This window comes from Phragmites australis, chromosome 8, assembly GCF_958298935.1.
Source record: "Phragmites australis chromosome 8, lpPhrAust1.1, whole genome shotgun sequence".
NCBI classification, from domain to species: Eukaryota; Viridiplantae; Streptophyta; class Magnoliopsida; order Poales; family Poaceae; genus Phragmites; species Phragmites australis.
This window is the reverse complement of record NC_084928.1, coordinates 29980816-30123698: the sequence shown is the minus strand read 5'-3', so window position 1 is coordinate 30123698 and position 142883 is coordinate 29980816. Positions and strand designations below refer to the sequence as shown.

Sequence of the window (142883 nt, the reverse complement as noted above, 5' to 3'; positions counted from 1 at the left end):
CATATGTCACTCTGCTCATATCTCATTGGTTAACGTGTTGTTTGACATTTTGTGTATTTATGTTCTTTGTTACTTGTTGTTTTTACTTTCTACATCATGTACATATTGCATACTTTACAATTATGGTTGCTACTTTCAGTGACACATTCAATGAGAATACCCCACCCACAAATGAACCAGCATATAGACATGTCCGGTTTCATTCTAGATTTTTTATTTAAGTGAGTTATGACTTGTTGATATTCAATTGATTTTTCTGTGGAATACTTGAAATAAACTTATTTATCTCATCTTGTGTAATAAAAAATATGACATTTATGGCAGACCGTGATTGGATGTACATATGTTGGTCCCGTGGGCAGGCTCCCTCTAATGAGTGGATTGAAAACACTAACAGTTTCATAGATCGTGCATTTTCTTTGCCGAGTCTAGTCGAAGGTGGTACCATTAACTTTCCATGCGCCATGTGTTAGAACTATGTGAGGCGAACAAGGTATAATGTAGAGATACATTTGTGTAGAAATGGGTTTATGGATAACTATAAAATATGGACATCACATGGTGAGAGAGATCTTGCTAGTCATGTTGAAGCTGGACATGATGAAATTGATCGGATTGATGACATGTTAGCTAATCTAGGTGTTGATCATCCACCCACAGTTGATAAGGAGCCAACAACCTCTGCCAAAGCATTTTATAGAATTGTTGCCAGTGCTGATGAATCAGTTCATGAAAACACAATACACTCATCTCTTTCTGCTGTTGCACGCTTTGAAATCACAGTACAACATGTCATGCACATTTCAAAGCGAACTTAGAGTTAATCCATGAGCTTTTGCCTCCGAAATCTAAGTTGCCCAAGGATTTATATCATTCTAAGAAACTATTAGAGGGCCTTGGTATACCATATCTGAATAATTGATGTGTGCTATAATAATTGTATGCTTTACTATAAAGATAATAAAAATAAAGACAAAAATAATGTGTGTGGAACCTCTCACTACGAGGAAGGCCGGAACAAAATCCCGCGTGAAGTTTTACGCTACCTTCCTATCACGAATAGACTACAAAGGCTATATGCACATAGAGATACAACAAAGCTTATGTAGTCACACAAGAAATCCACATCTGGTAAGCTGGTACACCCCTGTGATGCAGAAGCATGACAATAATTTGATGTAGACTTTTCAGACTTTGCTAGTGACTCAAGAAATGTGCGGCTTGCGTTTGCAACGGATGGTTTCACACCCTTCAGTTTGGGTGCGGCTCCGTACTCATGCTAGCCAGTATTTGTTACTCTGTTGAATCTTCCACCAGGCATGATTATGAAGTCAGAGTACATATTCCTTGCCCTTCTAATCCCAATTCTTGAGCATATTGGGAAGAAATTGAACATTCAATCCTAGTTCTTGAGCATACTGAGAAGAAATTGAACATTCTAATGCAACCTTTAGTTGGCGAACTTATGATGTTATGGGAAGGGGTTGAAACATGGGATGCTTCAGTCAAGCAAAACATGGACTGACCATAAATAGGCTACTCGCATTGTAAAGTTTCCTATTGTGATAGGATTATACTTTCGGCCCTTAGAAGGGTACCACTTTAAATACATATGCTATAATGAAATTTGGACTTAAAATGTGGACAACAGTGGAAGTAGTGGTCCAATTAGAAGTGGGAAAGAAAAAAAATGCTTGGTATGTTACGCTATTCTACATGATTTGCATTCTTTGAGATGAACCTATTCGTTCTTTATAATCTCCATATATCATTGTAAGGATGACTACAAAGCTGGAACTAAATCTCAAAATTCAGAACAAGAATTGGATGGACATGTGCTCTACTCGATAGGAGGTGGCATGCCCCATGGACGTGTACCAATAGCCAATGTGTTGTGAAGAAGGCGGACATTTTAGCAGTTGCTAAGTCCAGGAATGCTAAGCCAACAAACTCTGTTTCTTATTGAAGTGTGATCCAAGAAAATGTCCAGCTTAAAGAGGCAAATGAGATCCTCATTGAGGAAAATGGTGTCAATCGTGAGTTGATCATGGTAATCATTGTATACTTGCTTGTAGTAGTCTATAGTTGATCGAAGAAGATGTATCTTCATTTTTTGCTTTCCATTTGCAGAGATTTTATGCAGATTTGGAAAAGAGACGCCTGGTGATCTTTTAAGACGTCTAGAAGATATTGATGCTCTTCGCCATCAGGTTAGTAACATTGGTTGTACAATCCTTCAAACAATTTGTTTTTGTATTTTGAGGGCGTTTCAAGAGTTAATAATGTTTGGTGGCAGAATCTCAATATGAGTTGCAACAATGAACAGGTGGCTTCATCTTGATTATAAGTTAGGACTTAAGCACAATCTTAGGTTTAAGTTAATGGTAAGGTGGCAAAGGATTTTGCTTTGGCAGATGGCCCTTCAACTATTGGTCTCAATGGCTTTGTTGGATGACTTAGTTATATAGCACATCAGTTGATTCATATGACAATTTAGTGTCTGTTTTGATCATGTATCTGTGCTATTTACTTGGCCCAATTCTCTCATTTCAAATGGTTGTTTACTTAGTGTGTTCAAATTTTCTTCCCATTTCTAATTATTGTAATACTCATCATAAATGACTGAAACTAAATCAGTGAAATAATATTTGTGGATAGTCATGGTCCAGCCATCATGCATGTTCAAAATTGACTTGATTTTCTCATGCTACAGCCAAGTTATTTCTGATTTTACATGTCGACTAGAGCCTGTTTGTGTGAATAATAGCAGCCAAGCATCTCTTTCATTGTTGTTTGGTCTTCTCAATATTAATTGATGCAAAATTGTCATGTGAATTATAACAGCTAGTATTTCTTTGTGTGAATCATACTGCTATCATGAAGTGTCTACTTATTTACCATGCTGCTCCTCATGACTATGCATCTCAAACATAATCTTTTTTCTTGGAACAACATCATGTGATCAGTACTTTGCTATGTTGACTATTTGGATACTTTTCAGTGATATATTATTTATTGGAGTCATGATATTAGAGTCATCAAATATGTTTTATTTGCAGGGGTCTGGATCATCACATGCAGCCTCTCGTCTCGATAATGGCATGGACATGGAAAGTGACGGTGATGGGTGCAATACCATGGAAAATGAAGGCAACGACTGCAATGCCACTGGAAAATGAAGGTGATGGCTGCAATGCAAGTGATGGTGACTTAGCCAGCGATGAGATTGGGTTGGCTGAAAATGGAAGTGCCATAAGAAACATGATGAAACTAGTTGATGTCATGGCTAGGAATTGAAGTAGTGATTTGTTGGAGAACTTTAAAGTTTGTTTGGTCTCCTTTTGTTCTAACGAGGCCTTGCAACACTTGTGGTAACCGATAGTAACTTAAGGTCAAAACTAAGCTCATGGCTAAACTTTTGTTTGTGGGTTCTATAGTGCTTCAATGAAAATCATATTTCATTCCTGTGTGTATGTCGATGATATGGTATGTGCTGTTGATAATCATATTTGTGCTATTCATAATTGGATTGGTATGTGGGTGATACTATACATGATGTCTGGTCTATTGATGACAATTTTCTTGGAAGTTTCTGACATATTTTCATGGAGTCTTATGACCGCCAAGGAAATATGAATTATCATATGGGTTGCCAACCGCAAAGGAAATATGTCTTATCCTGTGGGTTGCCAACCACCAAGAAAATATGTGTCGGTGTATCAGGAACCAGGGGTCCCTGAGTCCCGAGACCAGGCCGGCCATCCGCCACGCGTCACCATCCCGCGAGGTCCACCCTGCAAGATAAGAAGAAGCTAAGTCCCGGGAGAAGGTGCTCGGGGCCGCCGCCTCTGGTTCCTGAGCACCCCAGTTCCCCGATGACCCGCAGAGTCCAAGTACCGGGAAGAAAGTACTCGGAAGGGTCCTCGCCTACCCCCGAGTACTGTAATCCCCCGATGATACAAACAGCCAAGTGCTCGGGAGAGAGTACTCGGGGCTGCACGTGGCAGCCCCCAATGACTCGGTTCCCCGAAGGTTTTCCCCCAAGTGCTCTGGAGAGAGTGCTCGGGGCTGCACGTGGCAGCCCCCGAGGACTCGGTTCCCCGAAGGTCTCACCAAAGTGCTCGGGAGAGAGTGCTCGGGGCTGCACGTGGCAGCCCCCGAGGACTCGGTTCCCCGAAGGTCTCACCGAAGTGCTCGGGAGAGAGTGCTCGGGGCTGCACGTGGCAGCCCCCGAGGACTCGGTTCCCCGAAGGTTCGCGCAAGATCATCCGACGACCCGAAGGGTCCCATCGTCGGGGTGTCAGCCAGTCAAAGGCCCAATGCCGCATTTAATAGGCACGCGCGGCCTGACATCCTGACATCCTGACATTCTCAGCTGCCCACGCCCTAGTGTCAGACCCTGCCATGCTCTGGCAGGGGGGCGTGGGACCATTAAATGCACGGGTCCCGTCCCGTTTCACCCGGGTGCCTCGGGATAACGTTGCCAAAATCGAAGCACTCTGCCTGCCACCCTGCCCCGGCAGAAGAACAAGACAGGGTGGGCGCACCGGGCACCTCTGTGGCTGCCCGGTGGGCCCTCTTAATAATGCCGGAGGACATCTACAGTGACGGATGGTCGGATGCACGCCGCATTTTTCCACCGCCTCTGTCACTTCGCCAAGACGGAATGATGACGCCTTTCTCCGTGGCGCCTTGGCACTCGCGCCCCCTCTTTCTCATTCAGGACAAGTCGAGGTCGGCGCGCCTATAAAAGGAAAGGATGGAGAACACATAAAGACAGACCCCAAAGCTCTCGATAGACAATCCGGAGGCTCTCTGAAGACAGACCGAAAACACCGCGAAGAAAACCCCCGACAACCCTCAAGAAGCACCCGAAGCTCAGATCAAAAGACGAAGAACATCACAAACAAGCTCGAGCCAAGCTAGAACACGAGAGTCTCAAGCTCTCTGTAGATAGCTCACCCCTGTAACCAGATACATCCTTGAAGAATTCCCTTCAAGGAAAGGTATAGCACTCACACAGGAGTAGGGTGTTACGCCTCCGTGCGGCCCGAACCTGTCTAAACCCCGGTGCACCCATCTTTCTTGCACTAGGACGATCATCTCCCTCCACCAGCCACTGCATTTATTTCCGCTCCCATCTATTTCCCAGACAAGCTCGTTCAGGATCATCCCCCCGGCCGAATCTTTAAAAAGGGGTCTCTCGGGATCCCTGCGACAGGAGTTCATCCTCCGACAGCTGGCGCGCCAGGTAGGGGGGAATATCCCTGGATTTGTTTGTTTCGCTTTTTTCCACAGGAAAAGATGGCTGGTGGGCACCGTCTCCAGCGTTCCGGCTCCACTTCCAGTGACGGAGTACTGCCCGACGCTCGGGAGAGCCCAGTCGCTGCTGCGTTCCATCAGCAGCCTCTATCCACGTGCGCGGTTTTTCCCGCTCAAGGGGATCAAGGCGCTGGGCCCAGCAGGGCCGCCGTCGCCGCTGCTGATGCACTTTCCGACCCCCAGCAAGAGGTCGGGACCCCGGCCGCCAGGTCCGCCTCTAGACCACGTCGGGTGCCATCCCGGCGCAGGCTCGCATTCAGCGAGGCTGGCCCGGGGAGCGCGCTGCTTGCAGCGCATGCTCTCCTCAGGCACCCGCCCGTTCAGGCCACGCCGAATACTCCGGAAGGCCGGTGGATACAAGATGTCATCGCTTTGGTTGGCACTGCTCGCCGCCAGGTGCAGGCCGGGAGTCCTCGCACCACTTCTCAGCGTGGTGCCGTCAGAGCCAGCTCCTCAACGGGCAACGCCCGCACGGGCCGAGGGGCCTCCAGGCGGAGTGCCGTCCCCCTGGCCGTGTCCGAAGTCTGGGACCTCCGCTTGCGCCTTGACGAGCGGAGGGGCCACGAGGACGCCCGAGTTACTCTCGAGCACCAGCGGGAGACCCGGCAGGAGGTCGGGGCAGAGGACCAGGCTTCCTCTCTCCCGGCCCAAGGCCACCGGGAATCCCCGGCTCGCCACCACTCGCCACCAAAGACCCCTACTCATGCTGCGGTGTACGGCACCGGCTGCCGTGCCTTCACCACTGAGCTCCGCCGGGTCAGGTGGCCTTCCAAGTTCCGCCCCGAGCTGCCGGAGAAGTACGACGGGTCCATCGACCCCGTCAAGTTCCTCCAGATCTACACAACGGCCGTCCAAGCGGCCAGAGGCAGCGAAAAGGTGATGGCAAACTATTTTCATGTTGCCTTGAGGGGCTCCGCCCGCTCTTGGCTTATGAACTTACCCCCAGGGTCTATTAGCTCCTGGGATGACCTGTGCCACCAGTTTGAGGCCAACTTTCAGGGCACGTTTACGCGCCCCGGTTTGGAGTGCGACCTCTACGCCATCCAACAGCAGGAAGGGGAGACGCTACGGCGCTTTATACAGCGCTTTAGCCAGGTTCGCAACACTATTCCGCGAGTGGCCCCCATGCTGTTATTGTTGCTTTCCGGCAGGGCGTCTGCGACGAGCGGATGCTCGAAAAGCTAGGCACGCACGAGATCGAGACCACTGCGGAACTCTTCGCACTGGCCGATAAGTGCGCCAAGGCTGCGGAGGCCAGGGCGTGGCATGCCCCTCGCCCCGCCTCCGACCAGCCAAGTTCTTCCCGCTCCGGCAAGCGGGAAAAGAAGAAGAGAAGGAAGCGCGAGGCCGCTCCCGTTGAGCTGACCCAGGTCCCCGCTCATAGGGTGCCGCAAGAGCCCGACCGCCGGCAAGGGCGCCGGTCGGGCGTCGACCGACGTCCCGCCAGGGCCCCTGCTAGGGCTCCTCCTCGGGCCTCCGTGCCCACGAGGGCCCCGGCACCAGCTAGGGCACCGGCTCCCGCAAGAGCCCCGGCCCCCGGCCGAGCTCCTGCTCCAGCAAGGGCCCCCGCTCCCGCAGGGCCCGAGCCAGGTAAATGGTGTCCCATACACCAGACCAGATGGCACGACCTCACGGAGTGTCGTACGGTCAAAGGACTCGTGGAGCAGCGCCAGAGGGAGCGCGACGAGTCCCGCGGAGGAGGCAATGCTGAGGTCGCCCCCGACAACGCTGAGCTCGGCTTCCAGGAGCCCGAGCACGCCGTCGCCTTCATCGACGGAGGTGCCTACACACCTTGCTCACGCTGTGGCATCAAGGTCATGCGACGCGAAATGTGCTCGGTAACCCCGAGCGAGGAGGCCGCAAGGCCCCTGAGGTGGTCGGACGCTCCGATCACGTTCAGCATGGCTGATCACCCCGCCAGTACTGCAGCCGTGGGGCGGCTACCTCTGGTAGTGTCTCCCACTATCTGCAATGTTAAGGTCGGCAAAGTGCTGATCGACGGTGGTGCCGGCCTCAATCTCCTCTCCAAGAAGGCTTTTGAGAAGCTGCAGGTATCCTCCCGACGCCTAAAGCCGTCGCTCCCCTTCTGTGGAGTGACCCCCGGGCACTCCCTGCCCCTCGGGCAGGTCGAGTTGCCTGTAACGTTCGGGAGCCGGGACAACTTCCGCATGGAGTGCGTCCTCTTCGACGTCGCGGAGCTCCCTCTCCCCTACAACGCCATCCTCGGGCATCCGGCGCTCGCCAAGTTTATGGTGGCCGTGCATTATGCATACCTTACGGTTAAGATGCCCGGCCCCGCAGGCTCCATCTCCGTGATCGCCGACTCCGGCGGCGCCGTCTCCTGCGCTGAACAGTCATACATGGCTCTGGTCTCAGCGCAGGCCGAAGTCGATGGCTCTACAGGGGGCACGGGACCCTCTTCATCCAAACCCCGACTCGCCGCCGACGCCTCTGTTCCAACGAAGGAGGTCGTGGTGGGCAAAGACGCTACCCAGGTCGTCCGGATCGGCGGTGACCTGGGCAGCAAATAGGAAAGCGCGCTCATCGCCTTCCTCCGGGCTAACGCAGACGTGTTTGCCTGGCAACCGTCCGACATGCCCGGGATCCCTAGGGAGGGATCGAGCATCACTTGGCGGTGCGTCCGGACGCCCGCCCAGTGAAGCAGAAGGTCCGGCGGCAGGCGCCTGAGCGCCAGGAGTTTATCCGCGAGCAGGTCAACAAGCTCCTCGACGCCGGATTTATCCGAGAAGTCCTCCACCCCGACTGGCTAGCAAACCCAGTCATCGTCCCGAAGGCCAACGGCAAGCTCCGCATGTGCGTGGACTACACCGACCTAAATAAGGCTTGCCCTAAAGATCCCTTCCCCTTACCTCGCATTGATCAAATTGTAGATTCAACTGCGGGATGCGATCTTTTATGCTTTTTAGATGCAAACTCTGGGTATCACCAGATTCGCATGGCCGTAGGGGACGAGGAAAAAACTGCTTTTACCACTCCGGTGGGGACTTATTGCTACATGTCAATGCCTTTTGGCCTGCGTAACGCTGGATCCTCCTTCCAGCGCGCTATTCGTATTACCCTTGACTCGCAGGTTGGTCGCAACGTCGAAGCTTACATCGACGATCTCGTGGTCAAAACCTGAGACCGCGCCACCTTGCTCGAGGACCTTGCCGAGACTTTCAACAGTCTCCGATCTACCTGCCTCAAGCTCAACCCGGAGAAGTGTGTCTTCGGGGTGCCGGCGGGCAAGCTCCTTGGTTTCTTGGTTTCTGGCCGAGGAATCGAGGTCAATCCAGAGAAGATCCGGGCCATCGAGCAGATGCGGCCCCCGGCTCGACTCAAGGAAGTCCAGCGTCTCGCCGGCTGCATGGCAGCCCTCGGGCGCTTTATCTCCAAGCTCGGGGAGCGAGGGCTCCCCCTCTTCAAGCTTCTGAAAAAATCTGGTCGTTTCGACTGGACGCTGGAGGCCGAGCAGGCCTTCCGCGATCCAAAGAAGTACCTCACTTCGCCACCCGTGCTAGTGGCTCCCTCTCAAGGTGAGCCCCTACTGCTCTACGTTTTGGCCATACCTCAGGTCGTGAGCATAGTGCTGGTGGTGGAGCGCGACGAGTGTTCAGGACCGGGTGCTGGGTCCCAGCTCCCAGAGGTCCCTGACCACTCACCTGTCCTCGCGGCTCCCCCTGGGCAGGGGGTCGAGCCTGAGCGCACTGCTCCTCCCAACCCGGGAGTCGAGCCCGCATGCCCGGCCAGCCCCGACCGCGCCGCCGAGCCTGGGGGCTGCAGCTGCCCCCCGGGTGAAGCCGCCTTCCGGGCCCGCCGGGTGCAGTGACCGGTGTACTTTGTCAGTGAAGTCCTCCGGGAAGCCAAGACAAGATATCCTCAGGCGCAGAAGCTGCTCTATGCCGTGCTCGTCGCTTCCCGGAAGCTGCGCCACTACTTCCAGGCACACAAGGTCTCGGTGGTTACCACTTATTCACTGGGGCCCATTCTCCGGAACCGGGAAGGCACCGGGCGCGTTGTCAAATGGGCGGTAGAGCTGGCGGAGTTCGACCTACACTTCGTCAGTCGCCAGGCAATCAAAAGCCAGGCGCTCTCCGACTTCTTGGCAGAGTGGACGCCCGTCCCCTACATCGTCCCGGAAGAGATCTCTGCCTATCCCGGGCGCGACGCACCCGGGTACTGGGTCATGCACTTCGACGGCTCCCTCTCACTGAAAGGCACAGGGGCCGGAGTGGTTCTCACCTCCCCAACGGGTGAAGAGCTCCGGTACGTCGTGCAGTTGCAGTTCCGCGCATCCAACAACATGGCGGAATATGAAGGTCTCATCGCCGGCCTCCGGGCTGCGGTGGGGCTCGGGATTCGTCGTCTCCTGGTCAAAGGGGACTCCCAACTGGTCGTCAACCAGGTATCCAAGGAGTACCAGTGCACGGATCCTCAAATGACGGCGTATGTGGCTGCGGTCAGGAAGCTCGAGAGATGCTTCGATGGCCTAGAGTTGCGGCACATCCCTCGCCGCGACAACGCTTTGGCCGACGAGCTCTCTCGCCTGGCCTCCTCACGTGCGCGCGTCCCTGTCGGAGTCTTTGAAAAAAGACTCACACGGCCTTCCATCCTGCCTGCCGAACAGGATGAAGGGGAAACCTCGAACTCAATTCAGGGGACCCCGGCGGTGCCCTCAGTGGGAAGCCCCATCAGGGCGCCGCCGCCCGGTGAGTGCGCGGCGCTCACCGAATGTTCTCAAGATGCCTCGTGGATGTCTGACATCCGAGGGTACTTGAAAGAAAAGTTCCTACCCGAGGATGAGGCATCTGCCGAAAGAGTTGCTCGGCAGTCCAGACGCTATGCCATAGTAGATGGGGATCTCTACCGGCGTAGCGCAGGAGGTGTCCTCCTGAAATGCATCTCCCGGGCAGAAGGCGACGATCTTCTCGCTGAGGTCCACGAGGGCGAGTGCGGTGGCCATTCATCGTTCCGCACGCTGGTCGGGAAGGCCTTCCGGCAAGGTTTCTACTGGCCTACAGCTCTCCAGGATGCTTCCGAGCTGGTTCGGCGCTGCAGGGCATGCTAGTTCCACGCAAAGCAGATTCACCAGCCAGCTCAGGCTCTTCATACCATTCCCCTGTCATGGCCTTTCGCGGTCTGGGGTTTGGACATTCTGGGTCCATTCCCCCGAGCAATCGGGGGCTATGCATACCTATATGTCGCCATCGACAAGTTCACCAAGTGGCCGGAGGCGGTCCCAGTCATCAAGGTGACCAAAAACACGGCGCTCCAGTTTATCCGCGGTATCACCAGCCGCTTTGGCGTCCCGAACCGGATCATCACCGACAACAGCACCCAATTCACAAGTGCCCTGTTCGGGGACTATTGCGAAGACCTCGGCATCAATCTCTGCTTCGCCTCCGTCGCTCTTCCTCGGAGTAACGGGCAGGTCGAGCGCGCCAACGCGGAGATACTGAAGGGCCTCAAAACCCGGACCTATAACGTGCTCGCTAAGCACGGGAAGGGATGGGTGGACGAGCTGCCAGCCGTGCTGTGGGCTAATCGGACTACGCCAAGCCGCGCCACCGGGGAGACTCTGTTCTTCCTCGTCTATGGCGCCAAGGCAGTCCTCCCCTCTGAGCTCACTCTGGGCTCCCCTCGAGTGCATGCATACTCTGAGGGTGAGCAGGAGCAGCAAAGGCGCGACGACGTGGACTACCTGGAAGAGCGTCGGCGGCGTGCCGCTGTCCGGGTGGCTCGGTACCAGCAGAGTCTGCGGCGTTATCATCTGCGCCGTGTCCGGGCCCGGTCTCTCGAGGTGGGGGACCTAGTTCTCCGACGCGTCCAGTCGCGCGAAGGAATGAATAAGCTATCCCCTGTGTGGGAAGGTCCCTTCACCGTGATCGCGGTCCCGCGGGCAGGTTCTTTCAGGTTGGCGACGGAGGAAGGACAGCCACTCCCGCATCCGTGGAACATCGAGCATCTCCGATGCTTCTACCCATAGATGGTCGTGCTCGCGGCTCAGGTCAGCAAGGCTGGGGGCTTCTCCCCGCCCAAGCAGTCCAAGGGCTCCGCCCCTTGGGTAAGTCGCTGTCGCCCAACATTGTAAATATTGTACATCCAGTATTTCAATAAGCAATCGCTATGTCAAAATATTTTTCTGGATTCCGTATGTTTAATCTATCTGGTAAGGTGCTCGGTTGTGCGAGAAAAAGTTCGCTCTCTCATTTTCCCCGCTGATAAAAGAATCCCAATCGGTATGAATGCGAGCAGTCGCCGCTGACTTACGTCCGGCATGGTAGGCTGTGGTGTTCGGTGTCGTGGCAGGCTCCCGGGCACTACCGAGTTTCGGGGTGCTCTGGGTAATCCCATCACTCGAGCTGCTCGAGTAGTCTGGAGCTCAGGCCCCCGGAGCGGGCTGTCGGTGCTCGGTCTGGTCTGTCATACCCGGGCGCCACCGAACCATAGGACCTCTGGGTTATGCCTCTGTTCGCTCTTGTCCGCCAGTTTGGGTATTCAAGAGGTCTCGGGTCGAAAACGAGAGCAGTCTATAGCAAGTACCGCACTAACAGAGCGCACCAGACAAAGAAATTCTATATTCTCTCTTAAGTCACAGGCTGGCAATCACGAGCAGTTCGGCCGCGGGGGCTTCAATGCCCCGGTCTCTGGCCGGCCCCAAGGGTCCTCGGGTGGTCCTACCACTTAGGCGTGGGTGGTCGAGATCACCCGACCCCGGGAGCCTCGTATGCCTCTGGGCACTCGGGCGCTCCGCTGAAAGAACCAAGTCCCCGGGCACCCGAGCTCGGAAGCACACCCCTCCTGGATCGGTTGGCCGAAGGGCCGACAGCTGTCCGGTGAGTGGTTATATTCAGACAAGTCTGCTTTCAGTAAATTTATGTTCCCGAGTCATTCTCGGGGGCTCTCGCGCTTTAATCTGTTCGGCGAGGTGGTCTCCTCGCACGCAAAACCCTGCCGCGTGTCTACTTTTTCTCAGAACGACAGGGCGGTTTGTAGAAAGGAGTACCGCGCGTATGGTAATGTCTGACCGGAGCCCTTCGTGGTGGTCATGGTGTTCGGTCCGCTTTTAAGGACCCCGAGCACTACCGAGTCCTCGGATGCCCTGGGTAATCCTATCGCTCGAGCTGCATGAGTAGTCCGGAGCTCAGGCCTCTGGGGCGGGCTGTCAGTGCTCGGTCCGGCCCGTTTTAAGCCCGGGCACCACCGGACCACGAGGACTCTTGGTCACATTCTCGCCCGCACGCGTCTCCCGTCTACTAACTGGGCACGCGAGGTGAAAAAGTGTTCACCGGGCACGGCGTGTTCCGTGCTGGATCAATCTATCTCCCGGGCAAGGAAGTCTGTGTTTTTGTTTCTTAACTTAGACAGTGCGGACTCGCGAGAACTCGAGGGCCGACTACGCCAGCAACAGCGATCGAGACAACTTCGTTCTCGGGGATGGGAAGGTCGGGAACGGCCCGACTGAGTACTCCCCGGGACTTCCAGGCAAAACATCAGAAGAAACATCAAACACTCAGAGAAATTGGAGTTGCGAGCCCAAGGAAAAGCTGCCATTATATTCACAAGACATATACAAGGCATTTTCTAAGGGTTCACTCCTATATTTACATTCATCAAGACGACAAAATAAAGAAAAAAGCTACAAAAGATCTAGTCGGCGGCGGAGGCGTCGGCTGAATCCTCTGAGTCGTCCCCGGGGGCTGGCGGCGGTGGCACCTCTCGCCTGAAGCCTGCCCTCACCACGACGGCGGTACTCCGGATCGCTACCCGGGCGGCCTCTCCCTCAGCCTCGACCACTCCCTCCCGCGCCGGCTCCAGCGGGAAGTTCGGGTCCCTGCTTCGGTAGCAGGCCAGGACGTGCTCGGCCACTGCATGTGCCAAGCCACGTCCCTCCTGGGCGGCAAGTTCCTGGACCGCCCAAGGCAGGGCCTCAAGGCGCTCGCAGACCTGTTGAAGCCCCAACACTTGTCGTGCGGGGCTGTCGCTCTTCTGATCTTCAACGAGCCGCCCAAGACCACCCTTATCTACGGCCCGCCGCATCCGCCGGAGTATGTCTTCCAGCATATGCTGCAGGTTGACCCGTGAGACAAAAGCGGTCTCGAGCTTCTCTTTGGCGGCCCGCAGCTGCGCCTCAAGTCCCTGGTCCCCGGCCTGCTTCGTCTTGGCCACCATCTCGGATAAGGCGCGTTCACGGGCGGTCAGTTCCGCCTCGTGCTTCGCGTTCTTCTCCGCCCTGGTAGCCGTGGCCGCTGCCGCCGCAGCAGCCTTGCCCTCTCGACGACTCAGTTCGTCTTCTCGGCGACTCAGCTCGCCCTCCCGCCGGGCCAGCACCTCCTCCTGCTGGGCCACCGAATCCTCCCGAGCACCAAGATCCGATGCCGACAACTCATTGTCCACCTCCCGAAGGGAGACGTCCTCCTCCCAGCGGCGGATCTCTTCCCTGATCTTCCGGAGGTCGTCTTCCCAGCGCTGGAGGTCGGCGCGCGTCTTCTCGGCCGCGCCCTCCCGGCGGGTCAGCTCGGCTTGCCGCTCCTCCGCCGCCTGCTCCCGAGCTGCGACTGCCACCTCCCTCTCCTGCGCCTGCCCCATCCTGGCAAGGGCCTCGGCAGCTTGCTGCTTCGACGCCTCAGCCAGGCGGGCGGCGTCTTCTCGTTCCCGCGCGGCTTCTGCCCGCGCGGTCTTCAAAATTTCTTGTTCCCGCGCGGCTTCCGTGCTGATGTCTTCTAGGAGCTTCTGCTCCCGCGCGGCCGCCGCGCGGGCCTCCTCCTGGGCGCCCGCCAGCTGCGCCTTCTCCGATGCCAGGCGGGCGCGCTCGGCCTCGAGCTCCCCCTCCTTGGCATTCACCGCTGCGCCCAGCCGCCCAACCGCTACCTGGACGCCTTCGATGGCAGCCAGGAAGGGGTCGGCATGTTGGCCGGACACCGGTAGGGCCCAGGCCTCCCCGCAGAATGCCTCCGGGGGGTTCGAGCTCTCTGTAGGGCCCTCTACCATCATCCACCCCAGGCTCTCCGCGCCCGGGGTAGGCTCCGCCGGCGCCGAAGACTCAGGCGGCGGCCGCGTTCCCGCATCGGCCGCCCTGCCCGCCGGCCCCGGTAAAACATCCACCTCCACCGTCATCCGCCCCGGGCTCTCCGCGCCCGGGGTAGGTTCCGCCGGCGCCAAGGATTCAGACGGTTGCTCCGTCCTACTCTCGGCCGCCGCCTCCGCCTCTCTCCCAGTGGCCGCCACGACAATTGGCGCCTCCGCCATTCCTGTGCCCGCCTCCGTCGGCGCAGCCGGCGGGCTCAGCCCTGGTCTTGGCGCCCGCGCCTTCTCCGTCGCAGTGGCGCCTACGGCCGGCCTACGGGAAACAGATGAAAAATGTCAAAGCTTAGTTCGGGCCAGAAATGCCTAGGAAAAAGCAAGAAAGAAGACTCACCGATACTGCCACTTGGCCGCTGGGAGCCTGATGTCCGGGTCCGGCGCCGTCGGTCCGGACTCCTCCCGCCGCCTCTTCCGCTTGGGGCTCGGCGAGGCCACTGCGCGGGCCTCGGGTGCCGCTGCGCGGGTCTCAGGTTCCGCCGCACGGGTCGCGGGCGCCGGCGCAGGCCCCATCCGCACCAGCCGCGGCTCCAGCATCGGGAATGCCGCCGCTGCCGTCGGCGACGGCGGAGAGTCCGGCACTAGAATCAGGGCCCGGGGATGCTTTCCCCGGTCTCCCGGCGCCACCTCCACGGTAATTTCGGAGTCGCCCTCCTCTCTGGCACGGCGGCTGCTGCATGCGGCGGCCCCGTCGCCAGCCCGCGCCGAGCTGATTGTCGCCTCCATGCCGAGCAGCTCCTCCAATCCGGGGAGTTCGGAGGCTTCGGGACTCCGGCTCCTCGGCTGGTCCACGGGCCCCTGGGCGTCGAACTCCGGCAGCCTCGCCATGATGGCCACCCGGTCGGGGTTGGCGCAGAGTGCCATCTCCGGCCACGGGAGTTCCGCCCGGCCCATGTCCTCCGTTCCGGTGATCACCCTTGTCATCCCCCGCAGTTCCGCCGGCCCCAGATCCCAGCTCGCGCCGATCTGGGTCCTGGTGATGTCCTCCGGCCCGGTGTAGAACCAGCTCGGCCGGGCCCGCTCTGGCAGAGGTGCCAGCCGACGGCGCAGGAAGTCCATAACCACCATGACGGAGGTCAGCCCGGCCTCGCGCAGTTCCAGGATGCGCTCCAACACCGGCTTCAGCCTCACGTCTTCTGGCGGTGGTGCCTCCCACGTCGATCGTCGAGGTTCCGCCGCCACCTCTAGCAGTTCGAGGCGCTCGTGGGGGTCGACGTCGATGAAGAACCAGTCCCGTCGCCACTCCTCCCACTTGCTACGCAGCACCTGGGGAATGTAATGATCCCCCAGGCCGTCCCGGAGCCGAAGGTTGCAGCACCCCGCGACGTCCGCCGTGGAGTGCCCCCTCTTCTTCCCCACCGGCCGAAGGACAAAGAAATGGCGAAGCAGCGTCACCGACGGTGCCACCCCCACGAACATTTCGCAGAGATGCGCGAAGACCGCCAACACCACCACGGAGTTGGGGCTTAGGTGCACCAGTTGAATGCCGTACGTCTCCAGCACTTGCAGGAAGAAGGTGGAGAACGCCGGCACCAACCCCGCCGCCACAAAAGAGGTGAAGAGGACGATCCGCCCTAGGACGGTCGTTGCCGGCGTCAGGCTTGCCGGTGTCACCACTACAGCACCTGCTTGCCCCTCCGGCACCAGCAGTTTCCTGATCTTGTCCGCCGCCTCCTCGTTCCTCAGACGAGACTCCGGCAAGATGCTGTCCGAAGCCTTGTCCCGGCGTCCTCCTCCAACCCTCGTCATCTCGACAAGAATGAAAGGTGTTTTGGCGGTGGAAAGAGAGAGAGAAGGAAGAGTGCTCCGGTCACCTGAGAATTTTCTAAGGGCTTCGGAGCACAAAGAAGGCAAGAGCGCAAGAGCAAGAAAGCGTAAAGAGGGGGACAGACCGATCCTATCCCCCTTTTATATCTCGGAAGTTCAAAAACTGCCGTCCAAACGGTTCGCTCGGCGAAGCGTCGCCTCGATCGGCGCAACCGCCACGCGAATCTCCCGCCGATCGCGCAATGTCAGCGGCTGCCAGGGGTATTTTCCTCGATCCGCACGGCGACCGCGCGTGCCGTCCGTACGGTCATCATACCATTCGGAAGTTGTGTGGACACGCGTCCATTCATTTTCCCGTTGGGGCGTACTTGAGGTCTGGGTCCGTAAAGACCACCTCTCGAAAGTCTGCCACATGGCGTCTGCGCCAGCCTCGGCCTCGGCCATGACGAAGGGCCCATCCGCCGTCTCCGTCCCGTCACCTACCAATGGGCCGGGGGCTACTATCGGTGTATCAGGAACCAGGGGTCCCTGAGTCCCGAGACCGGGCCGGCCATCCGCCACGCGTCACCATCCCGCGAGGTCCACCCTGCAAGATAAGAAGAAGCTAAGTCCCGGGAGAAGGTACTCGGGGTCGCCACCTCTGGTTCCCGAGCACCCCAGTTCCCCGATGACCCGCAGAGTCCAAGTACCGGGAAGGAAGTACTCGGAAGGGTCCTCGCCTACCCCCGAGTACTGTAATCCCCCGATGATACAAACAGCCAAGTGCTCGGGAGAGAGTACCAGGGTTCAAAAAACCGTCGGTAACCGCTCAAAAATCGCGGTTACCGACCTTCCCGGTCCGGTCCGATTTCAAAAACCGCTCGGTAACCGAAATTTGAATTCAAAAAATTCGAAAAAATAAAAAAATTTAAAAAAAATTCAAAAAAAAATCTTAAAAAAAACTAGACACAATTCTAAGAACTTCTGTGAAAAAAATTTTCAAAAATAATGTCGTTTGCATCATATTCTATAGGGAGAAAGTTTGAAAAAAATGAAAAAAAATTGAAGCGTGCGGCTCAATTATTAACTCACGTTAAGGAAAAGTGTAACATGCAAACACATATTTTTCTTGTATAAAACGTATTTTAAGAGAACCTTTAAATTTGATTTCACTTTATTTAGAGTTTTATTAAATTCTCTATGATTTTTACAAAGTTCACAAGCATAAAGTGAATATGTTAAGAAAAATCACTGTAATTAATTTTTTCATGTCTACTATTATTTTTTCTACGTAAATCATAATATAAATAAGCTAATGAAAGTGGTTTCACTAATTTTTAAGGTGTGATGGGTCAGTTATGAATTAATCTAGTCGCAACACATTTACACAATCATGCATGTTACAATAACTAATTCATGAGTTCATATATTTTTAAAAGATATAGGATCATGTAAGAAGACTAACAAAATTAGTTTCATGATTTTTGGATTAGCAAAGAGTAAACTATGCATTTACCTTGGTTTAACAAATAAAATTTCTCACAGAAAATTTTGAACTTTTTTATGAGTCTAAATACTTTTATCATGTAGATCATGTTACAAGGAATCCAACAAAATTTGTTTCACTTGATTTGAAGCTCGGATGAATTAGTTATTGATTTTACAAGATTGAACCCTTTTTTAGATTTTTTGTTGAACTGCGCTGAAATTCGATAAAACCGCTCGATAAATCGAGAAAACCGAGCGGTTACCGAGCCAAACCGCTCGGTAACCGACCGAATCAAAAATGCGAGAAAATCGCTCGGTAACCGACCCAAACCGCTCGGTAACCGACCCAAACCGCTCGGTTACCGAGAGGGCAAAAACATGATTTTTTCGCAAAAATTTAAAATTTGCCGAATGAATTTTCTCCGAATTTTTTTGAATTTTTGACCGGTAATCGCGGTTACCGCGGTTTTTCGGTTACCGCCGGAGGTCGGTAACCGACCTCCGGTCGGTAACGCGAACCTTGGAGAGTACTCGGGGCTGCACGTGGCAGCCCCCGAGGACTCGGTTCCCCGAAGGTTTCCTCCCAAGTGCTCGGGAGAGAGTGCTCGGGGCTGCACATGGCAGCCCCCGAGGACTCGGTTCCCCGAAGGTCTCACCGAAGTGCTCGGGAGAGAGTGCTCGGGGCTGCACGTGGCAGCCCCCGAGGACTCGGTTCCCCGAAGGTCTCACCGAAGTGCTCGGGGCTGCACGTGGCAGCCCCCGAGGACTCGGTTCCCCGAAGGTTCGCGCAAGATCGTCCGACGACCCGAAGGGTCCCATCGTCGGGGTGTCAGCCAGTCAAAGGCCCAATGCCGCATTTAATAGGCACGCGCGGCCTGACATCCTGACATTCTCAGCTGCCCACGCCCTAGTGTCAGACTCTGCCATGCTCTGGCAGGGGGGCATGGGACCATTAAATGCACGGGTCCCATCCCGTTTCACCCGGGTGCCTCGGGATAACGTTGCCAAAATCGAAGCGCTCTGCCTGCCACCCTGCCCCGGCAGAAGAACAAGACAGGGTGGGCGCACCGGGCACCTCTGTGGCTGCCCGGTGGGCCCTCTTAATAATGCCGGAGGACATCTACAGTGACGGATGGTCGGATGCACGCCGCATTTTTCCACCGCCTCTGTCACTTCGCCAAGACGGAATGATGACGCCTTTCTCCGTGGCGCCTTGGCACTCGCGCCCCCTCTTTCCCATTCAGGATAAGTCGAGGTCGGCGCGCCTATAAAAGGAAAGGATGGAGAACACATAAAGACAGACCCCGAAGCTCTCGATAGACAATCCGGAGGCTCTCTGAAGACAGACCGAAAACACCGCGAAGAAAACCCCCGACAACCCTCAAGAAGCACCCGAAGCTCAGATCAAAAGACGAAGAACATCACAAACAAGCTCGAGCCAAGCTAGAACACGAGAGTCTCAAGCTCTCTGTAGACAGCTCACCCCTGTAACCAGATACATCCTTGAAGAATTCCCTTCAAGGAAAGGTATAGCACTCACACAGGAGTAGGGTGTTACGCCTCCGTGCGGCCCGAACCTGTCTAAACCCCGGTGCACCCATCTTTCTTGCACTAGGACGATCATCTCCCTCCACCAGCCACTGCATTTATTTCCGCTCCCATCTATTTCCTAGACAAGCTCGTTCAGGATCATCCCCCCGGCCGAATCTTTAAAAAGGGGTCTCTCGGGATCCCTGCGACAAGAGTTCATCCTCCGACAATATGAATTATCTTGTAGGTTACCAACCGCCAAGGAAATATGAATTATCCTATGGGTTGTTTACCGCCAAGAAAATATGTTTTATCCCATGAGTTTCAAACCGCTCAGAAAATAATCTTCGTCCAGTTTTCTTGACGGCTGACACCGAAGGAAACGGTCTGGAGAACCTGACTGAACTCCATTTTCCTTGGCGGTTACACCACTAGAAATTATTTTTTTATCGGCCACTTGCCAAGAAATGTTGCTTTCTCCTACGTCGCATTCCTGAGGGCATTTTCTTGACGGTTAGCGGACATGAATTGTTTTCTTGGCGGTGCTTAACCCTCAAGGAAATACTTGATCCTAGTAGTGAAAGTAAAAGTAAAACAATATAATAGCTACATTGTTACATTTGAGAATAGAAAAAAAATGTAGAGCTTAGTTATTTCACATAACAAATGCAGAGAATCAATCGCATCCTTGAAAGAATGTGGCGCACAAGGAGAACCAAATGAAGAGCCTGTCTGAATTTTCGTGCGTATACAATACATCCTTGAAATGGACAATTATTCATGGAGATGATAAAAAAAGAACACACACTGCATCTTTCAATAAACCACAGAAATTTATATAGAGCTACCTCATGTCTTCTGATCACCAAATTAAATTGGATTTGTGGCATTCAAGTCCAAATTGAGTTGCAAATTTAGAGAGGATTTTTTACACTTTGCCTTAAAGGTGACTGAAATGCATTGATAAATTAGATAATTAGACATTTAAACAAAAGAACTGATTGCTGCCGCCCCTGTGCTTCAACGTCTGATCTTGCCTGTGCTTTACTGTAGTGGATCTGAGAGTCTAAGATGCTAGGCAAAGTCCTAAAAGCAAAAGAAAAAAAGAATGAAATGATGGACTGAGCGAAGCCATGGAAAAGTAAGGAGCACTGAACCTTTGCCATGAACCTGCCTGAGTCTCTAGTATGCGCGTGATGTCCATCTATGGCAATGACAACTTCCTCACCAGAGCACAGCGCCACAGAACCGCGTCTTCTTCCACCAGAGCTGCGGATAGTGCATGAGTGGCATGGTGAGGAGCTAACCGCCCTGGGGTCACCACCAACGCCGAGGAGCGAGAGGTTGGGGCAGCCGAAGGTGTAGTTGGGGAGGAGTTGAGGAACCAAGATGGTGGCGTGATGGCTGGGGAACCAGGACCATGGAGCGGTGGTTGGTGAACGGGACAGCGGCGGTAGAGAATCTGGTGGGCAAAGGAGAGGGGATCAGAGGGGGGATGAGGCAACTGATGAAGTGGCAGGGTGGTTGTGGATGACTGGGGCGGGGCATGGGGCTGCGTCGCGATTGAGGACATCCGTGGCAACGGTGCGATGGTTGGGGAACTGAGATGGCAGAGCAATGGCCGGGGAACCGGGACGATGGGGCTGGCGGCGTGTGGGTTAGTGGTGATGGAATGTGTGTGAGAGAGGGTAGGTGTGGGATTCATAGGATTTAGGATGAGCGTGAACTTATTAGAGATTTTTTAAGTAGTAGAGACTTTCTTTTGTACTACAAATGTTGTGCAGTAAAAGGTGTGACTTGGTTTGATCTAAAATAGATGGTGAGAACATAATTCATCTAGGGGCACACTGTAGATACATATATCAATAGGTCCCAAAGCTTTTTGGTTGCGTTTGCGTGCCTTATGTGTTCTCTACGTGAAGGTTTTGTGAAACCTTTTGTTTTGTTTGTACTTCTCTTAATAAATTATGTGCAATTCATTAAAAACACTATGCATGCATCATATATCACAACGCTCTGCATGCAATCTCAAAATACCTGTTTAACTAGGAAATAATGGAAGCATCAATTCGGTGTGTGCATACTAACCAAGAATATCATGTACAAAGAAGCCATCACCTGAGTTTTGTAATAGTTTGTTATACCATTTTGTTTTTTTATTCATGTTATATTTGACACAAAACAATTTAATATTTTGTTTGTAATCATGTTTACGGCGAAACAATATAAAATATCGCTATGTTGTGTGTTATCCTTGACTAATATACTATTTGCACATCATATTCTTTTTTTGAGTGATATGCTATTGTAATAGCAGGACATCGTTTCAAACATATTTCCTTCTTTCATACTATCGTAATAGCACGACATGCGTTCGGAACATGGATAACATTATAATGCATGGGTATCTTACAAGTAACGTTAATGATTGAGAATGCTATGTAAACCAACACTGGTAGCAGGCGGCCAAATGCAATCCGTAGAGACATCATGTAAACCATAGGTGAATGACATAACTACTACTGCATATGTAACATGTAGTAACAAGATATAGACCGTAGATAAAGCTAACAGATATGTAACCAAAATTGCCATCATGTAAATGGTAGCAATCATGTTACTAGCATTCATTTATGGACTTACAGATCAGCGCTTCTTCGACGGTTGATGCCGCATAGGCTCGATGCATTGAAGACTCACAGGTGTGTAGATCATCGAGAAAGCAATGTAGATCGTAGGCGAACAACATAGGAGTTACCGTATAGATGCGCTGCCTAAAAATCTTATTTTTGCCCCTCATGCAAGCTTCACGATGGCAACAGCTCAGAGATACTGCTCACTCTCTTCCTCGATGCATGCTAACGAAAAGGGCCGGTGTGATCCAGTAGCATAACACCACAACATAGCTCACCGGATGAAAAAAAAAGAAGAAATGAAAGGAGATGTGTTTCATGGGTTCGTCTGACACTCTCTACCTAGACATCTCTGTAACCTTTATATGGGAAAACGACAGCCCTCTGGGAACCGTTTTCCACGACCACAAAAGGGTGATCACTATCGGTTCTAAAACCTTATCACTGTCAGTTTTGGAACCGGTAGTTTTTACTCGGTATTGATGATCGGTACCTATCACTGTCAAATCTAGAACCAACAATGATAGGTGTTCTGGGAAGAAAAAAAAGAAATGAGCTAGCTCGAAATCGAGCAGGCTCGATTGCTGCCACCGCTGGTGCTCTCTGCCGCTGCTGCCGTGCCACAGCTCGGTCCTGCACAAGAAAACGCATAGCAGCACGAAGGTCACCGCCATAGCACATAGCAAAGGGTTGTCCGCTCACAGGGCTGCCGCTCCCCTTGCCATCCACTCCCGCAACCGCCACTCCCCTCGCCATCCGCTCCCGGGGCCACCGCTGTCGCCGCCTTTGGACCAGCTCCTCTCATCGTTCGCTCCCAGGGCTGCCACTCCCCTCGTCGTCCTCTCCCGGGGCCGCCGCTCCCCTCGTCATCTTCTCCTAGGGCCACTGCTGCTGTCGTTTCCCTCACTATCGCTGTCGTCCACTCCTAGGGCCGCCGCTCCCCTCGCACGTGGGAAGCGGTCGTGCTCGGCCTCAGCGGTGGCAAAAGGGGAGGTGCAGCTTGCGGGCCCCCCCGACGACATGCTAGAGGAGCGGTGAAGAGGAGGAGCAGCAGCTTGGAGGCAGGAGTGAGGGAGGGAGAGAGAGGAAGATATAAGATGGAGAGAGAGGGGGAAGAGATGAAGAGATAAGGAGCAGAGCTGTCAGCCAAATGGACGCAAGGTGAGCCAAAACGCCATCAAAGGCAAATTTCGAATTTGGTCCGCATTCGTGGTACAAATCGTCACTAAAATCGACTATCAGTGCCATTTCGTGTTATAAACCGGTACTAATAGTTGGTTTTAGTACCGATTCTTAATAGCTTAATTATTTTTTAAACACGAGATGTTAAGAACCGGTAGTGATACATTTTCAGCGACGGTTCTTGCACAACTGACACTAATGAATAATTATTTATTGTCTGTTCTGTAGTATATGTAGTGGTTTCTTATAATGACACCCTACTAATCAGCGGTTAGTGATCGATCAATTAACTTGAGATAATGATATTGATTCCGTATTAACCGGCTCTCTAGCCGTTTCAATCAAACTGAATTAATCGGCACTCAAGCCATTTCAATCAAACGGAATACGTCGGTGGTAAAAGGATTGCTGACTTAGCTAGTGGCCACACCATCGTCGCAAGTCACGATTTACACGAGTGTTATGCGAAAACGCAAGCGTGCGATCAGATAATCATGTTAATAAGCATTTGGTTTTTATGCAAATAATCTGCTGATCGAAATGAACTATATACGCAAAATTTCCTCGCAGTTTGTTTACCTCGTAATAGAGATGGCAAACGTGACTTGTGATACGATGTTGTGTTTTATTTTATGGATGTTTGCAGCTTAAGCTAGAGGTAGAGCCTATGTTTGTAAGGCAGGTAGAAAACATACCAAGTCTCGAGAACGACGTGTGTGGCGTAATGCGACCGTACGAGAGCACATGAACGAAGAACGCGTCTATCCATCTACGGATGTGTCGCTGTTGCGGTGCACTTTTTTCCTATCCACCGGCCTATTCATGGGGCACATACGTGGTACACTGGAGTCCGCACACCCATGTTCAATGAACTTGCTCGTACGCGCTGCACTTTTTTTTTTTCATTCATTTAAAAAAATATAGCCAAGTCCATTCTCTCTCTTCCCTCGTTTCTCTCGTTCAAGGAAGGAAGAGAGGAACGTTGGACACACGTACGCACCGCACATATGCATGCATCTGCCGCGCGCCGGCTGCAAGCCAACCGGCTCGGTTGGCCGGCCGTCTCTATATATCGGTCCCGTGCTGCTGCGACCCAAGTTCGCGGTGACGTGAACCTGACCGAAACGAGACCCGCACCCACCGCCACCCCACGAGCCAGTGCGAGCGCGCGCGAAAGAAGGTAGCCGCACGGGACGGGACGGGACGCGCGCGGACGTCAAGGCTGATCGATCGGCATCGGCGGCCCGCCCCGGTCGAACGGGCCCCTCATGAGGCGCGCGTGCACCACGGAGCCAGCGGCAGGCGCGACGCACTCCTTCCGTTGGGCTCGCCCGGCCGGTGGGTGTTCCACCGCCGCCGGAATCGGAACGATCCGCGCGCGTTCTTTTTCTGCGCCGCGGGCATCTCGCGCGCGCTAGCTTTTCCTGCGCGCGTTTAGCTCGCTCGTACGTGCAGAGATCTGCCTGGTGCTGTGCCGTGCGGTTTGTACGTACGTACGTACGGTGGAATGCCCTCCTTTTCGCAGGTTGGGTTGTGTGGGTACGTAGGTTGGTGTTGTTTAGCCTATAACTAACCAACGACCATGAACTAACGTTCTTCTCTGGTTCAACAAACTTCTTCTCCGCTATATACGGTATTAAACTACTAAATATCGCAGATGTTATTTGTCAGCCGCCTATTTCTTTTTCTTTTTTTAGCAACGAATTTGAGCTACTCAATCTCAATTCGACGGTCCACATCCACTCTTCTACCTCTCATCTCCAATACAATGTTGCTCTTCTCATTTTGCCCTAGCCGCTCCACCCACCTCCTCTCATCTCTGATGATATCATCGTCGCCACCGCCTGTTACCATACTAACCAATCTATTTTCAAGCTCCTCACCGCCAACTCCGCCCACCCCTCACGGCTCCAGTGACACCGCAACCGTCTCACCACACCATCATACCACAGCCCACCATCGGTCTAACCATCACCCATTCTCCCTAACACTCGGAGTCAGTGATGAAACTCGAACTTTAACCATTTCTCTAAACTCGTCGGAACGCTTGAAATTGAGCGTGCGATTTTAGTGCTAAAGATTAGGAAGCGTGACAGAAATATAAGGTCAATAATCAATCACAGACTGCTATGAAATATAAGGTTCGATTCGCTATTACAGGAGCTGCGAAGCTGGGTTTAGGTGTCAACGCCGCAAATGGGCCAGCGTAGAAGGGCGACCAAGAAACCAGCCCAACCAACAAACCATTCTCCGTCTGGTCTGGTCTGGTCTCTCTCGGTACGGCACCCATTTGCGAGCCGAGCCTGCCACGTGCCTCCCACCAGCATACCTATTTTACCAGCCCCCTGCCGCCGCAGTCCCTGCCAGTCCAAACTCCAAAGCCATCTCGATCCTCGAGTCCCCACCTCCCACCTCACCTCCTCCTCCGCCGCCGCCACCCACCTCACCACTACGGTACGGTGGCGCTCCCTCCTCTTCCCCTTAGATCTGTTCCGTCGAGCGCCTCCTCTTCATGGTAATCCTCCTTTCCCCGCCGCGAGATACTTCTCGGCTGCATGGACTAGATTAGATTGGATTGGATTTGCTGCAGATCGGAGATTAGATTGGGTTTGGGTTTCGCTAATGAATTCGCTCGCTTCATTGCTGATTTCGTGCAGTAGACATAAGGCGCCGAGTCCAGTTTGTGAGAATCCAACGAGAGTGTTGCCGTGGCCGTCGCATCACGGGGCCCCAAAATGATGGTCAAGGTGGTGGAGGACCCCGCGCCGGAGCTGCTGCCGAATGCAGAGGCGGAGGAGGAGGACTCCCCGCCGCTGTCGCTCAGCGACGACGAGGACGAGGAGGAGGAGGAGGAGGAGGAGACCGACAGCGAGGGGGATGGAACCGGAGGCGGCGCGCCCCCGCTGAAGAAGGGGCCCTGGACGCCCGAGGAGGACAAGCGCCTGAAAGAGTACGTGGAGGCACACGGCGAAGGGAACTGGAATCAGGTGCAGAGGAACGCGGGGCTCAACCGCTGCGGCAAGAGCTGCCGCCTCCGCTGGGCAAACCACCTCAGGCCCGACCTCAAGAAGGGACCCTTCGACGACCAAGAGGTGGAGAAGATCATCCAGCTCCACTGGAACTGGGGGAACAGATGGGCCAAGATGGCTGCCTGCGTAAGTGTTGTGCTCGCCATGCTGTTGCTGTTTCGTGCATTGGCTTTTTTTCTTGGCTCTTTTGGCGCTAGTTTAGATTTATATCGATAGAAAGGTCGGGAGTCAGATGCTTTGGTGGATTGTGTAGGAGGAAAGTTCTCTAGATACTGGCATCGGTTTGTCTTGCGGAAAGCAGAGAATTTATGCCGTTTTCTCCAAGGAGGTCGCGTGTTTGCCATTTAATAACATATATTCAGAAGACATAAATGCCAGTATTAGACATTTATAATTCTCTGGTTTGTATTAATGTATGTTAAATACAGAGAATTTATTCCATTAAGTCCATTGGGCTTGAAAGATCGCAAGTAAGTAGTACTGATTTAACTATAGAAAGTTGCTGGTTGTTAGTTGCAGGGAAGTAACAATCTAATTAATGAACTCTCTCTCCATGTACAACTGTCAGAAACATTTATAATTCTTGTGCTCACGAGACTGAGTTTTTTTGCTGTCAAACAAAATGAAAATAGATAAGGCCTGATCGTATTTTGAGGCCTCTTTCTGGTGAAAAGATCGTGAAGAATTTTTGGTTCATTATTTTGGATAAGAGCCAAATTTCTCTGTTGCCTTATTATGCTAGCTGCATTTCTAACTAAGTTTGCCTTAGTACACCAAAAATATTCTGAAAGTATGGTGTAACCAATGTAGTCTGCTGATTGGTGTGGTGATCAATATAGTTAAACTGGCAAACTTTAAATCTGTGAGTTTTGAATCCAGAGATTGCTGAACAATCATTACAAGCAATTTCAACTTTTAAAACTGCATTATACAGGCTGATATCTAGGCCCACAGGATTTATAAAGTGCATCAAGGGTTGTGCATTTGTTATGCAGGATTTCTTCGCATATCTATTAGCTTGGAAACATGAAAATCATGTGTAGATTTTCTTGAGAAATACTTTCATAATCTCATAATTTTATAGATTCTATAAATATATTCTAGTAGAAAATAGTGGTCAAAGGTACACATTGGAGACCATGCCATGTCCAAAACGTTTAAGTATTTTTGACTGGAAGGAGTATCATGCATCGCTTGCATTTTGTAAAAAAAAAACTCCCTGAGCTAATCATTAATAGCCTACTCAATGTGTAGTTATCATGTCTTTTAACACTTGGGGGTGGTCGTGTACTTGTCAGGTTGATTTGGTCTCTTACCAGATATTATCAGACATTAGCATATTAACCTTTAAGATGTCATTCTGGTCGCAGTGCTTTTTCCGGGTGCCACACTGGCTGTTGATGTTCATCTAGTGTGTAATAATTTTGATCATGGCTCATGCCTTTTTAGCCGTTTCCTTATGCCTGGCAGCAGATAACATGATATGCTTGGAAATTGTTATCACCTATTGGTTGCCCTTTCTTCTAAGGGCATGTCATAAGCCAAACAAAGTGAGTCACTGTATCGGGTAAAGATCCTAACATGCATTAGTTGGTGATAGTATATGGACGGGGTATTGTTGGTGTTGTGTTTGGTAGTATATGCTGCATTTTGTAGTTAAATTTGGACAGTAGAGTCATGTTAAATGATTATTTCATGGCTAATATGCAGAATAGACATTATGCTACTTTCGATTGCTCATCATCAATTTTTGACAAACTGCAAAAAACTTTTTTGCTTGTTTTGTTTCTATCGTCTGTCTTTCAAAGGCATTTAAATTTCTCCTTTTCATTTTCACACACGGTATACATTCCTTAAATTTGAAAAGCATTTTCTTCTACTGATGCTATTTGGCCCTTTTGGACACTAAACCGTTATTCTTGTTATTTCAGTTGCCAGGTCGCACGGATAATGAAATTAAAAACTTTTGGAATACAAGATTGAAGAGGCACCAGCGAGCTAATTTGCCGATCTACCCTCAACATTTGGGTTCTCGGGTTTCAAATCAAGATATGAACTGTTACATGCCTGACAAGTCATGTGGCAAGAAAATATCAAACGAGTTCCCACAGAAAACTAACCTTGATTTTAATGAACTTATGACGTTTAAGCACATTAACTATGAAGAGCATTTGGGCAGCCCCCCTATGATTCCAATGAACCCTCTGAAACACCATGCATCTACTGTCGGTATAGTATCAGACTACAATGGCAGTTTAACATGTGTACAAATTCCTGATGAGCCTGAGAAAAAGACCGGTTGTTCCACTGATTTCAACTATGGAACGACAGAGTCTCAGCTGTCACCTCTTGGTAGTGCCATTGTCAGTGGCCATCCAATAGTAAATGGCAACCCCTATCCTTCTGGGACCATACAGAGGTCCCTGAAGATGGAGCTCCCTTCATTCCAATGTTCCAACTATGTCCCTGAAGATACAGACCTTAGTAATGCCTGGTTGCGTACATGCCCCTCGGGTTTTCCTATTGAACAGGCTGACACCTTTATTGAATCTTTAAACCCCTCGGGTTTTCCTAATGAACAGGCTGACACCATTATTGAATCTCCAGAGTTTGTGTCGCTGAAATCAGAATTCATCTCTTTGCAAAACACTGGTCTGGATGCAATAGTTCACATGGGTGATGGACTAGGCAACCCTACAAAGTCTCAAGGAGTTTGTGAAGTGTTGGTTCCTCCTCTTTCATACATTCAAGTTTCACCTTCAGAATCACCTTCGAGGCATTCTTCCTCTTATTTGCTTGGTGGTTATGAACTAGATGGTTGTCCTCTCGATGAAATTCAAGCTTCAGAATCACCTTCGAGTAAGTGTGCTTACTGTTATTGTAATAACGTGAAAAGTACATAAGGCTTACATTTGGTGTTTGCAGGTTCTAATGCTATTTTCGCCTCCAGCAAATATTATCCAGATACAAGATTTTCTGATAAGGATCCCTCATCTTTAGCAGATATGGTCATGCTTGATGCATCACTTGAAGCAAGTTTGTTGAATGAAGAGGCTAATCTGTCAAACGCAGATCATGGGCTTGATTCAATCACCTGGGAAAGCATGCCGAGTGCTAACATGCCTGACTCTCCAAATCCATGACCGTTCCTTATTGGGCAGTCAGGGCTTCACCACTCGACATGTTAGGAACTAAAGAACAATCTTTTGCAACAACCATGATTTTGTCTAGATGGTCACATAAACCCATGGCGAAAAAACTGGATCCTCGTCCTGCTACCGTTTTATTTGAAGGTTATGCTAGTCTTAGGTTCTTTGATTCTTTCCTTAAAAGACCGTTAGTCATTTGGTTTGGTGTGTTGCGACGTTTGAACTCTGTACGAATTGCATTGTTTGTGGTGGACTTATTTCGTTCATTTGTTTAATGTAAGGATTGCTTGGGACTACGCTGAGTGGTAAACCATTTGCTATGGATGTTACCATTCCTTGCTAAAGGCTGCCTGTTGCTATGGCTGTTCCTATGCTGTCGTTTCAGGTAGCTTACTAGCATCACCCAGCGGTGCTTGCTTTAATTAGCCTTGCCTTCATCCACCCGAAAGTGGAAAGGACTTCACACAGTGGCTGAAAACTTCGTCGTATTTCTTCCGTTTCTTCAGTACTAATTTCTTTCTTGACATGCCGATTTCTTTGCCTTTCTTAGTCGGTACATCTGCATTCTGCTCCAACAGGATACAGTACAGCAAACCATACGTCGTTTTTTTTTTCTTTTAGTCGGGAACCATATATCGAACCTTTACCCCTCTGTCCAACTTGTTCACATAAAGGCACCAGGTACAATATCAAATGCACTCGTAAACTTGAGAATAATATATTACAATTGTTTGGTCTAAGGATGCTGCCTTGTTTTCATGATATTCAAGATACACCAATGAGCTCAGGAAAAGTTATGCGTTCACGAACCTAGAGCTTCTGCGCATCGAAAGTTCTGAATACAATTAAGTAATTAATTTAAGTCAAACAATGAACTTCCCAGGCCTAATCGTATAGGCCTTCTTGCTCCCAAGCGTCCACTAGCAAATCTACCATTTCCTGCAAATAGAAGTTTTGAGTTTGAGAACGTTCTGAAAAAAAAAAAAAGCAGTAAAGCATGGGATCTTACACCAAGAGGTATCGGTTGGGAGAATGGCTTGTTGCTTCCTAGCAGACTCTCATAGGTTGCATTCCAACTGTACCACCAGTAAAAAGGGATACAAATTATGGAGGAAATCTAATTTGTACTTGAAACATTGATGCTTTTTCACTAAAATGCATACAGTGGCAATCTTCTTACAAATTAAGAATATAAAAGAGTAGGATGTTCTGTTGGTTCACGATATGAATCTCAAGGAAACCCAGATATTACATGTGAAGTAGCAGAAAATCACAAAATAACCCACCTTAATTTTGGTTCTCGAGGCTGTTGAGATCGAGAGTGGTATTTTTTGTTTCCAACCCACTGCTGTCTGGTCTGGTTCCAGAGCATAAAACCTGAAATATAGGCAGTAAGAAAATTCAAATAAGATGAACAAATATTAAATTGAAAGCTTTCACTGTTCAGGACGAACAGACTGAACATGCTACAAGGTACAAAGTTTGACCATCAATATTTTTAAGAGATCTTGCCAGTTCACTGTAGTTGTGAATTTGAAGTCAGTAAGCCAAGCCGTCTAGAAAAGAAAAGTGTAATTAGACACAACAGAGGCTTTAGCTGGTTTATACCACCAGTTTTCCACAAGTTCATTTGCAGAGTCATCTAATGCGGACTTTGAGATCAATTATAATTAGAACATAGAAGGAAGACATCTTTTCAATAATAATTTGTAGTTTTCACAGAGAAAATAGAACCTCGAGCACTATACATTCCACAGCACAAACATTTGATGTTCTAATTCAATTTCCAATCACATGGGTGATGGTGCTCCAATAATCAATCAGCGACTTTTATTTGACAGTACATGACACTAACAAGACGGAACAAGAAGGCAAAAAGGAAATGGAATGGATGAATTTACCTTCAGTTACAAACTCATTCGGGTTGCTGCTACTTCCTGCAGCATGTTGATCGCTGGACTGCGCAACCGTGCTGATTGAAGACATGCTCCTCTGCGATTGGATCAAGCTGTTCTCCATCTCATGAGCACTCGTGGTCCAAAAGTCGTCAGACAGGCTAGCCTTCCTTATCGAGCGTCCCTGGATCCTCAACCGCTTGGAAGGCTCGTCGACCGCTGTTATCGGAGTAGGCTTAGCACAACAGCCAAAGCAACCTCTGCTCTGTAGCAAAGCAGGATTGGCCAGTAAATGATTAGCACCGGGTATTCGAGAGCCGAGAAAAGTCAGGTTGAATCACAAAAGAAGAAAAAGGCTAAAAGTTGTGAATATTTCTTTTTTTAAAACCGTAATGACTGAATATTTCCATACAGAGACTAATTCCAAAGTCGGACTAAAAGGGCGTCTTTTATACCGGAAATAAGCAACGCCGATTAAACAAGAATAAGATGCAATCACCTAAACTACCTCATACGACATAATCAACGGGGTTTTTTTCCTTCCTTTTTGCATGAAAACGGAATCAACGTGTTCGACATGTACAGTAAACAATGGATAAATCAAACAACCCTGCCAATCAGAATCAGCAAAGGCTGTCCCAATATAAAAACAGCACCAGCTCAATAGTCTGAATCAGGGGACAACACAAATACAGGAGCCCGGGCCGTACCAAAGAACCTCCTCGCATCGCATCTACGGATCGTGCAAATGGCGCAACAGCGCGAACACTCATCCCTAAATCCGATCAGACTCGGAGATAATCAGGAACCGCGGAGAGGGGAGGGGAGGCGCACGAACCCCATGCAAGCGACGAGGCGGCGCACCCAGGTGGAGAGGGACCTGCAGCTCAGCAGCATAGCATCCGGGCCCCGCCGCGCGTCGGAGGAGGCCGTCGCTCGCGGCCGGCGTGCAGCGGCAAACCCTAGCGTCCGCGGAAGGGGAGGCGAGGATGAGGGGGTGGGAGGAATCGGAATGGGATTCCGCTGTGCGTGTCGGGCTGGGATTGGGGAAGGGGACTAGGAATCTAGTAGGAATGTAGGATTCAGGAGGACACGCCGGTGGGCTGGGAGTGGACACGACGTGGCAATTCGCTTTGCCTTTTGGACGGAGGTTCCCGGCCTTCTTCTATCGCTTCGCGTACCCCAGAAATTCCAACGTTACCTCCACTCCATGCCAATATCTGCCATTCTGCCTAAGACCTAATCCAGCCCATTGATTTTTTGCCAAGTGCTTTCACTTATTTGTTACTCTAACCCATATTTATTGATTTAGATAGACCCTTATTTCATTGATATGAGTGACATCATAATCAAAAAGCCAATCTTTTTAGTGCAAATCATCAATTTATTTGGCCTAAGCTGCACACATTCTCATGTATCTAGTGTTTTAGATCACTGGAGGTAGATCGAATCCTAATCTTCATGTATTCACAACATAGTATTTTAGTTTTTGAGGAAAAAAACTCTCGCTCCATGTAGTCCGCCACTTTTGTAAGTTGCACACATCTTTATGTATTCAATGTTGTAGGCATGGACCTGTTTGATTTACGACCACGGTAATCCAAGCCAAAATTTTGACTATGCATAAAATTTTTCACCTCTATTTGGTTTGAGGCCAAAATTTTGCCATTCGATTGGCCAAAAATTTTCTATGATAACAACTCAAGTGGATAAAATGATCATCCTATTTTTTATTGGCAAAATTTCTTGGCTTCCCACAAACAAATCGCTTTGTGCTCACCCTGAATTTGGCACTAACCATGTTTTGGCTTGGTCACAATTTGGATTGGCACTTTGAGATCACAAACCAAAATTTGAGTTCGCATGAGACAGGATGGAGTCAAACCTTTCACTCAACAAGTATTTCAGGTCGGGTGAGAGACAATAGTGCAGACACATATTAATCTCGTAAAGATTGCCTTTAATTTGATAGTTGCTAGAATTAGGTTGTATGTCCAAAGTGTCAGTTCTGCTATGAACCCATTATTGCGGGGGTGCTTGGGGCTAATTTTCCTTCATTATTTTGTCTCCTTCATAGAGTATTTTGATATCAATATTCTTAATGTAGCTTGTTGGTACATATAGCAGTATGACGAAGGATAATCGAGTATATTGAACTAAACTACCAGCGAAGCAATCTAGTAATAGTCACGTAACAAGTGGTATAATTTAAAACCCATTAGTCGACACATGAACGGCGGATCTAGGGGTTCTATCCCTCCACCCACCCCTAATGGCTAGTTGGCTACAACTCCATTAGAAAGTAGGGGTGGTGGATGAGTAGAGGGAAGAAGATGAAGAAGAGGGAGAGGAGGGAAGGGAGGGAGGAGGATGAAAGCTCCCCTATATATGGAGGCTACGTCCGCTACTGCTAGACCCGTACCAATGACATGAGCAGGGTGTGCCCCTGCACAGGGCCAAAAAGCCAGGGCCCCCATTTTTTGTTAAACACTACTAATTAGTAGTACTAATAAGAAATTAATAGCATAAATAAAAGATTAAGCAATAAATAAAGGAGAGAATTTACTACTTCTTGAAAACCTGGCTACCTACACCCGCATGTCTCTCCTTCCTAGAAATTTTTCTAGGCAGGCAGGCCCCTTTCTCTCCTTTTATCTTCCCAATCGCAGCAGCGAGACACGGCAATAAAAATCTAACTTTCTCTGTGAAATTAACTCCCATCTTAATTCTCTTCTCCATAGCTAATTGCTTCACAAATTCTCAAAAATAAATCTATTGGCAATGTATAGGTGTGCTGCCTCCAACCTCAATCTCTCATCTATTTTTTATTTGGTGTTTTCATTCTCATATCTTACGCATTGTGCTCCACCGTTGTATATTGGCGTCGATTGGAAACTTGGAGTTGGTCAGTTCGAGATTGGGGAGTGGGGACGTCGCCCCGTTTCATATATAGCCAAGGAGAACAGCCAGCGCCACATGTGTCGTTGCCCTATAGTTTTTACGACATAAGAAAGATTCAATGGATTGGCTACAATAGCACTAGAAAATGATGTTTTGGAGAAGGTTACATATGGAGATCTAATTGAAGATTTTATATCAAATAACGTTATAAGGATGTCATGTTTCATCTAAAAGATTGATTAATTGTTAAGACTAGAGTTCTAAGATATGCTTTTTTGGCAAGATGTAATTCCAATAAATAAATTTTAGAAGTACCTTTCTTTATACTTTTTCCAAGAGGTGATTTCCCTTATACGTAGAGCCTAAATTTAAATTTTGCACTGTTGCCAGTGCACACCTGTAGACTATACAATTGGGGAGCCGTGCAGCCAGCCACTCAACAAGTTTGAATCATGTAGCTGCTATGAACAGCCGACTCTTTTCCTTTTTAATTTTGAGATGATTACCTGCTCCTCTTACTACCAGCGTACACAGAGAAGTAGCTTTGCAGGTACCCATAGAACAAAAGCTGAATCTGACGCGTGTTTGTAAGCGGGTTAGAGGGGCAAGAAAATGGCCTCTTTTTTCGGGTGACCAAGACTGACCTGCCATTTCGCCAAACATGATGGAGGTGACTGATTTGGTTTTGTGTGCGTGGAGTGTGTAATCAGTGCTCATGATGCGTGTGATTGTCCTTGTAAACTCACTTTTTTTTTACTTCTTTTTCGTGTTGTTTAATCCTGCTAAAGTTATGCAAGAATGAGAACCGGTTGCCAGCTCAATCAACACATTGATCTTTAGTCATTCCTTGGGCGGTTAATAGCTTTTTAAAGATGCGATTAAAGTGTTAGCTTGCATGGACATACAAACCTCTTATACTAAAGCGTATGCCATTCGCGCTTGCTGGTTGATTCACGTCAGCAAGAAGACGAGGCCCGCCGGATCACGATCGGGCACTCGTGTGTGTCTTCCCCTTCCATTCGTTCCGTCCTGTTCATTTTGGAAGCTAACGCCTCAACGCTGCTCGTCATGCGGTCCCACCGCCTCCCACTCTCCCTTGTTGAGGCCGCGTTCTGCTCCGCGCCCTCCCTCTTCGACCTTGTCTCTCGCGTCATTGCCAAGCTCTCAGTTCCTCCCCTCCCGTGCTTCGACTACGTTGCCGCGCTAGATCGCGTCGTGCGCCTCTCGCCCTCGCTCACCGCCGCCGCTGGCGAGAAGACATAGGCGATTTTCGCCCAAGACAGCTTCCTCCTATGATGCGCCTCCGAGTGGTCCCTCACTACCGGGTGGTACCCACTCCCTCTCGTCGTCGGGTTGGTCACCTTCTCTGCTGAGGTTAACGGGATCACCTCGCTCTGTGTGGAAGACATTGCCCGGGACATCTCGACGGCACTGAGGACCAGCCTCCGCCGATACAAGGAGCTCATTGATGCACTGGTGCATGTCGCGCGGCAGCTGCTTCCGTGGGGTGCGAATGTCAATGCCAAGAACCTGCTCCTCAACACGCCCATGCTGCTCCGGCTCATGGAGATGCGGTTGCAATCCGACCTGTTGGAACAGTTTCTTGAGGGCTTCACTCCGGACATGACCGGCATTGTGCAGACGTACTCATCTGTTGATGAAGATGAGTCCAAGTATCTCCAAGTTGGTCTCTCGGGTGCCGAAGATTTTGATTTCGAGAATTCTGGGCGAGGAAGGAATTGGAGAATAAGATGATCCTGGAGAACTACCTTGTCAAGGTTTTTTTTTTGGACAATATGTCTGTGAGAATAACGAGGTTGTCTTCGTGATCCAGAAATTGAATAAGAGATGAGGCACATGTGATGTATATAGGTTCAGGCTCCCGAGGTTGTCTTGTGTGGTTGATGATGTATCTGTATTCACTTGAGTATAGGCAATGTGTCTGGATCTATTATAATGAGTAGATGAGATCTAAACTAGACTAGTGATGAAATCATCGAGTATCTCATGTGGCCCTAGTGCTTGCGTCGAGTTGCAGATGAGTTGTGTTCCTCCGGAATAAGAGTCCTCTTTGAGGGTCTAGGTCCCCATCTTATATAGGGGTCTTGTTTCGCCTCCTATCTCGACGTAGTTGATATGGAGTCCTTCATCTCGTCCACCAAGAAAGATCAAATAAATCCGGTTAGGATATAAGTTGTTCTCGAGTTGGGTAACCAATCGAGACCTTCCTAGTATGCGCCTTCTGGATCTCCCGGAGTATCAGGTACCACAGATTCGGTTTCATAATATCCGAAGTTGTTAAGCTTGCACACGGCATACCTTACCCGTATATGGTATAGTCTTTATGCGTATATTCGACATTAGTCCCCTAACTCTACTTAGGAGGAAGGGTTTCTGCAATTTTCCACTCGAGTACCGCCAAGTGTAAGCTTGGTCGAGTAAGGTGGTTCAGGCTTGCAGTTGAGAAAATCGAGTAATAATGGATCCTATTCTAAGTATCGAGTGAAAACACAATTGGATCGAGCACCCTGCTGTTAAACACACTCGAAGCTCAAGAAAGGACTAAAAGCTTGATTAGTTGACACCCGATTCCGACTAAAGTTAAAAAAACCTTTCGAAATTTAAACCAATGAGTATAGGCGCATTTAATGCATGCCGAGATTCACACGATATCATCAATCTGCCTTTCATGTCGATTGAGGTGCCACAGAGATGGGAGTGGCTGCCGAAAGACGGTAAATTTTGGGCTATTTACCCGTACTAGCTGAAACTGTAGCAGTTATTCTTTGCTCTCATCGCTAGCCTTTTCGCTCAAGCCTCCATCTTTCTCCGCCCATACACTCGTCACTGCCGGGAAACCATGGATTCCAGTTCTCCTTCGAAGACCCCCACTCCCTCCTCACCAGAGGAGGAGTCCGACATGAAGTTCGTCGATGCCTCGCCCAAGCAGCTTGACAAGACAGAGCTTCTGAATGAGACATGGTAGGCCTCCATGATGCAAGAATTAAGGCTGAAGGAGCTCGAGGTTGAAGGAATAGTGCCCCATCACGATCTGGTTCAATGGAGGCCTGCATCTAATGAGGAGTTCCCAACCTACAAAATTGATCATGAATTTGTGGATTTTGAATTGTTTTTCCTTTGTGCGTTCAACGTCCCTCCTTCCAAGTTCTTTTTGAATGTACTCAATTGGTACCAAATCAAGCTTCACTACTTGAACCCGAACTCCATCACCATGCTTAGCATTTTTGTTTATCTTTGCGAAGCCTTCCTCAGCATCGAGCCGAGTTTGAATCTATTCTAGTACTTTTACCAGATGAAAAGGTTTAAGGAGAATAAAATTGTCGGGGGATGTGGTTTCCAACTGAAAAGCAAAAAGAAGAATTCCTACATCACAGTTCCCCTGATCTCCTCGTGGTCGAGAGATTGGAAAAAAACTTTGGTTTTATGTCTCTAATCCTAATCCGGTCAAGTTCCCCTTAATCTATAGAGGCCTTTTCCCCCATCAAATCCTATCTTGGACAAAGAAACACCGCGAGACCAGCCACACCTCCTACTATGTCAATCGAATAGACATGCTCAAGCAATCCGGCCTAACTAGGTGACATGTAGACAAAGATTTTATCAGTCAGAGGTTGGGCCCCTTGAAGGCGCGGGAACTCTTGGCTTGGGAGGACAATGGAGTCAAAGATAGCTCCAGGGATGCAACCGAATGTAAGACTTAATTAGCACTCTGCCGCATTTGTTATTGCAGTCGAGCTCTTTCGAATGATTTTCATTATTTCTATTTCAGCTCTGTCCCCGCAAGAAGTTACTGTTCATTTGAACAAACTCTTCTCTGATGAAGCACCAGAATGTTACATTCTGCCCCACTCCCTTACAAATCCTCGATTGGAGGTGGGGATTCCTTAAGTAGGAAAACAGGGCTATTTGTTTTTTGCTGGATCCTACTTCTTGTTTTTTTATCATAGGCTCTAGTCTTCCGTCAAGAGCATATCCTCACAAATGAGGTTCTTGATCTTGAAGACACTCCTTTAGGTGCTAGCGACAAGAGGAAGGAACCAATTACTCAAGAAGCTAAGGGGTCTCATTGACAAAAAAGATCTTCCTCGTCGTTTGATCCACTGTATGATCCAAACCCCTTCATGTGCAAGCGAAGAAGTCCTCTGGTACTAAAATCAAATCTTCTAGAAATCAATAGTTTTTCTGTTATCGAGCAAATGCCTGCTAACACCAGGTCTACATTGATGGCCTTTTTCAGGGGACATCTGGTGCATCTTCGTAATTGCCATCCTGAGTGATCGCCGCGCCCGATGACTCGACCAAAGGGGTAACTCCTACTGAGTTATCTTCCTTTAATTGGTCATTCTTTTTTAGGGCAATTTGCTTTATCGTAAAAATCACAGAAGTTGGGCCCATATGTCATCCTAACACTGATGGTATTTTCCATTATGGGCACTTTTGCGATGGTATCCACCTAGTTTTGCCTACTTTTTTAAGAATTTACTCAAAGAACTCATAATTATGCACGATTGTTGGGTCATTTTTACAGGCAATGACCACTTTGGCTTCGTCAGACCCCTTGACCATCCCTCCAGTAGAACCGAATCCTTTTGTCGGTATGCTGAGGAGGAAAATAATCAAGAGGCAGAAGTTGAAAGTCAATGCGCTTATCCCAATCAACATGAGGTTAGATCTGAGTATTTGTCCCGATTCGCAACTTTTGGCTCCATTCTTAATCCTGTTCATCACAGTTTGCCAATTCTGGAGAAGTCAAAGGAGCAAATCACAAGTGACCCGGCTTCGGCCCACACAATTATTTCGCCATCGTCTCCTCAAGCAGAGAAATCCTCAGTGGATGTCTCTAGGTCAAGCCTACAAACCAACAAGGCTGAGGTGCTGGCATCAACCTCAACAGAAGACCCTTTTGCGACTCTGGAGGACCTCATCAAGGGTGCAAGCGCCCAAGTGGTTGCTGCCAGGCCCGATATTTGGAAGTCGACCATAAAAACTGACAAATGAAAAAGGATGTGGAGCTCGTCTCTAGCTTGGCAAGAATCGAACGTTAGTGCCCCCTTTGATCACCAATAAGTGATTCATTCATCGAGTAACTACTAACTGATCCTTGTCTATTCTTTCTAGTTCTCGAGTCCGTATTTAGGGAAAAAAATGCTCTTATTAATGAGCAATAAAAAACCATCGAGAACAAGGATAAATATTTGGAAAAGCTCCAAGGCGACCTAAATCAGGCCATAATTGACCGAAAAGCCATGGCTGATACTTTGAAGAAGGCGAAAGCTGATCGGGATGTAATGGCCGAAATTCAAAGAAATCAGAGGCTAATCGAAACGCTGCGATTGCCAATTGGGGAGTTGCGATTACAGTGCTCCAAGTGCTAGAGGATCAAACCCTCGATTGCATTACCCAATCAGCCTCCCTCGGTACCAAAAACAATGCTTGGTCTCCTCAAGAGCTATGACCCCAATCTTGACACCTCGATGGTGATAACAGGTTTCGAATGCCTTGTAGAAGAGGCAGCAAAAATTGTAGAAAGTATCGAACCTCTGATCCTTTCTTTCATCGAGTCTTTGGGTCTTAGCATGTCCAATAGTGAAAGCGAAGATAGTCCTTCTAGTTGATGGTCCATAGTGTGGGACTCATACATTTAGATTTGATCTATATTTTGGGGATGTTTGTGAACAATACTATTATTTTGCTTGTCTAATATGCTACTACCTGTTATTTCCTTATCGATGAAATAGAGTCAATATAAGTAGATGCAAAACTGATTAGCAAGTGTTATTATTATCCTCAAAGACCACTTATCAAATCTGTTAATTCCTGAAATCTTAATTAAACAAACTGTTAGAAGTGTGACCTTCAAGTAATTACTCAAGGCAGCCAAAAAAGGAATAAGGAAGAGACTAGTGTAAAACTAGAAACATAACATATGATGGCCTTTCGTAAACTTTTACTGACTTGCACATTTGATCAGCATATGAATAAGAACTCACTAGAGAGCACACACGAGACCAACTAGGACTTTCAAAACCTTTGTTGGCCGTTAGGCATAAGATGTCTGACAATCTCGGTGCCATTATGCCTTATGAGGTGTAATTGTCCATCATTGACCTACCACATGCCTCTTTTGGTTCTATCCAACGTGATCAACACAAAGCCAGATAAATTTTTGCAAAAATACTTATAAAAGAATATGGTATTATTATGTAGCCCCCGATTCTCTGGTAAATGAGAATATTTCTCAAGTAGAGAGTAAGAAAGAACATACCTGTACCAATGAAGGAATATAGCGTAGCCCTCGACCTTCTACTCAATGATGAAATAGAGTGAAGAGTAAAGCCTTAGCATTGAAAGTATGCAATGTAACCCCTGACTCTCTGTTTGATATGATAATTGAAACAGAAGTAGAGCATATGCGCCATACTTCATGTGGCCCCTGTATCTTACTCAATGATTGGATTCGAGTAGATAATGGAGCATAAGCGCTTCATATTATACGATGTGGCTCCTAGCCTTCTGAATGGCGTGATAACGAGAGACAAAAAGTGAAGCAAAAACATCAAAAAAGTATGATGTAGCCCCTGACTCTGCGCTCGATGTGATAATCGAGTGGAGAGTAGAGCATAAGTATAAAAATGCGTGATGTAGCCCCTTACTCTCTGCTCAATGTGGTAATTGAGTGGAGAGTAGAGCGTAAGCATCAACACACCGTTCTCAACCGTATACTCGATGGGCTTAGCCCTTGAGCATTGGATTATAAGTATGATGTGGTCACCGAGTAAACTCGAGCAGGCAGGTAGGTGAGAATTAAAAACCCAATCCTGTTCGTGCTTATTTTCACCGCAACCTTTAATTTGACGCGTCATACTGACTATCCATCCCTCTTTGCAGACATTAGACAAGTCATAATGCTCCCACGACGCCTCGACTTCTGCCGGGCGACCGAGGCGTTATCGACCACACTATCGTTTCAGATCTTGATGTCTCCATTTACATAGTACGACCTATCCCCGTAGCTATAAATATAGGGGACTTGAGGCTGTTTATTTCCACTCTGTCTCCACCCTTTCTTCCTTTGCCTTGCCCGGTAGAACTTGTAGATCTTGAAGCCATGGCCTCCACTCCACCGCATCTCCCGAGTCGAGCTAAAGCATTAGAGAAGAGGGAACTTTCTACCCAAAGCCTCTCACCATGGTTCCACCTGGCGTCATCATCATTTCTTCTGATGAGGATGAATCGAGTGAGGGGCCTAGAGGAAGAGAGAACAGAAAATCACTTGGGGATGGTCGGCCCCTCTCCCGGTGGGTGCAGCACTTCATTGCCACTTATGCCGTGTGACAAGCGATGCGAATGACATGGGAGAGGGATGAAGCTGGTGGTGATCCTGATGAGATCATTGACCAGGCTACTAATGAAGTTTTTGACAATGAAGCCCCTAGGCCCCTGACGACGAAGAAGGTGCGGTCGTCTTCTCCATCGACAACCGCCAGATCGCCTTTGCGGCCCACGGAGGGTCCGCCAGGCTCGCCAGCACCAGTCAGCAACTCTAGCAGGGTCCTCACGTCGGCCATTTTTCCTGTCCCTTATGTTGACCGGCATTCGATTCCTAGGGTTATCAGCTGCCACCCTAGGGAAGATTATAAAAGGTTTCTTGACTCGTTCAAGGGCGAATAGGAGTCCACACACTTTTGAACTCATGGAGGTGGTGGATCTTCACTTTTTGCCACGTAGTTCAAGAGGAAAAGAAAAAGTATTTAATAGGTAAGTTAATATGATTGAATATAATCAACTTACTTGTAACTTACCTTATCTATGAATGAAACTATCGGGGTTGATTGACATGCCACGAGTTCTTGAGTATCTCACCATTTGGAGTAGATAACCATATAGATCCAGGTCGAGTAACATCAACTACTATGTAGGGTCCTTCCCACTTAGGTGATAACTTATGGTGTCGAGCCTGTTTCTGCACCTTTCGTAGGACAAGATCTCCAGTAACCAGTCTCCTAGGCTGGACTTTCTGACTATGATATCGACACAATGCTTGCTGATACTTAGCTGCTCAAATAGATGGTCGATTATGGTACTCCTTGAGTAAATTGATGTCGTCCGCTTGTAACTGCTCTTGCCCCTCTTCCGAGTAATTTTCCACTCGAGGTGATCTGAACTGCAATTCAGTCGGAAGCAATGCTTCTACTTCGTATACCAAAAAGAATGGAGTTTCACCGCTGGCCCTGTTAGTCGAGGTACGAACAGCCCATAGTACCGAGGGAAGCTCCTTCATCCATCGTTTTGAGTAGGCCTTTAGCCTATAAAAAACCCTAGTTTTGAGACCCTGTAAGACTATATTATTGATGCGCTCAACCTGATAGTTGCTCTGGGGTGAGCTACAGAGGCTAAACAAGTTTTAATGTCAAATTCTTCACATAACGTAATAAAAATCCCGCTTTTGAACTGGTTACCATTATCTGTAATTATCCAATATGAAATTCTGAATCGGGTAATTATGCTCCTCAGAAACTTCTTATTGGCTTCTACGGTTATCTTCCCAGCGGGTTCGACCTCAATCCACTTAGTGAATGTGTCGGTAGCCACGAACAGGAACTTATAACTGCCTTGGGCCCTTGGGAATGGTCCTAGGATATCTAAGCCCCAGACGGAGAAAGGCTAAGTAAGAGAAATTATTTACAGAGCTTGGGCCGGTCGAGTGGTCTACCTTCTGAAAAGTTGATAGCTCTCGCACTTTTTGACCAGCTTGGAAGCATCCTAAAGGGCAGCTGGCCAATAGAATCCCTGGCAGAATGTTTTTCTGACCAAGGTGCGATAAGATGCATGATTACCACACATGCCTCCATGGATATCGAGTAATAATTTATTTGTTGGTGATATGCCCTAGAGGCGATCGAGTTTGCGGATTGGATCTGCTAATGGACTTTAATATTGATTAAAGGACCATTAGGGTTTAGAGTCATAATGGGCTTTAATGTTGATTAAAGGCCCATTAGCGTGCTCTATATAAAGATAGGCAGGGGCCAAGGCGCATTGAGTTTTTCCGAAAAGAAACAGATCTTGCCACCAAAAACCCTGGCCGCCTCCTATTCCCGAACTCCCTTCGAAACCCTAGCCAGGCGCGCGGTGCTAGCACACCGGCGCACGGCGATTCCATCCTTGTACGTGTGGATACCGTAGAGGCGCTGCTACTATTGCAGTGCTGATCTACTCGGGACGTACTCGCGAGTACTCGGAAGGTGCTCGGGACGTGCTCGGGACGAGGTTGACGATCGACTACTTGACGCGCACGACGTTGGATTGGTCTGCTCCAACTCTTCTTCCGCTGCACTGCTCGTCAAGTGGTAACGATTCATGATCCCCTACTCGCATGGCTTCCTGGTTGAACGCGGTAGAGAAAATTTATTTTGTGCTAGCGTAGCCTACCCGCAACCCTTCATTATTGCCCTCTTCCTGGGTGATGCACTTCATCAAGATTCCATTACTCCCCTTTCGATAGAGCTTGCCATCTACCAAAGCGTATACCTTGAACCTATGAGCAATTTTCTCTATAGACGTATCATCATCAAGGATGTCTCGACCTTCAAGATAGGATTGGTATGGAGCCATCCAAGTTGGCTCGTATTCGAGTAGTGCAGCTACCATGTCTTTGGTTTTCGCCTCATTGACCTGGCCAGTCTGTTGGTCGGGTTAGGTAACATCTGTTCGCTGAACTATCGAGACAGATGGTCTGCGGAGTTTCTCAATGAAGACTCCTATGGGCACCAATGCTCGAGAAGAAGCGAGTCTAACAAGTTCATCCGCACCAGAGTTAGCACTCCTTCAGCTGGTGTGCTTTACTTCTAGCCCTTTGAACTTTTCCTCGAGCTTTCGTGCCTCATACAAGTAAGCCACCATGTTGTCGTCCGAGCACTGTACTCCTTTTGCACTTGGTTTATGACTAGATGTGAGTCCCCTTTCACAATAAGTCACCTGAGTTCATTGCCCATCGGAGATTTGAGTATGATGCTAGCCCCCGAGTCTTGAAGCATGAGCGATCTATCAAAGAAGAGCATTTAGTGGTCCTTGACCACACTTGTCTTAGTTTTGTCAACGCTTGTCCATTCGGCGATGAATTCCGTAAGTACTCCTAACTTCACGCTTGTGCATGGTGTATAGTGTACGTCAAACTCATTGAGTTCAAGCGCCCATTGGGCGATTCATCCAGTAGCTTCCCTATTGCGTAAAATGTCCTTCAATGGATATGTTGTCATGATAGTGACCTTATACGCTTGGAAATAGTGTCGTAGCTTCTGGGAAGACATCAAGACTGCATAAAGCAATTTTTGCACTTGCGGTAATCGTAGTTTCGCGTCGTGTAGGACTTAGCTCACATAGTAAATAGGTTTCTGAACCTTGGCCTTTTTCTCAGGGCGTTTCCGTTCAACCACCAAAATCGTGCTTACAACTTGTGGGGTAGCTACAATGTACAAAAAGAGCTCCTCTGTTTCATTAAGCGGGGTAAGAATTAACGGAGACGATAAATAGCTTTTTAAGTCCTTGAAGGCGTTCTCTGCTTCTTCTATCCTCTCGAACCGGTCATGTTTCTTTAGCAGCTTGAAGAATAGCATCCCTCATTTGTCCATCCTGGAAATGAATCGACTAAGGGCTGTTATACGCTGGTTAGTTTTTTAACCTCCTTTAGTGTTTGAGGTGACTGCATCTAGTTGAGAGCCTCGATTTTGCAAGGATTAGCCTCAATACCTTGACTTGACACCAGGAACCCAAGAAGTTTGTCAGATGGAACGCCAAATGTGTACTTTTTAGGGTTGAGGATCATGCTATACTTCCTGAGGTTGGCGAATGCTTCCTTAAGGTCGTTAATCAATGCATCTTCAGTTCTAGACTTGACTATAATATCGTTGACATAAGCTTCTACATTGCATCCAATCTGGGGTTGTAGATAATTCCGAATACATCTTTGATACATAGCACCGGTATTCTTCAAACCAAGAGGCATATTTACATAACAAAATACACCGAAAGGAGTGGTAAAAGCAATTTTCTCCTCGTCCTCAACTCCCATGCTGATTTGGTGATACCTCGAATATACATCTAGAAAACACAACAATGCACAACATACCATGGAGTCGACTATCTGGTCAATGGGCGGGAGAGGAAAAGGATCCTTTGGGCAGGCTTTGTTGAGGTCAGTGAAGTCGACACACATTCTTCACCCGCCATTAGCCTTATTGACAAGGACAGGATTTGCGAGCCATGTAGGATGATAAACTTTTTGAATAAAGCCCGCCTTTAGGAGTTTGTCGACCTCCTCCTGGATGGCTTGCTTCCAATCCTCAGCATATCTTTGCTACTTCTGCACCACAGGTTTGGCATCTGATTTAACAGCTAGTCGATGCTCGATTACTTCACTAGAGACCCTGGACATATCAGACGGTTTCCATGCAAACACATCTTCGTTTGCCCAAAGGAAAGCAATGAGCTCGAGTTCCTATTTGGGGTCGAGACCAGCCCCGACCTTGACTGTCTTGGCTGGTTCAGATGGGTCGAGGGGCACTGCCTTGACACCACCATTAGTTCTTTTGTCCTTAGCGCCATCGTTTGTCTCTTCCTTTGTGGCACTGGCGGCTTGATGCTTCTGGCGCTTGGACTCCGCACCTTTTGAAGTAGTTGATGATCAACTGAAGTGTTCGACCATATCCAAGATCTGCTTGTCGCACTTAACTGGTGCTCATTGATCTCCTTTGACAGTTATGGCCCTTTTAGGGCCTGGTATCTTGAGTGTATGGTATGTATAGTGCACAACAGCTATGAACTTACCCAACATTGGGCGGCCTAGGATCACATTGTATGTTGTCTTGAAATCCGTGACGTCAAAGGTTAGCTTCTCTGTGTGGAAGTTTTTGGGCATGCCAAACGTGACTAGCAACTCGATCTGTCCAAGGGGCATTGTCGATGAATTAGGGGTTATGCCGTGGAAAGGCTCGACTCCCTTCTTGAGATCTAACCTCTCAATCCCCATCTAGTCTAAAGTCTTGGCGAAGATGAGGTTAAGCGAATTATCCCCATCAACCAAGGTTCAAAAACTTTGATGTTGAGGATAGTCAGTTGTATCATGACTGGATATCGACCAGGAAGTGGGATCGCGGGTGGATAGTCTACTTGGTTGAAGGTAATTGGAACTTCCGACCACCTAAGGTACTGAGTTGGCCCGGTGAGAGCCAGGTTGACTTCTTGTACAACCGCCTTGTATTTTCTTTTGGACTCGTATATGGCGGATCCTCCAAAGATATGTGCCAAACTTTGGTTAGGCTTGTGGAACTCAAGCTCGTCACCTTTAGAGTCTGGCTTAGCTTGTTTGCCATGGTGCTCGACAGTGGCAGTTTGAGCTTTTTTTTGACCTTCTTTTTGAGGATGTAGCATTCGTTGAAGTCATGTTGATTGGTTCAATGAACGTGGCACCACTTCTTGACACCTTGGCACATGTCTTTACTATCCCCTGGTGTTGCGTGACTTGCTCCTATCGATCACAGCTACAGTCGTGTCTGGACCCTTACACTTATCACCAGGCTTGCCCTTCTTCCCCTCGTTCTTCGAGGACTCAGGATTGTCCATGCCAAGCTGAGGGTTTTTGGCATGTGACTGAGCTTCAGCTTTCTTTGCAGATTTATCAGCCAACTCAAAGAGCTCCTTGACAATCTGGATCTTTCGGGTAGCAGGCTTCCTAATCAGATATGTGTTCTTGACGCCTCTCTTGAAGGCGATGATGACCGATTCATCAGCAATATCTGAGATCATGTTTCTCCTGTCACTAAATCATCGGATGAAGTCTTGTAGGAGCTTGTCCTTTCTTTGGTTCAGTTGATGGAGATTGTTCTCCATTCCTATGTGCTCGAAAGTACCCTGGAAGTTGGCTATGAACTGAGCCTTCAACTCGGCCTATGATCGGATCGAGTTGGGTGGCAGGTTCAACAACCAAGACCTTGTCGTTTCATCAAGTGCAGTTAGCAGGTAATTGGCCATTACCTTGTTATCGCCACCCACTGCTCAGATAATGGTGGTATAGATCTGCAACCACTCGTTGGGGTTGAGCTTCCTGTTGTAGTTCTGGATCAGGCCACCTTGAACTTCTCGGGTCACTGTATCGTGCGGAGCTCTAGGATGAAGACTTCGCAACATCCGTCGAATTCCTCAGGAGGCAGAGGAGGAGGACTGTCACGCCTATTCCTTTGAACAGGGGAGTCACGTGACCGTTCCATCCTGGAGATCTGCAATCGTTGTAGCGTTGATTATCCTCACGACACTTCTCACGGTTGTTATTGATAACCTCCCGCAAGTCACGTCTATTGTGAGGGATGAGTTTCCTTAGGTCTCCCTAATTTCTACACTCATGGACGAGGCAGTTGTTGTTCGACCTGCAGGGCTGTACTCGGGGTCCACCTCCGGAGCTGCTTGCTTGTGACCCTTCTACTCGAGAGCATCCTCGTCTGTGGCTCCTCGAACCAATACCTTGCCGACTAGGGGACCTATATGCGCCAGGATTGTTCGCTCGACCAACTTGGATCTGAATCGCATCAAGTAGCGTCCCGACCTAATTAACCATAAGGGTTAAATTCGCCAGATCCAACTCCGGAAGAGATCTCAAAATCAGATGGGCTCCCTGGACATTAGCATCTAGAGTGCTAAAAACATCATTGCCAAGGCTCGGCTACGGTCGAGTCAACGAAGCCTCGTGATGGCTGCCCTAAGAGAGTTCGTTCCTCGATCTCAGGATCAGTACAGGTGGAACCGTGCCTACTAGAAGCTGTAATTGAAGATCAGGAGGTGTCGATCCTCCTATTATTCGTCAATGATCGATGATATTACAAGCATATAGAGCTTCGGCTGTAGATGTCCCCGGTGGCATATCTTCAACATTGCCAGCGTTGGTGGCTGCCGCTACTAGATCCTCGGGGATTTCCATTCCGTTATTCACCACAACGTTCAAGTCTACCACCATTGAATCGGTACGTGGGACCTCGGTTCCTCTAGCCATAAACACGAATCGATCTGTTCGGTTGCTCTGGCTGTTGACGGAGCTGTCGTGACCACTCATGTCATAGTTGGTTTCCATGAACTGTAGAACATTGGGCTCCTTAGGATCCTATTCAAGGTGCCCTACCTTTTGGTATGTGTCTAATGGGCTAGACTCGAGAATATCGGTGTGGATTAGTCCACCCTGATCGTCCCAGCAGAAAACCATAGTTCCAAACGTGATCTCTGATCCGGTCATAGGTGATTCAAGAGCGATCGCTGTCGACTCGAAGCGATCATAGAAGTCAGCTATACGAAAATAGCCCTATTATGCCATGATTGTGATTTTGGTGATTGATGACAACACAACCAAAGCAACTAGGAAATAATAAATGATACAAATTGTAGAGAGCACAAACCTTACCACATTGCTTGGATGCATATTCTTACCACTTAGTCCCTCTTTTGTTGTAGCTCTTCCTTTCTCTATTGCCACTATCTCCTTTGATCAACCCATGCAAGAGCTTCTCCATTGCATACTTTTGAAACCAAATGTAGATAAGTCCCCCTTTATCAACCTTGACATCTTGCTTGTTCTTCACTAGGCATGCCTCTTGCTTTGTTTGTCAAAATTTCCCCCCTTTATCAACAATCTCAAAAGGACTACAAACGCATGTTGAACTCGAGGAAGAGCGTTAGAGCACATGAGAGAGAGCTTCAAAAATAATGATCCAATGAAATGATACCAATTGAAGAGATACCACTTGTAGGGATAATATTTCAAGAATATGGTACCAATTGAAATAAAAGCACACGGATCACAATTCATAAAACTCATATAATATGATTTGAACTCCCCCTATATATGTACACACATATGATAGGAGAGAGACATATGCACAATTAGACAATATGTCAAGATGGAAGTTTAATCCATATTATGCATGTTGGTAGCTTAAATAAACAAATGAATTGACAATGATATCAATTAAAACCTTTAAGCATTGCATACCTCTGGAGATTTGTTGATCACTCCATGAGACTACAAAAGATATTACTTAAAACACATCTTAATATCAAAATCACAACCCATAAGATATACTACCTATAATGTGTGCATACAAGTATTGAATACTTGTAAGAGATATGCACTTGTTATTGATAACAGTGAGGAGGGTACCCTATAGATTGGTTCATAGCACATAAATGATATCAATTGTAGAACTAGTGGTATGTAAGGAACCTACAACAAATAAATCATGTAGGTTGCTTATTAGAAAGAGAGAAACACAAGCAACCTACCATATAAAAAATCTACACTAGGCATTGCAATAAATTAAATTGACATCATGCAATCCTTGACAAGGCAAATGAATTCATCAATTTAGAGAATTTAGCATATAGTACCTTTGCCTTATTTACCTTTGGATAGGAATTTGGGTAAATGATGATCATGATCTTCATCAATGCGTTCAATCTTGTACACTTGACTTCTTTACTTGAATCTTCACTTCATCTTGTAAGCCAAGTATCCAAATCCCCGATCGACTTGTGGACTTCAAGTCTTCTTTGGAACCCAAATCGATTAAGGCCCCTTCATGTTGGTGATGATATACTTGGGTACCCAAATGGGTTAGTTCCACCTTCGGTTCTTTCTTTCAACTATGTGTGCAACCACTGTGCCATTATTCTTATTCTTGAGCTTGTAGTGGTTGCTCTCTGTCTTAGTCTTGTAGTTGGGCTTAGTGTAGATATTGGAGGTTTTTTTAGAGAGGTTCATGATCTTCTTCTTCTCCTTGATCTCCTTCTTGGCTTGCTTGCATTGGAAGGACTTATGGCCTTTTTTATGTCACTTGAAGCATGTCATGGTGGACCCCTTCGCAAGCTTCTTCACCATGGTAGCATGGTTATCTTTAAGAGGTTGGACATGGTTCTTGCCCTTTAATCTTGCTAAGTCCTTCTTGAGCTTATCCACTTCTTGCTTGAGCTCATCATTCTCTTATGCAATGAGGTTGTTAAATGGTTCTACAACAACATTCTCAATACAAATCTCATTGCAAAGGGGTGAGCTAGATAAATCAATTAAATCCTTATAAGAAGTGAAAGCATCTACCTTATGTTTGATATTAAATAGAGAGGTAGATTGTTTCAAATGGATCTTAGTTTGAGATTCAATGTACTTAAATTTAGCCTTAAGTTCTTCATGCTATTTGTTTAGCAAATTGAATTTGCTCAATAATTGTTCATAATTAAAAACAAAGGTAGCATAAATATCATTAAGGGCATTAAATTTCTTTAGTTCTTTAGATTGTTTCTTTAAGGCCTTTTGTTGCTCATTGATCAAATCAAAAAGTTCTTCTATCGAGGGTGAATCCTCATCAGATTCATCATCACTTACATCGCTTCCCATACCTTTAGTCATAAGGCCATAAGTATACACACCTGATAGTCCGGTGATGGAGATGAAGTATACCCCGGACAATCCGGTGTTCAGAAGTGGTTCTGAGTGGGTTCTAACGGCTAGTTTCTGAGGTTGTACCACTGTCTACACCGGATCATTCGGTGTTCACAATAAAGTTGAGTCGTTGGAACAATGGCTAGTTGGCAAGTTTGAGGCTATAAATACTCACCCACTCGACCATTTAAAGGTGTTGGAGTCCAGAGGAAGCTTATACACACTTGAGAGGACATCCAAGCCATCAAAGTGCTTAAAGTGTTCATCCAAGGCGATTAAGCACACCATTAAAGAGTGATTAGTGCTTATAGGCCTGGAGAGAAGAGTTGCTAGCTACTGTAACCTAGAGAGTGGATCAAGGAGTGATCCAACCGTGTATCGAGAATACGCCGACGCCTTGAAGTCTTGGTGACTCGTTAGTAACTTGTTGACCCTCCAACTTGGTGTGGAGTGGTGGCAAGAAGATTGTGCGGGGACCCAGAGGCCTTTGTCTTTGTGACTAAAGCTCCGAAGTGAAGATGGCGTACAAGTGATTGGAAGAGAGATTAGTGGTGAGACCTCACCTTGGTGGCTTGGTTGCTCATTGTGCTTGAGGCCTTGTCTTGGTGACTCGGTATATCAAGAGCCGTAACCGGAAGAGACTTGGCGACCGGAAGCATATCCTTTGTGGAGCTTCAATGTGGACTAGGGGTGGCTCAAGTGCCACCGATACCACGGGATAAAAATCCCTTGTATTGAGTTTATCTCTCTACCTTATTTATGTTTCCACATTTACATACTTATAAGTTACCTTGCTAGAGTAGGATGCAATCCTTTTGAGTGGTAGAGTAGACACACTAGATAAACCTAGAGTACATTTAGATAGAAATTGAGATAGGTTTATCTTGTGAAGTTTTTAAAGCCATTAGTTTTTAAGTGTACTAATTCAACCCACTCTTAGGACGTCACTGATCCCTACACTGGCATCAGAGAATACGGTGCGAATGTGCACTCGAGATATAGTCGATCCTAAAAAGTAGAAGACCCCAACCTGGCGTATCAACTGTCGAGGGTTTTTCCCTAACAATACGTCTGTGAGAATAACGAGGTTGTCTTCGTGATCTAGGAATTGAACAAGAGATGAGGCACACATGATGTATACAGGTGTAGCGAAAATGGCTCTATTAGGCTATAATTGTGATTTTAGTCATTAATGATAACATAGTCAACTAGACTAACATGTTTATCAACAATATATGTTAGTAGGTCTCATGGATGCAATAAATGAAGAAGCCACCGCAATCGGAACAAAGTTTGATTGAATTGGAGAAGTCCCATGAGATTTGTTCTCACCAAATGGTACAGTGTATTAAAGGCTATAATCACCGGAGTATTCTCAACAGAGGAGAAAGAAGGCACCAGATAGTCTGGTGTTATGACCCATGTACCCACCGAAGTGTTTCCGCTCAAAAGGCAAAATGGAACAACCCACCGGATGGTCCAGTGATCAACAGACGATATACATCGGCGCAATTCTTGCAGAAAGGGTTACAAGTGCTAAAGAGCGATGATTAGTTGACCGGATGGTATGGTGTTTGGCCTGTGCACACCAGATGATCTTACCGGAGCATTCCTCACATGGTGTTTGGCTTGTGCCGAGTTTGCTCTCTTTACCTTATTTAAGTTTTCGCATTTACTTACTTGTAATTTACCTTCTTAGATAGGTTACAGACGCTTTGATCGGTAGAGTAAACACACTAGATAAATTTAGAGCATATTTATATAGAAATTGATATAGGTTTATCTTGTGAAGTCTTTGGAGTCGAATAGATTCTAAGTGTCCTAATTCACTCCTCTTAGGACGTCACTAATTCTCACAATTGGTATCAGAGCTAGGGCTCACACCTTTCATTAGGACACACCATTCAAGTAGCATTTGAGACCCCCTCATTTTGATCGGTTAGGTTTCACCGCCTAGTGATTTGTGACGTCCAGGGTTGGGATGGATAGCTATAGTGCTTCACTTTTTGATGGCATAAATTTTCCTTGTTGGAAAATTCTAATGCATTGTTATTTGTAAGCCAATGGTCTAGATGTTTGGAGAGTCACCGACGAAGGGATGAGACCTCATATCACCAACAAGGAGAGGCAATTAGATGCATTGGCGAAGAGTATCTTTTTATCATCTTTAAATGTTGATGCATTTAATTGTGTTTATTCTCTCACCAATGCATATGATATTTGGACCAGTTTAATTAAAATACATGAAGGCACAAAGAATGTACGCAATGAGAAATATCATGTGCTTGTGACTAAGCTCAATGGAATCAAGCAATTACCCCATGAAAGTGCTAATGACATGTACTCACATTTGAATATTCTTGTCAACGAGATCAATAGGTTAGGTTTGACGCCAATAGAAGATTATCAAATGGTAAGAAGAATATTTTAAGCTCTTCTTCCGAAGTACAAGCCGATAGTCTCCATCATCTACGATAATAATGACATCAAGAAGATGATTCAAAGTCAAGTGCTCGGCAAGATCACCGCCCATGAGATGACAATGAACATAGAGGTGGAAGATTCTACCACATCCAACGCCAAGAATCTTGCCCTCACAATCAAGCAAGCTCAATGCTCACACATAAATTCGAAGATGAGGAGGCAAGAGCAATAGTCAAACTTAAGCGAAGATGATGGTGATCAAGATGAAGAGAGCAATGAAGAGGATGATCAAAGCACATCAAGTGATGATGAAATTGATCCCAAGATAGCCAAGCTCTTCTCAAAGATAGAGAAGAATATGAAGAGGATCAATACCAAGATTGATCATCCTATCTTCATTGAAAATTTGGTCAACACAATTGAACATATCAAGAAGGAGAAGAAGACCAAGATCAAGAGAGAGACAAGGGGAAGAGCCAAGGCATTCACAAGCATAGAAAGATGGGTGAGCGACGATGAAGAGTCAAGCTCAAGTGATGAAAGCTTCACCATCCTCCCCTCCAAGAAGAGCTCTTCCTCAAGATCATTATCATGCAAGTCAACACGCAAGCCATCTCACAAGTGCCTTATGGCTAAAGGTATAGATAGAGATGTAAGTGATGATGAATCCAATGGGGATTCTCCCTCCTATGATGAATTTCCTAATTTGATCAATGAGCAACGATGAGACCTTAAGAAACAATCAATAGAGCTTAAGAAATTCAATGCACTTAATGATATTCATGCTATCTTTGTTTCTAATTATGAACAATTATTAAGCAAATTCAACTGGCTAAACAAGGAGCATGATGAGCTGAATGCTAAGTTTGAGTACATTGAATCTCAAACTAAGGTCCCTTTGAAGCAATCTACCTCACTATTTAATTTCAAGCCTAAGATAAATGCTTCTACTTCTTGCAATTATTTAATTGATATATCATGCTCATCCCTTTGCAATGAGAAATGTATTGAGAATATTTTTGTAGAACCATCCAATGACCTCATTCCGCAAGAAAATGATGAACTCAAGCAAGAAGTCGAGAAGATCAAGAAGAACTTAGAAAGACTAAAGGGCAAGAATCATGTTCAACCTCCTCAAGATAATCATGCAACCATAGTGAACAAGCATACAGAGGGATCCACCGTGATATGCTTCAAGTGCCACTAAGAAGGTCACAAGTCTTTTCAATGCATGCAAGTCAAGAAGGAGACCAAGGAAAAGAAGAAGGTGAATAACATCTCCAACAAGACCTCCAACCTCTACATTAAACCCAACTACAAGGTAAAGTCAAAGAGTAACCACTACAAACTCAAGATGAAGGAAAATGGCAATGTAGTTGCACAAATGGTTAGGAGAAAGGATCGGAGGTGGAACCAACCCATTTAGGTGCCCAAGGAAGCCATCACCAATATGAAGGGGACCCAATCGTTTAGGTCCCAAAGAAGACTTAAAGCTTGAAGCGGCCATAGGGATTTGGAGGCTTGGCTTACAAAATGAAATGAAGATTCAAGCAAAGAAGCCAAATATACAAGATTAGTGCATTGACAAAGATCATGATCATCACATACCCAAATCCCCATCCAAAGGTAAAAGAGGTAAGTGTAGCTAGATTATTGTTTATGCATTTTGTTTTGCTTCTAACTCATTTGGCTTGTCTAGGATTGCAGATGCTTATTTCAATTTATTACAGTGCCTAGTGTAGGTTTTCATATGTAGGTTGCTTGTGTTTATCTCTAACCCATGGAAAACCTATATGGTTTATTAGTTGTAGGTCCTTTACATAGCACTAGTTTTATATTTGATATCTTTTATGTGCTATGATCCAATCTGCAGGATAAATCATCATTGTTATCGATAACAACTGCATATGCCTCATAAGTATTTAACACTTGTATGCACATATTTAGGGAGAGTATATCCTATAGGTTGTGATTTTGAGACTAATATGTGTTGCAAGTTATATGTTTTCTAGTCTCAAAGAGCAATCTACAAGTCCCAAGAGGTATGCATTGCTCAAACTCTTCAATTAGTATCATTGTTAAATCATTTTGTTCATTTAAGCTACCTCTATATATAATATGGCTTAACCTTTCTATTTTGACATGTTATCTAGTTGTACATATATTTCTTTCTTATCATATGTATGCACACATATAGAGGGAATTTAGACTATATTATATGAGTTTCATGAATTGTGATCCATATTATTTTTATTTCAATTGGTATCATTTTTATTAGATTATAATTTATGAAGCTCTCTCCCATGTGCTCTAACATTTTTCCCTTGAGTTTAATATGTGCTTATAGCCTTTTTGGGAGATTGTTGACAAAGGGGGAGAATTTTGACGACCAAAGCAAGATGAACAATATGGGGGAGATTATAGCAACAAGCAAGGTGTCTAGGAATGTCGAAGTTGACAAAAGGAGAGAAGAAGAATATGCTAGAAACAACATAAGGCATCTAGATTGACAAAAGAGAAGCTCTTGCATAGGTGAATAAATGGAGATAGTGGTATTAGAGAAAGGTGAAGTCACAACAAAGGGAGACTATGTGGTAAGAACATGCATCCAAGCAATGTGGTAAGACTTTGTGCTCTTTTATGATCTTGTCAATTGGTATCATTTATCGTTTGCCACTTGCTTTGGTTGTGTTGTCATCCACCACTAAAAATGGAGAGATTGTAGCGAAAATAACTCTATTAGGTCATGATTATGATTTTGGTGCTTAATGACAACATAGTCAATAAGACTAACATATTTGTCATGAATATATATCAGTAAGGCTCATGGATGCAATACATGAAGAGGCCACCACAGCCAGGACCAAATTTGGTTGAATTGGAAAAGTACCATGAGATTTGTTCTCACCAGATAGTCTGGTGTACTAAAAGCTATAATCACCGGAGTATTCTTAGCAGAGGAGAAAGAAGGCATCAGATAGTCCGGTGTTAAGACCCGTGTACTCAACAGAGTGTTTCTGCTCAGAAGGCAAAATGGAACAACCCATCGGATGGTCTAGTGATCAGTTGAAGATATACACCGGAGCAATTCTTGCAAAGAGGGTTGCAAGTAATGAAGAGCGATGATTAGTTGATCGGATGGTACGGTGTTTGGCTTGTGCACACTAGATGATCTCACCGGAGCATTCCTACTAGAGATGATGCAGCTGTTGAAGAAGAAGGACAAAGTCACCGGATAGTCCGGTGATCACAGAGATAGTTGCACCGGAGCATTTCTAGGTAAAAGAAAAGAAGGTTTAACTCACCGGATGGTCCGATATGAATAAAATAAACACCGAATGAATGCACCGGAGCAATTTACACAAAAAAATGCAAAGGCTTGGATGGCTCAAGATAACTCACCGAAAGGTTCGGTGATGGATTTGAGTATACATTGGATAATCCGGTGTTTATAAGAAGTTTGAGTGGAGTTCTAACGGCCAGTATCCACTGATGTACATACCAGATGGTCTGGTGTTTATACTACTATTATCACCGGATCATCCGGTGTTCATAGTAAAGTTGAGTCGTTGGAGCAACGGCTAGTCCACGAATTTGAGGCTATAAATACCTCTCCACTCAATCATTTGAAGGTGTGGCATGCTGGTAGAGTCCAGAAAATCCCATATACACTTGAGAAGATATCCAAACCACCAAAGTACTTAAAATATTCATCCAAGGTAATTTAGCACACTATTAGAGAGTGATTAGTGCTATTAGGCCTAGAGAGAAGTCTTGGTAGATCCTGCAACCTAGAGAGTGGATCAAGGAGTGATCCAACCGTGTACCAAGAGGTATGCCGATGCTTTAGAGTCTTTGTGACTCACCAGCAACTTGTTGACCCTCCAACTTGACGTGGAGTGGTGGCAAGACACGTGTACAAGGACATGGAGACTCTTGCCTTGGTGGCTCAAGCTCTGAAGTGATCATGGTGGCAAGGGACTGGAAGAGAAGCTTATAGTGAGGCCTTGCCTTGGTGGCTTGGTGGCTTATCCGGGATGAGACCTTGTCTTTGTGACTTGGTGGCTCCATAGCTGCGATCGGGTGCTAACCGAGAGCATATCCCTGGTGGCAAGGGATCGAGAGCTCCAACGTGGACTAGGGGTGACATTCATGCCATTGATACCACGGGAAAAAAATTTGTGTCGAGTTTGCTCTCTCTTATTTACATTTTCGCATTTACTTACTTACAATTTACTTTCTAATATAGGTTGCAAGCGCTTTGTTCGGTAGAGTAGACACACTAGATAAAACTGGAGCACATTTAGATACAAATTGATATAGGTTTATCTTGTGAAGTCTTTAGAGTCAAATACATTCTAAGTGTCCTAATTCACCCCCTCTCTTAGGACATCACTGATCCTCACAATAGGTTTGGATCCCCAATTGGAGTAATACCCTACGTCATGTGTGGTTGATGATGTATTTATATTCACTCGAGTACAGACAATGTGTCTAGATCTATTATAAGAAGTAGATGAGATCTAAAGTAGATAATGACAAAGTCGCCGAGTATCTCCTGTGGCCCTAGTGCTTGCGTTTAGTTGTAGATGAGTTGTGTTCCTCCAGAAAAAGAGTTCCTTCAGGGGGGTCTAAGTCCCTGCCTTATAGGAGTCTTGTACCATCTCCTATATCACCGTAGTCGATAGGGAGTCCTTCATCTTGTCCACTAAGAAAAATCAGATAAATTCAGCTGGAATATTAGTTGTTCTTGAGTTGATAACCAATCAAGACTTTACTAGTATGCACCTTCTGGATCTCCGGAAGTATCAGGTACCGCAGATTCGGTTCCGTAATATCCGGAGTTGTTAAACATTCATATGGCATACCTTATCTTTATATAGTATACTCTTTATGCGTATATATCCATAGTTAGATGTTCGACATGCCTATCAGATGCTTACCAAAATGTCTTAAAGAGGCTTGCCTAGCTTCAGGAACTTGGGCAGGTTGGTAAAGGTTCTAACAGGAGGAAGCAGTGAAGAGGAGGCCTTGAGCTGGAACCATGGGTGGATTCAACAGATGATGGTTGGAAAAAGGACATGGTGCTTGAGGAGGGTAGTTGATATTGACAGTGATTATGATGCACCACTGCCATCATTTACTCCTGGTATGGAGTTGCGGAAGCAGAGGAGAACACGCATTGAAACTGCTAAGCGGCGAATTGAGGCGATTAGGAAGGCTCCTGCCACAAATGAAAATCATTTACAGCCTGTTGAAAGAAATGAAGATGTCTGTCCACCCCAAAAATTGGCTAGCAAGAAGCAAGGGAGAAAGAGGATGGATGATAGAGATCATATTCACAAGGACACGGTGTGCCGAAAAATCTGTTTTTTTTTTTTTTTTTTGCCCGTGTGGCCGGTTCGCTTGTGTCATCTATTACCGGTATTATGTTATTTCATGTAATTGGCAACATTCAATTAAATTTAAAATGAGTTGCTAATTTAATTGTCATTTTATCTCGGTGATTTGACACTTCATTTTATGTACCGTGTGTTGTTATTTTATGTAATTAGTAACTTTGAATAAAATTAGAAATTAGTTGCTAATTTAACTGTACATTTCAAAATGCATGAGTAAGAAAGCATATAGTCTCTAAGGCGGTGGGCAGTCTTAACACTTAGGAATGTTTGAACATGCACAATATTAACCCTTGTATCATTGATCATCTCAAGATGGCGGCGGAAAGTGACGACGTAAATTAGCGAAAGAATGCCAGTTGCACCAGTCAAGGCTATCAGGGTAAGATGGTTGTCGCCTCCAAGGTGGTGATTGGAAGTTTGGAGGACGGGTACAGGAAAAGCTGACATCATCTTCACAGTCATCACGGTCCTCTGGAGATGAAGGCCTTAGAGGGAGGGGTTGAGGTGGCATGAAATCGTTGTCGTCGTCATTGTCTTGAGGTATCACGGTACGAGCACGTGCTCTTGTAGTGTTTGTTGAACCTTCTCCTGTATGGCTGGTGGAACGTCGAGGCATTGGTAGCATGAAATCATCATCAGCTCTTGTACTCCTTAGGTTCGCTGATCTTCGTCGTCTTCTACACAAACCAGGTATCACACCCCCGCCGAAGAGCATATGCATTGCCAAGAAGTGTGGGATTTCTTTGTTGATTAACTCTGCGTCTTCTGGGAAGGCATAAAACAAAAGAGGGGTATTCGAATCAATAGCAATAAGATAAGTATGGTGATCAAATAGAAAATAACGAACCTGTATGTGGGATGCATACTGGTCAGGCAACATTGTCATCCTTCTTTGCCTCATACAGAAACCCATAACAGAAGGATGGTCGGCTAGTTCGCACACCCTGAGGTATATTTGGCGACGCTCGTGCAAGAGGGCCCTAAGGTCATCGGTTGTTACATGTAGGAGTGGAACGGTGAACGCAGAACATGGCGGTCTTGCGTGCAATTTAGACACAGCTTGGAACATGTTGCTCTCATTGAAGGGATCATCCTTCCCTCCATGCATAACCTGCAAGGAGGCATTTAATGCTATATCGATCGTTGTAGGTATCCATGGAAAGCCAGTACTGGAATATCCCGTCATATAGGTATTGATCTTTCACTGCAACTTTTTTGCTCTGCACCAAAGCACGAATTGCTGGTTATTTAATAAACATTAAACATGTATGAAATATCGTAAATGATATATACAAATGCTTAATAAGTTACTCATAAATAAGTTATGTGTCCTAATTAGTTGACAAAAATTATGTAAATTAAATGTAATTACTTGAACACTGAAGTGTATGGCATAGTACAAATGAGTACATAATATAGTGAATAACACATAGTACAGATGAGTACACAAAATAGATGAGTACACAATATATTGCACTGGCTCATTAACGATGCCAACGCCGCAAGCAATCCCCAGGAGTGTAAGCATCTGGCGGGTGTGTGGCCCTCATCCCAGAGGCCTGAGCTGGCCCCTGCCACGTGTGCCCTTGGTCGTCATCTTCATCGTCATGCTGTGTTCCAACTCCACCCAGAACCGCTAACTCGGCCCTGCATGTACTACGATGTAGGATCGTCATGCGGGAGTGTGGATGCTGGTAGTACGTGCTCGGATGGAGTCCGAAATGCTGAAGTCTCAGCTTCATGGTACCACTGTGAACCCCCAGGAGCATCGGGATCTTGGGGGTATTGGCCGCTCAGTAGTTCGGTGAAGCTGCCCGCTTGCAATGCAGCAGCCTAGTCAAAAACTTGTGTGTCGCTCCAGGTTGGTGTCTGCTGTGTGCAGTCAATGATGTCCTTGTGGTGAGTTGATAATACTGGTGGAGGTGTCTACGTAGCCTGAGTAGGTTGTGTGAACTCAGGGGGCTGGGAACCCAGTGTACACTTCTCGGGAGCAGGAGCCTTGGTCACCTCCTCGGCTCCAGCACAAGAATGTGTCACATGATGGGCCGCAGACGAATGTGCCTCCTATGAATGTGCCTCATGAGCACTGGACGAGCGTCTGCTGCGGGAGGCATGGGACGAGTCCATGGCGGGTACGTCGTAGCCCGTAGAATGCGGGGCACAACCACCTAGACCACGTATCACGGACAACAAGCGAGACCCTCTCGTCCTCATGTAGTCCCAGAGAGGGTGCCGATCCCTTCGCGTGGATGACCCACTTGCTTCCCCACATGCATACTCCGTATGCCTATGCATTTCGTACCCCACTTTGGTCTGTAGTTGTTGAGGGTTATATCAGTAATACGGATGAGAAACTAATAAAAATCGTTATAAGTACAACATCACTTACCACCACATGAAGAAGCCGGGCACGATCTCCAGGGAAGGGTCTGGGGGCTGGTGGTACGTTGCCGCTGAGTAAGGTGGCACGCGTGCGTGAACGGTACCACGAAAGGTACTCCTAGTACGTGCTATTTTCGTACTGTCCCGAAGGAACGACGACATCCACTGGACCTGACTCCATCCACCTAAGTGTCGCATGCACCACCTTCTCTCCACATCAGGCCATGCAATGGAGTGGTTTGTGCTATCATGCAGCACTTCCAACGCATGCAAGAGGCCCTTGTTGCGGTCTGAGATGATGCAGACTCGTTCCCTATTACCGACGACACGTGTCCTCACCAAGGTGAGGAACCACAGCCAACTATCATTGTTCTCACTCTCAACCATTGCATACGCGAGATGAATGATCTAATTGTTTGCATCCGCTGCCATCGCTGTCATTAGGTTACCATGGTACTTGCTGCTAAGAAATGTGGCATCCACACATACCACCAGCTTGCAATGTCTGAAACCTTCGATGCATTGGGCAAAGGACCAGAAAAACCTAATGAGGTATCAGTCAGTTGTGCTGTATGACCCATCCTCCAGCCTAATCGGCTCATCCGCCATGGCCCACTAGGTCCCTAGATTGGTCATGGCCATCTTCTGCAGCAGCCTCGGTGCATAGTGGTACGACTCTTCGAAACTTCCAAACAACATCTTCAACGCCTTCTGCTTCGCTCGCCATGCGGTGTGGTAATTGATCAGCATACCCGTGTTAGTCTGCACCTCCTCCATAATAGATTTTGGTGACAAACATATGTTTGTGCCAACAAGGGTGATGAGGAGTTGGGCTATGAACCTCGCATCAATAGCGTGACTCACATTCCTAACAGCCTCTTCGCTGCATGTATGTGGGGTGTGTCTACTTAGCACAAAATAGTTCTCGTGCTTTGGCTTATGTGCTCGTACGAAGTAAGGACAATTCGGGTGCTTGATACACCTGACCTCATACTCCGTATGGTTAGACCGGGCGTACTTGTGGTCCTTTCTTGTGATTACAGCATAGTTGCTAATAAAGTGGATGACCTCCTCCCTGTTTCAAAACCGTTGTCCCACTTGGATGTCGCTATTCTGGTATCCCCAGTTAGATAGGGTGTTATACTCAACGATAGTACAATCTAGCAGCCCAGCACCATGAAAGTATTGGATCGCTGGCACCGGGTCATCGTTGTCAACACCTTCTTCGTCCCCACTACCACCGGCTTCATCATCCATGCATCCTGCATCTATCTCACCATGGTCCACTTCAGGTCCCTCTGTACCGGAAGTGCCCTCCCCGACATTCCCTCCCGCCTCATCATGCATCACATTATGGTCTAATCCTTCCACGCTAGGCACCGCTTCACCTTGCACCAGTCATGATACTATGTTTGCGTACACTCTCATTTCAAAATTCTACTCTAATGCCTTGCGTGAGTACAAAGCCCATGCGTTGTTCCTTCTCAAATCGAACAACGTATGAACAATGAGCGAGCTATTTGGCACAAGCTGTGGCCGCACACCCTCTAGGACAACATTGTAGGACTGCTGGTTCAGACGCAAAAGACTCATAACATGTGATTTTAAGCTTTCTAGATCAATAGGTAGCTCAACCATATTCTCTACGTGCTGGCAGTTCTGAATTGACACGAGTCTCCCATGCAAAACAGCGGGACGTTCTCCATAATAAATATGGATAGTCATAGCGTCTCTGCTAAATAAACGTAAATGGGCAAATAACTACATAGATGTATGTTCTATACCTACTATATTTTATCAACTTAATACCATTTAACCAATGTATTCGAACGGAATAAATACTCTACTTTATCTAATTATATTTTTTATTCTAAATATTAAGTACATATATAATCTACGTACAAAATTACTGTTACACTATAATAGATTCTGTTACGAGATCATAAAATATGCAAATATTATACCTACTCTATTTTATCAACTTAATATCATTTAACTAATGTATTCGAACGGAATAAATACTGTACTTCCTCTAATTACATTTTCTAATCTAAATATTAAGTACATACAAAATCTAGGATCAAAATAACTAGATAATTCTGTTACGACATCATAAAATATGCAAATATTATACCTACTATATTTTATCAACTTATAAATACTCTAATTCCTCTAATTACATCTACACATCTAAATATTACGTACATGCATAATCTACGTACTAACTATTACGAAAGGCTATCCTCTTCACGCGCTGCTGCACTACAGCTCCTCGCACTCGACTGCTGCTTCAAATGTTGCTTGCGCTCATGCTCACCTGCTGCTCTGCTCATGTAGCGAACTTGCTCTGCTCGCCGTCGCTCTACTCACGCTTGCTCTGCACGATTGCAACAAGATGGAGCGAACGGAGCCCTTTTATAGCTGCGCAAAGCGAATCTTCAGTTCCATCCGGCCGTGTCGGCAAGCATAAAGAAAAAGAACCGACCGACAGCAAGCATAAAGGAAAAGAAAAAGCAAAAGCGAAAAGAAAAAAAAAAGTAAAGCGTGACGTGACACGACGTGACGATAAAAGTGTATTTCGGCACACCGTGTGCTGAATACATGTGATTTTCGGCACACGGTGTGCCAAAATACACTTTTCCCTGTATTCGGCACACGGTATGCCGAATACAAGTGATTTTCGGTACACCGTGTCCCGAAAAACTATTTTTGGCACACCGTACACTGAATACAGATGCTAAAATCGTAAATACAGAAAAATATTGTTTATTTTATTAAATACACTCACGTATTTTGTACAAATTCGTATTTTTCCTGCCAGACTCAAATTCTGGTCCTGACACTTATTTTTTTGCCATTTTTTAAAAAATGGTTTTTTCCTAGAGTATTCTAAACACAAAATAAAAAAAAATGAAATGGCTTTGCTTGCCATATTTTGCTGTGTGCAGCTAGGTCCAAAATGTAAATGTAAAATCCCTTTAATATCAACGGCCTTTTCTTTCCAGAGAAGCTTATGGAACTGCATTTTGCCTAGGGATGTAAATGGATGGTGTCGGTGACACAGGAACCAGGGGTCCCCGAGTCTCGAGGTTAGATCAGCAGGTTGCCACGTGGCACCCTCCTGCGGGGATTATCTCCATGAGGCACGAGAAGACCAAGTCCCGGGAGAGAGTGCTCGGGGCCACGAACAGTGGTCCCTGAGTACCCGAGTTCCCTGATGATCCGAGAAGACCAAATTTCGGGAAGAGAGTGCTCGGGACTGCGAACAGTGGCCCCAGAGCACTCAAGTCCACCGACGACAAGGAAAGCTAAGTATCAGGAAGAGGGTGCTCGGGGCTGCGAACAGTGGCCCCCCGAGCACCCGAGTCCCCCGAGGACCCTAGGAAGTCAGTTTCGGGAGAGAGTGCTCGGGGCCATGAACAGTAGCCCCCGAGCACTCGGTTCCCCGAGGACCCGAACAGCTAGTTCCGGGAGAGAGTGCTCGGGGCCGTGAACAGTAGCCCCTGAGCACTCGGTCCCCCGAGGATCAAGATAGGGCATATCAGGGAGAGAGTGCTCGGGGTGGCGAATAGTGGCCCCCGAGCACTCGGTTCCCCGAGGGCCTGAGAAGTCTCTCACCGGTGGCCCCCACAAAGGCCCAACGGTGAGGTGTCAACCAGTGAAAGGCCCGATGCTGCATTTAAGAGGGCGCGTGGCCTGTCACCTCCAACTGCTCCCCCACGCTTGTTGTTAGTCCCTGTCACATTCTGCCAGAGGGACGTGGGGACATTTAATGCACGGGTCCCATCGCGGGACATCCGGCGCGCCTCGGGATAACATCGCAAAGCCCAAGGCGCCCCGGCTGCCGCCCTGCTGTGTCAGGCATACAAGACCGGGCGGGCGCGTCGGACTGCTCGGTGGCTGCCCGGTGGGCCCTCCCCACGGCGCCCGTCGAAAAACAGCATGATGACTTACAAGACCGAACGGGGGCGCGTTTTCAACCCTCTCCGTCACCTCGCGCAGCAGCCCATGATGGTTGCTTTCCAGTTATGACGCCTTGGAACTCGCGCCATCCCTTTCTGGGCACGCTACCGTCCCGGCGACTATAAAGTCGGGGCGGGCTCTCTGGAGAAGACAGGTTAGGCAAGATTGAGGACGAGTTCGGACCAGATTGAATCCTCGGCAACCGGCGACGAGCACAGAAGCTTAGATCGGCCGAGGAACAAGGAGCACGAAGCTCTAGATTAGACAAATATTCCTGTAACCCAGTAGAACCTCTGAGAGACATTCTCAGAGCATTTATGGTATACATACAGGAGTAGGGTGTTACGCTCAGTGCGGCCCGAACCTGTCTAAAAATCTCTGAGCATTTACTACTTCCTGCATCCGATCATTCCATTCCACCTGCATAGCATTTACACCCATTTATTTCACCCGCAAAACGGATTCAGAATCATCCCCCCGGCCGAATATCAAAGGGGGTCCCTCCATATCCCTGCTAGAGAAGTTCACCCTCCGACAGAAGGGATAATTTCATCATGTTCTGATCTGTTTTTTACATCTTTTTTTATCATTTTTAGATTTTTGGAACTTAAGTGGAAACAAGATGAAAATAGTTTTGCTGTTTTCCCGACCGTATTGTTGGTATCCCGCTTTTAATTGGGAATTTCTTGCAGGGATTCCTATTTTTTCAGTTATAGGAGAAGGAGAAGGAGAATGAGGAGAAAGAAAAAACAGGAAATGATCCATATATAAATCGTGATGAATGATACTGATGAGCTATAGGCTGAGTGAAAGATTATTTATCTTTGGTGTTTTGTTGTCCTAGTAGGCTATTATTATCGGTGCGTGAGTGTGTGTCAGTTTGTCTATATCTATTTGTGACTCAATGTTTGTATGCTATGTTGAGTACTCAAGTTACAACATGATAATTATTTTTTAGTTGAGACTTATATTATTATATGGTATATCTGTGTATGGTATATCTGTGTATGATATGAATTATTTTATTCGTATGAATTAATTATGTGTCGCGTCGATGCTTGAAGTCATAGTTCTACGGGTCAGCGTTCTTGATTTGAATTGTTCGGAGTGGTTCGTTTTTGATAGCCTGATATTCTCAAGTTCGTATTCCATTTTCCATTATGTTTTTAAAATAATATGAAAATGAAAAAGGTTTGAGGGTTTTTCTGACTGTTCCGACAGTTTTCATCCCTAATTTTGCCTACCCTTTTTAGGCCATATTGGTGTGTTTTCTTTTGCGACTGGCCCAAGCTACCAATGCACTTTCCCTGTTCTTTTTTTTATCAATGGGCCCACATATTGCCAGAGTATGATAGGTAGGCTCACGGTAAGAAAGTTGTAGTTTTTTACAACATGTGTCAAAATAGTTGTGAATTTTTTAAATAAGGACTATGAGTTATAGTTTTTTTGCAACATTTGCCAAGATAGTTATAAGTTTTTAAAATTTACTCTTTTTTATTCAAAAAGAAGTTGGTTTGGATTCTAAGGACACCTTTGGAATGAATGAATAGTGTAGGATTTTTGGAGGATTCAATTTCTATTCGAAAATTTCCTATGAGGGTCTTCAGAACAAATGAATACTGTCTAATAAATCTTTTGAACTTCTTATGGAATGGGCTTTTCTAAAGAATTTTTAAGGAAACTAAACATGAGGTCCAATCTCATATTTTTCTTCATTTGTGTCTTGGGTTTCTTGTATTTTTCTTATATTGCATCCAAATGTTACTTTTTAAATTTTCTTGCGTACTAAATTCCTGTAGGATTTCAAATGGCTGAGTACTTTAATCCTAGGTTTTTCCTGGTCCTGCATTTAAGAATCACGCGTTCTGAAGAGGCTCGTAATGTGAAACTCAACCTGTTCGTGCTCTGGCCTTGAACGACACATTTTTTATATACGATAATACAAACTACGCACTATGATTTTATCTTCTACTAGTACAATTTACAATGATATCTGTCATGTTCGTCGTGTCATGGTGATCTCATAGCAAACGACAGATTCAGAGGCCCCCAAATGTTGGATCTAGTTTCACATCAAATAATGATGATGAGAAAGTATACTATAAAAGATGGAGGATCTCTTATGTGTCAGACTAGTGTTTTAAGATAAGCTAGCTTAGGATCTTGATCGTCATTTTAATTGGACATATGCGTATAGCAGATTTATTGACACCTGAACTGGGGACGCCAGCTCATGGGCCTAACGAGCTAGGTCAAGCTACTGCATACTCTAATAAGTGATATCAGAGTCCAATATCGATAAATCTGAAATATCTTCATGATCGATACGGTAGCAAGTTGTGTGTGATGGGGGAGATGGTTAGGACAAAAGCCTAATATCAGTAAATCCGAAATATCTTCATAATCATACGGTAGCAAGTGAGCTAAAACATCTCCAGAATCACATAGGTTATGTGTGGTGGGGGAGATGGTTTGAGACCTGATGTGTGACTTGAAAGATTGTTGAATTTAGTCTCACATCAAAAATTAATGATAAAGAAATATGATATAAAAGGTGAATAGTCTCTCACCTATCAGACTATTCTTACGGATTGAGTTAGTCCAACACCTTAGTCGTGGCTCAATTAAACCTATGTGTATAACATGCCTATTAACATTTAAGCTGAAAACACCGGCTCTTAGATATAACGAGTTGGTCAGGCTACTGCTTACCCTAACACCAAAAGGTACCGGAGCTCAGCTCTCCAGGGCACCAAACTTTTGTGATCTCGGTCACAAGGTTGGGGAGAAAGCAAAACGGAAAAAACAGGGGAGAAAGTAACAGGAAATGATCCGGAAAAGCACAAGAAACCGAACGCCACGAGGATGACGAGACCCCTTGTTACCGTTGGAATGTGGCAAATGAGTATATTTCCAACAGTTACGGTGTGCAGAAACCTCTCCCTGCCTCCAAAGGTTACCTTAGTTGTCTCCAACTAATCAAACCCTAGCCTTCATAGACCAGATCATCCGTTGGGCGTGACACACCTCATGATCGCCTCCAACGAGGATCATCTACGCCATGGAACTGACACATGAAGCAGCAATGCGCCCGTCGGTGCCTGTTTGGATTTAGGATATCTGTTGGAAAGTTTGAAAGGCTAAATTCAAATTTGAGCAAAATTATGGAGGTTTTCCGAGCAGTCAGGCCCGTGATTTAAACACTCCAGGTAATTCAGGGAGCATCTTCACCTGTTGATACATTACTCACGGGGCGGCCCTTGATTCCTTTATTCGATGGCTACGTGATCAATCGGACAGCATCGTTGCTCAGTGAATTTCGTTTTGCAAACAACAAAAAAAGAAGTGATTTTGCAAACAAGAAAAAGATAAGCAAATACTAGCCAGCCACATGCTACGATGCTAGCCGTCTCCTGACACCAACGTATTCCTTGCTCCTCCTGATCCACATGCCACCGATCCATGGCAGTGCAGAATATGCAACCCTGATCATTAGTTCGCTTAATAATAATAAAAAAGACCGGACAAAGAATCTTCTTCCCCAGAAAATACGACAGGTCCAACAATATAAAATTGTAAAATTGTGTGACTTACTGATCAACACATTGCAGGGGGACCGTGCAATGCAAAGCAACGCAGGGTCGTTGATCTGCAACATGCACACACAATGCATGGTCTAGAGCCAAATGATAGGCCGACAGGATAGAAATCATAGGGCTCGTTTGATTCATAGCTAACGCCCGCCCTACCAAAATTGGCTGCTGCTTGGTTCGGTAGCCGCACGTTGGCGCGCCTGTGGTTTCTTGTCCGCCTCTGTGTTAATTTGGCGCGCCGACGGTTTAACGGGGCGAGCTGGATCTAATCTAAACATGGCCTTAAAATATCTACGCTATACTAGCCAGTGGTTTCACCGTGCGTTCTCATGAACATTGGGTTGAACTCCAGACCAGAGAATTCCCTTGGGTCTCGTCGTTGGAACAAATCATTTTTTTAGCAGAAACAGTTAAATTTCATTTCTCATAGGAACCAGAAAAAGGAAATCGGCCTCAAAGCACACTACTGACTTGCAATGCATTTCTAGTATGTTTTTTTGACAACTCCCTAGAACATAATTCGATAACTATCATAACTCCTTGAAAAATAATTCGATCCGTTACTCATTTCTCCTTTGAATCGTAGGGTTCTATCAACATTTTCACACATTAGGAATTTTCCTCCATCCCCATTACAAAAATTTCTTTAAAGTAATTGACGTCATCACTCACACGCGAATAGGTAAGTTAAAGAGGAGAGAGGAGATAGAGCGTGTGAATCTTTCGTACAACAGAGTCGCGCTCAGCACGCATGCAGCGGCCGGACGCGGTTCCTGCATTCGGGCGAGGCCCCACGTGTCAGCGGGCTGCAGCGGTCACCGCGGAGGCGGCGACCTCCCACAGCCATCGATCCGGACCCGTCAGCATCTCTTCGCACTGGCAAGAAAACCCGGCTCCACAAAAACGAAAGCAAAGGCGTGTTCGACAGCAACGCCTGATCATAACCGGCGATAAGATGCCCGGCCGAGAACCCAAATCCGGCCGGCTGTGCACCTGAATCGGAGGAAAAGATCTACTGCTCACCAAGAAAATGAAGGAAATTGGACTGAAAAACCTGTGGCGACTGGCAACAGGGAAAGAAGGAAGTGAAAGATCGAAGCTTTTCGGCAGATCGGAGCAGTGAAGAATCATTCACCGCTCAATCGGAACGTAATGTACAGGTACAAGCATCGCTCTCTCGCTACGGGATGGTCACTCATTACAGAACTTCCCAATGGGCGAGGGAGGGAGCGAGCGAGCGATTAGGCAATACAATTAGCAACACCATTGGCTAACAGCACAAGGAAGACGTGAAGAGAGGAGGCAGCTCTAGATTAATGGCAAGTTGGAGTAGTCAACTAAGCTAGTAGGAGCAGGCGACCCTGAGCATGGAGCGGCCGCGGAGCATGCCGCGGTACAGCGCCTCCCGGTTCGCCGGCATCGCCGTCCTCAGCTCCGCCGCCGCAGCGGCCCCAGCGCACGACGGCTCAGCCGACCCGACCTCCCGCGGCGCCGCGCGGGAGGGGGAGGCGCCATTGTCGACGACGTCATCCGCGAAGCGCACCCGCTTCTTGCTTCCGCGCCGCGCCTTCTCCCGCTTCCGCTTCTCTGGGGCACGCAAGGATCATCAGTAGGTAACCAAGAACCGCACGGCCGCCCCCCCGCCCCCCCCCCCCCCCCCCTCACGCCGGAGGCAAGGAACCAAGAACCGAGGCTGCGTCGAGCTTACCAGAAGAGGAGAGGCATGGCCGGAGCCGAGGCGACGAAGCGGCGGTGGTAGCAGCATCGGAGGCGCCATCGGAGGAGGGGACCAGTTGGGGCTTGGCGCGGCAGAGGGAGAAGAGAACGAGCGTGCCGGAGAGCGCCATGGCAGTGGCGGCGAGGGCGAGGCCCGCGTGGGAGCCGCCCAGAGCAGCCGACGAGGATGACGACGACGACGACATGCTGCGCACCAAGATCGAAGGCCCTAGCAAGCAGCAGCGGCCCGGCCGGCGACGGGAGAGCCGGAGAGGAGAGAGCAGAGCAGCGACTGTTATGGGAGGTCGTTGGGGGCGTTGGGTCGGGTGGTTGAGGGGGGAACGTGCAGCGGCAGAGGAGCCTGTACGCAGTAGGCAATAATATAGGGCGGGTCCGTCCTGACCTGACCCGACCTGCCGGCTGCCGTCGAGTCCATAGGGTCACGCTTGTTTAATACACGAGTCTGCTGGTCGCGCCCCGCCCCGCCTCACGGCGTCGCAGTCTGAGGTCCGCCACACGCATGGCTCCGCCGTCCTCCGGGTGGCCCCAAGTGCCGCCGCGCTGGGAGTCACCAAGATTTTTTTGAACGAATTGGCAGGGACCTGTCCGTATCTGTTATCTTAATATTATATTAAGGAGAAAAAAAACTACCACTTTAGCTCTTAATATCATAAAATTATCGTATTAATTTGAAAAAAAGAACAGAATTTATTTCACTCATTTTTATAAACATCTAACTGCCTAATTTTCAAAGAGTTCATATCAAATACGATTAATAATTAGATAAATTCGAAATTAAAATATATGAAAAATTAGCAGCTCGATTTTGATACAGTTTAGGAAGCAAAATATCTAAATAAAGAGTCCAAATAAAATAAAATAAATAATAATTGAAATTAGGGTTAAAATAAAAAAGAAGAATCCATATCAAATATAGTCCATATCTAAATAAAGAGTCCAAATAATTACTTGTATTTTTACCATATGTTGATAAGCTCAATCTTGCATGTGCATACTCTCTTTTGTCGGATGCTATAGTTTGTAAATGTATTTGTAAATAATTCAAGTTCATATTCCTACTACGTGTGGCATATCACTAAGTTTGCAAATATATTTTGCAAGTTGTCATAGTAAATACTTTAACTATTGGTCATATAAAACCATTAGTTTGCAAATTTATTTTGCAGATAACTGAGGTTCATGCAATTTTCCTTGTGGTGGACCTTTGCATTATGTTTCTAGGTTTGATCCAATATGTTTGAGATCAAAAAATCAGTTGGAATGTGTAGCCATTTGAATAAGCTTTCCATAGTGATGATGAATAATGGATATGTACCATATTCGGGTACCTCAAGGTGTCCCGTAACTCTTGAGTATATCTCTATCTATAGTAAGAGGATCCCTGGAAAAAATAAACTACCTCTAAGTGCCTAAGGCAATCCGTAACCGGGAAGATTTATCTCTAAGAACAGGAAAGAGGAGTCCGAAGGACGTACGACACCCTCATATATATACGGAGCTAAGGGACCTTGCAGAGGAGGAGAACGGAAACTAGAGCACCACAAGCCAACAGAAGCAAAGGAAGAACTCACCGACTAGATTTAGATCCATCTAGGCTAGCTACACCCCTTGTAACAGGCTCAGATCAATACAAGACAAACTTAACGTAGGGTTATTATCCTCAGGGAGACCTGAACCTATCTAAAAACCCTTGTGTGTTCCCCTTGTGATTCATTTATTCAAAGCATCCCCTATTCTTCAACAAATTCGTTAGATCGACGTTTTACCAATCATTAACAGTTGGTGCCATCCATGGGGATCATGGCAAAAGGCATTGAAGAGTTTACACACGACATGCCGTTGACATCGCCCAAAGCTTCGCCAAAAACCGGTTTTTCAGATGATGGATTCTACGACAACTTTACCTCTCTTCCTGATGAACTGGTGATCAATCGGGTGGATTTCGGCGACAAACTTTCTGGTGATGATTCAAGCGATTTGGTAAGTCAATTTATGGATCAATGCGCCAAAGATTACGGCATCGAGTTTGAACCACTCAGCTGCCAAGACAACTATGAATGTCCAATTCACAACAAGCTAGGATCAATCCCTGCAACTTCTGATAACATAGATTGTCAAGATGCCAACCTGGAGCAATCCGACGGGGCATCCATGATAGATCTAGACACTTCCTCTAGTAGAGATTACCCTTGAGATGTCTTTGCTTTTGGAGATGGAGGTAATGATCTGGATCACCATAACGATGACCCTACAAATGGTCGGGGTCCTTCGGCCCCAGCGGTAGGTAATGGTCAACCTCGCGTGGACAGACCACCTCCAGCCCTTATCGGGGCCTGATCATATAGTCTCCCGATTATCAACAGGGGCTAACCACTTTGTTGCCGTAGTTGCTAAGAGGATACTTAGTATACAAGAAGCCCTCATGCGCCCTCCAACCATAGATCTAGCTACCCCAGCAGGTAAAGATTGGGTGAACTCGGCTATTGACTTAACGAAGGAGATCATGCTTCAAGTTGAGGACTCTCATTTGGTTCTTGCTGGAAATAGTACCAAGCAGGGCCGGCCGGACAATCCTCGGTCACGAGATGCGTTAGACCCGAAAAGGCATAACCCTAGGAATAAGGCTTCCTAGGATGACAATAGGGCAAATAATCGTCATCAGACCTCACCAGTCAAGGGACATTTGATCAATAACTTGTGTTAGGTCATTGACAACCAGAGAAGATGCTCGAGAGCTTCTGAGGAGGCTTCTTTTACCCCTCATCGATCTAATCGGGAAACATCCCGACATCAATCCAATCAAGACCGATCCTCGATCGCCGTGGAAAAGTCTCTCATGGGAGCTAGAACCAAGCAAAGTGCCATCAATGGTTGTCTAGCCTTCTCTCAAGACCTATGGAATGTAAGTTGGCCGGTAAGGTTCCACCCTGGGAAGATCAAGAAATAAAATAGAAGCACAAATCATGTTGAGTTTCTCCAAATCTATGCCATGACCATTCAAGCGTTTGGAAGGTAATAGCGAATTACCTCCCCACAGCCCTTGAAGGGGCAGCCAGGACATAGTTGACCAATCTATCACAAGGGACAATCTACTCATGGGAGTAGCTCTACGACGTGTTCCAAGCTAACTTCCAGGGTACGTACGTTTGCCCCGGCACAAAAAATGATCTCCACAATTGTGAACAGATGAGGAACAAAACCTTGCACAAGTTTGTGTGTCGCTTCAGCAATTCTTGAAATACCATCCCCAAGGTCAGCGACTACGATGTCATCCAGGCATTCATTCAAGGGATTAAGAGTCGGTGTTGCGTTGAAAACATCGCCAAAAAAGAACCCAAAACAGTTAAGGAGCTCATGCAAATCGTCGATAACTCAGCTAAGGCTGAGGATGCACTCCTCTGCATCAAGGAAAAGAGTCAAGGAATCAAGCGTCCTCAAGCTGGGCTCAATGGTGACCAGGTCCAGAGCAAGCACAAGAAGAACACCAAGGGAGGTAAGGGCAAGAAAGCTAAATTTGATGAAGTTTTTGCTGATCTGCCTAATGTCTATCCCGACCAGCACTCTGGTCCTTCACGAGGCAGAAGCTTTACACATGGCTCTGGCAAACGAGATGGGAATCCTTGATCAGACTTCCACTAAACTGATAACCACAACATCTACGAATACCACCAAACCTTAGCAATCTTAGATTGATTGGAGTTTTGCCTTACTCTAACCATGAGAGGGCAATCAAACTTGTCTATGCTCTTGACCGTAGCATATGGGAAGTGAAGATCTCGAGCATTAAGGAGTTATCCAATTATGACACATTGACTTGTGATGAACTCTTCAGCAAGACTCAAATCCACCGAGATAGCTAAGGCGGCTCGGATAGGCCTAGGTTACCCCTTGTCGCAGAACATGGTGTTTGTTTCAGGATCTAGTGGTGGTAGTTAGGCTGGAATTGACTTTTCTTGTGCTAACCCTTCACCTAGTAGATTTCATTTGTCTTCCTTGGTTTCTATCATAGAGAAGCAGGTGGACGCACTTGATAATGATGATCTGGCTTTGATCATAAAGAAGTTCACCTGCTTCTACAACAATCATTAAGACTAGAGGAGGGGTGAGTCTCGTGCTTGTTTTGAGTGTGATGACACTACTCATTTCAAGGCGGATTGCCCCAAGCTCAAGAAGAAGAAAGATCGCAGCCACGACCATGACAAGTACAAGAAGAACAAAAAGTCTTTCTTCAAGAACCGTGACAAGATGTCCAAGAAGGTGGCCAAGGCGGTATCTCGAGCTTTCATTGCGGTGCTCAGCAACGTCGACACTTCCTCAAGCTCAAAGGAGAGCTCAGATGAGGAGGAGCCGGCCATGAAGAACAAGAGGAAGAACAAGGACTTCACTAGCCTTTCTTTCATGGCGGACGACAACAACATAGACCCTAAGCATGATCCTTTTGATGTATCAACTTCCTACGACCATCTTTATATTCAGGTTGATACCTTGAATGACGCTCTTGTTAGTCAGGATATGTTACTTAAGAAAGCAGTTCATGAGTTGAAAGAGCTCAAATCTAGGTATGAGTGTGTGACAACTGAGTTTGCCTTGTTTAAGTTTAGGGCAAAGGATGAGAAGTGTGATAGTTGCCTTGTTATCAAGAGTGAGCTTGTCGAGCTTCAGACTTTGCATGCTCAAGTCACTGGTCGACTTGAGACTACCGAGAAGAAGCTCTTTCAGGAGGAGTCTAGGTCTACTCTCTTGGGCACTTGCAAGAATTTTCCTTTGCTTACAAAGGATGTTGAGATGAAAGACAAGCGCATTAAGGAGCTAGAATCTAGATTAGAGAGTGTTGAGTGTTCCAAGGATGTACAGCTGAATTGTTCTACCTATATTGTCTTCAAGGGCAAACTCAGTTGGGTTAGAGGGCAAGTTCAAAAGCTTATGGTCGAGAATGAGTATCTCCTTTCTCTACTGGAGAAATGCTCAGAAGGTAAGGGCAAAATGAATATGATTTTGAGCAAGACAAAAATGTGCGCAGATAAGATGGGTTTAGCTTTGGGGTTGGGTTTTTTAGAGGGTGACTTACAATGGGGATGGTAAGACTGTTTCCACCACACCTACTACCCTTGAGGCTAAAAAATTAAGATCAATATCACACCACAACCCACCAAGAAAAAAACTCACACCACAACCCAAGAGAGCTCGATAGCCTAAGATGAAAGCCCCTGTGAGAAAGTTTAGAGTGGCCGACAGTCAAGTACCTAAGAGACACTACCACTACACCTTCTGCCAAAGACAGCGTCACCTAATTGGGTTTTGCTTTGGTCGTAGGAGGGATGAGCAACGTGAGTGAAAGTGAAGTACTCGGGATATGTACTGCCCCTCTTTAGGTGTACATGAGCATTTTCCTCACTCTTAGTCATGAGGTTCCGGTGCTCTTCAGTTTCCTCCTAGAGATAGTGCTCGATGTGGATTTTACCATGACTCATATGGTTTTGGTTCACGTGTCAGAAGCTTTGAGTCGCAGCGCTTTGGTAGACCATGTTTTCCTTATCATGGTACTTGCCCTCAGCGCGCTAGGGTTAATTTGCATGCACCTACTTTTACTACTTTGGGGCAAATGATTATGTCGGTGAATCAGGAACCAGGGGTCTCCGAATCCCGAGGCCAGGCCAGCATTCTGCCACATGGCACCTTCCCGCGGGGTTCACCTCCGCGAGGTACGAAAATACTAAGTCCCGGGAGAGGGTGCTCGGGGCCATGAACAGTGGTCCCCGAGTACCCGGGTTCCCCGATGATCTGCGAAGACCAAGTGACCGAGAAGAGAGTGCTCAGGGAGGTGAACAGTGACCCCCGAGCACCCAAGTCCCCCGACGACCAGGAAAGCCGAGTACCGGGAAGGGTGTGCTCGGGGCTGCGAACAGTGGCCCCCGAGCACTCGAGTACCCCGAGGACCCAAGGAAGGTAGTTCCGGGAGAGAGTGCTCGGGGCTGTGAACAACGACCCCGAGCACTCGGTTCCCCGAGGATCCGAACAATCAATTCTGGGAGAGAGTGCTCGGGGCCGTGAATAGTGGCCCCCGAGCACTCGGTTCCCCGAGGACCAAGAGAGGGCGTTTCCGGGAGAGAGTGCTCGGGAAGGTGAACAGTGACCCCCGAGCACTCGGTTCCCCGACGGCCCAAGAATTCCTTCGTCGGTGGCCCCCACAGGGGTCTAGCGGTGAGGTGTCAACCTGTGAAAGGCCCGATGCCACATTTAAGAGTGCGCGTGGCCTATCACCTCCAACTGCTCCCGCCACGCTCGGTGTCAGTCCCTGCCATATTCTGGCAGAAGGGCGTGGGGACATTTAATGCATGGGTCCCATCCCGCGTCATCCGGCGCGCCTCAGGATAGCGTCGCAAGGCCCGAGGCGCCCCGCCTGCTGCCCTGCTGTGGCAGGTGTACAAGACCGAACGGGCACGCCGGGCCACTCGGTGGCTGCCCGGTGGGCCCTCTCCACTGTGCCCGTTGCCAACGCCATCATAACGACCGAAGACAGGGCAGGGGCATGTTTTCAACCCTCGTCACTTCGCGCTGGCGAGCCCATGATGACTGCCTTTCCATTTATGGCGCCTTGGAACTCGTGCCCTCCCTTTCGGGGCACGCTGCCGCTGGCGAGTATTTAAGGGAAACGGTGGGCACGGACAAAGACAGGGGGAACAGAGGAACGCTCGAACTCTCAGACACTTGCTCAGAGATCGAAGAACATCTTCGTACAAGCATAGAAGCTGAGACCACCGAAGAACAAGGAGCCCGAAGCTCTAGGATAGACAAACATTTTTGTAACCAGCAACATTCCTAAGAGACATTCTCAGGGCATTTATAGCATCCACACAGGAGTAGGGTATTACGCTCAGTGCGGCCCGAACCTGTCTAAAAATCCCTCCAGTGCAATTACTGCATTCTGCATTCGATCCTTCCACCCTACCTGACATCGCATTTACACCATTTATTTCTCCTGCAAACATATTCAGAATGATCATCCCCCCCAGCCGAATCTCAAAAAGGGGTCCCTCAGGATCCCTGCGATAGGAGTTAACCCTCCGACAGCTGGCGCGCCAGGTTGGGGGGTTGCATCCCTGAATTTGTTTGTTTGTTTTTCCCTGCAAAAAAAATGGCAGGAGGCCATCGTCTCCGCCGCACCGGCTCCAGCTCCAGTGAGGAAATAGAGCCCCTCGCGCAGGATTCCCCAGTCGCTGCTGCTTCTCAGCAACAGCCACGGTCCGCACGCACGGCACTCCCCTCTCAGGGGGACCATGGCGCTGGGCCCAGCAAGGCCGCCGCCACTGTCGCTAGCGCACTGCCTAACCCTCAGCAGGTGGCAGAAACTCCTGCCGCTAGATCCACGTCTGGACAGAGTCGGGCGCCGTTGCGACGTAGGCTCGCCTTCGGCGAGGCCAGTCCTGGGAGTGCGCTGCTCGTGGCGCAAGCTCTCCTCAGGCACCCGCCACTCCAGGCGGCGGGGGAAACCCCAGAAGGCCGCTGGCTCTAGGAGGTGGCCGCCTTGGTCAGCACGGCACACCGCCAAGTGCTGGCCGAGAGTTCTCGCGCTACCTCCCACCGCGGCACAACTAAGACCGGCCCATCATCAGGTGTCGGTCGCACTGGTCGGGGGACCCCCTGGCCACTACCGGAGCTCAGGACCTCCGCCTGCACCTCAACGAGCGGAGGGCCATCGAAGACGCGCGCGTTACCCTCGAGCGCCAGCGGGAGACCCGGCATGAGGTCGAAGCTGAGGACCAGGCCTCCTCCTTGCCGACCCATGACCGCCGGGGCTCCCCGGTTCACCGGCGTTCACCGCCCAAGGGCGCCGCCGGCGCAGTAGGGTATGGCACAGGTTGCCATGTCTTCACCAGCGAGCTCCGCTGGGTCAAATGGCCCACCAAGTTCCAGCCAAAACTGCCGGAGAAGTACGACGGGTCCATCGACCCCGTCGAGTTCCTCCAAATCTACACCACCGCTGTCCAAGCGGCGGGCGGCAGTGAAAAGGTGATGGCCAACTATTTCCATGTTGCCTTGAGGGGCTCTGCCCGCTCTTGGCTTATTAGCTTACCCCCAGGATCCATCGGCTACTGGGATGATCTCTGCCACCAGTTTGTGGCGAACTTTCAGGGCACGTTTACACGCACCGGCCTGGAGTGCGACCTCCACGCCGTCAAACAGCAAGAGGGGGAGACGTTGCGGCGCTTCATACAGCACTTCAGCCAGGTCCGCAACACCATCTCGCGGATAACCCCCCACGCTATCATTGTCGCATTCCGGCAGGGTGTCCGCGACGAGCGGATGCTCGAGAAGCTGGGCACGCACGAGGTCGAAACCACCGCGGAACTCTTTGCGCTGGCCGATAAGTGCGCCAAGGCGGCGGAGGCTCGGGCATGGCATGTTCCGCGCCCTGAGCATCCCGCCGCCGATCAACTTGGTCCTTCCCGCTCCGACAGGCGGGAAAAGAAAAAGAGAAGGAGGCGCGAGGCTGTCCCCGTCGAGCCGGCCCAAGGCCCCGCCCACGGGCCAGCCCAGGAACCCGACCGCCGGCCAGCACACCAAGCGGCCGCCGACAGACGACCCGTGCCCATGAGGACTCCGGCCCGAGCCCCTCCTAGGGCTTCGGCTCCCGCGAGGGCTCCCCCTCCTGCAAGGGCCCCCGCTCCCGCAAGGCCCGAGCCGGGGAAGTGGTGCCAGATCCACCAGACCAAGTGGCATAACCTCACGGAGTGCCGCACGGTCAAAGGCCTCATCGAGCAGCGCCAGAGGGACCGCGAGGAGCCCCGTAGGGGCCGCGACGACAGAGCCGCCCCCGACAACCAAGAGCTCAGCTTCCAGGAGCCTGAGCACACCGTCACCTTCATCGACGGAGGCGCGTACACGCCCTCCTCCCGCCGCAGCGTCAAGACCATGCGACGCGAGGTGTGCTCGGCGACCCCGAGCCCTAAGGCCGTAAGGCCCCTGAAGTGGTCGAATGCCCCGATCACGTTCAGCTTGGCCGACCACCCCGCCAGTACTGCAGGCGTGGGGCGACTACCCCTGGTAGTGTCCCCGATCATCTGCAACGTAAAGGTCAGCAAAGTGCTGATCGACGGAGGTGCAGGCCTGAACCTCCTTTCCCGGGAGGCCTTCGAGAAGCTGCAGGTGCCCTCCAGACGCCTAAAGCCATCGCTCCCCTTTTATGGGGTGACACCCAGGCACTCCTTGCCCCTCGGGCAGGTCGAGCTGCCCGTGACATTCGGGAGCCGGGACAACTTCCGGACGGAGAACGTCGTCTTCGACGTTGTGGAGCTCCCCCTCCCCTACAACGCCATCCTCGGCCCCCCGACGCTCGCTCGGTTCATGGTGGTCACCCACTACGCGTACCTCACAGTCAAGATGCCGGGCCCTGCGGGCCCCATCTCCGTGTCCGCCGAGACCAGCAGCGCCGTCTCCTGTGCCGAGCAGTTATACTCAGCCTTGGTCTCAGCTCGAGCCGAGGTCGAAGGTCGTCCAGGGGGCCAGGGACCCTCTTCATCCAAACCCCAACTCGCTGCCGACGCCTCCGTTCCTACGAAGGAGGTCGTGGTGGGTGAAGACGCTTCCCAGGTCGTCCGAATCAGCGGTGACCTGGGCAGCAAATAGGAAAGCGCGCTCGTCGCCTTCCTCCGGGCTAACGTCGACGTGTTTGCATGGCAGCCGTCCGATATGCCCGGGATCCCTAGGGAGGTGATCGAGCACCACCTGGCTGTGTGCCCGGACGCACGGCCGGTGAAGCAGAAAGTCCAGTGGCAGGCGCCCGAGCGCCAGGAATTCATCCGGGAGCAAGTAAGTAAGCTCCTTGACGCCGGCTTCATCCGAGAAGTGCTCCACCCCGAGTGGCTGGCGAACCCAGTCATCGTCCCGAAGGCCAATGGCAAGCTCTGCATGTGCGTCGACTACACCGTCCTAAACAAGGCTTGCCCAAAAGATCCTTTTCCTTTACCCCGCATAGATCAGATTGTAGATGCAACCGCGGGGTGCGATCTTTTATATTTTTTAGATGCAAATTCTGGTTATCACCAAATTCGCATGGCCATAGAGGATGAAGAAAAAACTTCTTTTACCACTCCGGTGGAGACTTATTGCTATGTATCGATGCCATTCGGTTTGTGCAATGCTGGGTCATCTTTCCAGCGTGTTGTGCGCATTACCCTTGACTCACAGGTTGGCCGCAACATCGAGGCCTACATCGACGATCTCGTGGTCAAATCCCGAGACCGCGCCACCCTGCTTGAAGATCTAGTCGAGACTTTCAACAGTCTCCGCACTACCCGCTTGAAGCTCAACCCCGAGAAGTGCGTCTTCAGGGTACCTGCGGGCAAGCTCCTCTATTTCTTGGTCTCTAGCCGAGGAATCGAGACCAACCCAGAGAATATCCGGGCCATCGAGTAGATGCGATCCCCGTGTTGACTCAAGAAAGTTCAGCGCCTCGCCGGCTGCATAGCGGCCCTCGGGCGCTTCATCTCCATGCTCGGGAAGCGAGGACTCCCCCTCTTCAAACTCCTAAAGAAGACCGATCACTTTGACTGGACGCCGGAGGCCGAGCAGGCCTTCCGCGACTTGAAGAAATACCTTACCTCGTCGCCCGTACTGGTGGCCCCCTTCGAGGGCAAGCCACTACTGCTCTACGTCTCGGCCACTCCTCAGGTCGTGAGCATAGTACTGGTGGTGGAGCGCGATGAGTGCTCGGGGCAAGGTGCTGGGTCCCAGCTCCCAGCCACTCCCGGGCACTCCCCAGTCCTCGCGGCTCCCCCCGAGCAGGAGGTCGAGCCCGAGCACTTGGCTCCTCCGGACCAGGGACTCGAGCCCAAGCAATCGGCTAGCTCAGGGACTGTGACAAGCCCTCGGGTGAGGCCGCAGTCCGGGCCCGCCGCGTGCAGCGACTGGTGTACTTCGTCAGTGAAGTCCTCCGAGACGCCAAGACAAGGTATCCCCAAGCCCAAAAGCAGCTCTACACCGTGCTCGTTGCTTCCCGGAAGCTGCGCCACTACTTCCAGGCGCATAAGGTCTCGGTGGTTACCACGTATCCGCTGGGGCCCATCCTCCGAACCGAGAAGGCACTGGGCGCATCGTCAAGTGGGCGGTGGAGCTGGCGGAGTTCGATCTGCACTTTGTCAGCCGCCAGGCGATCAAAAGCCAGGCACTCTCTGACTTTGTGGTAGAATGGACGCCCGTCCCCGAGATCGACCAAGAAGAAATTTCCGCCTATCCCGGGCACGATGCACCTGGGTACTGGACTATGCACTTCGACGGTTCCCTCACGCTGAAAGGCGCGGGGGCGGAATGGTTCTCACCTCCCCAACGGGTGAAGAACTCTGGTACATTGTTCAGTTGCAGTTCCGAGCAACCAACAACATGGCGGAATATGAGGGCCTCATCGCTGGCCTTCGGGCCGCGGTGGGCCTCGGGATTCGTCACCTCTTGATCAAGGGAGACTCCCAGCTGGTGGTCAACCAGGTGTCGAAAGAATACTAGTGCATGGATCCTCAAATGGCGGTGTACATGGTGGAAGTCAGGAAGCTGGAGAGGCATTTCGACGGCCTGGAGCTGCGGTACATCTCTCGCCGCGACAACGCTCTGGCTGATGACCTTTCTTGCCTAGCCTCTTCCCGTGCGCGCGTCCCTGCCGGAGTCTTTGAAGAAAGGCTCACACGACCTTCCGTCCTGCCTGCCGAACTGGACGAAGGGGAAACCTCGAGCCTAGTTCAGGGGACCCCAGCGGTGCCCTCAGTGGGAAGCACCGACAGGGTGCCGCCGCCCGGCGAGTGCGCTGCGCTTGCTGGCAGTTCTCAAGATGCCTCGTGGATGGACAAGATCCGAGGGTACTTGAAAGAAAAGTTCCTCTCCGGGGATGATGCCTCTGCCGAAAGAATTGCTCGACTGTCCAAACGCTATGCCATAGTAGACGGGGGTCTCTACCGGCACGGCGCAGGCGGTGTCCTACTAAAATGCATCACCCAGGCAGAAGGCGGCGAGCTTCTCGCTGAGATCCACAAGGGCGAGAGCAGTGGCCATGCATCGTTCTGCACGCTGGTCGGGAAGGCCTTCCGGTAAGGTTTCTACTGGCCTACAGCTCTCCAGGATGCTTCCGAGTTGGTTCGGCGCTGCAGGGCGTGCTAGTTCCACGCAAAAGCAGATTCACCAACCAGCTCAGGCTCTCCAAACAATCCCCCTGTCATGGCCCTTCACGGTCTGGGGGCTGGACATTCTAGGTCCATTCCCCCGAGCAATCGGGGGCTATGAGTACCTCTACGTCACCATCGACAAGTTTACCAAGTGGCCGGACAAGGTTCCAGTTGTCAAGGTGACCAAGAACATGGCGCTTCAGTTCATCCGCGGTATCACAAGTCGCTTCGGCGTCCCAAACCGGATCATCACCGACAATGGCACTCAGTTCACCAGTGCCCTGCTCGGGGACTACAGCGAGGACATCGGCATCAAGCTCTGCTTCGCCTCTGTCGCTCATCCTCAGAGCAATGGACAGGTTGAGCGTGCCAATGTTGAGATACTGAAGGGGCTCAAAACCCGAACCTACAATGTGCTCGCAAAGCACGGGAAAGGGTGGATCGATGAGCTGCCCGCTATGCTATGGGCCAACCGGACCACACCAAGTCGCGCCACCGGTGAGACTCCTTTCTTCCTCGTGTATGGCACTGAGGCGGTTCTCCCCTCCGAGCTCACCCTTGGCCCCCCTCGGGTGCATGCCTACTCCGAAGGCGAACAGGAACAGCGAAGGCGCAACGACGTCAACTACTTAGAAGAGCGTCGGCGGCATGCCGCCGTCCGAGCAGCCCCATACCAGTAAAGCCCGCGGCGCTATCATCAGCGCCACATCCAGGCCCGGTCTCTCGAGGTGGGGGATCTAGTTCTCCGACGCGTCCAATCGCACGAAGGAAGGAATAAACTGTCCCCGATGTGGGAAGGCCCCTTTACCGTAATCGGTGTCCCCCGAGAAGGCTCTTTTTGGCTGGCTGCAGAGGACGGGCAGCCGCTCCCCAATGCGTGGAACATTGAGTATCTGCGCAAGTTCTATCCATAGGTGGCATGTATGTGCTCGGGCCAACCAGGCCGGGGGCTCCCCCCCCCCCCCCCCCCCGCTCAAATTGGCCGGGGGCTACCACTAACCATGTAAGTCACCCCGTCTTGTACAAAATTGTCAATATATATATTATCATTGTCCAGGTCTTATTTCAAATTTTATTTCTCTGGAATCCATATGTTTAATCTGTCTGGTGAGATGCTCGACTGTGCGAGAAAAACATGCTCTCTCATTTTCACCGTTGATAAAAGATCCCGATCGGTATGCGCGCGGGTAGTTGCCGCTGACCTATGTCTGTTGTGGTAGGCTATGGTGTTCGGTGTCATGGCAGTACCCCGAGCATCACCGAGCCTCTGGGGTTCTCGGGTAATCCTATGGCTCGAGCAAAGAGTAGTCCGAAGCCTAGATCCCGGAGGCGAGCTGTCGGTGCTCGGTCTGGTCTGTCATTCCCGGGCGCCACCAAACCATAGGACCTCTGGGTTATGCCTCTGCCTGCATAGTTCATCGGTCCGGGTATTCGAGAGGTCTCGGGTCAAAAATGATAGCAGTCCATAATGAGTACCGCACTAATAGAGCGCACCAAACAAAGAATCTTTCTATTTTCTTAAGTTACAGATCAACTACCGAGACCAAAAGCAGCTCGACCGCGAGGGCCTCAGTGCCTAGGTCGCTGCTCGGGCCTAGGGGTCCTCGGGTGGTCCTACCGCTCGGGCATGAGTGGTCGGGACCGCCTGGCCCCGGGCTCCCTCTCACGCTTTCCAGTGCTCGTGCGCTCCAACCGAGGGAACCAAGTTCCCGGGCACCCCAAGCTCGGAGCGCATACCTCTCCTGGATCGGTCGGCCAAAAAGCTGACAGCTGTTCGGTGAGTGGTTAAAGTCATACAAATTTACATTCAGCAATATATTATTCCCGAGTTATCCTCGGGGCCCTCGTGTCCTAATCTGTTCGGCGAGATGGTCTCCTCGCGCACAAAACCCTGCCCACGTGTCCGCTTTTCCCGGAACGACAGAACGAGCAGTAGAAAGGTATACCGTACAAACGGCAATGTCTGACCGAAGTCCTTCATGGTGGTTGTGGTGTTCGGTCCACTTAAAAGTACCCCGGGCACTACCGTGCCTCTAGGGTTCTTGGGTAATCCTACCGCTCGAGCAAAGAGCGGTCGGGAGCCTAGACCCTGGGGGCGGGCTGTCGGTGCTCGGTCCGGTCCGTCCTAGCCCGGGTACCACCAAACTATTTGGACTCTTGGTCGCATTTCCGCTCGCACGCATCTCTGGTCTACTTGTTTGAGCGGTCGCAAAATGGGAAAGCATTCACTGGTCATGGCGTGCTTCGCGCTGGATCGACCTATCTCCCGAGCAAGGAAGTTCGTACCTTTGTCTCTTGACTTAGCTGCTGCAGACTCGCGAGGGCTCGGGGGCTGAATGCGCGAAAAGGCCTCACTACTCGGGCGATGAGTGGTCGGGGCGACTTCGTTTTCGGGGGGGGGGGAGGTCGGGCTCGGTCCAACTAAGTACTCCTCGGGACATCAGGTGAAAAGAACAGAGACTTCATCAAAGCATCAAGAGAACACTGGAGTTGCGATCCCAAGGAAAGGCTTCCATTATATTCAAAAAAGGACAGCTATTCTGAGGGATCACTCCCATATTTACATCAAGTCAAAGAAAGAGAAAAGTACAAAAGCCTAATCTAAGTCGGCGAGCTCAGGAGGCGGCGAGGAGACCTTGCTGCTGCTGCCACTGCTCGGCGGCGGCGACGGCTCCTGCATGAAGCAAGCCGCCACCTCGGCGGCGACGCCCCGGACAGCCTCCCGGGCGGCCTCCTCCTCGGTCTCGACCACCCCTTCCCGATCTGGCTCCAACGAGAAGTTCAGGTCCCGGCTCCGGTAGCAGGCCAGGACGTGCTCGGCCACCACTTGGGCCAAACCACGCCCTTCCTGGGCGACTAACTCCTGCACGGCCTGGGGAAGCGCCTTGAGTCGCCGGCTGATCTCCTCGAAGCCGAGGGCGATGTGGCTGATGGTTGCTCACTCCATCCCCTTCTCGCCCACGTAGACTCGCCCGAGCCCGGCCACCCTCACGAACCTTCGTGCCTGCCGAAGGATGTCTCACATCATCAGCTTCACGTTGGTCCGCTCGGCGTTAACGGTCTCAAGCTCATCCTTCAAGATCTGCAGTCGCTCCTCAAAGCTCAGCTCCTCGGCCGCGTTAGTCGGGACGACGATGGGTGCCGAGACTTCGGCTTGCTTCTGCTTCACCTGCTCGGCGAGGGCAGAGAGGGCCTGCTCCCGAGCAGTCAGCTCCGACTCCCACTTGGTGGCCTGCTCCTCTCGAGCAGTTAAAGCCGCCGACGCCGTGGCAGCCTCCGCCTCCCGGCGAGTCAGCTGCTCCTCCCGGGCATCCAGAGCCGTTGCCGTAATGCCGATGTCGGTCTCGCGAATCGCGATGTCCTCCTCCCGACGGTGGACTTCGACGCGGCTCCGTTCGACCTTGTACTTCTGGCGGGCTAAGTCTGCCTGGGAGGCCTCCACCGCCTTCTCGCGTGGCAAGATGGCATCCTCCCGAGCCCGCACTAGTCGTTCCCTGGCGAGCAGCTCGGCGGCCCGCCACCGCGATATCTCACCCAGGCGGGTGGCTTCTTCTTGCGCGGCGATGGCCTCCTCGCAAACTTCATCCAGGGTCTCCCGCTCTGCGTCGATCACGCGCCGCTCCCTCTCATGGGCGGTGCGGGCCGCGGCGATGCGGGCCTCCAAAAGGCGGCCGACCTCCGCCAGCCGCTCCCTCTCCTCAACGAGGGTGGCACGATCCACCTCAAGCTGCGTCCGCTTCCCCTCCACGGTCGCCTCTAGCCGCTCGATCACCTCCCGGGCACTTCCTAGCACGTCCGGGAGGGGTTCTGCGGCCCGGCTGGACGACGGTCGGGCGCTGGGTCCCCTGCGAGCCGTCTCTACCGATGTGCTCGGGGTCCCCGAATGCTGCTCGGGGCGGGCTCGACCGACGCCGGCTGCTCGGGCGCGGCCTCTGCTCTCGGCTCGGGGCAGGGCGGCTCTTCCTGCTCCGGTTCGGTCGGCGCGGTCTGCGGCTCCGGCTCGGCCGGCGCGCTCGGCTCGGGGGCGGGAGCCAACCTCGGCGCCTCCGGCCGTCCCTGGTCTCCGGCGGAATCCCTCGGCGGCCTGAAAGCAAACAAAGGTCAGTCTCCTAACCCACTCCGAGCGAAGCATCCTCAGGGAAGAGAAGAAACTTATGCAGTCTTTGGTCTTCGGTATTGCCATCGCGATTCCGGGATCTTGAACTCCGGGCCCGACGGCTTCGGCCTGGAATCTTCCCTCCTCCTCTTCGGCGGGGGGCTCTGCGGGGCCGCCGCGGAGCCCGTCTCTGGCTATGGGCCAGCTAGGCCCTGGGCGTCGAACTCAGGCAGCGTCGCTTGCAGCGCCACCCGGTTCGGGTCGGCGCAGAGCGCTAGCTGTCCGCCACCACCATCACCGACGTAAGGCCGGCCTGGCGCAGGTACCCGATGTGGTCCAGGACCGGCTGCATCCGCTTGTCCTCCGGCGGCGCCGCCTCCCAGATTGACCTCTGGGGCTCCGTCGCCAGCTCCGGCAACGTGAGGCGGTTGTGGGGACTGACGTCGACGTAGACCCAGTCGCGCCGCCAGTCATCCCACTTGCTCCACAGCACTTGCGGGATGCACAGCTTCGCCAAGCCGTCCCGCAGCCGGAAGTTGCAGCAGCCGGCGACATCCGCGGTGGAGAGGCCTCTCTTCTTCCCGGCCGGCCGCAGCACGAAGAAGTGTCGGAACAGCGACACCGACGGTGGCACCTCGACGAACATCTCGCAAAAATGTGCGAAGATCGCCAAGATGACGACCGAGTTCGGGCTGAGGTGCGCCAGTTGGATCCCGAACGTGTCGAGGATCTGGAGGAAGAAAGTTGAGAACGGCGGCACCAACCCGTCCGTAACGAAGGAGACGAAGATGACGATCCGCTCCGGCCGGTTTGTGACCAGCGGGAAGCTCGCCGGCCTCACCACTGAGGCCTCCCGCTGGCTTTCAGGCACCATCATCTTCCGCACCCTATCCGCCGCCTCCTCGTTGATGAACCGGGACTCCGGCAGCACGTTGTCGGGTGTCTTGTCGCGGCGGCTACCTCCCGCTCTCAGCATTGTGTCGGGGTGTGGGATGTGCTGGATCGGTGGGGGAAGAAAGGTGTGCTGATCGCCTAAGGGAGGGCGAGAGCTCAGGAGCGCAAGGAAGAAGAAGAAGGTTCGATCGATCACGAAAATGGCGTAAAGGGGCGGCGGTTCGCTCCCCTCCTCCTTTTATACCCCAGGGATTTCAAACGACGCCTGCCGCGGCGCGCACAGCAAAACAACTTCCTTGGCCAGCGCAACCGCCAGGCGAATCTCCCTCGGGCCGCGCAGATGTCAGCGGTTGCCAGGCGCACTATCCTCGATCAGCGCGGTTGCCACGCGCGTTGCCTGCCTCGTTATCACGCGCCGCCCACCTCGTTATCACGCGCCTCGGGAGTCGGCTGGGTGCGCGTCCGTTCGGCTCCCTGTTGAGCCGTACCAGAAGCCTGGGCCGGAGAGGCCAGCGCCTAAAAACACGCCACGTGGCGTCGGTGCTGGGTACGGCCTCGATAATGACAAAGGCCCCATCCGTAGTCTCTGGGCTATCTCTTGCTAATGGGCCCAGGGGCTGTTGTCAGTGAATCAGGAACCAGGGGTCCCCGAATCCCGAGGCCAGGCCAGCATTCTGCCATGTGGTGCCTTCCCGCGGGGTTCACCTCCGCGAGGTACGAAAATACTAAGTTCCGGGAGAGGGCGCTCGGGGCCATGAACAATGGTCCCCGAGTACTCGGGTTCCCCGATGATCTGCGAAGACCAAGTGACCGAGAAGAAAGTGCTCGGGGAGGTGAATAGTGACCCCCGAGCACCCAAGTCCCCCGACGACCAGGAAAGTCGAGTACCGGGTAGGGTGTGCTCGGGGCTGCGAACAATGGCCCCCAAGCACCCGAGTACCCCGAGGAGCCAAGGAAGGTAGTTCCGGGAGAGAGTGCTCGGAGCTACAAACAACGGCCCCCGAGCACTCGGTTCCCCGAGGATCCGAACAGTCAATTCCGGGAGAGAGGGCTCGGGGCCGTGAACAGTGGCCCCCGAGCACTCGGTTCCCCGAGGACCAAGAGAGGGCGTTTCCGAGAGAGAGTGCTCGGGAAGGTGAACAGTGACCCCCGAGCACTCGGTTCCCTGACGGCCCAAGAAGTCCTTCGTCGGTGGCGCCCACAGGGGTCCAGCAGTGAGGTGTCAGCCCGTGAAAGGCTCGATGCCACATTTAAGAGCCCGCGTGGCCTGTCACCTCCAACTGCTCCCGCCACGCTCAGTGTCAGTCCCTGCCATATTCTGACAGAAGGGCGTGGGGACATTTAATGCACGGGTCCCATTCCGCGTCATCCGGCGCGCCTCGGGATAGCATCGTGAGGCCTGAGGCACCCCGCCTACCGCCCTGTTGTGGCAAGCGTACAAGACCGAACGGGCACGCCGGGCCGCTCGTTGGCTACCCGGTGGGCCCTCTCCATGGCGCCCGTTGCCAGTGCCATCATGAAGACCGAAGACAGGGCGGGGGCGCGTTTTCAACCCCCGTCACTTCGCGCTGGCGAGCCCATGATGACTGCCTTTCCATTTATGGCACCTTGGAACTCATGCCCTCCCTTTCAGGGCACGCTGCCGCCGACGAGTATTTAAGGGAGCCGGCGGGCACGGACAAAGACAAGGGGAACAGAGGAACGCTCGAACTCTCAGACACTTGCTCAGAGATCAAAGAACATCTTCGTACAAGCATAGAAGCTGAGACCACCGAAGAACAAGGAGCCCGAAGCTCTAGGATAGACAAACATTCTTGTAACCAGCAACATTCCTGAGAGACATCCTCAGGGCATTTATAGCATCCATACAGGAGTAGGGTATTACGCTCAGTGCGGCCCGAACCTGTCTAAAAATCCCTCCAGTGCAATTACTGCGTTCTGCATTCGATCCTTCCACCCCAACTGCCATCGCATTTACACCATTTATTTCTCCCGCAAACATATTCAGAATCATTCCCCCGGCCGAATCTCAAAAAGGGGTCCCTCAGGATCCCTGCGATAGGAGTTAACCCTCCGACAGATTAAGTACTGGATTCCTAAGAGGATTCTTTCTAACCCCAGTACTGAGCCATCCACCTACTATTTGTTTCATATGTAGGTGGCAGACGGAGGCCTGGATTACAAGTGGCTCATCAACTCTGGTTGTTCGTGACAACTGAGTTTGCCTTATTTAAGTCTACGGCAAGGGATGAGGAGTGTGATAATTTCCTTGTTATCATGAGTGACCTTGCCAAGCTTCAGACTTTGCATGCTCAAGTCACCAGCTGACTTGAGACTGCCGACAAGAAGCTCTTTGAGGAGAAGTAGAGGTCTACTCTCTTGGGCGTTTGTAAGAATTGCTCTTTTCTTGCAAAGAATGTTGAGATGAAATACAAGCGCATTAAGGAGATAGAATCTAGATTGGAGAGTGCTGAGTGTTCCAAGGATGTAGAGCCAAACTATTCTACCTATATGATCTTTAAGGACAAACTCAGCTGAGTTAGAGGGCAAGTTCAAAAGTTTATGGCCGATAATGAGTATCTCTTTTCTCTAGTGGAGAAATGCTCAGAAGGCAAGGGTAAAATGAGTCTGATTTTAGCTAAGACCAAAATGTGGGCAAATAAGACAAGTTTAGCTTTGGGGTTGGGTTTTGATAGGGTGACTTACAATGGGGATGATAAGACTGTTTTCACCACACCTACTACCTTTGAGGATGAGAAATCTAAGATCAATGCCATACCATAACCCACCAAGAAGAAACCCACACCACAACCCAAGAGAGATCCACAGTCTAAGATGAAAGCCACTACGAGAGAGTCTAGAGTGACCGGCAGTCAAGTACTTATGAGACGCTACAACTGCACCTATTGCTAAAGAGAGGGTCACCTGGTTGAGTTTTACTTTTGTCGTAGGAGTGATGAGCAGCGTGAGTGGGAGTGAAATACTCGGGACATGTACCACCCCTATTTAGGTGTACACGAGCCTTTTCCTCGCTCTTCCTCATGATATTTCAACGCTCTTCAGTTTCTTCCTAGAGGTAGTGCCCGACGTGGATCTTACCATGATTTATATGATATTGTTCACATGTCAGAGGCTTTGAGGTGCAGCACTTTGGCAGACCACATTTTCCTCATCGTGGTACTCACCCTCAGCGTGCCAGGGTTGATTTGCATGCACCAGCTTTTACTACTTGAGGGCGAATGACCCAGTACTGGATTCTCAAGTGGTTTCTATTTGACCTCAGTACTGAGCCATTCACCTACTATTTGTTTCATATGTAGGTGGCAGGCGAAGGCCTAGAGAACAAGTGGCTCATCGACTCTGGTTGTTCGTGTCATATGATCGGAGATGTATCATGGTTCTCCAGCCTCACCTCGATGAAGCGACATGAGTATGTCACATTCAGGGATGATAGGAAGGTAGAGTGAAGGCCAAATATATGACAAGAGTGAGTGAGAGTTTTACTCTCAAGGATGTGACTTTGGTGGAGTATCTGGGATACAATTTGCTTTCTGTATCTCAGTTGTCGGATGAGGACTTGAAAGTACGTTTCAAGCGTGATGCTTCCCGAGTTCTTGATTCCTCAGATGCTTTGATTTGTCAAATTTCTCGAGTTAGGAGAGTTTTTGGAGCTATTTTTTTTTTGAGTCTTTTGGATCTTCTCGATGCTTGATTGCTCAACCCTCTTCTGAGCTTTGGATATGGTATAGGAGGCTAGGACACATGAGTTTTGATTTGCTCACTCATTTGAGTGCCCTAGGCTTGGTCCGAGGATTTCCCAAGCTTAAGTTTGAGAAAAATCTTATTTGTGCTCCTTGTCAGCATGGCAAGATGGTTGTTGCCTCTCACTCACCAGTTAATCAGATTATGACTAAACGATCAGGAGAACTTCTCTATATGGGCATTTTTGGTCCTTCTCGAGTTCGTTCGGCGGGTGGGAAGTGGTATGTACTTGTCATTGTTGATGACTACTCTCGCTACTTTTGGGTCTTCTTTCTTGTGAGCAAGGATGAAGTTTTTTCACACTTTAAGAGCTTAGCTTTGAGATTGTTCAAGGAACTCCCTGGTGCATTAAAAGCAATTCGCAGTGACAATGACACCGAGTTTAAGAACTATATCTTTGATGCTTTCCTCTTGAACATTTTATTAAGCATCAAGTTTATGCCCCACGAGTTCCTTAGCAGAATGGTGTGGTTAAGAGAAAGAATCAAACTTTGGCGTGAGATGGCTAGGATGATGCTTGATGAGCATAGGACTCCTAGTAAGTTTTTGGCAGAGGCTACCATCATAGCTTGTTATATCTCTAATTGGATTTTCTTGCGCTCGATTTTGAATGCGACTTCTTTTGAGTTGCGCTTTGGAAGGAAGCCGAATGTTTCTCACTTAAGAGTTTTTGGTTTTTGTTCCTTCATCCTAAAGCATGGTAATCTTAACAAGTTCGAGTCGCGTTCCTCCGATGGGATTTTTTTAGGTTATTCTCTTCATGGTCATTCTTACATAGTTTTTAATCTGGACACTAACACCATCATGGAATCAGCCCCTTGTGCTAGCCCTGTGCTTGAGTGTGCAGGTGATCAAAAGATGAGCGAAAGCATCTTTGTAGATGGTGACCTTCCAGCTCTCGGTGATGATAAGGACGATCCACTAATTCCTATCATCACTCCTGCTCCCGAGCTGGCTCTTTCCTCTTCTATGCCGGTAAAGGATCCTGCAGCCTCTACTTCCACTTCAGCTACTTTCGAGTCTGCACTAGCAATGGTTATGAGGGAGATGATCTCATAGTGCGAGGCTCCTCGACACATTCAGAGGGCACATCCCCCCCCCCCCCGGTAGATGATCAGCGACCTTGGTAAAAGGGTAAAAAGATCAAAATATGCAAAATATGCTCATTTCACTTATTCTGCATTTGTTGCTTTTTTTAGCTCTATGATATTGGGCATGCTCTTTCTGATTCAAATTGGGTCAATGCCATGCATGAAGAACTAGCAATTTTTGAGAGAAACCAAGCTTGGGTCCTTGTACAGCCACCCCTAAATATTCATGCCATAGCCACCAAATGGGTTTTCAAAAAAAAGTAGAGGAGGATGGGTCTGTAGTTAGAAACAAGGCTAGACTTTGGAGATAGACTTTGGAGAGACCTTTGCATCAGTAGCTAGACTAAAGCTATTAGGATTCTTCGCTTTTGCGGTATTCTAGGAATTCAAGTTGTATCAAATGGATGTCAAGAGTGCATTCATAAATGGTTTTATAGAAGAAGAGGTCTATTTCAAGCAACCCCCAGGTTTTGAGCACCCTAAATACCCAAATAAAGTATATAAGCTTCAGAAGCCTTTGAATGTGCTTAAGCAGGGACCTAAGGCTTGGTATGATAGGCTTAAGTCCTCCTTGTTAGAGCATGGGTATGTGATAGGGTCGGTAGATAAAATTTTGTTTACCTTTAAGCATGACAATGATTTCCTACTTGTTCAGATATACGTGGATGATATCATTTTTTGTGGCTCTTCTCATGCTCTTGTGGCCAAGTTTGCAGAAACTATGAGCACGGAATTTCAGATGTCGATGATGGGCGATCTCAACTTCTTCCTTAGGCTTCAAATCAAGCAATGCAAGCAAGATACATTTGTCCATCAGATAAAGTATACCATAAATTTGTTGAAGAAGTTCGACATGTGCGATGCGAAGTCTTTGGTGGCACCGATGGCTACCTCGATCGTACTTGATCCGGATGAAGATGGTGAGGAGGTAAACCAACGAGAGTACAGGAGCATGATTGGTTCTCTCTTGTATCTGACAGCGATAAGACCCGACATCCACTTCAACATTTACCTTTGTTCTCGCTTTGAAGCATCGCCAAGGACATCTCATCGTCAAGTAGTGAAGCGCATATTGAGGTATCTCAAACACATCCTTGCCTATGGTCTTTGGTTTTTTGCATTTTCGTTGTTTTCCTATTGAGATGCAATTTTTGCTGGTTGTAGAATTGATAGGAAGAGTATCTCTGGTACTTGTCATTTCTTGGGTTCCTCTCTTGTTTGTTGGTCCTCTCGCAAACAGTCTAGTGTTCCGCAGTCAACTACTGAAGTGGAATATGTTGCTGTCGCTAGCTGTTATTCTCATATTTTGTGGATGGTTGCTATTTTGAGAGATTTTGAATTAGACTTTAAGAATGTGTCACTTTTGTGTGGCAACACCAGTGCCATAAGCTTAGCCAATAACCCAGTCCAGCACTCCAAAACTAAACACATAAATGTGGAATTTCACTTCTTACGAGACCACAATGAGAAGGGAGACATTGACTTGAGATACATAGATAATACCAGCTTGCCGATATCTTTACAAAATCTCTAGATGCTACAAGGTTTGCTTTTCTGAGAGGAGAGCTTGGAGTGTGTCATCCATATGACATTGTGTGAGGAGGAGTTACCTTTGTACATACTCTATCTTACTTTTATTGCATTTGTATTGCATCTCATCTTGCAAGATAATCATAGTAGTTGAGCTTTGACTTGTATGTCTTTAGTATTTCCAATTTCTACACTTGTATTTGGACTGAATTGAGTAATTGTGTGGAACAATCTTTTAATCTTAGGCTCATCTTGATGCTTTGACATGAAACATTTCAAGCAAGCTAGCTTTCCTAAAGATGAAATTTGGTAATTTTATGAATCATATAGACTAAGAAATGCTACATTTTTTATCACCATGTTGATAATTGCTTTGGCTTAGTCAATACTTGTGTTAAGGCTAGTTTGATAAATATCTTGCTCTAAGCTTCTTGGTTTAAGACTGTGAATTGAGAAATATTGCACTATATTTTCTATCTTTGTCAAATGTTTAGATCATGATAGAACCTTTTGTGTTGCAAAGATTATGAGATCATGTGATGAAAAATTAGTTGGAATGATAAAATTGGTAGAGCAAAGTGATTTAGCATATGATATTAGGATAATGTGCATTAGTTGTTAAGATGCTACTTAGATATGCTTATACGCTGGTGTTAGCGTAGAGATGATGCAATATACTCGTTTGTGTGGTGTTTCATGTCAAAGCAACTAGTTTGGGAAGAAATTGTGCTCGTACTAGTTTGTTATTTGATTCATGTACATGTATTGATAGTTTGTTATTTGATTCATGTACATGTATTGCTCGAAGGCGAACGTGGTCGATTGCTCGAAGGCGAACATGGTCGATGACAGATCGACGAACTAAGTTCAGGGAGGAACTAAGGTTCAATGACTTGGTTCAAGATGAACTGAGGAAGTAGTGATCGACGATATCATGTGGGACGTTCGGGCTAGAGAACAGTGTACGTAAAGACAAAGTTGCAGGTGTGTGACTAGGTGTGTTGCGGGAGTGCAGACGAGTGCGAGGTTGTGGGAAACCAAATGATGTGTTCGAATGCTAGAGTCGTTTGAGTACATGGCTAGGTCGGACTGCGGTTTGACTGGTTGGAAATTTCAGTCAAATAAAGAATCGAGTGAAAGCCAGAGTCGGACTTGAGCACGAGTTGGATTCGGTCATGGGTGAATGTGTTTTGGTATTGTTTGTGTCCAGATAGGATACGACCGGGTTGTTTCCAAACCAAGGACGGTTTGAAGGGCTATATATTGAGAGAGTCTTGATCAGGCTAAGGAGGACCGAGAACGAGAACATACTCAGAGAACTTAGACTTTGATATAGGGACTAGATCTATCTAGGGTTTGGGATTTCGTGGAAATCCTTATTAGATGCTTTGAAGAGGCATCTTGTAAACTCATCTATGCAATCAAAAACAAGTTTCGTAAGTTGATGAGTTGCTGATTCGGAATTTTTTTCTATTCTATATTCTGCATGCTTGGTTTTGGTTTTCGATAAATTTCATGTTTTTATCGAGTTTCATCTTGGTTTAACCTATTCAAAACCTTGCTAGAATATCTAGTCTTTGATCTGAGAAAATTTCAAGTGACTTTGGTTTGATCTGGAGTAGTTTTTTAGTCAGCTCGATTAGGTTTTGATCTACACAATTCTGGTTAGTACAATCTGCTTTGACTAGGCATTATTCTTAATTCACATATCCAATTGGCTCCATTCTTGTTGAGTTAGTTTGGTATTTGAATCTAGTTTCAGCTGATAAAATTTGAGGGCAATCGGACCAGCGGATCTTTCTCTACATTGTTTTTACTAGAGCATGTATAATATATTTTGAGTGGAATACTAAGTTTAAATCGATTTTCAATTTGAGTGAACTAATCTTTGAATTTGGTTTTCGCAATCACTCATCCCCCCTCTGATTGCCTTATTAGACTATAATCAATCCTACAAAGACACTACTTGACATGATCTTGTGAAAAACTTGATAATTTGTGCAATTTGAATATTGTTGAGCAATCAAGTTTCTTCTGGTAAGATGTGATCCAATTCGGTTGTCTTGAAGCCTCGGGATGTTTGCCGTACTTAGTCGTTCGACACTTCACTTGGATAAAAGGCAACTTGAGGATAATTGCATTACAAAGAACTGTGCATAAATGCTCAATCTTTATGAACACTTGATCTAACTAAGTATTTGTTTCATATGTGACCGTTTGCAAAGCCTACTGTCATAAATGATTGTTTTCCTAGTTCAAGATTGTATTACCTTAGCACGAGTGGATTCTTATGTGGCGGTTGCTTTTACCATGATTCGGCAATATGAATTTAAATGCGCCAACAATTCTTGAGGATTAGCTTGTAAAGCTTCATGCTCTTGTGAAACCATATCTTTTTGAGCCTTTATGCGATTGTGAGCTCCGTATTCTACTCTCCATAGCCCTTTGATGTTTCTAGATTTTTACAAATGCTTTATGGTATACTTGTGGAAGCTCATTAGGATTGCATGTTCATGCTTTGTATGGTCTTTTGTTCTTGATGTTTGCATTGCCAAAGGGGGAGAAAATTTGCACTAAATCACAAAAAACAAGCTTGCATAATGAAAAAGAGAATTTGTGCTTGCTTCAAGGGGGAGCATTTGATCTTGTGCATTGGAGCTTTTATTGAGCTCTAGAGGTTTTTAGCTTGCCTTTGCTTCTCTTCGGGCTTTTGCATTCTTTCTTATGCCAAGTGATCCTTATTGCTTCTTCCTTAGTTTTTGGTCACTTGGATGAGCTTCTCTAGTTGAATTCTCTAAACTAAAATCTTATTGCTCTGTGGGTTGTCAATGCACTCATCAAGTGGGAGATTGAGAAACCAAGTTGAAATGTATATTGGTTTATATGTGATGAGTAATTGACAAGGTTGTTGTTTTTGGTTTGATGATTTTGAGGTTGCATGACCATGCCTATATACTGCAATTATGATCATGACTAACCAAAGTTGTGGAGAAAAATAGAGTTGGCATTTTTTGTCTCTGAGTCCAGAAAAATTATACATGCTAGATGATTCGGCGTTGGAAATTTTGTACACATTGCATGATCCGGTGCTCAGGAAGGTTTCATGTTAGAGCATTTCAATTCAGAGGCAAAAATTGATGTACACGCCAGATGGTCCGGCAATGGGGTGAAGTGCACGCTAGACTAATTTTTTTAGAGAGGATGCAGAACGTACATGGGGTGATTTCTACACGCCGAATGATCCGACGATGGAGGATGTGAACATCGGAGAATACACCGGAGCAATTCTTCTAGAGAGGATCCAAACTAGCCGGTCTGGTGGGCTGAACATGCCGGATGGTTCGACGCTTAGGAGGAGGATACACCAGATCATCCGGTGTTCACATTTTATACTGAGATGAGCTTTTAGACTGAGGATTTTGATTTTGACTAATTGGAGATGGAATTGGAGAAACATGTTTGCTTGTCTATTGTTGTGCAGGTGATGGATACAATTTGGCGATCAACGGTAGGATGATTGGAGCCAAGCAGGGTGCTTGATGCTGGACGGTTGAGGAGGCTGGACGAAGTCAAGGGTAATCCTAGATATGCACATTGAAGTTAAGCAAAGAGTATGAAGGTGGATGAGGACGGCATGATGACAAAGTCAAGTGAAGGGGATGCCGGTGCAAGTGACAAGGCAGCCCGGGGATCAGGAGTGGGAGAGACTTGCCAGCAGTCAAGATCACAAGACAGAGTACATGCATCGACATCGGAGCGCTTACTTAAGGTGTAAGCAAAAAGCGGTGAGTCATGCTTTAAGAAGCGTGCAAGGCGGTTTTACAGTTTGGCCTCAAAATTGTTAAAACATGGAGTGCACGTGGTATCATTGTGAAGCTTGCATTAAGGCAAAGCTAAGTTATGAAGGCGACACGGCTGTTCAATGAACAGAGAAGAAATTAGACCAAAATGCCCTAGTGGTAGGTAGGAGTGCATTAGAAGTGAGAGGTATTTTGGGAACAAGGAAACTTAAGGGCCAAGGAACCTCCCTAGGCTTATAAATAGAGGGTAAGAACTGTAGGAGAGACTAGAGCCAGCCACTTGAGTTTGTATGCTACGGTTTTAGAGGAAAGGAGATAGGAGAGCTTAGCCTTTGTAATATGTGAGAACTTTTTGTGAGGAAAATACCTTATAATCTAACAAAAAGAGGACTGACCTTTGCAAGAAATGAAATGCACATTTCCTCCAATGCGTGTGTTCATCTCATTCTAGTTTTCTTCTATTGGCTCCCTTACTTTGTTGCGAGTTTTTCCTTTGTTAGTTCTGATTTTCATTTTGGTTGATGAGATCAGATTTTCCCACCTTGGGAAGCTATTCTTCTTGTTGCTAGAGGCATAAAATTCACAGTCATAATTGGTCTTAAATTCTCTTATATCTAGATTATCAACTTGTAGAATTTCTTCTTCCGGAGATCTTTTCATTGGTTCAAAGGTTTCTTCCTTCTAGTTGCTTTGTTTTGTGGCGATGACCCGTGGGATGATTTTCAATGAAACCTAGGATTCATGTACATCCATGAGAGCCATGTATTTCCTTGTAAATTTTCATAGCAACTTGTCTCTCTCTAGTTTTTGCTTCCGCTCTTGGTTTTGAGGTGCATTGGGTGACCAAAATAGGACAAGTCCATCAAAAAAATTTACGAGGTGCCTATTCACCCTCCCCCTTTAGTCGCCATTCTCAGTCCTACAACATGGTAGTTCAACACTAACCAAGCGAGGAAGCCAAAAGCTCAAGGATCTAGGTGGATAAGAAGCCTCAGTCATAACTGTGATCACAACTCATCGAGATGCAAACCCAAAACTCGGGGGCTCGGCTTCACGAATAATCCGAAGTCCATGAAACAGCGCCGACGCTACCCTTGAAATAAGAGGGGTCACTGCTTATCCGCTTAATCTAGTCTATGTCGTTTAGGTTTAAGATAATGGGTCTACATAGCTCGAGGGTCATCAAGAGTTTTCTGTAAGTTCTATGTGTAAGTCCTAAGAATACCTTCTCATAATAATAAAGATCATATTGCCTATGAATTCGATCAATTTTCTTTTTATGCCTTACTTGTCTTTCCGAGCATCTTCATGCCTAATAAACAGGATAAGTCGCTTCTCAGATCCTTCATCCCAAATGCGCACCTGGGGCAGTGAAAAGCTTGTCTCGACCCTAGGGCAATATGAGTTCCCTTTACTTTAAAGATGATTTTTACTATCTAGATTACCCACTTGGAATTTCTACTTCCGAGTAGACAGTCGGGGGCTTAATAAGTACTAGGTGCAAGAAACCAAAAACAACATATTGTGTGTTCTCTAAAAGCATATTCTAACGAGAAGGGAAGAACTGTTGCATTTTGAACTCGGATTTGCAAAAAGGTTGCTTGTCTTGTTTCACGGGTGACTGGGGGCTATGATGCCTCCCTCTTAGTGGACCGAAGGCCGGCCATAATAAGCACTCCGGTTAGTGATCAATGTGTCCTAAAGTAATCGAAGGAAGAAGCCAATAAAAGATCATGACGTGCTATCAAAAGAGTCCAGCACGAAGTATTCCCATCAAGCATGGAGAAAAATTTAAGTTCCCGACTTAAACTAACAAAATCTACCAAGTATTTTTACAAAACTTATCATGCATGCCATATTTCCGACAAGAAGGGAAAGAATTTGGAACCGCTGAAAACCTTATCGTGTACCTGAGGTGCTTAAAAGCTTACATGTTTTCTACTCGGAGTTTAACATAAGGTAATCACGAAAAATATTCCGATAAGCTCCCTAACCTACTCAGAAGAAACCAAGGCTGAACACTTGTTTAAAATATCCTTATATTCTTGAAAAGGTTCGCAATCATACACAGGACATTGTAGTAGAAATAGGAATCTTTCAATTAACAAGATTTTGAGCTCTTTTACAGATAAGTTAAAGGAAAGAGGATTACAAGTCCTAAAAAATCTACTTGACGAAGATGTTGGAGAGTCTTCGAACAATGAAGCTTCACCGACTCAACAAAAGGAAGGAGAGACTCCCTTGTCTCTCTCCAACCACTGGTGCCAACAGAGGAAACCAAGTCATCAACATTCTGACCCCGTGCCGAACTCATCGGTGTCGTCACTCGATCATCGACATCCACGATGACATAGGGTTTGGAAGAGGCATTGTCCCTTCACCCTCATTGTCGGTGCCACTGCTCCAACTACTCCCTCCGACCATCCTCGCTAGAAAAACACGACGATAGAGAGGATGAAGTGGCAGGCATCTTGAAGTCTTTAACGGAGATGCTGCCAGATGCCTCCCTCTTCTCTACCTCAGTCGCCGCTTCCTCCTCCTCTATTTTTGCCTCCAAAAGATCCTAGTCCACCTCATCTTGGACTTGAGGCGCTGGGGGATTGCCGTCTCTAATAGGGATGCCGCGAGTCATCGCCCTCTCTTCAGTCTCCTGTCGGAGGAGATATCGATAACCTCCACCATCGAATTAGATCCGGTAGGAGATGACGGTAGAATAAAGGGTGTGTATTCAGGGGAGGGTGGGGAATAGTCAGGAGATGAAGGAGTATATTCAAGTGAAAGAGAAGGATCCACAATCAAGTTTGATGTAGCCAAGCTCCAACACCCAATGGTTTATATTGGCCAACGGGTCATGAAATGCAACACTCCATATCCAAAACTTTAACTACAGGCGTGGTTGCATTATGAGTCACGGGCGGCCGAGTGACACTCGGTCATCAAAGCCACATCTTTTTAGCTAACTAACGTGGACAAAGAGATGAACTTTGGTGCAGTCATTTAACCGTTGGGTTTTCCAGTGTATGAGAGCAGGTGAAAGGATAGATCAATGATCCCTTTGCATTCATGGCATATAATCTTTTTCACCACCACGCAAACTTTCCGCTACCACGGTTCAACTTCAAAGCCTAGCCAACGATGAGTCCTATCTCCCTTGTACTTGGCAAGGGCGGGACAATTTTTTGGGCCAACTAAAAAACCTACATAGATAAGACAAAGAATCCAATACTCTCTTGAGATCTCAAAGGCGCTTGGAATCCCGAGTAGGTGATCTTAGAACCCAGGAAACTTGGTTAGATGCTTCATCATATCGAAAATCCGAGTCTACTCGATGACATGGTTGGACAAAAAATTTATTTTTGCTGGCTATATACTTGAACCATCAAAGCCTCATTTCACGTACTGATGGGGGGCTTAATGACGAATAATGGATAGTTACCATATCCGGGTACCCCAAGGTTTCCCATAATTCTCAGGGAGTATATTTTTCTCTGGGAAAGAGATCCCTGGAACAGAGGAAACCACTCGTAGATACCCAAGGTGTCCCGTAAACAGGAAGGTTTATCTCCAATAATAGGAAAGAGGAGTTCAGAGGACATGCAACACCCCCATATATATATGGAGCCAAGGGGCCCTAGGGAGGATGAAGCCAAAACAAGTCATTAGAGAGCACCACAAGTGAGACAAGCCAATAGAAGCTAAGGAGGAAGTCGCCGACTAGGTTTAAATCCATCTAGGATAGTCACACCCCCTCCCCCTTGTAACAGGCTCAGATCAATACAAGACAAACCTAACAAAGGGTTATTATCCTCAAGGAGGCTAGAGCCTGTCTAAAAACCTATGTGTGTTCCCCATGTAATTCGTTTACTCAAAGCATCCCCCAATTATCTAACAAGATTGTTAGATCAGCAATTTACCAATCGTCGACAAAAGTACTTTCCAGCAGGTGGCCTTTTGAATGCTGCACAAAAGTCGGGCATGTTATACACATGGTGAAGTGTGCTAAAATGACTAGAACTCCTCAAGGAAGGTATTGTTTAGGATGTGGATGATGGTCAGTCCATTGAGATCCCTGGATTCCAGGTCGACCAACATGGTGAGTGGTTACCAATCGAGGAGAAAACCTGATAACCAGAGTTGTTGGGCTGACTAACCCGGTTACTAGGAGCTAGGATATTGAGCTTATATTGGATATGTTTTGTCTTGAAGATCAATGAGCTATTTTATCCGTTCTTGTGCATGATGGATGATATGGAGGATCTGGCGGCATGGAGCAAAGATGATAGAGGCATCTTCCCAGTAAAGGAAAGAGCACATCTGAGGTGCACATTGAAAAGAAAGGTAGAGGAAGGCTAAGGATAATCTTCGACAAATACAGAATGTAGTTTGGATTGGAAGAAAATTTGGGCGCTTCCTTGCCCGAGGAAGGTGCAAAAGTTTTTTTTTGACGATTTGCGCACAATAGCCATCTATTGCATCAAAACGGTATGTTTCTTGATACTATCTACCTGATGTTCTATTAGCTTGATGAGGATGGGGGACATCTTGTTCCTCAAATGTAAATAAGTAGGGATCGTTGGAGAGCACTGTGTCTTGAGGACATACATTTGATGCCCCTGGAATGCACAACAGCTAGGGTTGGATGTCGAGCCAGTTCAACTTGACTTGATCTAGCTCGTTGACATAACGAACTGACTCAGCTCGAATCATTAAGTAAAGAAGCAAAACTGCTAGCTTGGCTAGACTCGATAAGAGCTCAAGCTAGCTTGTTATGCTCACGAGCCAGCCACAATTTTTAATTCATATTTTTGGCCATCTGATGGTGCATCCAAATGTTTGGATGTTTGCTACTATTTGTTTCCATTCTTGACATTGTTTATTATCACCTGAGCTATAGTTTAAACTCATGAATCTATTATATTAAAATTTACCAATTCATGCACAATGATGTACATTTGCAAACACAAAAGCATTCGTGCATATGGTAGATCATATCCTACAAAATAAATCAAGCAAGTTGAGCGGCCTGCAATGGTGGTAGGGGAGCGAGCATGGGCACGAGGGCATTGGCCAGCGAGAGAGCAGGTGTGGAAAAAAACCCTATCCTATAGGAAGCAGTGGCAATGACGACTGATGCCAAAACCTTATCCTACAGGATGCGGTGGCAAGTACGATTTAGGTGAGACGTGACTTGAGAGAGGGGATCGAGAATTTGAGACAAGAGAAGGCAAGCGATTTAGCTATTAGATGGGCTCTTGGCCTCCCTAAAGTTATAATTGGGCTCTAGCAAAAAGGCTAGTGTGTTGGGACTCACTCAGCTCGTTAGGCTCGTGAGTAGCTTGCAAGATAGCTCGAGCCAGCTCATTAACGAAACGAGCTAAATCATGAGCTTGGCTTGTTAAAAAATGCATCAAGCCGAGCCAAAAATGAGATGAGCCAACATGTGCCTACGAATTTTTTTTTGTCCAGCCCTAGCAACAGCCATACAAGTGTCTACAACGATATTGCAACTGGAGGAGAAGAAATGCTTGCTTCTTGTTACGTTTTTGTGGACATGGTGGAGCGAGCGAAATGCAGTCAATGCTGGAGATAGGGTGAGGCCAGTTGATTCTTTGAACTACTAGCGCTTAAACATCTCCACAGTGTAGGGATAACAATCTAGCTCGTGGGTTCGGGTACCTGCGGGTACTGCACCCGATGGGTTTGGGTATGGGTATGATTTTTTTCCCATGGGTACATCGGGTTAGTGCGGGTCGGGTGCGGGTCTTCACTTTCGCCCACGGGTGTCTATGCGTTCACCCGGCCCAGCAAAAACACATATATCCCAACCACTTGAAGTCTAATAGCCCAACTCAAAAACCCTAAAGCACGAGTCTCCAGTCTCCACTTCCTGGCAACCTAGCTGCACTAAGGGGAGAGGGGGGACACAAGGTGCATGAGCTGCAGCCAGTGGGGGGAGAACAAGGCGAAGCTGCAGGTGCATCTCAAGGACCTCAAGGCAGAGCTCTCCCTCCTCCGTGTAGCATTAGCCCTGAGACCACCCAATCCTTCCCAGCAGTCTCCACCAACCAGTCAGAGGCGCGAGCCCCTGTCCCCAAGGTCGTGTCCAACCAAGAAGATCCGTACGTGTGAAGGCCCTCATGCACTTCTCCTATGGCCACCTCTGTGGTGAACCATCCCGTTGGAAACATCCCTCCTCATCGCCCCGCAGGTAGATACGTTGCCAGGCGTCGCTTGCGGGACCGATCTGGTGTGGCATCTGTGAACATGACTAGAGAGCGCGCGCTAGTTGGACTAGACTAAATCCAATCAATTTCTCTCTCTCTCTCTCTCTCTCTCTCTCTCTCTCTCTCTCTCTCTCTCTCTCTCTCTCAACTACGCGCGCTCGTGCCGCGTTGGTGTGGAGTCGTTCTCCTAGTGCGGAGAAGCTACAATGAAGATGGCAATGCAACATTAGAGCAAGCCTAGACTTGTTCAGACCCGACGGGCACCAAAAACCCGATGTGCATGGGAACGGGTTTTTATTTACCAACCGGGTTTCATATTGGGCGCATTTTTGCTCCACCCGTACCCGACCCAACCCATTACCATCCCTACTGTGATGGGATTCCTTTAGCAAGGACGAACACAAACACTTAGTTCATTACAAATGACAAGCGTTGAAAACTGAATATGTCAATTTCAACTCTGATGGCACATTCTTTGACGAGCTAAGTCTCGGGGGCTGGGGCTTCCTTATGTCGCGTATGCTCTCCAAGCCAGTGGCAGACGTAGCGAAGTCATTGAGGGGGTTGATCTTCCTCCTCCACCACCACCTCATCTCCTAATTCTTCTCCATCTTCTCTTGCAAAAAAAATAAAGGGGGGGGCTTGAGGGGCTATAGGGAAGTGGTAGCCGATAGGGGGCTTGACCCCCTCCAGTCGCTCCTCCATGCACAAGTGCTTGCATTCTTATGTGCTATAGATCATCTGGGCATGACACGTGTAACATTTGAAATGGACTTGCAAGTCCTCAATGTGCGGTGACAAGCTCCAGCCATGACAAGCGGCGACCATGCCGTGAACACTGGTTAATGGAATCATTGCATTCCAGTTAAAAAAACATAGGTACATGTCGATAATTTGTGAATTGCTGATCTAACAAACTTGTTGAAGAAATAGGGGATGATTTGAGTAAATGAATCACAGAACAACACAATGGAGTTTTTATACAAGTTCGGACCTCCTTGAGGATAATAACGCTACGTCTTATTTGTCTTGTATTGATCTGAGCCTGTTACAAGGGGGTATGTGGCTAGCCTAGATGGATCTAAACCTATTTAGCAATTTCCTTATTTGGCTTCAGGTGTCTTCTAGTTTGTCGAAAGGTTTGAGAAACTTTTTTGATTTCTATTGGCTCTGGTTTGACTTCTATTGGCTTGTCCTCTGCAAGGCCCATGGCTCCGTATATATATGGGGGTGTCATACATCCTCTGAACTCCTCCTTCCTATTCTTGGATATAAACCTTCCCGTTTACATGGTGCCTTGATACCTACAGGTACTTCCCTTTAATCCAGGGATCCCCTTCCTGGAGATAAAGAAATACTCCGAGAATTATGGAAAACCCCAGTATGCTCGGATATAGTAACTGTCATTTATTCATCATCAATCCCCCCATCAATATGTGAATTGATGCTTCGATGGATCAAGTATATAGCTAGAAAGATAAGTTTTTTGTCCAACCACATCATCAAGTAGGACTCGGGTCCCTGAATAGGGTGAAGTATGTAACCGGATTTTCTGATCTTCTACTCGGGATTCCAAATGCCTCCGAGTTCCCAAGAGAGTCTTTGAGAACATGTTCCATCCGAGTTAGTTTTCTATTTTCTTCGCCTTTTGGAAGGAAGAAAGTTTGTCACTGGTTGATTTAGAAAGTTAGACCATCGCAGCGGAGATTTTGGGTAGTGGTGAGAATCCTTTTCTGTCGGAGTATCATGATTACGATAGCAGCACGAGGAGCCAAATTCCTCAGGGTACAGTGCCAACTGCACCACATGCGCTAGGCATTAAATGCAATGTGATGATAAAGTTGGAGATCATGCCCTCAAGTCATGTCATGGCATCAACCGAAGTGTCGTTTCTAGGAGCCTTCACTCTGCATAAAAGCAAAGGGAGAGCCCACCTCAACATTCATCCTTCTGTCTTCGATTGCTTTCCATCACATTCTTCGTTATCCTTGCACCCTTACCTGCAAAACAACCCAAAAAGCCCTCCTCCCTCAATCTCTCCACAGCCATGGGCAAGAAGAAGATCGAGAAAGAGAGCTCCTTCGCCAACAAGATGATAAGCGCAATCCTGAAGTGCAAGAATCCAACATTATGGAGGAGGCCCTGGAGAAGGTGGAGGTTGCTATGGTGCTTCCTCCCCGGGCTCTGATCCCCTGCATACTAGTGGCGGGGCAGATGATTCTGAGCCTAGACACCCATAGCACGATGATCTTCCTTGATTTCTTCCACTACGGCTTCTGCATCCTCCGTTCCAGTTTCGTTCCCAAAGTGCTAGGCTTCTACGACCTGTAACACATCCATCTCAACCTCAACTCAATCATCATGTTGATCATCTTCGTGCACTTGTGTGAAACCTTCCTTGGCTTCCACCCGTCCCTCGACCTCTTCAAGTACTTCTACGCACTGAAGAGGCTTCAGAACAAGGTCACCGGTGGCATCAGATTCTGGCTTCGGGAGGGCAAGTCAGCAAATAAATCCTCCTGGTCGGGTTAGTATAAGAAGTGGTTCTACTGTTAGCCCGACCTGCAGGGGCTTTCTTACCAGGGCTTGTCGCCATTGTTGTGACGCGCCTAGACAGAGAAGCTGGTGATGGTAGCCCTTCGTTGGAATCTTATTGGAGAGATCTGGCACCCAAAGGAGAGGAATCTAATAGCCCAAGACATTGCCTGGGACTTCATCAGGTGCTGCATGTGTCCTCTAAAATTGATTATTACCGGCGCTTGGCAATTTTCGATCGAGTTGGATCTGACCCGAGAAGGTGAGACAAGTACTCCCACATTCCGAGTAGTTGTTTTCTAAAGGAACTGCAAAGTAAGTCCTCATAGTCAATTGCCCCCTGCTCGCAGTGCTTTTACCATAGGTCACCAACAAGAGGGCCAAAATTCTTTGTGAGGCAATCCGTTCTCCTAGCTGCTCAAGAGTCCCGGTCCCCATCGTAGAGATGGATCTCGATGCCCAAAGAAGGATCATGTCGGTAAGTCTCATGAGCCTTCTCATTTTTTATTTTGTTATGTTTTTGAGTATTCATCACTATGCTAATGGCCATCACAAGATTGAACAATTTCCCGAGCGTCGGTTGCCTGATCAATAGGTCGAGAACGTTGGGGCCCTAACTTAGACTTGGATGAAGTTGTCATCATGGGTAGTGCAAGCCCAAGTGGGACTGGAGGCAATAGCGCATCATCACAAGCCCCAGCCTCTACCGGTGGAGCAAAACCAGAGGGGTGTGATGATGCGGGGGTCGATTCACTAGTGGGCGGTTCTAGGCCATCAACACCAACATCTTCAGCTCCCTTTGTTCTTGCCAATCCAGCACCAGCCCCACCAGATAGGGTTTGGCCAAGACGTAGGCACTCAGAGTGGCAGTTCTCGACCCTGGTAAGTTGAGCTTTTACCTAGAGCCTCTGCAACTAATTTTTTCTTAACTTTGAGTGTGTTTTAGTCGTCTACCAAAAAGTGTGGGAATGCCGTGGTTCCCACAGGTTCGTCAAGCAATGCTCCTTCAGCTCCTAGGAGTTCAAGAACTGATGGAAGTGCCCCCAAGAAGACCCTCAAGAGGCCAACATCCTTCTTGATTCTGGCAAAGCCCTCCCTGGCCAAGAAACGGTCCAGGTATGTGTAAGAACCGTAGACATTTTCCTTATGTTAATAGGAGTTCTTTATTCGAATTTTCTTATTTGCAAGCTTCTCACAATGCCACCAGCAGTTCTCAAGACCCAGCCTTCGTAGGCCCTAGTTGTGACCTCCTTTAGAGGGGATGCAGGGAGGCTTAGCAAGCCCCCATCATCGGTCGCCAACAGCCATGAATATGATCTTTCGACTCCCCAGCCTCCTCTAACAAACTTGGTGCATGGTCTACCTTGGAATTTGACCTGGAGGGAGATCATTGAAGGTCCTCCCAGTTGTGATCCAAACAACATCTTCTTATCCTTTTATATGATAAGAGTTTTCCTACAAAACAATCATTTAGTCGAGGAAATAATAGGTACTAACCTAAAATCTTGCTGGTGTACATGTTGCGATTGAAGAGAATTTGAGATGAGGCTCGGAAGGCGACCGCCCGAGTGGCCACCCTTGAAGAAGGTGCCACTGCACTGCGCCAGCAACTTTCCTAGTGATTGCCGAGAAGGAAAAGGCTATTGCCGAACTGTAAAGATGGTTCAAAGATATGTCTCATGGTATTCTCGATTTGCTATCTCTCCACCACACCACTCTAACATGCTACACTATAGAACTCTCCATTGCTCGAGAAGTCATGGCTCAGGAGGAGGTCAAGATATCAGCCACCCGTCAACAACTCGTCATGACCTTGAACATTTTCTAGGTGGTGCTTATCGGGGTCGGGATCCAGGCAGAGGCTGATGGCGGTGATGACGCCACTGGTCTAGCTACCCAAGCGACCAGACTTGCCGAGGCGTTCGGGGGCCTCCGAAGGAAGGTGGCTGAGCACATATCGAGTCAATCCCGACAGAGTGCAAAGCAAGCAGTGGCCTTTGCTTTGGCTATCCTGAAGGCCCACTACCTAGAGATCAACGTCGACGTTCTCCAGGAGGGCTTTGGGGAGGAGTCGGAGGAGCACTTTATGGATGAGATGGACTCTGTGGACGTTCTCCGGGGTGGAAGAGGTGATAGGGGCCGTCAAATCCTTTGTGGATGAGATAGACTTCATGGACGCACCCACGCCATAGTCTTTCTCCTTTTCTTTTACATGTGTCGTAAAAACACTTGATAACTTTTGTTAAATTAGTTGTAAACCTAAACGCTTTGTACGCTTGATAGGAGTACTTCGTGCTGGACTCTTTTGACAACATATCATGTTGTTATTGACTTTTTCCTCCGATTAGTTCAGGACGCATTGATCACTAGTCAGAACGCTTATTATGATCAGCCTTTGGTCCGCTTGAGTGGGAGGCGTCGTAGCCCCTAGTCACTCGTGGAACTAACACAATAAAGAACCTTTTCACAACCCCAAGTTCACAACGCAACAATCCTTCTCTTCTCATTAGAATTTTCTTTTAGAAGGTACACAATATGTTATTTTCGATTTCTAGCGGCTAGTACTTATTAAGCACCTGATTGTCTACTCAGAAGGAAGGATTCCGAGTAGGCAGTTTAAATAATAAAACATAAATACACAAAGAGAGCTCATATTGCCTTTGGGTTGAGAAATATTCTTCACCACCCCGGGTGCGCGTTCGGGGAGGAAAAGCAATTCGATCAACCTCCTACGTAATATGATATTTATTATTACAAAAAATGTACTCTTAGCACTTACACTTGGGACTTACATAGTTTATTGATGACCAACGAGCTTTGTAGACATATTATCTTAAACCTAAACGACACACAATATGTTAAGCGAATAAGCAGCGACCCTTATTACTTCAGGGGTAGCATATGCGCTGTTTTATGGGCTCCACACTAGCCGTGGAGGAAAACCCCTTGGTTTCTGGGTTTGCGTCTCGAGGTGTTGTGATCGCGTTCACGACTGAGGCTTTTTATCCACCTTGATCCTTGAGCTCGTGTTCCTTGCTTGGTTGGTGTTGAACTACCATGCCAAGACTCCGCTTGTCGTAACAGAGACTTGCCTTGGGACAACCGTGGATGGTGATGACTCCCTCAGGTCCTAGGATATTCAAGCACTGATGGCATTGTATGCCAGCTCAAATTCGACCACATCGAACAAAATTTTTCTGTCCAAAAGTTGTAATGCTTCCCGAAGGTAACAGGGAGCGATATCTAGCCAATTGGAGTGACCAAAGATTCAGGTACTATATCATGGAAGGTTTGAGTAATCGGTTTGATAGAAGATTGGGCGATCTACATCCCTTTGAGTGCATTAGCGAAGAGGATGTTCAAAGAACTCTCTTCATCGATAAGAACTCGGGTAACCCTACAGTTATTTATCATAGGCTTGACTACTATCGGAAAGTGGCCTGGCCATATGAAGTTATCAGGTAATCTTCTTGGATAAAGGAGATTTTAATGTTTGACCACTTAACGGCCTAATGACCCTTGGGGGTGGGAGCTAAGATTTCTCATGCCACCATCTTATACTGCCTTTTGGACTCATAGGATGCAAATCCACCGAACATGTGATCGATCGTCCTCTCGTCTGGCCGAAAAGACATTGTTGGATCTGTGTCGTCCTCACTACCACTAAAGCTAGAATCCTTACTCTGGACCACGACCTGGATCTTCTTTCCTTTGGACACTTTCTTGATCTCTGCTTTGACCATCTTCTTCTAGTGACGGCACTCATGGAGGCTATGATTGTCTGTCTGGTGAAGGTCACACCAAGGCTTACTGTCACATTCGTCGGAGATTGGTGTAAAGCTCTTGCCTCGGGAGGAACCGGGATGCTTGTCGGGACGGGTGTCAGGCAGATCTGTAAAAACTTCCTCAGAATTATTTTTCTTGCCTTTACCTCCCTTAGCGTTCTTCTAGCACTTGGTGTTTGCCTTATCGCCCTGAGCCCGAGTTGAGGGAGCTTGATGCCCTGAGTCTTCTCCTTGGTGAAGAGACGTGTGTCTTCAACCTTAGCAGACTCATCGCCGATCTTCATGAGGTCTTTGAAGATCTCTGACTCCTGAATTGTGATATCTTCAATGCATATCCAGCTCCTGACCCTCCCCCTGCCCCGGGTGAGTACTTATATGATGTCGTAGCCTCTGACCTTGGGGATGTTATTCCAAATATTGCTGAAGCAACGTACAAACTCACGCATGGTTTCATTCTTCGTTTGCTCGCAATAGTAGAGATCATTTTTCATGACAGGGCGAACGTATGTACCCTGTAAGTTGGCTCAGAATACATCGCACAAATATTCCCACGAGTAGATTGTTCCTGGCGATAGGTTGGTCAACCATGTCCTAGCTGTCCCTTCGAGGGCGGTAGGGAGGTAATTCGCCATTACCTTCTTGTCCCCACCATGCGCTTGGATGGCTGTGGTATAGATCTGGAAAAACTCAACCGGGTTTATGCTTCCATTGTATTTCTCGATCGTCCCAGAATGGAACCTTGCTGGCCAGCTTACATTCTACAGATCTAGAGAGAAGGCCAGACATCCGTTGATGGCGCCTTGCTTGGTTCCAGCAACCTCGAGAGTTTTTTGCATGGAGATTGGAGATCGGTCCCAATTTGATCAATGTTGGGACATTCCTCGATTAGATTATTGAGGGGTAGAAGAAGCCCCTTTAGAAGCCCTCAAGCGCCTTTGTTGATCCTCGATGACCTCGCGCATGTCATCTAATCGGATGAACTTTGACTGGCGAGGTTCGGTGGTGGCTATTCGCTCAATTGTCATCCTGAGAAGCTTTGTTACAGGGGGTTACGCCAATATGAGTTTGATACATCTCGTGATGGGGGATTGTATGGTCTGCCCCGATTAGCACTATTTCCGGCTAGGGCCAGGTGAGAGTTCTCAGCCTAGATGATGATCTCCTTCATCAAGTCGATCGTGGAGTTCATCCGATCCTTACCAACTAAGGTAGCCAGATATGTGGTCGAAGGGCCCATGAGGGCCCCTTATAGAAGGAGGATCCCCTTAGTAGTTACAAATTTAAAGCGATTAATTCCCTGTTGATGGTTGGGAGACGATAAAGACCAGGACTCTGTTAAGAATCGAGGGTAGTGTGCTCATCTGGAATTGACCATTGCCCTCACCTAGAGCCGAAGGACCCTGTCTGTTTGTAGGGTTGTCGTCATGATTACCCAGATCATCACCCCTATCTCCAATAGTGAAAATTTCTCAGGGATAACCTCCGCTAGAGGAGGTATCCAAATCCATCATGCATGTTTCATCGGATTGCTCCAAGTTGGTGTTTTGACAATCCATGTTGTCAGAAACTACGGGGATCGATCTTGACTTGATGTGAATCAGACATTCACAGATATCTTAGTATCCAAGTGGTTTAAACCCAATGCCGTAATATTTGGCGCATTGATTCATAAATTGACTTACCTCATAGCTTGAGTCATCGCTGGAAAGTTCATCGTCGAAATTCACTCGATCGATCATTGGCTCGCCAGGAAGAGGGGTGAGGTAAAGTTGTCATAGAACCTCTCATCTGAAAAACATGTTGTGTGTAAATTCTTCAACTCTTATTGTCATGATCCCCACGAATGGCGCCAGCTGTTGACGATTTGTGAAACCACCAATCTAACTAACTTGTTCAAGAAATAGGGATGTTTTGAGTAGACAAAATATAGGAGAACATACGAAGGTTTTATACAGGTCCGACCCTCTTAAGGATAATAATCATACGTCATGTTTGTCTTATATTGATCTGAGCCTGTTATAAGGGGGTATGTGGCTAGTCTAAATGGATCTAAGCCTAGCCAGCGATTTCCTTATCAGCTTTGATTGTTTTCTGATTTATCGAAAGGTTTGAGCGACTTCTTCGACTTATATTGGCTCTGGTTTGACTTCTATTGGCTTGTCCTCTGTAAACCCTCTGGCTCTGTATATATGAGGGTATCTTACGTCCTCTAGAATCCTTCTTTTTGTTCTTGGTAGTAAGCCTTTCCGTTTACAGGATGCGTTAGATAACTACGATTAGTTTTCTTTCATCTAATGATCTTCTTCCTAATGATATAGATATATTTCAAGAATTAAAAAAGCTCTAAAATGTTCGGATAAGTTACTATCATCTATTTATCGTGAGTACAGAATTGCAACTTACATAAAGGGTCGGGGGAAGGTCACGCATCGTGAGAGAGACGCCAAAAGAGGCCACCAACACTTGCAGCTAATCGAAGATTTGTTTGGAGTAATTAAACTAGTAATTGGAATATCCTAGATTCCCAAATGACGTACCTCCGGTTAGTTGCGGATTGAATAGCCATCCAATTAGAGTCGAGCCCAAGAAATTTTGCAATCTAAGCACAAACAAACTGCGCTTTTGGCGCCCTTTGTTTAGAGTGCTAGGCTGCTAGCAGAGCAAATGGACCGATTTGCTGTACTTTCCCATCTTCCACAAGAAGATAAAGTAGCTAAAACTCGTGAGGTGAGATAGCAGTAACTCGATTGTCTGACGTAAGGGTTTCCGTTTGCCCCACTTTGGAAGCGAAGAGGCGTGTGTAATATCATAAGGCAAGTTGTGGCAACAAAACCGAACACATCGAATACGTGAAATGCTTAAACCATATTAACAGGATTATTACTTATTAACATGCAAATGGGCTCGTAGCCCAGCGGAGCTTACCTGCTACTGTAGGTTCAATCCCGACGTTTGTATACGGGAACGCTACCCTTTCGTGACGCGTCTCTGTCTTTAGTGAGTATCCTGCGCCTCAAGACGCTCTCAACCCTCTAAAAATAGGGTGTGAGTCTCCCTAGTGGAAAAAAAGGCTTGGTTGCGATTGGAAAGCATCCAAGAAGAAAAGCATGGCAGCAGGTGCGGCAGGCGATCATCATCAGATCAGAGTACTGGCCGGTGCAAAGAAGCGAGCGAGCAGTGCACCTTGTGCTTATCCATTCCGAGATCCGCGAAGGCGCGCCCGGCTGATTATCGGCGAACATGGCCGACCGCAGCATCGATGGTGTCCACCCAATGGGAGGAGCATCAGCAGAGCAAGCAAAAGCAAAGCGCCGCAGCCGAGGCGACGCGAGGAAACCGACAGGCGCCTCCTGCTCGCTTTCTCCCGGGGGGCCCTGTGAGTGTGAGGCCGCACACAGTATGTGGTTGCACTGACGTGAGACGCCGTCCCCGAGGAGGCGTCGCTGTTGGGACACTTGTCGCCGTTCTGGTCGGCCTGGGGGCTGCCACATACCGGGGCGGGACTCTGGAGTGTGCCGTGTGGCCGTTGTGCCCAGCGGTAGATCTCGATAGCAGTACTCCACGCAGTACGCTCGTAGGTATATGGTGCCTTTCACTTCACAGTACACCTGTCCAAATAGACCCGGCTAGGCATGGCTTAATAGGCTCGGTAAGGCTAACAGGTTGTGCTATGCTAGCTCACGTGCCACGCTATTGGCTCACGGTATGGCCAGTGAGCCACAGGTCGGTCTAAGCATGGTTACGGTATGCTAGATATGGTGGCACGGTTAGTCTGACGGGCACAGCGGATCTTGCGGAGCACGATAGGATCGGTCCAACAGCACTTAAAAATAAAAAATCAAAAAATTACTAAACAAATCAAAAACAATTATAAAAATAGATTAAAAAAATAAGCTCTATTTATTGGTTGTGTCGTTAAAAGCTTATATATTAGAAGGGAAAAAGTACTATCTATGTTCCGAAAATTACATAGTTTCGTTAAAAACTCTAGATTTTTTCTTGCAACATATAATATACTTCCTCAAATGCTTTACTTGACACATAATTCATATTTACATATATTATACTTAGTTAATTTTACATATTCCTCGTTTATTTCTCTAAATATATTTTCAAAATATCGTCATACTGATGACCATGCACGCGAGTTCTCAATATCTTAATCCATGAATAGAAATATGGAATTGATTTATTGAAGTGAGTAAGTGGCTACTGACTAGCAAGTAATAAAAGAGAGATGGGTGACCAATGAGATCACAGAGAGTTTAGGATGTTGGCTATTTATAGAGAACATTGATTGTATGCCATCAGAAAACACCCTAATTGACGATTTGCCATCGACAAAGTTTGATTTCACTGTATACCACAGCCAATAAAAAATTCACTCCAAACTATTATCGTGATGTTATCGTTAATTAACTTGTTAAACATTATGAAAATAACAACCTTGCCCTCAGTGAGTCGTCTCCCAAACCCACCTGTGAACCCTCTCACCCTCGAGTCCTTTCGATCGCTCCACCGACAAGGTTGAACCCTAGCCCCCAAATCTCAACATGGGTGCTAGCAGCGAGAGGGCTCACGGTGACAGCACTCGCGAAGGCAGCAGCTGCGATGACTGCGCTCGCGGTGAGGGGGCCCGTGGGGACGGTGGCCGCAACCATGGTGCCCGCTGTGAGGGAGCTCGTGTGGATGGTGGCCGCAACGACTAGGACTATGCCTGCGTCCATGTAAACTTCACAAGTCCTCGCAAAGTGCGCTGCTCGTGATCCTGCTTCTCTACCGCCTCGCTGCTCTGCTTCTTCGTCCTTTCCCTCCCCTTCTCTACCGCCGCCCATGCAAATCCTCCGATGACCAGACCCTCCATGACCTGACACCCCACTACCAAACACGAACAGACCAGGCCTGCCCTGACCAGGCTAGGTTCGACCAGAGGCCTCGCGACCAGACCGTCATGGACCAAGCGTCTGCGCGGTGTGGGAAGAGGCCGGAGGAGGACTCGTCCACCACGGAGGCATCCAAACATGCTCGCGGGACCCCGAGTACTGGCAGACCCCTAGCTGGGTTGTCTTCCCCAACCGGTCGGTCCGACGGCTTCGTGAGGACCAGACTTGTGCTTAGCTCCCTACCGTCGCGGTATGTTTCTTTGGGTAGGTATAGATGCCTTGAATTTCCTTTCCTTCCTAATTCAATAACTTTGTTGTTTGTCGTAGACCCGTGGTAGCCCCTACGGTTCCCGTCACAACTCCTCTGACGGCGCCCCCGTAGGACGTCCTAGTCCCTGCGCCAGCTCTGGCTTTTCCCTCTGGAGCATCAGCGGCGGTTCGGGTCCCCGTGGCATCAGTCGAGGAGTCCGTGTTGGCCCCCGACTTGCTCACTCTAGTAAGCCGTATCCCTGCTTCTATTCGCAGATTGGTTGAAGAAAGGGAAGCGGTGGCCAGCAGGTGTGCCGAGCTGGAGAAACAGCTGGCCCAAGAAAAGGAAGGCCGGGCGCTTGCTGTAGTAAAGGTGTGGCGAACTCCAGCAGGAGAAGAGTATGCTTTTCACCGAGCACTCCGCGCTTTCCACCGAGCACTCCCAGCTAAGGAGGATGAACGCACTGCCCTCAGCATTCTCCAGGATACCTTCAAGGCACTGGAGGATCCCCTGGGAGCCTCGGGTTGGGAGCCACCGAGCCAAAGGACAACCGCATAGCTTGGGCCTGGGCCTACGCCATCAAGGTCCTGGTGGAAAAAATTTCTGAGCTCCCAGCCACCCTGCCGCTAAGGGGTGCAGAGGATGTGGTGCAGGCGGCAAGGTCAACTACGGAGTACATTTTCCAGTGCTACCGTAGTCGCGACCCCAACTTCAACCTGGACCTTGTCCGGGAGGGAGCCGTGGTCGCCGGACCTGAAGCTGAGGTGAGGCTGCAACGGTGTGTCAAGGAGTGGTGGACTACTTGACTTCTGTCTTCCGGTAGAGGCCATCGAGGAGTAAAAAATTTGATTGTAACTTTTTTTTTGTAATATATTCGAATGAAGCCTCCCGCTTTTTGTTATTTGATGAGTTTGTGTTGTTGTGGTCGTAGAGTTCCTAGATTGTCTAAAGCATCCGCCCGTACCGAGCCTCCACCTATGCCGACCAGCCCCCAAGCCCTCGCCGAATCCCCGATCAATCCTCCCGACGATCCTGCCGACTGGCGTAATTTGGAGGCAGCGACCGAACGCGAGCTGGGGCTTGTGGTCGAGCAAGCGAGTACGCCGAGCGACCGTTAAGGAGTGTTATTCCGACCGCTTGAGCCACGTGTTGGTCCCAGGTTACCCATGCAAGGTTTGACCAGCTGACTCCTATGTGACTTACGACCTGTTTCTTGACTAGCTTACCAGGAGGAGCTACTCGCAATGCAGAGGGAGCTAAAGCGTGTGACCAGGGAAAGCGTCCTGCAGAGAGAGGAATTCTATGACCACATTCGCTGTTGTCGGGAGGATCTGTCGGCGGCACAAAAGGACCTAGAGTAGATGACCAAGGAGAGCGAGGAGCGGTGAATGACATTCTACGACCATTTTAGCCGGGCCTTTACCCCCTTCGACTCCTTGCTTCGGTCCGCCAGTGTTCAGGTTCGCCCGACACCTGAGAACACCGTGACCGGTCACATTGAGTGGTTTCTGGTGGCCTCCGAGGAGGCAGGTGGCCTCGAGCAGAGGATTCACGAGGCCTTCGGTGACCACCTTTTTGTGATCGGGGTCTCCAGTGCCTACCTTGCCCTTGCCTGCATCCACGAACACTTCCCCGACTTGGACCTCTTGCCGGTAGTCGGTGCCTGTTTTGAAGGCACTCGGATGATCACGGAGGAGCTCAGCGCCTGTGCCGACTCATTTTTGTATGTTGTTCGTTCCTGCCTTTGGATTGTTCGGTTCGGCCCGCTTAGGGGTATCTTTGGGCCCTAGGAGTATTGTCTTGAGGTCATCTAGAGCCAGTCCCCGGGTCTCATTCGAGTGGTCGCTTTGTAATGAAGGATGCTTGTCTTTATGTGAATTTTTTTTGTGCTTGGGCGGCGAGTAGCCTCGGAGTGCTCATAATACCTATGGAGGATCGCGTTGACCCGCTCGCTAGCTAGGTCCCAACACTAAGGATGACCTTTAGCCCAGCAAGTCTTTTGGTGGTGACCACCGCTCGACCCGAGCTAAGACTTGTGGCATTATGGTCGTTAATCCTCAGGCACCATCCCCCTAGCAGCGTGCGAGCGATCAATTTTGGATCTCGTCCCATCAACATGAGCGAGTGGGCTAAACAGACCAGGCTGCAAAAAAACAAATCACATATCCTAATAGTTCTAGCCCCCGACTGTCAGGTCGGCGGAAGAAACTGCCGACTAGGCGGTCAAGTTCTTGAAACGGAAATGCTTACAATTTGGTGGGAGATCGCGTTTGTCCGTGAAGTTCTGCAACACAAAAAGCTTGGTTTCTTGGATTTGAAACACTTACAAGTCATGTCCATTCTCGTTCGGAAGGTCCTGCGAAATAGAAAAATAGGCCTGTCGCCAAGCAGCCTCATACATAGGACCGACGTTTTGCAGGTTGTGTAATTCGCGGTCAACCACCCTGGCTAACCTGACCCCATCAGGCCGGGGAACTATAGGTTGCTTTGGAGCACCTCTCCCTCCCCGGGAGGAGCCTATTACGACCTACCCAGCCTTGGACTGAACCCAGGTCGAGGTTGCCCCTGACCAGTGCCCTTTCCGTGCCTAGTGGTCGTGGCAGCGCCTAAGGCCTTGTTGGTACAAGGCTACTTGAGCCTTAGAGCATGTTCACAGAACTCTTCGCCTGAGTTTTTATCTTCATCCTCACCCGATTACTTGGTCAGGCCCGGATGGCTAGCCGTTTGAGGTGACTAGCGTGCGATTCCTAACTAGCAAATCGAGTTACATTGTCCATATTTATGTGACTTGGACTGCCAAGCTGCACTACCAGCGCTCGTATAGACCTTAATCGCTGTTGTGGTGGTGATCTCCCTAGCGGGCTCGGGTTCGATCCACTTCATAAACTTGTCAACTGCCACGCGTAGGAATTTAAAACCGCCTGGGGCTTTAGGGAACAGTCCCACGATGTGGAGCCCCCAGACAGTGAAAGGCCAAGAGAGTGGTATGGTTTGCCATGCCTAGGCTAGTAAGTTGGCATTTCGGCCATGGTACTGACACAACTCTCACCGTTTCACCTACTCGCAAGCATCCTGGAGGGCGGTGTGAGGTTCGGCCTCCACGTATGCCTCCGAGGATGTTAGGGAACACTGTGCTCCCCACATCCTAAGCGATGTATTTCAGTAAAGAGTCATTGCTCCCTTGGTGGTAGAGACGTCCCTCTACCAAGGAGGATTCTCGTGGTCTACCCGCGTGACCCTTTCTGCCGACACATCGTCATCAGGGGCTGCTTGATTCTGAAGGTAGTCCAAGATCTGATCCATTCAGGCTGTACCCGAATTGAGCAAGTGACCACATGATGGCCACTCGGCACCGAGTGAGGCGTTGCCTCCAAAGGTGTTGCCTCTGGTGTTCCATTTCCCAGTGGAGCATCCCTTCCATGTTGGCCTGAGACCGCGGTGGGTGGTCGTGTGAATCTTTTTCCCAAAGACTCCAACCAGGACAGGTTCGCAAGAAGAGGCCAGACGGACCAACCCATCAGCCAAGGAAGTAGTCCTTGCGAGGGACGTGCGTGACTTCCTGGTCGATGGCGCGTCGCTCTAGCTTTCTTACTTTAGAGTGGTATGTCGCCATCATATGGTCCAAGCACTAGAAAACCCTTTGGCACTAGGGTCACACCAAGTAGCGAGTCCCTCATCGCTAGTAGGTGTTACCTGCTCGCATTCCAGATAAGAGGCTCTCATACTTCGCAATGCTATTACTAATTGGAAAAACATAATTGAACCATGTACCTGATGATGCAGAGTCATGTGCTTGTTCGTTCTTGGTCGGTGGAAGCGTGCCTCGCTTAGGGACCAAAACTGCGCCTGTGGCGCCTTGAAATCCTACAAGGTAGGACAAATATTCCCCCTTCCTATCAATGGGTGGTCAGTACCGGGGGAGGAGAGGGCTACCTTTCTGAGGTCCTGGTACCCAACGAGGAGTGGTTGTTACCCATGTCAGAAGTGCAAAGTTTAGCCCCCTCTGTTCGTCCTCGGGTTGAACCTGCTCGAAAAAACAACACACCCGATTAGTTTTTGGGTATTTTTTTTACCTGATCAGATCATACCTGGCCGATGGTTTTGGTTTGCGCCACAGGGCTGGGTGTTGACCGTCCCAACGCAGTGAGCACTCCTCCGGGTGGGGTTGCGTTGATGAGGCTGTTTCCCCTAGGACTTGCGGTCCATGAGCCCCCGTCGGTGCCGGGAACATGGATGCCTCTACTGCTCTTCGTCGAACCCCGAGGCCTTCAGATCCTGATCTAATGTCCTGACTCTGGAACATATCGGGTTTGTCTGGGTCGTATCCCATGAAGAACACCTCGTAACAACTCGGATCCTCCTAGCGGGACTCGTTGGACGTCAGGGATTCGAACATGGATAGCCCAAAAGAAATTAACGGCACTTACCAGAACTCGAAAACATGCCCCCTATCTGGCGCACCAAATGTCGAGGCTAAATCCCTAACAATGATTTCGGGGTATGCTGGACAGTGGGTGCGTGATTGGCGTTCCGGGTGTGCCTGTGGAATGTGTGTGTTTGTTGCTCAAGAACACCAGAGTTATCCAGGTTCAGGCCTCCCACGGGGTAATAGCCCTACATCCTGTGTATTCTTCTCCATCCTCCTCGTTTACAGAAGATATCCCCCTTTTATATTCCAGAGGGGTAGAAGTCTTACAGGCAGGCCTAACAAAAAGACTCATGCCTACCTAAAAAATCGATATAAATAATCATTACAAGTATACATGCGATGTGCCTGCCCTGGGTCCCTACGGTGCCCATCCCGTCCATCGGTCGCACCCCCGTTTGTCGCGTCCGAAGTGCCTGGCCTACCCTGTCTTGTCGCAGGTTTCCCACACGTGCCTGTTGAGCCCCTATCATGTCTGCAAGCCCGTCCCGCGATAATTAATATTTGCGGGACAGGATACGATAACTCTGCACCAGCCATGCCGCCTCAGCCGGAGTGAACTGTCTAGGGAAGGAAAATGGCGTGAGAAGCAGTATTAAATGAGGTTTGACTGGCCTAGACGAGTACCTGCCCCGCAACCAGTAAGGACTGGTTGCGGGGAATCCTGCGAAAGCCATGGTCGTGGTCGCGCTAGAGTCGACTGGTCGCGCGGGGATCATGGGCCAAAGAACGAAAGTGGATATTGCCAAAACTGACCATTGTGGGCCATCCCGATGGGGGACCCTATATTCTTTACATCGACAAAATGCTTAGTTGATTTGAGTGTCATTCCATTGTGATTTTAATCATAAGATAGAAAAGATCATATCTTCCAAGCTTAATAGAAGCATGTTTTTATATGACAAGGTCTAGACCAATTAACATTTAACTCAAATAAAGCTGAATTGTAGCTATACAATTTTAAAAGAAAAGCATGTTCTCATACTTTAGTATAATTTCATATTTATTAAGCTTATCCATACAATCAATGTGGCTACATATGTATGTTTGGTTTGTTCATGTAGAATCACTATATGTATATTTGGTTTGTTCATCAAGAATCACCTAACAGAGATATTTAAGTAGCGATCACGTCATATAAGAGCAATCTTTCTAGGATAAATAGATGAATAGTGCTGGCAGCTCTTTCATTGTTATACATTAAGCTTGACAGTGCCAATGGTTAGGGTCTAGTGACAGCAGCTGCAGTCTTGACTTCACTGTTATTTCAGTTTAATTAAGTTAAAAGCAATGGAGCATCTGACTATATGAAAAGTACATTACTTTTTGCTAGTTCATTTGAGTTCTTATCATACACCTGTGGCAATTACGATATTCTGAAATTCGCTCTACTGTAACCGACATACAATGCTCCTGTTAGTCAAGAAAAAACGGCTTGTCTCATTTTTTTTAATCATTTGGAACCATTTTGTTTCTGTCATGTTTGAGTTAAACCATTTGTGCATTCTGAATAGTCACATGAGCAGGTGCTATCATATTTGGTCAGCTTGAACCAGCCAATGGACAAGTGATTGATTGGGTGGAATTTTCAGTGGTATAGGGTGAAATTCTATAAACCACCAAACAAGGGGTGCAATGGACTTTTCGTATGGACAAACGGAGCTCAAACGGACGCCAGGCAATGCCGATGGTATGAATTGAAGAATTTGGTATTTCCGTGGTATGATGAAAACGAACTTTGCTGATGACAAATAATGAAACTGGGAAATATCAATGGCATACAGTCCATTGGCCACTATTTATAGGCTAAGATGAGAAATAGGTGGCGTGACGTTTTCGAAAAAAAGAAAATCAGAAAAAAAAAATAGTGACACATAATTAATTCTAAAAATAAGTTCTATTGATAAGTTTCCTCATTAAAAATCTTTCTAGCAAAGGAAAAAAGTACAACCTAGCTTAAAAAATTAGAAATTACATGTTCTCATCAACATCTAGATACAAATTTTTTAATGAATCTTTAAGCTCAGTATTCGCTATATTGTGTTGCATTCACGTTTTATTTTGTCCCCAATCTTTTACTATGATGAGTATTTCTACCATCTCACTTGTGAGACTTATTCTTTTCTCTTCAATTATCCTTCCAGTAAGACTAAAGATAGCCTCTAAAGAAATTGTAGATACGGAGACTATTAACAAATCTCGTGCTAATAGTGAAAGCACCGGATAATTTGTCTTGTCCTCATACCACCATTGTAGTATGTTAAAATTTTCTTGTTCATGGCTGATAACGTCGCTGTCAATGAAGGTTGTTAGCTCTCCTTCGAATGCTGGAATTTTGGCGCTTGTAGACGATCATAATGAAGAGTCTGAACTTCTTGATGAAGAACCTCCATTAAATATTTTTCCCCATGTTGTCATCTTCTTGTTGTGGGTGCTAGTGGAGGTCGTTGCAAGCGAACGCTGACATACTTTGTTTCATATTTACTATAAACACTGAATAACTTAGAACGAATATTAGAATCTAAAATAAAGGCAAAGATATACAACAAAGGAATTTCTTTCTAATATTTTAAAATTTTAGATTTCATAGGAACTACACATCTCATAGAAGATTGTCATTTTCATAATTGTTTAAATGAGTAGCAATTTCAACAATCATAATCGATGGACGTATTATCGTGATCATGATCACCAACGTCCATGATCAATGTCGAATGGCACTAAAAAAATTCAAATATTCGGAGTTAGAAATAATCAAATAATAAAATAAAGAATGGAAGAGACAAGAATGAATAACGATGTAAAAAATCACTAAGATTTCTTCAAGGCAGCAGGATGACGATATTGAAATTTCTTGGATTTTTGGCAACAATTCAAATTAATTTTGTTAAATTATCGCAAATTCTAAAGAACTTTGAGACAAGAATGAGAGGAGAAAATAAGAGAGAAAATGTTCTTGCGGGTGTAGAATAGAAGGGCAGGGTGATCTTCTATTTATAGGTGAAAAATAGTGAGTTTTGCAAAAAATCGAATATTTTTAGCCCAAATGGTCACTAAACAGCTAGAAAATTAAAAAATAACGAGTTAAACGGGCCGTACGCAGCCCATTCAACCCGTTAACTCGGGTGTGCCCCCACATATCCGCACGTGCCACCTATGCCTAGCCGGGTCGACCGCATGCGCCAACAGCTAGGCGCTAGGCCAGGCGTGTCGGGCTGACCGTGCCTTGCCAGGCCGATGGCGTACCGGGCCAGGCTATGCCGGCATGGGTGCTGTATGCTCAGCTCCAACACGGCCCATCGCCGTGTGCCGTGCCTAAAGTGGTGGGCTTCAGGTCGGCCTAGTAGGTATGACCTATTTGGATAGTTTTACTTCATAGGTTAAAATTCAAAAGTCCTTTGAAGCAACGAAGGAATGCAAAATAGGGAAGGGTGAAAAAAGTAGGAATATGATAGAGTGAAAAGTGAAAAATTACATAAATTCAAAACACATGAATAGAAAGTTTGGGTTGTTTGGATCGTATGAAAAATTTGAATATTCAAATTAACTTTATAGGAACTAGTGAAATGGTAAAATGGAATATTTTAAAATAGGAACTTTATAGGAATGGTTGTTTCAAATGTAGGAATAGAAATAGCATTGAATTTACTTGATTAAATTAACTTGGCACCATTTTCTTTATCCTCCGTAATTGTACACGTGCGCCAAGTTCACCTAAGTGGACGAAAATGGTAAAATAGTGGGTGCCTGTTTGCAGCACTGCGAAGAGGAGAAAGAATGCCGGGTAAAGCTTGGTTATCGCACAATCGCAGGCGTGAGCGCCGTGGGAAAGTTTTCCATTAGCTCAGACCTCATTTTTCCATTCCTGCAAAAGTACATGCTCACTCGCCTTTCCTCTGGAAAGTTTCTCGCCGATTCCTTCGTTCCAAACGCGCGCGCGCAATTCCTTTCCTCTTGAACCGAAACCTTCACTTTTCCTACGATTTTCCAAACCAGCCCTGAGTGAATATCACAGAACTACGTTTCTTATGGGCTAAACTATCACAAAACTAGGTTTCATTTTACCAAACCACAATTCTTTTGAATTATGTATCATAGAACCATACTTTTTTATTTTATTTCATATAACTACACTTTTTTCAACAAATTTTTGTAAAACTACACTTTAAAGATTCTAGGCCTATGTACTCTCCATGATTATGTCATATGTGTAGTTTTGTGGAAATTGAAAAAAAAATGTAGTTTTATGAAAATTAAAAAAATGTAGTTTTGTAAAAAAGAAAAAGAAGTGTGTTCTATGACACCGTCCTTGACCTAAAAGATACGGAATCATGTGAAATAGAAACAAATAAATGTAGTTTTGCGATAGTTTATCTTAAAAAAAAGTATAGTTTTGTGATATTTGCTCTTCTTCTATATCTTGGCTACGCATGAATTTTCCTTATTTCCAATCATCTCTTTGGGTACCTTTTTGGTATAGGAGGAAACGATTTTATCAGCCACGTCTTACCGTCTCCGTTGGTTGGCTAGGAACGACGACACTAGAGTTGCAAACACTCCATGAGTAACTAACTATATGCAGTTTATCCATGCCAAAGAAATACCTGTCGGATCCAGAAAATGTCGTGATCTTACAGGATGAAATCCAACTGCTACCAGCAACCAATCCACACGTGAAGCAGTTAGCTAGCCTCGCACTGCTTCAGTGACGGAGAAACCAGCTGCCGAACCAAATCAGACTGCAAGCTTGTTACGACATATCTCCATCTCGCCAAAAAAAAAAAAAAAACACACACACACACACACACACGAGACCTCCCAGTGGTCCAGGATTAACGACACAAATCAGTGTGGAATATCGGCAAAAACTGGTGGACGGGAGAGTAAGGGCAGCACCAGCCGGGACCATTACCATCACACACCAACCCAAAGGAAGCTTCTCCCCGGTTTCCTGCCTGCCTTCACACTGCCCTTTCAGTTCTCCTTCACATCTCTTCTTTCCCTGAGCGATGTACTCCCTCCGTTTCGATTATTTGAAAACGGAGGTAGTAGCTTTCAGCCCATTCTAGAAGATCAGAGCAACCTGAGGCTCGCTACCAAACATCAGCCATTGAACTGCCATATGGTTCCGACAATCCTGGTTTATCTTTTCTAGAAGCTTCTTGTGCCAGCACCGTGCAAAACAAACTGCTATTCCTGTCGCTGGCATGGCAACGATATCCACAACATAACAACAGTCACAGATGACAGCATACCTTCTCCTATGTTCTGCCAAAAAAAAAAAAAAAAAACCATCGGCAGCAGAAGAGGTAGGACACAAACTCTTATTAACATGCTGCTGGAAATGCCAATTCAGCAGGTATGGATTAGCCATCGTTCAGTACTCCAGTGACAGTATGTGGCAAGCCTACCTATATGGATGCATCAACCGGCTGCATACACTGACAGGCGACGGCCCTGTGTACACCTTCGAACAAACTTTTGCTACACACATAGGCATATACTGACACCTTGTGAGTATTTTACCGTCTTTGCATAGCTCCAGCTTTCCAGGTCCGTTGAGTTGGCGATACAAATGTATGCAACAGGGGAAATGGGTAACCAACCATAAGGAAGATAGATTGATGATAAGGGCGGATTATTAGATACAGTAGGCATTGACTTGTGCCAAGTCGCCGCTGAAAATAGATACATGTATAACCAGCACCCTTTCTGCAGGGCAATTTGGTGGTCAGTGAAGGTCACAGCTCCAGAGTTCAGGAGCACAAGGAATCGTAAATTAAGTTAGGCGAGAGTTTTCCTGTGTGTTACAGTTTCACTAACAACTCACCCAAGAACGGGGCAAAATAAGACTTCGGGAATTCATGATGAACAGCAACTCGGTGCCAATGGTGCCATTTAACTGAAACGTGAGAAACAAAGCAAATGAATCGTGGGTTAAAATAATGAAGATAATTTATCCAAATCAAGTGAGACGTCCAAGATTATGATCATGATAATAACTGAAGAGTTTATCGAGTGCAGCAAGCCCCCTTTTTCTAGAATACATCCAGTACAGCAACTCATGAGTTAAAATGATAATTTATCACGCTCAAAGGTATTCAAATAATCGACAGCAGAAATGACTACGTGAACTAATGTCAAACTTTAAGCATTAACTTGTTCAAACCAATCAAGCGAGAGAATACCCAAGCTTAATTTTCGATTCCTTGTGCTCATAACTTGATTTATATGAAAAGTGAGAAAAAACACCAAGCATCAAAAGAAAGATAAAGCCAAATAAATATGTGCGCAGATTTATGCTTTTAGGCCAAAAAGATCAAAACTGCTGGTATTTTGTTAGAGATGAAGAAATACAGAGAAAGCAAGTGTTGTGATGTACAGTAATCAATACGGAGCCACTTCGGTGGCAAGACTGCTTAGGATACAAAAGGGAATGGCAATGCAAAGCTGACCCACCCAATCAAGAATATTAGCATATGACTAGTGTTACCTGGACATAGACACGGGTATCAGAATCCAACTCGGATTCAGGTGTCCGATTCGGCAAAGAAAATTTAGACACGCGAAGTACAACTCGGAATCCGACTTGGATTCAGGGTGTTCGATTCGGCAAAAAAAAATGAACATGGGTGTCTAGGTAACACTGCATATGACTACATACAAGACAGAATTATATCATGGTAGATCAATGCAAAAATGACCAGATCCCTGCTCCTAGTCAGAGCATATGCACCTTATAGAGATAATTGGATATCTTAGCTCCTGCAATATGGTTAGAACTTAACTGCGAAGAACCAGCTGTATCTTTCTTTACCCAATGGAAGGTAGCTAGATTTGTTATAAGTTGCAAGATTGATATATGGATGGGATATTAGTGATAAGCTAAATTTGTTCAACTCTGAGCGGACATGGTACTGTACTACTTTCTTAGAAGTAAAGCACAGAGGAAGACTATCGCCAAGGCATCTACAGACCAACTCCACATTATTCCATTTCCTCTTCGATTATGCAACACCATTGTACATAAAATACAGAGTGAGCATAAACCTTCCAAGGACAGAATGAAGACAGGGTGATAAATATCAGATAACACAGTTAGACTACAAGCCGAAACTTTCAGTTAGCAAATGTCTTCAGACTAATAGTGTTTCCTCATTCAGAGTGGTTAGTAACTTCGAAGTCGATACTACATTATCTCAGTTTAGAAAGGCAATACATCTAGCTTGATACCCTGTGCCAAATCTCACACGCTCAGAACTATTGGTATCAGAGCAGCATCCCTTGTTCCAGATTACTGTTCAGGATTCTTTGTCGCAATGTAAATAATGAGCTTCTACGGTTATGTACTGAGATCAGGTTGTAGTGGTGTATCCATTAATAATGTGTAAATAATGAACTTCTACAGTTCATGTGCCGATATCAGGTTGTAGTAGTGTATTCGTAAATCATCATCAGCTACCAACCTTGCTCATTCTAAAATTGAGAAATATGCCATATATTTCCAAACATCAACAATTCTAGCAGGTTTTCAAATTCCAGTCAGGATGAAAAAATCCCAGATCAGCTAGCTGCATAATGTTCTGTGAAAGGGAAAAGGCTACAGCAGCACAGCTACTGAACAAATCTGATGCACATATAGTTATTACGGCGGTGCGGCGAGACGTGGCAACCCACCACCTTCACACCTTTATATTGCTTACAGCACACGGCATGGCAACGCCATACATTGTTGCCACAATTAATAACTTTCCTATGCCTTCCCTGTCCAACAATTGTTCTTTTGAAGACCGGGTATATCCATTTCTCAGCAGCCCACTTAGAGCATTAGCTGACTAGCCCAATTGCAAAGGCCAAAGCAGCAAAGCTCAAAGCCCACTCAACTAGCAAGCCAACCTACCCATCGTCGGTCCATCCCTGCCATGAGTCCACTACCGCATGATGGCTCCACATGAGCACTGCCCATGGCCACGAAGCAGCAGCGGTTGGGACCGAGGAGCTCGACGGCTGCCGCACTCCCTCCCTGGCATGAATCTGCCGGATCTGCCTCTCGACCGCCCGATCTACAAGGAGGGCAGGCAATGGCTCAACGGTGGACGACGGATGAGGAGGAGGGCGGAAGGAGACCGTCTCGACGGTGGCGAAGGCGGCTCGGGCTAGGGTTCAAAGGTGGCTTGGGAAAGTATGTGTATGCTGCGGCCCCCTCCTCATGCTCCCCTTGATTCAACAGGTATTCACCCACAGCAACAAATTGCACCCGCCACACCGCTTTTCGTCACCACGTGACGCCATAAAGGCGCCGTGGGGACCCCATACATGCTCGGGCCGTGGCGTCGCCGTGGCAAGCCACGATTTGACACCACGCCGATATAGCATCGCTACGGTGACGATTTCCAATGTTCGCGTAGACAATCGTCTAGCGCGTCTTGACGATGCAGAGTTTGACGTCTGGCGGGTCCGCATGCGGAACCAAATTTCGGCCCTAAAACTATTCTCCGCACCGCACAAAACCTAAACCAATCCATCCATTCCCCATTCATCTCTCGACTCTCTCCTCTCATCTGTGGCAGCACCGCTGGTTGCAACCACCCCGCGCCTGCGCTGTCGCCCACGACCTTGTCCGAGCCGTCGCCCGCTCCCACACTCGTGGCCTCATCAGAGTCGTCGCCCACGGCCGCACCCACACCCGCACCGTCACCCCTCCGCTCCGAAAATCCCCTGCCTTGGAGAGGTACTAGCTCTAATCCCCGGATCTATGTATGCTACTCCACGGAATCTATGTCTGCATTTTTTGCTGCTACAATACAAAATAGTCTAGACCATCTAGTCGCCGTCTAGTCAGCCTAGTCGCTAGTCACAGGGTGACCGACCGTCTACACCTAGCATCTAGGTGAACATTGACGATTTCTTGACGCGCTAATAACTATGGGTGCACATTTTTTTTTGGGTAAATCCAACACAAACATTCAATCTAAACCTGCCAGCAGTAAACCTAATCTCATTTTGGCCATTAGTATCTAATATATACAACTTGTCCTTATCCCAAAGGCTCAGCACATCTAATACTAAACGAATAAGTTTTATAAAACTAAACTTATTCTTTCCAAAATATATAAAAGGTACATTTTTAAGAACTTGTTTCAAAGAACCACACTTTTTATTGCCCATGGTTTGGAAAAAAAAATACTATTGGGCTGAAAGAGTACTGACAAGTGTGGCCCTTCGATAGTGAGACAGGCCATCCAAACGCTATTGTACAACACAGATTAACTTGTTACGCATGACATGACGTGACGTGGCGCGCCGTGTCATACATTTTGATGACGGTTTGGTCAACAGGATTGGGAGGAAAGAAGTCATGCTTGCAATCGTCATCCAAATGCTGCACCGCATCACCGTGCGCTGGCCAAACAGTAGCATAAAGTTATGTGTTCCTGTTAAGTGGACCAGGCCTATCACTTAGGTCATGTGTGATGGAAGTGTAATTTTTTAGAACTTTGAGCGACAAATAGTGTGGTTCTTTGAAACTAGTTCTTAAATATGTAGATGCTATGGGTCGAATGTGTATGGATCACTGTCTACTTTGAAATTTCCGATAGAATAAGTGCAATTTGTGATACTCATACCAAACTCATTACATGGGGAAAGGGTCATTTACTTTTTAAACAACATCTCATACTATATACCTTTTCCTTTTTATGAATAATATACCAGAAATAATTAGGACAAATAGCGATCTCTAAGAACTGTATTCATCTTCTTTAACTTGCTTCTCTCTATACACATTTTTTATCACAACTAAATTAGTAATAAAGTTTGGAATCCTAGGACAGATTGATGGACCATGAGACAATCCAATAATTTTGGTGGTATGATGCAATCTTTCATTTTCTATAGACCTAATTGTCAGGAGGAATGACTTGGCCATGCCACCAACTCATCCCATTTCAAAAACCAAACAAGCAAGTCAAAGTTTGGAGTTAGGATCACATTCACCATCTAGTTCTTCATACCAAACACTTTGTAAGAGATTGTGCCACTTTTAGAAGTAAAGTGTTATGGACATTTCCAATCTGTATGAGCATTATTAAACTGTAAACAAAAATAAGGCAACATTTTGCAGCCAGCTACCACTGGTATTCTTTAATCATCTCTATATCAACAATAGGAGGTATACACAGATAATCTAAGTAGGAAGACAGAAAGTCATCAGCATACAAGCTTAATGTATGCTCATAGTTAGCTTAAAATGCTCCCAAAGAAACCATTAGCTCTAGTTCCTAGAAATGAGGTATTGCTTAAACATAATCTAAGTTCTTCACTTTGAATCCCAAATAGGTGCAGAAATTCACAATATAGTCCCTTGTTGTAAGAAAAAAACTTACACTAAGTTTGAAAAAGTAGTTGTGTGCGCAAAAAGAACTAGGATGGAAAACAAAAAGGCATATCAAGTGTAATGGCGGTAGTATGAATCAACAAGTAGGATTGTTACCAGTATGCCAGCCATGGTGCCTCGACAATCTCATGATTATCACTTCATTTCTGCTGAATCAAAAGTATGAGGAAAATGACACCATAGCTTCCAGCTCTATACTGAAGGCACCATCTTTCACTTCAAAAAGGAACTATTCAACCAGTAAATTCATGTGTTGTCATTATCTCTACAAGCAGCCATGTTAATAATGATGGCTGATTTTTGCAAAACAACTCCAGAATTTAATCAAGAGAGAGATTTTTCTTCATCGCCTCATACACTAGATAGGTGATACTTGCAGCGGGCACCACTTTAAGGAGATTCGGTAGAATTCCTTTGTAGAATCCAGAAATACCCTCATGCTGTAGGGTTCTCCAGAATACATCAGACATTCCTCTATAGGCAGATTCTGAATTGGCTTGCTGAGCTTGCAGTCTACATATATTTAGAAATACGGTTGAGGGAATGAGAGGTTTTCAAATCGTACAATTACAAATTTCTTACCTTGTTCTGATAACCTGTAGAGGGTAAACACATGTCGCTCCTAGAGCCCCAGAGACAGTCCCACAGCCCAATTGTACTAGAGGACCAGGATCTACATGATCATAGAACATTCAAGAATCAAGAAACATACAGTTGAAATAGAGGGAGAAAACACAAACAAATACTGAGCAAGGATTTACCACTGTCCTTCAGTATATATGTCTTTGATACATCTTTCAAAGTCTCATATACAGCAAGATCAATTCCAGCATAAGGCACAATACCAAGCAAAGATGGAACAAGACCTCTATAAAATGCTCGAGGACCTTCATGCATCCAAATATCCCTTGACAGTGCACCAATTCTAGGAACTTTACCACCCTCACATGAATAAGTCTGTAGACGTGTCTTTACTAAATCTATAGGGTAAATTGCTGCTTGGGCCACTGCACCAGCTAAACCACCAGCAACGAGACGTTCAGAAGCACCAACTTCACTCTTATTTTCTCCTTTGCACTTCATAATATATTCTTTTAACATTTCATAAGCATAAAATCTTATTGCACTTTCTGGAGCGACTTTTACAACATTCAATCCATTCCCTCTAAAAAATCCCAGCATACCACCCTTAGCCCAGATATCTTTAATTGCGTGCATGACTGTAGTGCGCGTTGTTTGTACTTGCATGATCACTTTAAGGCGATCCAGAGGTGCAGTTACAGTACGAGATGCTGCACCAGCAATCCCTCCGGCAATCAGATATTTGCTTGCGCTGACGTGCTTACTTATGCCTTCTGGTATAGCAGCCTGTTCACCAATATCAACAAGGCAGACTCTTTCCCAGTGATGATAAATGTTCTCAATGGTTACTTCATTAGGATAAAGCAAAAGAAAGTCCCTCCATTCTTCAAAAGTAATTATCCCATTGTTGTCTTTGTCCACATGCTCAACAAATCTTGCCAGCTCCTCATCATTAATCTCTATACCTGCAAACAGCAAACTGACATTGCTTGTAAGATGGATTACAGATACATATATGATTGAAGCTCCAAATAACTTGATCACAATACACACACACAGCGAGTCTATTCTGCACCTAGGTGCAATAGTGAACTACGTTGCGCCATCCTCAGTTGCTGCAGCCACCATCGCACCACCCCAGTTACGACTAAAAAACTAGTCAGTTACGACGGCACATATAGATGAGTTACGATCACATGATAAAAAGTGTATAATTACGAGAAGCATTGTAGTTCACTGCTGCGCCACCCACAGTTACGACTAAGAAAATAGTCGGTTACGACAAGATAGGTAGTTGAGTTACAATCACATGACAAATAAGTCAATTACGATAGCAACTATACTGCTTTTTGGATTGTAACTAGGGTGTGCGCAGAGGTGACATAGTTGCGATCACAGTTACGACTAAGAAAATAATCAGTTACAATAGCACAGATAGTTGAGTTACGATCACATGATAAAAAAGTTAATTACGATAGCAACCATATTATTTTTTGGATCGTAACTGGGAGTGTACCCAAAGGTGACCCAGTTACGATCACATGCAAAAAGTGCATAATTACGACTAGATAAGGTACCAAGTTACGACCATATATGTTTGTAGTAACTGACCTATCTTGTGAGTCGCAACTGTACTGTTTTTTGGATCGTAACTACGGGGTAGCGCAACAGTGAACTACAATGCGCCTAGGCACATTATATATATATTGTGACACTAGAATATGAACTGTATTTAGAATGAAGTTAGTACTCTAGAATTAGGTAACCTGCAGTGTCTGAATATAAAACAAAATTTTAATGAGTTGATCTGTAACTTATTGGAAACTAAAGCCAGATTAACTAAATCTTCTGTGTATACTGTATAAAGCCATAAACTTTCCCAAACCAAAGGCCGGAGACTGTAGCTGCCACTATTTCTGTGTATACTGTATAAAGCCATAAACTTTCCCAAACCAAAGGCCAGAGACTATAGCTGCCACTATAACATGAAATACCCAGGTTCATCACTATTAGTGCCTGTTTTGCAGAGCTTTAGCTCCAAGAATTCTTAGAGCTAATCATCTCTAGCTCCAGAAATTGTTAGAGCTTGAGCTTTGATCAGATTAAGAGTCTTTGGTTTAGGCATCCTGTTCTTATTTTGGACCGAAAACATATGTTTAAACCACTTTATTTTATCCTACAAACTCCAAATCCTATATAGATCTCAAAGCTAGAGCTCTGCCAAACAGGGTCTTAATTCCTTGTCAGCGTGATACATCAGCACAACTCATACTCATAAATTTGAAGTCTTAAATAAAAATGCATTTCTTAACTTTGTTTTACTATCATGATTTCCAGTCAGGCAGTGCATTGGCACAGCTCATAAGTATCAATCAGTGAATCTCTAGGTATCACACTAGCAGTTAAAAAGAAGAATGCGGAATTCAGAAAGACAATATGTCATGGTGGGTTGTCAGTACAAAAGGAGAGCACATGCACCACCAGCCATGCCAAGATAGGGTGTTGTGCACGGCACGCCCCTGGCTTGGCTCCCAAGGGACTTTGTCATTAAGTTAGCAATGTTATCTCTTTGATTTGGTTGTATCTTCTAGATTGGATTTGTTAGGCTAAAGACTAGATTGGATATGTTAGGGAGCAGCAAATAAAGCAAGGCCTAGCTCATTCAGTTGATTCAAGAATTAAGAAGGAATAACAGAAATCCCTCTTGGCATGTTCCCTCCTCTCACTCTTGCCACACCGCACCCGTGCGCAAGGCTCCACCAGCACACGCCTCCCTCCCTCGGCTGCACCATGGCAACTTCTCGCTGTGGGCTTGGTCCAGGACCCCACGCTCCAACCTCACAACTACAGCCTTTGATCCCAATCTCAGGAACATAATACCGTATTCCATGAAACACATAGAAAATTATATCCAAGCAAAGAGGAAGTCCTCAAATATTTTTTATTCACGTTAGAACATGCTCAACAAACGATAGGTACACACACCATTCAGAATACACACACCGTTCAATCACACAAGGGTACTTCATTTGACCACATGTCAGCCAGCCGACACAGGTACTGTGCGTCCACCAGAGAGGGCCTCTCCAGTCAGTTTGGCCGGCACTTGCTATTGCTCGCGTTAAGGGTAGTTTTCATGACCATGCGAGAATGTTAGGTAAGAGAGCTAAGGCCATGCAAGGTATCAGAATGATCTGGGTTGTATGATCTTCAGCAGCAACACCTGGTGGATGAACACCTCCATTATGGAAGTCCTGTGAGCGGTGGGAAATATAATGCATAGTCAATCCATTGATATTAATTATGTCATGCCAATTTCAACTCATTTAGAAGAAACTACATGCAAGAAAGTTCAACTCAATTGTATATCCACGCTGAAATGATAAGAATTGGGAATTTCATAGCATTCAATCACATGTAATAGTCAAACAATCATGGTAAACATGATTATTGATGTTTGCGCACATTGATACACTAGAGAATTGGCAAAGCTAAAGGAGTTCACACAGTTCTGCACCGATGCACCACTAGCATTTGCTAAAAAGTTGTTATGCTATGCACCACTCAATAGCCAATAGTACCCACTGAACTAGGCACTAAGTCGATGTGGAGAAACAGATAAAGCACCTGCACAAGGCATAACAACCTAACCAAGGCACACGCATGCCCTTCAGCAAAATATGGTTTAGGGTTGAATAGACAAGAAGCTAAAAGTAAAAAAGGTTCATGGACCAAGATAAGGGTATAGACACAAGTGATTCTCAAGATTCAGTGAACTATTTGTGATCATTTGTAATTTTGCACAAGATCTATGTCAGGTGCAGATAATTTATGAACGCAACGCACCAAATGTGCATTTTGACTTAAGTCAGCATTATGAAGAAGAAAATACTGTCTGCTACCATATTGAACAGCATTAGCATTGTAAAATCTTCACAACATTAGCCTGGAACTTTTATATCACAATAGATTAACCAAGCTAAAAATCTAGGAGGAAAAAAAACACTGGTCCCCAATTCAACAAACACACTTCATTGGGTTTTTTTTCACCCTACACTTGTTCGTCGAGGTATGCAATTGTGGAATGACAACTGTACATTCATGCCTTCTTTATGCACTGTGCATCCAACAAACATTTTATCCCACACAAAGTGATCATGGTGTTGGTAGTCATACAGCCTGGTCACATTCATCATATCACGGCAAACTTAACTTAATCTGCACTCTCAATATGGTAGCAGTAGTAATGCTAAAGTACATCCAACAGGAACATTGTGGCGACCAATTGGTCGTACATGGTCTTACTACAACCAAGCTGAAAATGAAAGAAGATAAGCATTTTACTCGAAATTTTCAAATTCTGCAAATAGCTTAGAGCTCAAACTCTGCTACTAGCAGATACTACCGAATGCTTGCAGAGTTGCAGTAGATGCCATCAGGACCTGCAAATTCCCGCATCGGTGTCGATACCAAGTCAATTGCAGAGAACACTTTCCATCTCCACAGCTGACAACACTCACCTCCATCAACTACTAACTCGGTAAAGAAAATAAGGCAAAAAAACACTAACAAAGTCTAAAGGTTGGGTACTAATTCGTCTGAAGCATCCCGCAACGACCAAGCCTTAACACCCCACAGCAACTACATTACGCACAACGCGTCAGAATCCGGGCACCGCGTGAGGTGAACAAATCGGCACAAGGACGGGGCTGGGAGACGAGGTGTGGACTAGGAAACACATACCAGCCTTGACGAGCGCGTCCCAGAGCTCCTCGGGGAGGATGCAGCCGTTGTGCTCGACGTCGATGGCCTGGAAGATGCGGTAGAGCTCGAGCTCCTTGTCGTCCATGTAGCGGCGGAAGTCATCGTAGCCGACGCGACCATCGCGGTCGCGGTCGCAGGCGCGGAGCAGCTCCCGCGCGTACTTGCACTCGGTGGGCACCTGCAGCGCCGCCAGCCCAGCCTCGATCTGCGCGTAGTCGAGCTGCCCGCAGCCCGCGGTGTCGAAGAAGCCGAACATGTCGCGGATCCGCGCCTCCCGCTCCGCCTCCGTCTCGTGCAGCGCGAGGAGCACGTGCTCCATGGTCACGGGCCCCGCCTTCCGCACCGGCTCGCACCCGCCTCTCCCCGCCGCCGCGGCCGCCACAAGGGGTGGGGAGGCTGCGGGGTTGGCGCCCCGGGGTTCTACCGCGTGGGCCGCGGCGCCGGGCATGGCGCCGGCGGCGAGGCGGAGACGGAGGAGGCGGTGGTGGAGGGTTGGGTTGGGTTGTTTCGGGGAATGGAGCAGAGAGGGAAAGGTGAAGGGGGAAGAAGGGAAGGGAAGGGAAGGGAAGGGTATAGAAAAATAATAATACGTCTATTTACGATTTGGACTCAATTAATATATAGTAAAAATTACCTTAAAATTTATAATAAAATTAGATAAAAATCATGTATGAGAAAATATAAAGAAAATAAATTAGTATATATCACGTTAAAAATTAGATTTAGACCATAAATACATAAGATCAAATTTTATAAGATTATTTTCTAAAATAATATGCTTGGATGCTTGTGTGTCTGAGCCCTACAGCGGCTTACACTAGTGATCACCGTATTCACCGACATCGCAAAGAAACTGTATTAGAGAGGAAAATAATATCTATCGCTATTGTCATGGTCTACAATATTAAACAGCGTGGCCCATATTTTGAAAGCATTAGAAATCAGTCGTAAGAGAGTTTATTTCCTCCGTTATTTCTTGATGATGTGGAGAGAGCTAAGAAACTGCATAATCGTACTTGGAGAGGCCTGATGGTAACGTGGAACCACCACGTGTTTAATCTGCGCACCTCGAGACTGCGAGGATGTATGGTCTATGGTGACTGGTACAAGGATCGTACATGCATGTCTAGAGTAGCTCCGTCCAGGTGTAACGACCAATGCCATTGAAGACTTCTAAAAAAACAAAAACCCTAATCGATGAGTATTACTTATACGAATATTGAGAAGAAATATGCACCCATATGATACGACCAATGCTCGGCTGATGTTCATCCTTGTTTATAAACACGGTGCGGTCTATTTAGGACGTAGGAATTTCATACGGAACAATTCCTTCTTCTTTTCCGAGGAAACAGTATCTTGTGTGAAATGGGAAAAAATGTTGGAGATTTTCAAAGTAAAGTAAATTATTTTGGGTCCAAATTCCATTGCTTATTTCTTATTTGTGTTTATCACAAGTGAGGTGGAAAAATTATCATAGAAAAATGGTTTAATAGACCATGTTAATAGCTATTTGTATTAAGTTCAATATTATATGTGTGTGGACTCTACATTTGTAACCACTTGTTTATCATTATTGTTTTGGACGTTGTGACAACAATTAGCACATGTCTTAAAAGTTGAATAGTCGTAATGGTTGATGAATCATTATGTTCTTTGATCATCAAGAGTCATGTCTCTTAATGTTGAATCATCATATTTATTGGTGCCTCATAAAGAGTTGTATCTCTTAAAAATAAATTGTTGGTAAAATATAAATAGAGCATGACTTTATGTTATTCATGGCAAGAAATGTGAAACCAAACACACGATGCTAAAACACTCTCACTCAGATTACTTAGTGTGTGATACTTTTTACGGGGGACAATTCAGAGAAGTCTTAAGAGCATACATGGTCATCTTCACGAGTGCGTGTGTAGGCGATGTGACTTCATTGTATCTTGGGAGGCTTTTTGTTGGTAACAATGCCCACCTTATAATGGGGACAAATAAATCTTAAGAAAAGCGTCTCTAAGACACGTCTCGAAGTCGATCCTGTGTTACTTCGAGAAATCTCCAGCCATCTGCACCAATAAAAATTTCCATGCTGAAATGCATAAATGCGAAAATATAGGAATAGGAAAACATACGAATTAGGCTGCTATGCCTAGTCATGGAATATATGAATTGCTAAGTGAGTGATTTAGATGCTTCACAAGAACAAAATTGCAGGAATTTTGTGAGAGATAGAACCATCCATTAAGCCTATCCTCATAGAAATTCCTAAGCATTGAACCATAAAAGTGTGTATTCTTTTGTTCCAAGGTAGAAATAGGAATTTGTCCATAGGATCGTAGCCCTACAAAATGCATCCACTTTTCCTTAGTTCTAGGCTTGAAATGTTCGGAAAACGGATGGATACAGAGAACGGGGGAATAAAACTGAACAGCAACAGGCTTAATGCTGAAGAAAGGAAAAGGAGACAAGAAAGCTGAAAGCATCAGCTGGTCCAAAGAAGGTCACCGGTCAGTGATCACCATTTCGTCCAAAGATTGGACGGCACCCGGACGTGACAAGAATGTTCCTCCATTTTCGACTCCCTCTCTATTTTTGGAGATCTTCCTCCATTTTGGGCTTGAGAATATGATATTTAGCTTTTGGAAATGCTTCTTGTAATCTCTAAGACATTTTGGGCTTAAGACATCTCTCTGAAAGTATTGGCACTATCTATCAGGACTGCAGTTCTTTACAAAGCGATGCAGTAAATCTTAAGTAACTGTAGTAGTTGTTACTCTCTCTCTAGTAATTTTCTGGAAATAAAATTGATTACTCTCTAGCAATTCAGTGCCCATATACCACTTCTCCGGCACAAAGCAGTAAGGTTCAGAATTTCAAAAATGCAAATGTGCCTGAATCAGCAAAACTGGAAGGGAATGACTGAAGAGTGAAAGACTACACAGGTCTGTTCTGAATACTTTTCCGGTTCAAAGACTGGGTAAGGAGTTCAATCACAGATGAGTATTATGAGTTGATGAACCATACAGGCACATTGACCATTGTGTAACTGCCTAAGAAACTTTCAAAAACCTGTCTGGAACCCAAGAAATCAAACCTAGCAAAAACATTGACAAAATGTGACACCATCGATTTAACCTAGCCAACCAAAGTCTGAAGTCTGTAGTGTATACTGCTAATTAGTCAGTCAAGTTGCCAAGAGCGCATTGCTAAACCTTCTGAGGTTAACGACTCATATTCGTCATGCAAGGACTATGACCAACTGAAATGTTCAGACTTCAGATAAGCTGACCACCGAATTCAGGTATAATCATCACATAGCAACAGAATAGCTTACACCGCTGGAGCTACATATGCAGATACAGCAGTAACAATACAAGGATGGCGATTCTCTAGGTAGTAAGAATAGGAGGTAGGTTTTTAGATTTCGCCCCAAGCACCAGCGCCTGTGTGTCGGGAAAGAATTTTGCCCCCGGGAGCTCTGTCACCGTGCCCTCCTTTGTGACAGCAACCGGGTATCTAAGCAGGTGTCCAGGAAGGTCATCGTTGAGGTTGTCGTTGGCGTAGAGGTCCCAGTACTTGTCAGCCATCTTGTTCACCCTCTGAACGCACTCCAGGCTCCCCGGGTTCAGGAAATCGTCGTGCAGCATGCCGAGGTGCTCGTACCACAGCGACATCCGGAAGCCATGGACCTGCCCTCTGGCGACCTGGCCTTTGGTGTTCAGGTGACATGGCTGGTATGCACCCATGGCGATTTCAGAGTCTCTGCCCCCGTCCATTGACCGCTGGTTGATGTTGGCAGATCCAACAATTATGTACTCGTCGTCGACTGAAACAAACCGGGCATGACATGTTAGACAAATTTTAACTCAAATCACATGAAACGTGTGCAGTAACTGAAATAAAACTAGTTAACAGTATCAGGTATGTCTCTGACAGCAAGAAACGGAATACTGCAATGTGTTCGTTTGTGACACCCAGATTTGACCTGCCCCGAAAAATCCTTTTCATGACACAACATGAGGGTGTTTGAATTTGGATTAGTAACTATAAGTGTACTTCAAAGAGTGGAACATTGGTAATCTGAAATGTGCTGCAGATGCCTGGAGATGTTCAACAAGTGCAAACAATTTCATGCAACTGCTTGCCTATGGTGTAACCAAAGAGCGAATTTGCTGTTCTAGATTAGAAGAGTTTGATCATGCATTGTGTTTGGGGCATACCTATCATCATCTTGGAGTGAACGTAGATCATGAAGCGCCGTGCTTTCTGCGCCCGAGCGTAGTCTGTCTCATCCAATGGGTGACCTGCAGGTTCATACTCGCCACTCATCTTCTCCTCTCTGTTCCCCAAGCAGAAGAATGTAAGGTAATCCCTCGGGTTAGCGTCAATTCTCTTAGCCTCAAGTGCAACGGAAATGTCATAGTACATCATCTCCATCGTCCTCCTCTGCCAGTCCAGTATTGCCTGCACGGATGTACCAGCAGGAGGACCTTCTGGCCACATTGGCAGCACGACGTAAACTGCAAAATGTTCACAGGCTTCAATCTTGCTCACAATCTTCAGTGACAGCTCTTTGGGGATCAGATGCAATGCTTCAATCTCCTCTGGCTTAATGCCGTCGGCTTTCCACGCGAAAGAACTGCCGATAAAGTACTGGTTCTCGATGTAGATAAAGTGCTTGGCACGGCGTATGGCATGGATGTAGGCATCCTGGATGCTCCTGTCAAGGACATTGTTCTTGCCACTGACAAGGCCAGATTGAGCTGCGGCCTCTGGGGTGTTGGGGAAGCCGAAGCACGCCCCACCATCAATGGACCGGAAGAGCTGCACGTTCCATGTCTCCTGGTCGTCAGGGAACATCACCGGCGACGGCGGTATGATCAGGTCTGTCAAGGCTTTGAGGTCGACGAGGAGGTCCTTGTCGCCTCCTTGTTTCCTCCACCGCTGCTCAAAGTTGTAGAGCACGTCCCACGCAGCCGGACCTTCGATCTTGGCGTGGATGTCATGCCATGGCTCCCTCGGCCCACCCTTGTCGATGGACGCACCATCGAGGTTGGGCTGGTGGAAGTCCTTGTGGTGCGCCGTGTCCAGCGTCCGGAACAGGGAGTGGAACTGCGTGTCGTAGCGGCCGTCGCAGAGGTCTAGGCCACCTACAAAGCTGACGATGCGGCGGCGGTCGCTGTGCCTCACTGGCATTTCGTGGTCGACAACGACGATCTTCTGGTGGTGGGTGATCATGTAGGAGATCTGTGCACTCATGACGGCGCTGCTGCCGGCATCGGGGTTGCGGGGGCAGAGGACGCACTGCACTTCGCTGCCGAGGAAGTACTCCGCAGTCGCTGCGTCGTGCGTCTGCATGAAACCCCACTTCATGCCGAGGGACTCGACGGAGGTGCGGTCGTCCCACACCAGCATGAGCACGCGCACGCCCTCGCTTGCCTTGCGCTTCAGGAGCTCGCCGAGTGTGGCGTCGCCGCCGGGGCGCGGCCGTGAGCCGTCCCGCACCAGCGTTATCTCGGTGTACACCGACCAGCCGGTGATGTAGATCAGGTGGCGCGCGTTGCTGATGGCGTCGAACACGTCCTCCCAGCACCTGCCCGGTTCGTAGCTCCGGCCGCCGGCGAGCGGGATCCTGGGCGCGAACGCGTCGGGCGTGTGCGCGTCCTGGTAAAGTGTGATCCTGCACCCAGGCCGCTGCGAGAAGAAGGTGTACGGCACACCGGGGTACCGTGCGCTGCCAACGCCCCGGTCCCACCCGCGGCGGTCGGCGGCCACGTCGCGGAACCGCAGCCGCACCCGTATCTTTGGCCCGTGCGAGAGCGGCCTCTTGGTGGCGTCAAGGATGTCGAGCCAGCGGTCGATCTCCTGGCCGGCGAGGAGGTCCCGGACAGGGAGGTAGGCGCGGCCGATGAGCGTGGCGCTGATGGGCTGCGCGGCCTTGACGGAGAAGACGACGTCGGCCGCGAAGTGCGCGCAGTATATGTGGAACGCCTCGTACCACCGCGGGTTCACCGGGTCGCCGGCGATGACCCGCGTCCGGCCGACGCGCGCCCGGCCGAGGTCCACCGTCGCGTACAGCCGCGTCGAGCCCTGGCCGAGCCCGAGCGTCTCCTCGAACCCTTCCACGAACTGCACGCACGGCACGCATCAGACAAGCTACGTGATTCATGGATCCCAACAAAACCAAGCGAGGAAGCTACTGCTAGCAGTGCACGGCACACTGTAAAAATCGCCCCTTTTCAGAGACATGGAACAATGGAAGCCAAGAACCCCAACTGATGAAATTAAAGACTCGATTTTCGGGCTCAAACAATGTGAGATTTCCATGGATGGACGCAATCTGCTTCTACTAGAATGCTTTACGGAAGTACGCGCGGGGGGGGGGGGGGGGGGTTGATTTACCTTGCGGAAGATCCCGGGCGCACCGCCGGTGGCGCGGGTGGGGTTGGTGAGGTGGTCGGCCTCCAAAATTGTGGCGTCGAGGATGCCGTGCAGCAGCAGGTGCGCCATTACTGCACCTCCTCAGCTCCCCTTGCAAGACAGTTTCACCTTCCAGCTTCCAGGACGGAGGAAACAGGGGCTGTTTGGTTCGTACCCCTCGTCCAGAGTCGAGAGATGCCCGAGCCAGACTGAGCAGGCCTGAGAGGTAGGAGCATCTGCATCTATTACCCCCTCGGAGCAACTCCGACCGATTACTCATATTTAGCCATCTATTATTCTTATTTGAAGTTTCTTATCTAGATTTCACCATTTACTTTTCAGCGTGCTCAGCTGACCTTTATATTATAATTATTTTTATTTTATTAATATCTTGTAAAAAACAAGTAACACTTTCGTACCTAAACAATGTTATTTTTAACGGCTATATTTTTAGCATTATAATTCATCCAACAACATAATACTCAGAAGTTTCGGGTTCTAACAGAAAGTTCCAATATCATATATGACCGATCCTTTTACCCGTCGCCGACGCCAAATGGCGGCTAGGCTCGGCCGAAGGTCGGTATCAGGAGGACTAGCATGACGAGAGGAATCTGTTTTGGGGGGTGGCAGCAGCATGCACGCCGGCGACGAAGGTCCACGGTGGCAATGGCGGCGGCAGCTATCGGGTTGTACGACCACGTGAGTGGGGGCCAGCAGGGTTGCAGCGTGGATAGGGGCTCGGCTATGACCTCCTGCGTGTGAGGGTGAGGGAGAAGAAATGAGGACTTCACAAATATAGGAGGTCGAATGGGGGATGGTTGGAGATAATTTTTTATCGTTTATCTTAAAAAATAGGGTAGGGAGTTGGATGATGGGTTGATTGAAGTTGCTACGATAGGTGCTAAAGATAGTTAGCTAGCATCATCTTTTCCTTTGCTACTTATGTTGTATCACTTAGCACCCTTTATAGGTGTTAAGGTGTTATTAATTTTTTAAATTCTAATTTGTATGTAAATCCCTATCACTGATAATATATATTTAGGGAGAAATTTTTAGAGAGTTGTTAGTTCTGTTAGAGCATCTTCAACCGGCTCAGCTTCCTGCTCACCATCGCCAAATTTGACGATTTGAACCAAAACGATAGCTCCAATTGACTCCCTAAAACACTTGCCAAATTTGTGCGATCACTATCTCGTCCGTCTCGCTCGCCATGTCCAGTGAGCAGGAGAAGCTCGCCATCTCCGTTAGCTACAAGACGATGACCTGTGGACCCTGATATGAACAGTACTCAACAGTCCAATTTACTTTCTCATCTTTTCTATTCAAAACAGTGGTATTTTGTTG

The 142883-nt window shown here is 47.6% G+C and overlaps 5 protein-coding genes and 1 pseudogene across 12 annotated transcripts; 2 read left to right on the top strand and 4 right to left on the bottom strand.

The window, feature by feature from the left end:
- Positions 1-24939: 24939 nt before the first annotated feature.
- Positions 24940-29456, top strand: LOC133926990 (transcription factor GAMYB-like). 5 transcript variants are annotated; one of them, XM_062373194.1, is made up of 5 exons: positions 24940-25087; positions 25124-25497; positions 25640-26137; positions 27943-28870; positions 28937-29456. In XM_062373194.1, exons 3-5 carry the CDS (start codon positions 25718-25720, stop codon positions 29152-29154), a joined length of 1566 nt encoding a protein of 521 aa, XP_062229178.1. In that variant the 5' UTR covers positions 24940-25087; positions 25124-25497; positions 25640-25717; the 3' UTR covers positions 29155-29456. The 5 variants fall into 5 exon arrangements, with proteins under 5 accessions (XP_062229178.1, XP_062229180.1, XP_062229181.1 ...); XM_062373196.1 differs by having other exon boundaries at positions 24962-25497; positions 29015-29456; XM_062373197.1 differs by having other exon boundaries at positions 24962-25497; positions 28962-29154.
- A 398-nt stretch (positions 29457-29854) lies between these two features.
- Positions 29855-32110, bottom strand: LOC133926991 (uncharacterized). Of its 3 annotated transcripts, none has more exons than XM_062373200.1 (5): positions 31894-32110; positions 31062-31315; positions 30447-30537; positions 30170-30236; positions 29855-30099 (listed from the first exon to the last, which is right to left on the bottom strand). In XM_062373200.1, the coding sequence occupies exons 1-5, from the start codon at positions 31950-31952 to the stop codon at positions 30046-30048; spliced, it is 525 nt and encodes a 174-aa protein (XP_062229184.1). In that variant the 5' UTR covers positions 31953-32110; the 3' UTR covers positions 29855-30045. The 3 variants fall into 3 exon arrangements, with proteins under 3 accessions (XP_062229184.1, XP_062229182.1, XP_062229183.1); XM_062373198.1 differs by having other exon boundaries at positions 31062-31320; positions 31766-31905; XM_062373199.1 differs by lacking the exon at positions 31894-32110 and adding an exon at positions 31766-31888.
- Positions 32111-34620: 2510 nt separating this feature from the next.
- Positions 34621-59474, top strand: LOC133927727 (plant-specific TFIIB-related protein PTF2-like; annotated as a pseudogene).
- Positions 59475-69297: 9823 nt separating this feature from the next.
- On the bottom strand, positions 69298-70372 carry LOC133926989 (uncharacterized). Its single transcript, XM_062373191.1, has 2 exons — positions 69924-70372; positions 69298-69802 (listed from the first exon to the last, which is right to left on the bottom strand). The coding sequence occupies exons 1-2, from the start codon at positions 70135-70137 to the stop codon at positions 69558-69560; spliced, it is 459 nt and encodes a 152-aa protein (XP_062229175.1). The 5' UTR covers positions 70138-70372; the 3' UTR covers positions 69298-69557.
- A 59596-nt stretch (positions 70373-129968) lies between these two features.
- Positions 129969-135693, bottom strand: LOC133926987 (calcium-dependent mitochondrial ATP-magnesium/phosphate carrier protein 2-like). 2 transcript variants are annotated; one of them, XM_062373189.1, is made up of 4 exons: positions 135099-135693; positions 130535-131320; positions 130356-130446; positions 129969-130286 (listed from the first exon to the last, which is right to left on the bottom strand). In XM_062373189.1, exons 1-4 carry the CDS (start codon positions 135565-135567, stop codon positions 130094-130096), a joined length of 1539 nt encoding a protein of 512 aa, XP_062229173.1. In that variant the 5' UTR covers positions 135568-135693; the 3' UTR covers positions 129969-130093. The 2 variants fall into 2 exon arrangements, with proteins under 2 accessions (XP_062229173.1, XP_062229174.1); XM_062373190.1 differs by lacking the exon at positions 135099-135693 and adding an exon at positions 133359-133603 and having other exon boundaries at positions 130535-131334.
- A 2552-nt stretch (positions 135694-138245) lies between these two features.
- On the bottom strand, positions 138246-141808 carry LOC133926986 (phospholipase D alpha 2). The gene is made up of 3 exons (XM_062373188.1): positions 141519-141808; positions 139337-141245; positions 138246-138942 (listed from the first exon to the last, which is right to left on the bottom strand). Exons 1-3 carry the CDS (start codon positions 141624-141626, stop codon positions 138506-138508), a joined length of 2454 nt encoding a protein of 817 aa, XP_062229172.1. The 5' UTR covers positions 141627-141808; the 3' UTR covers positions 138246-138505.
- Positions 141809-142883: the final 1075 nt, after the last annotated feature.

What these genes read in the sequence shown, in the direction of transcription:
- LOC133926990 (XM_062373194.1), top strand. Translation starts at nt 25,718, where the DNA reads ATGATGGTCAAGGTGGTGGAGGACCCCGCGCCGGAGCTGCTGCCGAAT. An exon ending in GGGCCAAGATGGCTGCCTGC is followed by an intron (nt 26,138 to 27,942) that starts GTAAGTGTTGTG and finishes TTGTTATTTCAG; the next exon opens with TTGCCAGGTCGCACGGATAA. An exon ending in AGCTTCAGAATCACCTTCGA is followed by an intron (nt 28,871 to 28,936) that starts GTAAGTGTGCTT and finishes TGGTGTTTGCAG; the next exon opens with GTTCTAATGCTATTTTCGCC.
- LOC133926991 (XM_062373198.1), bottom strand. Translation starts at nt 31,828, where the DNA reads ATGAGTGTTCGCGCTGTTGCGCCATTTGCACGATCCGTAGATGCGATG. An exon ending in CGATGCGAGGAGGTTCTTTG is followed by an intron (nt 31,321 to 31,765) that starts GTACGGCCCGGG and finishes GCTTTGCTACAG; the next exon opens with AGCAGAGGTTGCTTTGGCTG. An exon ending in CCCAACCGATACCTCTTGGT is followed by an intron (nt 30,100 to 30,169) that starts GTAAGATCCCAT and finishes TTCTATTTGCAG; the next exon opens with GAAATGGTAGATTTGCTAGT.
- LOC133926989 (XM_062373191.1), bottom strand. Translation starts at nt 70,137, where the DNA reads ATGTCGTCGTCGTCGTCATCCTCGTCGGCTGCTCTGGGCGGCTCCCAC. An exon ending in GCCATGCCTCTCCTCTTCTG is followed by an intron (nt 69,803 to 69,923) that starts GTAAGCTCGACG and finishes TGCGTGCCCCAG; the next exon opens with AGAAGCGGAAGCGGGAGAAG.
- LOC133926987 (XM_062373189.1), bottom strand. Translation starts at nt 135,567, where the DNA reads ATGCCCGGCGCCGCGGCCCACGCGGTAGAACCCCGGGGCGCCAACCCC. An exon ending in GGACGCGCTCGTCAAGGCTG is followed by an intron (nt 131,321 to 135,098) that starts GTATGTGTTTCC and finishes TGCTGTTTGCAG; the next exon opens with GTATAGAGATTAATGATGAG. An exon ending in ATATATACTGAAGGACAGTG is followed by an intron (nt 130,447 to 130,534) that starts GTAAATCCTTGC and finishes ATGATCATGTAG; the next exon opens with ATCCTGGTCCTCTAGTACAA.
- LOC133926986 (XM_062373188.1), bottom strand. Translation starts at nt 141,626, where the DNA reads ATGGCGCACCTGCTGCTGCACGGCATCCTCGACGCCACAATTTTGGAG. An exon ending in CGCCCGGGATCTTCCGCAAG is followed by an intron (nt 141,246 to 141,518) that starts GTAAATCAACCC and finishes CCGTGCGTGCAG; the next exon opens with TTCGTGGAAGGGTTCGAGGA. An exon ending in TCACTCCAAGATGATGATAG is followed by an intron (nt 138,943 to 139,336) that starts GTATGCCCCAAA and finishes GGTTTGTTTCAG; the next exon opens with TCGACGACGAGTACATAATT.